Below are 103692 nucleotides of genomic sequence, written 5' to 3' on the forward strand. Positions count from 1 at the left end.
GCATTACTAATAGTAGTAGTAGCGGCATTACCAATAGTAGTAGTAGCAGCAGATATACCAATGGTAGTAGCAGCAGCAGATTTACCAATGGTAGTAGGAGCAGCATTACCAATAGTAGTAGTAGTAGTAGCAGCATTACTAATAGTAGTAGTAGCGGCATTACCAATAGTAGTAGTAGCAGCAGATTTACCAATGGTAATAGTAGCAGCAGATTTACCAATGGTAGTAGGAGCAGCATTACCAATAGTAGTAGTAGTTGTAGCAGCATTACCAATAGCAGTTGTAGCAGTAGCATTACAAATTGTAAAAGCAGCAGCAGTACCAATAGTAGCAGAAGCAACAGCAGCAGTGATTGTGCTAAGCCCAAATTGTAAATATGTCACTTAAACATTTATGTATTTAAAACATTGTGATTTGTATTGAGATGACTTACTCGCTGGGCTTTGCTTGGCAACTTCTAGAAGTGTAAACTGCGTACATATAATTCTAAATTAACTTTGTCAGTGATCTGAAGAGACCAACTGAGGCAAAAAAGAAGTGCTTTTGTGACTGTTGTAAGCGGGGGGGAACTAACAGCTCATAGTGCATTTGGCTTCCTGACAACAAACAATATGCTTTATACCACTTCGATCTCTGTTTAACCACTAAGCATTATGAAATGGGAAACAAATGCTATGATAGAATAAGCATTTAGAAATCCAACTGAAACTATTTCAATCCCAATACCACAGACGTAGGGAGTGTTACGGTTCTTTAACATCTTCATTTAAGTATTAAAAGGGGTTTACAGGATAAAAGCAACACAAAACAAAACACATGGACAGGTCCAGACACAGCACATACATGCGCGAGTCCATTGTTGATTGGCATGGAGCGTTCGTCACTTCTGCGTTGGCATCACAGAGTTCCGATGCGGTAGTTGGGGCCTCGTTGTAGCAGGCCACGTCTGGAGAGGGTGGATAAAAAGTCATCAGTAATGGCATCATACTGGAAACCATTGGTACGCACTCACATGTCGTTCGGCTCTTCATCCCAAGCAGAGTTGTTTTCTGTTCAGCTCTCCCCGAGCAGGGTCACACTCATCCAGTCCCCTCTCCCCCGACGGTAGTGGTATGGATGAGCACAGCCTGTGGCAACTGTCTTGAACAGTCTCTGAGAGCGCAGGTGCAGCTCATTAACCCCAATAGTCCTCAGGTGTGGGGGCAATGCTCAGGTCCCTAATTAACAGACTTGTTCCCTCACAACAAAACGAGCACTAGAAAGAAGTTAGCAATTCAAAGGAAAGGAAGTCACTCAGATAAGTCAATAAGAAGTAAACCACAACACAGCACACCAGAGGAATAAATCAATGTTAAAGCACTTTTAAGTAAATCAATTCAAAATAAAGCACACACAAGGGGAAAGGAAAAGGACTAAATAGAACCATAAGAACACAAGACAGACACACACACACACACACACACACACACACACACACACACACAATGGTGCTTGTATAAAGTGCTCTTTCAGCCAGTTTTTTAGCGGTCTTTCTGTCTGTAGTGTCTCTTTAGTGTTTCATCAACCATTTGAGCTAGTCATTAACACCATCACTAGCTTGAGAGAGAGGTGTGGAGACAAGTAACAGAGCTGGAGATAAATGACACTTAACCAACTGCTGCTGGAGCAGAATTAGTCATCAGCAACTTGATGTAGTGAGTGTTCTTTGTCTGATCATGATGATTTAATACCAGAGTCCATAACTAGGAGGCTGAGAAGGATAACACTTTGCCTGCGTCCCAAATGGCACCCTATTTCCCATAGGGATCTAGTCAAAAGTAGTACTCTATATAGGGAATAGGGTGAATCACATTGTATGTTAGTATAAGATTCACTATAGATTTTGTTTAGTATATAAGCTATAAGAAAGAGGTGAAGATGTTCCAGCCTATCAATATAAAGAAATTGAGTGGAATCTTGCTTTCCCCATTAGATGTTCAAGACTCCATTATTAAAATCAAATCAACTGACATGATTTGAAATGGGAAAAGGAGAAAGTCTGGGTTGACCTCACCCTTGTCCACCTTGGCAATCCCCTCATATATATGTAAATGGGAACATGACGTCTTGTTGTCACATCACCAGGTCATACAAATGTAGGATCTTCATTTCATCACCCTGTTGCAGGATACCTTTTTAAAAACATTTATCAGGTTTCAGGTAAGACCCAAGTGCAGACTGTGTTGAAGTAACAATGTTTATTACAGCAACAGGGGAAGGCCAACGACAGGCCAAGGCAGGCAGGGGTCGATAATCCAGAGTAGTGGGGCAAAGGTACAGGACTGCAGGCAGGCCCAGGGTCAGGTCAGGCAGAGGTTGGTAATCCAGAGTAGGGGCAAAGGCACCGGACGGCATGCATGCTCAGAGTCAGGACAGGCAAGGGTCTAAACTAGGAGGACGAGAAAAAGAGAGACTGAGGAAAAGCAAGCGCTGAGACAAATCGCTGGTTGACTTGAACAAACAAGACGAACTGGCACAGACAGATAAAAAACACAGGTATAAATACCCAGGGGATAAGTGGGGAAGATAGGTGACACCTGGAGGGTCGTGGACACAAGCACAAGGACAGGTGAAACAGATCAGGGCATGACATATTTCCATATGAAATTTCAGACTTGATTTTCCCTTAAGAAAACTGTATCAGCCCCTACAAAAATGTACATGAATTATAATCCACCTAATAATTCCCATTTCCCATTGCTGCAGGATTCTTTTCCTGCTGTAACAAACTGGCTGAAATGAAGATCCTACATCTATATTGATCTAATTTATTCATCATATAGGAAAAGCATTCACTAATCCTCCGCTGTAATCAAATGTTGTTGTTATGACAGCTTCCAATGATTTGACGGGTCAAAATGAATTTGAATTAGAATGTTATTAAGATACGACAATAACTTAATAATAGCTATAATTTAGTTTTTATTTATTAATGACATAAATAGCAAAGCAACTTTGTGGAAATAGGTCTGTGGAATATGAAACAGTTCAACAGTAAAGAAACATCAGTAGAACCCGGTACAGCCAGTATTGATGTGTGTGTTTGTATTGGGCAGGGCTCATTTGAAAAGGGGACTTGTTCTCAATATGACACCCTGTTAAAAAAGAGATTACTCAAATAATAAATAAAACATTAAGCTGGATTGCAAAGTGATCTGTAATTCCTATTGGATTCCAGCCATAGTAGGGATGTCCAACAATCAGAATGTTTATTTACCCAGGACCTGCAATCAGAATGTTTATTTACCCAGAACCTGCAATCAGAATGTTTATTTACCCAGAACCTGCAATCAGAATGACTGCCAGGGTTAGGAAGACTGAGATATGAAACGACCTAAACCATCTAAACTGGAGCAACCATTACAGTAACGGGTGCAATAAGTCTACGCAATGTGATTCGTTTAGAAAAATGTATGTTATTTAAATTTGTTTAGCATCAGATTCATTAATCAATCAATATACATGAAAAAACACAGCTATTGAACAAACAACTCTAAAAATCATACTGTGTAGAAACAGGATAAGCCAGTTCTCTACAATCCCCATCAATGGAGGCTGGTGGGGGGAGATATAGGAGGACGGGCTCATTGTAATGGCTGTATTGGAGTCAATGGAACGGAGTCAAACATGTGGTTTCTGTGTTTGATCTGTTTGATACCGTTCCATTGATTCCATTCCAGCCATTACAATGAGCCCATCCTCCTATAGCTCCTCCCACCAGCCTCCACGGATCCTTATGTACTCTTCATACTTGTATTGTTTTTCAGGATTTAAGCTGTGGACAGATGATCTCGAGTTATTGTATTGTTGTCCTATCATTTCTGTCCACTATCAGGAAGAAAGAAACAGGATTATTGTGTTGTTTCCTTTGCAGTTCATATTTATGACTGACTGGCTGACTAACTGACTGACTGACTGACTGACTGACTGGCTGGCTGACTGGCTGACTGGCTGACTCAGTTCACTTCTCTGAAGCTTCTCTAGTGTTGTTTGATTTAATCATAGAATGGAACGATTACAGTGTGGGCTTAAAGTCACTGTCTGTATCCCAGCTCATCTGATTTCTTAAAACCTCATCCAAAATACTCTTCTTCCTCCTGGCAAATGTCAAAGCAATATTGTACTGCCCACATCTAAATCAAATGGCAAAGCAATATTGTACTGCCCACATCTAAATCAAATGGCAAAGCACACATTCATTTTTTAAAGACCATTTTGTGGTTTTGGTATTGGTCACATCATACAGTACAATAGCTTTTTCTATCTTGGCTTAAACACACCACCTCATGGAGAGAACATGTAAATAATATTTTTCCTGTGTGTGTGTGTGTGTGTGTGTGTGTGCGTGCGCACGTCCTCGATATTTTGTCAATAACAAGGTATGTGCTCTTCCCTCACAGAAATTCGATCTTTTGACGAACAAGGCCAAAGCAGCAACAATGACCTCATAATGCTAGTCCATGAGTAGCAGCCTTGGATAGATACAACTATGCTGAGGTACACAGGCAATTACAGGCACTCCTCATGCCAAAAATGTCCACAGCACCTTCAGAAAGTATTCACACCCCTTGACTTTTTTCACATTTTGTTGTGTGACAGACTGAAATTAAAGTGGATTAAAGCTTGATTTTTTTTGTCACTTTCCTACACACAATACACCATGATGTCAAGGTGTAATTTTTATTTATTTAATGTTTATTACATAATATAAAATGAAAATCTGAAATGTATTGAGTCAAAAAGTAGTCAACCCCTTTGTTATGGCAAGCCTAAAGAAGTTCAAGAGTAAAAATGTGCTTAACAAGTCACATAATAAGTTGCATGATCTCTGTGTGCACAATAATAGTGATAAACATGATTTTTGAATGACTACTGTACCTCATCTCTGTAACCCACACAAACAATTATCTGTAAGGTCCCTCAGTCGAGCAGTGAATTTCAAACACAGATTTAACCACAAAAAACAGGGAGGTTTTCCAATGCCTCGCAAAGAAGGGAACCTATTGTTAGATGCGTAAAAATACAAATACAAAATAACACATGAATATCCCTTTGATCATGGGAAGGCGTTAATTACACTTTGGAGGGTGTATCAATACACCAAGTCACTACAAAGATAGGCGTCCTTCCTAACTCAGTTGCCGGAGAGGAAGGAAACTTCACCATCAAGGAGGGATTTCATCATCAAATCAAATGGTATTTGTCACATGGGCCGAATACAACAGGTGTAGACCTTAGAGTGAAATACTTACTTACAAGCCCTTAACCAACGATGCAGTTTTAAGAAACTTAAGAAAGTTTTTTAAAAAGTAAGAGATAAGAAAAACAAATCATTAAAGAGCAGCAGTAGATAACAATAGCGAGGCTACATACAGGGGGTACCGTTACAGAGTCAATGTGTCAATGTGCGGCGGCACCTGTGTCGAGGTAATTGAGATAATTATGTACATGCAGGTAGGGCTGTTAAAGTGGCTATGCATAGATAATAACAGAGAGTAGTAGCAGTGTGGGGGGGTGCAAATAGTCTGGGTAGCCATTTGATTAGCTGTTCGGGAGTCTAATTCCTTGGGGGTAGAAGCTGTTTAGAAGCCTCTTGGACCTGGACTTGGTACCGCTTGAGGTGCAGTAGAGAGAGCAGTCTATGACTACGGTGGCTGGAGTCTTTGACAATTTTTAGGGCCTTCCTCTGACACCGCCTGGTATAGAGGTCCTGGATGGCAGGAAGCTTGGCCCCGGTGATGTACTGGGCCGTACGCACTACTCTCTGTAATGCCTTGCGGTCGAAGGCCGAGCAGTTGCCATACCAGGCAGTGATGCAACCCGTATGGATGCTCTCGATGGTGCAACTGTAAATATCTTTTGAGGATCTGAGGACCTATACCAAATCTTCTCAGTGTCCTGAGGGGGAATAGGTTTTGTTGTGCCCTCTTCACGACTGTCTTGATGTGCTTGGTCCATGCTAGTTTGTTGTTGATGTGGAGCCAAGGAACGTGAAGCTCTCAACCTGCTCCACTGCAGCCCCATCGAAGAGAATGGGGGCGTACTCTGTCATGTTTTTCCTGTAGTCCACAATCAACTCCTTTGTCTTGATCACGTTGAGGGAGAGGTTGTTGACCTTGCACCACATGGTCAGGTCTCTGACCTCCTCCCTATAGGCTGTCTCAACGTTGTTGGTGATCAAGCCTACAACTGTTGTGTCATCAGCAAACGCAAATGCACCCCTGAGGGGCCCCCATGTTGAGCATCTGCGTGGAGGATGTGTTGTTACCTACCCTTACCACCTGGGGGCAGCCCGTCAGGAAGTCTAGGATCCAGTTGCAGAGGGAAGTGTTCAGTCCCAGGGTCCTTAGCTTAGTGATGAGTTTTGACAGGCACTATGGTGTTGAACGCAAAGCTGTAGTCAATGAATAGCATTCTCACATACGTGTTCCTTTCGTCCAGTTGGGAAAGGGCAGAGTAGAGTGCAATAGAGATGGCATCATCTGAGGATCTGTTGGTGCGGTATGCAAATTGGAGTGGGCCTAGGGTTTCCGGGATAATGGTGTTGATGTGAGCCATGACCAGCCTTTCAAAGCATTTCAAAGCATTTCATGGCTACAGACGTGAGTGCTACGGGTCGGTAGTCATTTAGGCAGGTTACCTTAGTGTTCTTGGGCACAGGGACTATGGTGGTCTGCTTGAAACATGTTGGTATTACAGACTCACAAAATAAGTAAAAAATAAGTCGCACACTCCATGTGTAATCTCCCAGCAATTTAATGGCAGCTCTACCCTCATTGCGAATGTTGCCTGTAATCCATGGCTTCTGGTTGGGGTATGTAAGTACAGTCACTGTAGGGACGACGTCCTCAATGCACTTATTGATGAAGCCAGTGACTGATGTGGTGTACTCCTCAATGCCATCGGTAGAATCCCAGAACATATTCCATTCTGTGCTAACAAAACAGCTTTACTTTTTGCTTGTAAGCAGGAATCAGGAGGATAGAGTTATGGTCAGATTTGCCAAATGGAGGGCGAGGGAGAGCTTTGTACGCTTCTCTGTGTGTGGAGTAGAGGTGATCTAGAATTATTTTACCTCTGGTTGCACATTTAACATGTTGACAGAAATTCGGTAAAACTGATTTAAGTTTCCCTGCATTAAAGTCGCCTGCCACTAGGAGTGCCACCTCTGGATGAGCGTTTTCCTGTTTGTTTATGGCAGAATACAGGTAATCTAGTGTGGTTTTAGTTCCAACCTCGCTCTGTGGTGGTATATAAGACAGCTACAGAAAAAACAGATTAAAATTCTCTTGGTAAATAGTGAGGTCTGCAGCTTATCATAACATGCTCCAAAACCTTGAGACATCCTTTGATATCGTGCACCAACTGTTGTTGACATAAATGCAAAGGCCCCGGCCCAGTGTCTTACCAGAGGCTGCTGTTCTGTCTTGCCGATAGATTGTATAACCCGCCAGCTATATGTTCTTAATTTCATTGTTCATCCATGACTCGGTGAAGCATAAAATATTACAGTTTTTAATGTCCCGTTGGTAGGATATACGTGCTTTCAGTTCGTACCATTTATTTTCTAGCGATTAAACGTTAGCTAGCAGAATGGAGGGCAAGGGCAGATTAGCCACTCGTCGCCTGGTCCTCACAAGGCACCCTGATCTTGATGACTTTAAAACAGTTCCACAGTTTAATGGCTGTGAAAGGAGAAAACTGAGGATGGATCAACAACATTGTAGTTACTCCGCAATACTAACCTAAATTACAAAATGAAAATAAAGAAGCCTGTATAGAATAAAAAAATACCAACACATGCATCCTGTTTGCAAAAAGGCACTAAAGTAATACTGAAACAAATGTGGTAAAGCAATTCACTTTTTGTCCTGAATACGAAGTGTTATGTTTGGGAAAAATCAAATACAACACGTTACTGAGTGCCACTCTCCTTATTTTCAAGCATTGTGGTGGCTGCATCATGTTATGGGTAGGCTTGTAATCGTTAAGGACTTTTTCAGGATAAAAAAAGAAATGGAATGGAGCTAAGCACAGGCAAAATCCTATAGAGGAAAACCTGGTTCAGTCTGCTTTCCACCGGACACTGGAAGATGAATTCAACTTTCAGCAGAACAATAACCTAAAGCACAAGGCCACATCTACACTAGAATTGCTTACCAAGAAGACTGTGAATGGTCCCGAGTGGCCGAGTTACAGTTTTGACATAAATCTACTTGAAAATCTATGGCAATACCGGGAAAATAGTTGTCTAGCTATGACCAACAACCAATTTGACGGAGCTTAAAGAATTTTTAAAGAATAATGGGCAAATGTTGCACAATCCAGGCGTGGAAAGCTCTTAGAGCAGGGGTATTCAGTGGGGTCACCAAAAGATACTTTAGATTTAAAGTACCGATGTAAAGTACAGATGTGGTATGGGACAATATACAAATATTTTTGAGAAAGATAATTTTGATAAAATGTATTTATTGGTTTCTTTTCATTTTGATAAGTGATGAAAATGTAATTAATTGAAGGTTATTTGTTGATGTAACAAAATATGTTATGATTTTAAGGTTGTGTTATTAGATTTTGGGTCGGGTGGGGTCACGAGAAGTTCTTACAAAAAAATGGGGTCCCAGAAATTCTTGAGAAAACAATGGGTTTGAATACCACTGTCTTAGAGAGTTGTCAGAAAGACTCAGTAATCAGTAAGCTGTAATCGCTGCCAAAGGTGATTCTAACATGTATTGACTCAGGAGTTTAATCAGTATAATCAGTATATTAGTGTTTTATTTTCCATGTATTTTTCACAAATGTTAGAATTTTTCTTCCACTTTGACAATACAGAGATTACAGACAAAAAAAGGACAATTATAACCATTTTAATCCCGGTTTGTAATGTGAAAAAAGTCAAGGGGTGTGAATACTTTCTGAAGGCACTGTTGGTGGCATTCAGAAGGAACCTAGAAGGAATTGAACATTGTGGGGTTCCTCTCCCATTATCCACTGGTGTATAAGGTTTGTTATCTAACACATAAAATAAAAAGAAGGTGAAGAATATTTTACAACAATCTGGACCAAGATACTGTATAATATAGCTTGAGCAAGCACATGTGTGTCATCACTTTAGAAACAGATGAAAATGAAAACCTTAAACAGTATGAGAATCTTCATGACTTACATGAAATATTTGAAACTCAATATTTTCATATGAGATAATGCCGCAAGTGACCTCTCACAGTACAGGCTTATTTATTTAACCAATATTTAACCTGGAAGTCCCATTGAAGTCAGAAGATGTCTTTCTCAAGGGAGACCTGGGTTTAGTCTCAAATGGCACAATATTCCACTTAAAATGAACTACTTTTTACTGGGGCCCATAGTGACCTGATCAAAGGTAGTGCACTATATAGGGACCAGGGTGACCTTTGGGATATAATGACTGACATATACAGTTGAAGTCGGAAGTTTACATACACTTAGGTTGGAGTCATTAAAACTTGTTTTTCAATCACTCCACACATTCCTTGTTAACAAACTATAGTTTTGCCAAGTCGGTTAGGACATCTACTTTGTAATTTCATTTATCCAACAATTGTTTACAGACATATTATTTCACTTATAATTCACTGTATCACAATTCCAGTGGGTTAGAAGTTTACAAACACTAAGTTGACTGTACCTTTAAAGGGCTTGGAAAAATCCAGAAAATTATGTCATGGCTTAATTAAGAAGCTTCTGATAGGATAATTGACATCATTTGAGTCAATTGGAGGTGTACCTGTGGATGTATTTCAAGGCCTACCTTCAAACTCAATGCCTCTTTGCTTGACATCATGGGAAAATCAAAAGAAATCAGCCAAGACCTCAGAAAGAAAATTGTAGACCTCCACAAGTCTGGTCCATCCTTGGGAGCAATTTCCAAATGCCTGAAGGTACCACGTTCATCTGTACAAACAATAGTACGCAAGTATAAACACCATGGGACCATGCAGCTGTCATACCCCTCAGGAAGGAGACATGTTCTGTCTCCTAGAGATGAAGGTACTTTAGTGCGAAAAGTGCAAATCAATCACAGAACAACAGCAAAGGACCTTGTGAAGATGCTGGAGGAAACAGGTACAAAAGTATCTATATCCACAGTAAAACAAGTCCTATATCGACATAACCTGAAAGGCCGCTCAGCAAGGAAGAAGCCACTACTCCAAAAACCGCCATAAAAAAGCCAGACTACGGTTTGCAACTGCACTTGGGGACAAAGATTGTACTTTTTGGAGAACTGTCCTCTGGTCTGATGAAGCAAAAATAGAACTGTCTGGCAGTAATGACCATCGTTATGTTTGGAGGAAAAAGGGGGAGGCTTGTAAGCCGAAGAATACTATCAAAACCGTGAAGCATGGGGGTGGCAGCATCATGTTGTGTGGGTGCTTTGCTGCAGAAGGGACTAGTGCACTTCAGAAAACTGATGGCATCATGACAAGGGGCAATTATGTGGATAAATTGCAGCAACATCTCAAGACATCAGTCAGGAAGTTAAAGCTTGGTTGCAAATGGGTCTTCCAAATGTACAATGATCCCAAGCATACTCCCAAAGTTGTGGCAAAATGGCTTAAGTACAATAAGGTCAAGGTATTGGAGTGGCCATCACAAAGCCCTGACCTCAATCCTATAGACAATTTGTGGGCAGAACTGAAAAGTGTGTGCGAGCAAGGAGGCCTACAAACCTGACTCGGTTACATCAGCTCTGCCAGGAGGATTGGGCCAAAATTCACCCAACTTATTGTGGGAAGCTTGTGGAAGGCTACCCGAAACGTTAGACCCAAGTTAAACAATTTAAAGTCAATGCAACCAAATACTAATTGAGTGTATGTAAACTTCTGACCCACTGGGAATGTGATGAAATAAATAAAAGCTGAAATAAATAATTATTTCTACTATTATTCTGACATTTAACATTCTTTTAAAAAAGTAGTGATCCTAACTGACCTAAAACAGGGAATATTCACTAGGATTAAATTTCAGGAAATGTGCAAAACTGAGTTTAAAAGTATTTGGCTAAGGTGTATGTAATCCTCCGACTTCAACTGTACCTGGCAGAATGTGTGTGGAATGGAAATCAGTTTACATAGTTCATAACCTTTAGGATACCAGACCACCACCATGTAATCCATCACAACTACATATCCAGAGATGCGACACACACAGAAACGCAGATATACACTCAGTGGCATCTAGTACCGGGTGGGACCCTCCTTTGCCTCTAGAACAGCCTGAATACTTCAGGGCATGGAAGCGTTACTTAATTGGTATCAAGGGATGATTCCCCACACCAGGCAGGATGGGGCCATGGACTCATGCTACTTACGCAAAATCTTGACTCTGCCATCAGCATGAAGCAATATGACCAGGCATTGTTTTTCCACCTCCTCAATTGTCCAGTGTTGGTGATCGTGTGCCCACTGGAGCCACTTCTTATTGTTTTTAGCTTGTAGGAGAGGAACCCATTGTGGTCATATTTTGCAATAGTTCATCTGTTACAAGGACCTTACGAGTTGTGCGTTCCGAGATGTCGTTCTGCACACCACTGTTGTACTGAGTCTTTATTTACCCGTATGTGGGCCCGCCTGTTAGCATGCACAATTCTTGACATTCTCCTTCAACCTCTCAGGAACGAGCTGTTATTGCCCACAGGACTGCCACTGACTGGAAGTTTTTTGATTGTTGACCTATTCTCAATAAACACTAGACTCTGTCATCCGTGAAAAGCTCAGGAGGGCGGACGTTTCTGAGATACTGGAACCGGCGCGCCTGGCACCGCCGATCATACCACGCTCAAAGTCACTTAGATCACTCGTTTTTCCCATTCCATCATTCAATCGAACAGTAACTGAATGCCTTGATGCCTGTCTGCCTGCTTTATGTAGCAAGCCACGGCCACGTGACTCTCTGTCTGTAGGACCGAACCGTTTTCGTGTACCTAATAAACTGTCCACTGAGTGCATTCACCACACACACACACACACACACACACACACACACACACACACACACACACACACACACACCAAATGCTCTCTCAATCTCTCTCTTTTACTCATGTACTCACAAACCTGAAGAAAACATTCAAAATGCATATTTTTCATTCGACCTGGCTGACTGCTAAAGCTATTGGGGGATGTATGGCAGTCACTGAGTCACAGTGACATCTGTATGTCTGGAATTATGATGATGAAAGTCACTGTAGGGAAATGGAGTGGACTGATGCATATAGTGATGCACCACAAACGTCAGGAGGATAAGGATTGCAGATGTTCGGATGATTGAAACTCAACGAATATTGAATATTGCAATTATGCTTGGCTCAAGTTCATGATTTCACAGCAGTGCTGCAGATTGGGGCCAGAAAGGGTCTGTGGTTAAAAGGAGAATGGAATGTTCATCCCATAACGTGATGATGAGGCATGAGTTTATACAAAAAAGAACGAGAATGGAGACTGAAAATGATGATTACATTCATGTACAGTACCAGTGAATATGGATGAGACCATCTGACAGTAAGCTTCAGAGTCAGAGCATCTGATTTGTGTGTGTGTGTTCATTCACTGGGGGTCTCTATATGCCTGCTGCCCCTGAAGGAGAGCATAGAGGGATTCTAGTCAGATCTTTATATTGACATATACAGTGCATTTGGAAAGTATTCAGGCCCCTTTGACTTTTTCCACATGTTGTTACTTTACAGCCTTATTCTAAAATCTACCCCAAAGCAAAAACAGGTTTTCAGAATGTTTTGCAAATGTAATAAAAAAACGGAAATATTACATTTACATTAGTATTCAGACCTTTACTGAGTACTTTGTTTAAGCACCTTTGGCAGTGATTACAGCCTTGAGTCTTCTTGGGTATGACGCTCCAAGTTTGGCACAGCTATAATTGGGGAGTTTCTCCCATTCTTCTCTGCAGAAGCTCTCAAACTATGTGTGATCGGGTTCAAGTCCAGACTCTGACTGGGCCACTCAAGGACATTCAGAGACGGGTCCCGAAGCCACTCCTGTGTTGTCTTGGCTGTGTTCTCATGGTCGTTGTCCTGTTGGAAGGTGAACCGTCGCCCCAGTCTGAGGTCCTGAGTGCCCTGCAGCAGGGCAAGGATCAAGGATCTCTCTGTACTTTTCTCCGTTCATCTTTCCCTCGATCCTGACCAGTCTCCAAGTCCCTGTTGCTGAAAAACATCCTCACAGAATGATGCTGCCACCACCATGCTTCATCGTAGGGATGGTGCAAGGTTTCCTCCAGACGTGACACTTGGCATTCAGACCAAAGAGTTCCATCAGATTGTGCACGACCACATGCTGACACAAGGGCAAGTGCGCACACACACATCAAACTCTTACAATATTATGCCGACACACACAGTCATAGCATGTACAGTACCCGTCAGAAGTTTGGACACAGCTACCCATTCAAGGGTTTTTCTTTATTTTTACTATTTTCTACATTGTAGAATAATATTGAAGACATCCAAACTATGACATAACACATATGCAATCATGTAGTAACCCAAAAAGAATCAAACAAATAAAAATATATTTGAGATTTGAGATTCTTCAAAGTAGCCACCCTTTGCCTTTGTACACTCCTGGCATTCTCTCAACCAGCTTCATCCCACCATACCTTCTACGCTGTGCAATCCGGTTTCCGAGCCGGTCACTGGTGCACCTCAGCCACGCTCAAGGTACTAAACGATATCATAACCGCCATCGATAAAAGACAGTACTAGTACTGTGCAGCCGTCCTCATCGACCTGGCCAAGGCTTTCGACTCTGTCAATCACCGTATTCTTATCGGTTTCTCTAATGACTGCCTCGCCTGGTTCACCAACTACTTTGCAGACAGAGTTCAGTGTGTCAAATCGGAGAGCCTGTTGTCCAGACCTCTGGCAGTCTCTATGGGGGTACCACAGGGTTCAATTCTCGGGGCCGACTCTTTTCTCTGTGTACATCAATGATGTCGCTCTTGCTGCGGGTGATTCCCTGATCCACCTCTACGCAGACGACACCATTCTGTATACTTCTGGCCCTTCCCTGGACACTGTGCTAACTAACCTCCAAACGAGATTCAATGCCATACAACACTCCTTCTGTGGCCTCCAACTGCTCTTAAACGCTAGTAAAAACCAAATGCATGCTTTTCAACCGTTCGCTGCCCGCATCCGCCCGCCCGACTAGCATCACCAGCCTGGACGGTTTTGACCTAGAATATGTGGACACTTATAAATACCTAGGTGTCTGGCTAGACTGTAAACTCTCCTTCCAGACTCATATTAAACATCTCCAATCCAAAATCAAATCTAGAATTGGCTTCCTATTTCGCAACAAAGCCGCCTTCACTCACGCCGCCAAACTTGCCCTAGTAAAACTGACTATCCTACCGATCCTCGAATTCTGCGATGTCATCTACAAAATATCTTCCAATACTCTACTCAGCAAACTGGATGCATTCTATCACAGTGCCATCCGTTTTGTTACCAAATCACCTTATACCACCCACCACTGCGACCTGTATGCTCTAGTTGGCTGGCCCTCGCCACATATTCATCGCCAGACCCACTGGCTCCAGGTCATCTATAAATCTTTGCTAGGTAAAGCTCTGCCTTATCTCAGTTCACTGGTCACTATAACAACACCCACCCGTAGCACACGTTCCAGCAGGTATATCTCACTGATCATCCCCAAAGCCAACACCTCATTTGACCGCATTTCCTTCCAGTTCTCTGCTGCCAGTGACTGGAACGAATTGCAAAAATTGCTGAAGCTGAAGACATATTTCCCTTACCAACTTTAAACATCAGCTATCTGAGCAGCTAACCGATCGCTACAGCTGTACATAACCCATCTGTAAATAGCCCACCCAATCTACCTACCCCATCCTGTTTTTATTTACTTTTCTGCTCTTTTGCACACCAGTATCTCTACTTGCACATCATCATCTGCTCATTTATCACTCCAGTGTTCATCTTCTAAATTTTAATTCTTCGCTACTATGGCCTATTTATTGCCTGTTGCACACACTGTATATACACTTTCTGTTTTTCTACTGTGTCATTGACTTGTTTATTGTGTTGTTGGCTTATTTATTGTTTATTCCATGTTATTCCATGTGTAACTCTGTTGTTGTCTGTGTCACGCTGCTTTGCTTTATCTTGGTCAGGTCGCAGTTGTAAATTAGAACTTGTTCTCAACTAGCCTACCTGGTTAAATAAAGGTGAAATAGAAAATAAATAAAAAATGAGGTAGTAACCTGACATTTTTTCAATTAACAGGTGAGCCTTGTTAAAAGTACATTTGTGGAATTTCTTTCCTTCTTAATGCGTTTGAGCCAATCAGTTGTGTTGTGACAAGGTACAGTAAAGGTGGTCTACAGAAGATAGTCCTATTTGGTAAAATACCAAGTCCATATTATGGCAAGAACAGCTCAAATAAGGGAAGAGAAATGACAGTCCATCATTACTTTAAGACATGAAGGTCAGTCAATGCGGAACATTTTAAGAACTTTCAGGTGCAGTTGCAAAAACCATCAAGCCTATGATGAAACTGGCTCTCATGAGGACCGCCATAGGAAAGGAAGAACCAAAGTTACCAGGACAATGACCCAACACACCTCCAGGGTGTGTGAGGGTTATTTGACCAAGAAGGAGAGTGATGGAGCGTTGCATTAGATAACCTGGCCTCCACAATCACCCGACCTAAACCCAATTGAGGGTTATACTGTATGGAAGCAATATACTGTATGGGAACTCCTTCAAGACTGTTGGAAAAGCATTCCAGATGAAGCTGGTTGAGAGAATGCCAAGAGTGTGCAAAGCTGTCATCAAGGCAAAGGGGGGCTACTTTGAAGAATCTAAAATCTGAAATATATTTTGATTTGATGAACACTTTTTTGGTTACCACATGATTCCATATGTGTTATTTCATAGTTTTGATGTCTTCACTATTATTATTCAATGTAGAAAATAGTAAAAATAAAGAAATACCCTTGAATGAGTAGGTGTGTCCAAACTTTTAACTGGTACTGTAGCTGAACAATTTCTTATCTGATGTTACATTCCTCCTCCATTTACATGCATTCCATGCCCCGTTGAACCAAACCAGCACACTGACAACACGACTGACTCACTCTCTGAACCAAACCAAACCAGCACACTGACAACACGACTGACTCACTCTCTGAACCAAACAAAACTAGCACACTGACAACACGACTGACTCACTCTCTGAACCAAACAAAACTAGCACACTGACAACACGACTGACTCACTCTCTGAACCAAACCAAACCAGCACACTGACAACACGACTGACTCACTCTCTGTCATTACCTAACTGCAGTCTTTCAGAAACCAATGAACAGCTAACTGAATAGCTGTCTACAGGTTATTAGAGAGGACATTAACTGAACCTTCTTTTAGCAGGTCATGGTACAGGGCAATACGCCTCTCAGTTGAAAGAATGGAATGTTAAGTAAAGTACTATATTTTCTACATGAATAGGTTATAATGACATATTTCATACAGAACATTGACTCATGAAAAGGATATTGGGCAGAATTTGAACAGTGGCCAGAGCATGGCCTGGTAATAAAAGGAGAATAACTCTTAGGACACAATAAGGTGAAATTAAGCCTTCATTATCCCTTGATAATATAATGCACTGTATGCCATTTAGCAGACGCTTTTATCCAAAGCAACTTAAAGTCATGCGTGCATACATTCTTGGGGGCAATCAAACCCACATTCCTGGAGTTACAAGGGTCATGCAACTGAACCATCCAATTGAGCTAAGGCCTAGAAGGCTATAAAGATGCTTCAGAAATTATTCAGAAGCAAATGTCATGCTATAAAGTGTGGCAGGGTGTTTTAACATTTCTGGCGAGTAAATTCGTAGCTCACCTGTTTCCAGGTTTGTCACCAATAGCGGAGAGGACCGTCACAGGCTGAAAAACAATCCTCCTAAGGCTCCTGGACTTGAATGAACCAGTCAAATGCGTTCATCAAAGGGGTGCATTTGGACCGGACCAACAGCCATCTATTGCTGCAGCGAGCGTGTGTGTGTGTGTGTGTCTTTGTTTAGGGTCTCTCTCCCATTGCACTCTCTGCACTTTCACTTTGGCAATCACTTTGTGAAGGTTTCTGGACTAGAAGTTACTGAATGCAGCAACCATGTCACTAACATACACAGTGATTGGGTGGGTGTCTCCCACATTTACTTGAACGGCGTGCTGGGAAATATGCAAATACAGCTTTACAACCAACAACAGCTTTACAACTAAAACAAAAAAAGTGTAACGGCATCAACTCTAAGAAAGTGTTCATTTAAGTCTGAATTTGCATCCATGGTGTTGCCGTGTAGTATCCAGATGTTCTGCAATAACTGTAGCATTTTAAAGGGTCACATTCAATCTGTCAAAGCCATACTGTGATCATAGGTACTGTTAGCTTATAATATATTTATGAACTTTGAAAGCTGGATAGATTGTTGTAAAAATGGTGTCACTGTCTCTGTCAATTATCACTATATAATGAATGCAATATACGGACCTGAAGTGGAATACGTCATAAAGATCTGCCAAGTATTGACAAATGTCACTTAACGCATGAAGACCTGCCTCAAGCCTAATCAGTGTGTGTGTGTGTCTCTGTCCCTCCCTCTCTCTCTCTCTCTTTCTCTCTCTCAACCACTCTTTCCCCCATCTCCCCCCTCTCTCTCTCGCTCTCTCTTATTCTTTCATCCACTCTCTCCTCCCCCCCTCTCTCTCTCTCTCTCTCTCTCCCTCTCCCCTCTCTTTCTCTCTCTAAACCACTCTCTCCCACCCATCTCTCCCCCCTCTCTCTCTGTCTCTCTCTCTCTTTCTCTCGCTCGCTCTCTTTCTCTCATCCCCCTCTCTCTCTCTCTCTCTTTCTCTCTCTCTCTTTCTTTCATCCACTCTCTCCTCCCCCTCTCCCCTCTCCCCTCTCTCTCTCTCTCTCTCTCTCTCGCTCTCTCGCTCTCTCTCTCTCTCTCTCTCTCTCTCTCTCTCTCTCTCTCTCTCTCTCTCTCTCTCACCCTCTCCCTCTTCCACCCATCTCTCTCCCCACTCTCTCTCCCCCTCTCTCATCCTCTCTCTTCTCACCCCGTTCTCTATCCTTCCCTCTCACTCCCTAACTCTCTCTCACCCCCTCTCTCTATCTCACCCATCTCTCTCTTCCCTCCTCACTCTCTCCCTATCTCTCTCCTCACCCTCTTTCTCTCTCCCACTTCTATCTCCTTCTCTCTCTCCTTCTCTCTCTCATCCTCTCTCTCCTCCCCCTCTCTCACTTTCTCCTCCTCTCTCTCTCTTTCTCTTCCCCCTCCTTCTCTACCTCTCTCTCTCCACCCCCACTTTCTCTCTCTCCCCCTGCCTCTCTCTCTTTCTCTCTCTTCTCCCCCTCCCTTTCTCCAGTCTGATGTCAGGGCTAGCAGCCCTAGATGCTAAGTGTTCCAGCAGACTGGGCCTTATCACCGTGTCTTACTACCTGTGGACCACCTTTGTAGCAGTGGTGGTGGGCATCATCATGGTGTCCGTCATCCACCCTGGAGGAGCAGCCCAGAAGGAGGACTCCGAGGATAGCGGCAAGGCCATCATGAGCTCTGCCGACGCCCTGCTTGACCTCATCCGGTAAGATGGCCTATCCGCTCACCACCCACACACCGACCCAAACACACACACACACACACCACCTACCCACCCATCTTCCCACTCACCACCCACCCACCCACCACCCACTCACAATACAATCACCCTCCACGCACCTGCCCACTCACCACCCACCCTTTAGCACTTACTCATTCACACATTTTACGTCTGTGTAGACCAATGCACTTCATTTGGATGTTCGCCTGAAGAAAACATGTAGAAAGTAAATAGAGTAATTTGTACTGTACTAGCGAGCAATCATGTGTGCTGGCCTGAGAATTTGAAATATTTCAAACAGTATTTTAACCCAGGTCTGCTGCTGAACATGCTCATACAGTACATGTACATACTATCACCAGTCAACCTTATTAACACTACGGATAAAGACGATGGGCCAGGACCCCACAAGATGGTGTTGATTCACTGTACTACATATTCTCACGTTCAGAACTGAACTTAGTGATTGAATCGCAGATGAGATTAATGATATATCTCAACAGCTAGGCTATCTCTGTCTGTGGAATATTAAAGACATGGCAGTATATTCCCTTAATAGTGCACTACTTTTGAACAGGGCCCATAGGGATGTAGTTAAAGGTTGTGCACTATATATAGGGTGCCATTTGGAGCTCAACCATGGTTCAGAGGCAACCACCTTGAGTATTACATTTTTATTTTGTTTTTCTGCTTCTTTCTCCTCTAAATGTGTGTGGCCTTGTTAGAGTCAGCCAGCCATACACTTGTATCTTGAAAGTACTTCAGTGAAAGGATAACAGTGATGAGTCCGAATGCTCATCTTCAGCTGGATAGATGGGTCTCTCTCAAAATAAATGTTTTGATGGGGCAGACTCCACAGCTTGTACATTGTGATATATTACAGTGCTCTTAGAGCATGTTGTGGTATTTGGTCATGGCCGTTTGCACTGTTCAAACCGAGAGAGAATTCATTTGAACTGCTCTCTGCTAAGGACAAATTGAAGTCACTAATGTCAATGCTGCACACTGAAGTAGCCTAGCCTGTACCCGTAACAGTCCACTCTCCACTGAAGACATACCTCTTTCTAGATACATCCCAGCAGTGTCATTGTATTTGCCCCAAATGGCACCCTATTCCCAAAATAGTGTCCTATGGGCCCTGGTGAAAAGTAGTGCACTATAAACAGAATAGGGTGCCGTTTGGGATGCAAACATTATGTCATGGTGTTAGAATAACAGCATGCACAGCACCAAGACAATTAGTGCTACACCCCCTATGTATTTATTTGGACAGTGAAGGTAAAACGTTTAATTTCGCTCTATACTGGCTCTATACTCCAGCATTTTGTATATGATATCAAACAAAACAGAATGTCACCTTTTATTTGAAGGTATTTTCATGCATATCTGTTTTACTGTTTAGAAATTAAAGAACTTTATGTATCTAGTCCCCCCATTTGAAGGCAGTGGTGTAAAGAACTTAAGTAAAAATACTTGAAAATACTACCTAAGTAGTTTTTGGGGGTATATGTCCTTTACAATTTATATTTTTGACAACTTTTACTTTTACTTCATTACATTCCTAAAGAACATTATGTACATTTTCCCTGACACCCAAAAGTACTCGTTACATTTTGAATGCTTAGCAGGACAGGAAAGGTGTCTAATTCACACACTTATCAAGATAACATACCTGATCATCCCTACTGTCTCTGATCTGGCGGACTCACTAAACACATGCTTCATTTGTAAATTATGTCTGAGTGTTGGAGCGTGCCCCTAGCTATCGGTAAATTTAAAAAACAAGAAAATGTTGCCGTCTGTTTAGCTTAATACAAGGAATTTGAAATGATTTATACTTTTACTTTTTGCAATAACATTTACTTTTGATACTTGAATATATTTAAAACCAAGTACTTTTAGACTTTTAATTAATCAAGCAGGATTTTACTGAGTGACTTTCACTTTTACATGAGTCATTTTCTATTAAGGTTTCTTTACTTTTACTCAAGTTTGACAATTGGGTACTTTTTCCACCACTATTTGAAGGTCTTAAATTAATTTATAGTGCATTGCCAATAACAGGGGAGGTTAGCATTTTGGGGGGGAGGGTATGATATTTATGCCTCTGTAACTTTCTCACTCAAAAAGGCAAGACAGATACGTATGAAAATACCCTCAAATAAAAGGAGACATTCTGTACTGTCTCTCATACAGTATAAAATATTTGATCTCAAATCCAAAATGCTGGAGTATTAAACGTTTTAGCTTCACTGCCCAAATAAATACGTATGGGAGTGTATATCTGAGAGACTAAGTGGCTTTTTGGGTGAACCTTGAGGGACCAACAAAGTAGATGACTAGCCTGATGGGTCATGGTTACAGTACATGGTGTCAGGGGGGGGCAGCTGAACAGCAGTTGGAGGTACACATTTAAGATAAGTGTTACAGTGGGGCAAAAAAGTATTTAGTCAGCCACCAATTGTGCAAGTTCTCCCACTTAAAAAGATGAGAGAGGCCTGTAATTTTCATCATAGGTACACTTCAACTATGATAGACAAAATGAGAAAAAAATCCAGAAAATCACATTGTAGGATTTTTTATGAATTTATTTGCAAATTATGGTGGAAAATAAGTATTTGGTCACCTACAAACAAGCAAGATTTCTGGCTCTCACAGACCTGTAACTTCTTCTTTAAGAGGCTCCACGCAAGATCTCACCCCGTGGGGTCAAATTGAACACAAGAACGGTGAGCAAAAATCCCAGAACCACACGGGGGGACCTAGTGAATGACCTGCAGAGAGCTGGGACCAAAGTAACAAAGCCTACCATCAGTAACACACTACGCCGCCAGGGACTCAAATCCTACAGTGCCAGACGCGTCCCCCTGCTTAAGCCAGTACATGTCCATGCCCGTCTGAAGTTTGCTAGAGAGCATTTGGATGATCCAGAAGAAGATTGGGAGAATGTCATATGGTCAGATGAAACCAAAATATAACTTTTTGGTAAAAACATTCTCGTCGTGTTTGGAGGACAAAGAATGCTGAGTTGCATCCAAAGAACACCATACCTACTGTGAAGCATGAGGGTAGAAACATCATGCTTTGGGGCTGTTTTTCTGCAAAGGGACCAGGATGACTGATCCGTGTAAAGGAAAGACTGAATGGGGCCATGTATCGTGAGATTTTGAGTGAAAACCTCCTTCCATCAGCAAGGGCATTGAAGATGAAACGTGGCTGGGTCTTTCAGCATGACAATGATCCCAAACACACCGCTAGGGCAACGAAGGAGTGGCTTCGTAAGAAGCATTTCAAGGTCCTGGAGTGGCCTAACCAGTCTCCAGATCTCAACCCCATAGAAAATCTTTGGAGGGAGTTGAAACTCCGTGTTGCCCAGCAACAGCCCCAAATCATCACTGCTCTAGAGGAGATCTGCATGGAGGAATGGGCCAAAATACCAGCAACAGTGTGTGAAAACCTTGTGAAGACTTATAGAAAACGTTTGACCTCTGTCATTGCCAACAAAGGGTATATAACAAAGTATTGATATAAACTTTTGTTATTGACCAAATACTTATTTTCCACCATAGTTTGCAAATAAATTCATAAAAAATCCTACAATTTTCTTCTAATTTTGTCTGTCATAGTTGAAGTATACCTATGATGAAAATTACAGGCCTCTCTCATCTTTTTAAGTGGGAGAACGTGGCTGACTAAATACTTTTTTGCCCCACTGTACTTGTAGCTAGAGGTAAAGTGACTGTGAATAAATAATAAACAGAGAGTAGCAGCAGTGTAAAAATGGGGATGGAGGAGTCAATGCAAAAATCCTGGGTAGTAATTTGATTAGCTGTCCAGGAGTCTTATGGCTTGGGGGTAGAAGCTGTTAAGAAGCCTTTTGGACCTAGACTTGGCGCTCCAGTAGAGGTCCTGGATGAAAGGAAGGTTGGCCCCAGTGATGTACTGGGCCGTACGCATTACCCTCTGTACTGCCTTGCTGTTGGAGGCCGAGCAGTTGTTATACCAGGCAGTGATGCAACCAGTCAGGAATCTCTCGATGGTGCAGCTGTAGAACTTTTTGAGGATCTGAGGACCCATGTCAAATCTTTTAAATCTCCTGAGGGGGAATAGGTTTTGTCGTGCCCTCTTCACGACTGTCTTGGTGTGCTTGGACCATGATAGTTTGTTGATGATATGGACACCAAGGTCCTTGAAGCTCTCAACCTCCTCCACTGCAGCCCCTCCAATGAGAATGGGGGTGTGCTCGGCCCTCCTTTTCCTGTAGTCCACAATCATCTCCTTTGTCTTGATCACTTTGAGGGAGAGGTTGTTATCCTGGCACCACACTGCTAGGTCTCTGACCTCTACGCTATCGTTGTCGGTGATCAGGCCTACAACTGTTGTGTCGTCAGCAAAATTAATGATGGTGTTGGAGTGGTGCTTGGCCATGCAGTCATGGGTGAACAGGGAGTACAGGAGGGGACTGAGCACGCACCCCTGAGGGGCCCTCGCATTGAGGATCAGTGTGGCAGATCTGTTGTTACCTACTCTTACCACCTGGTGGCGGCCTGTCAGGAAGTCCAGGATCCAGTTGCAGAGGGTGGTGTTTAATCCCAGGGTGCTTAGCTTTGGGATGAGCTTTGAAGGCACTATGGTGTTGAACGCTGAGCTGTAGTCAATGAACAGAATTCTCACATAGATGTTCCTTTTGTCAAGGTGGAAAAGGGCAGTGTGGAGTGCAATAGAGATTGCATCATCTGTGGATTTGTTGGGGCAGTATACAAATTGGAGTGGATCTAGGGTATCCGGGTTGATGGTGTTGATGTGACCTATGACCAGCCTTCAAAGCACTTCATGGCTACAGACGTGACTGCTATGGGTCGGTAGTCATTTAGGCAGGTTACCTTAGTGTTCTTGGGCACAGGTGATCTGCTTGAAACATGTTGGTATTACAGACTCGGTCAGGGATAGGTTGAAAATGTCAGTGAAGTCATTTGCCAGTTGGTCAGTGCATGCTCAGAGTACACATCCTGGTAATCCATCTGGCCCTGCGGCCTTGTGAATGTTGACCACTCTCCATCAGCTATGGAGAGCATGATCACACAGTCGTCCAGAACAGCTGGTGCTCTCATGCATGCTTCAGTGTTGCGTGCCTCGAAGTGAGCATAGAAGTAATTTAGCTCATCTGGTAGGCTCGTTTCCCTGGGCAGCTCGCAGCTGTGATTCCCTTTGTAGTCCGTAATAGTTTGCAAGCCCTGCCACATCCAATGAGCGTTGTAACCGGTGTAGTACGATTCGATCTTAGTCCTGTATTGATCCTTTACCTGTTTGATGATTCGTCGGAGGGCATAGCGGATTTCTCATAAGCGTCAGGGTTAGAGTCCCGCTCTTTGAAAGCAGCAGCTCTACTGTTTAGCTCAGTGCAGAAGTTTCCTATAATTCATGGCTTCTGGTTGGGGTATGTACGTATGGTCACTTTAGGGACGACGTCATCAATGCACTTATTGTTGAAGCCAGTGACTGATATGGTGTACTCCTCAAAGCAATCGAGAAGAATCCCGGAACATATTCCAGTCTGTGCTAGCAGAACAGTCCTGTAGCTTAGCATCTATGTCATCTGACCACTTCCGTATTGAGCGAGTCACTGGTACTTCCTGCTTTAGTGTTTGCTTGGAAACAGGAATCAGGAGGATAGAGTTATGGTCAGATTTGCCCATTTTTATTTTTTTATTTCACCTTTATTTAACCAGGTAGGCTGGTTGAGAACAAGTTCTCATATACAACTGCGACCTGGCCAAGATAAAGCAAAGCAGTGCGACACAAACAACAACACAGAGTTATACATGGAATAAACAAACATACAGTCAATAACACAATAGAAAAAGTCTATATACAGTGTATACAAATGAGGTGAGTTAAGGGAGTAAATAGGCCATAGTGGCGAAATAATTACAATTTAGCAACTAAACACTGTGGAGAAGATAGATGTGCAGAAGATGAATGTGCAAGTAGAGAAACTGGGGAGCAAAGGAGCAAAAAAAAAACAGTATGGGGATGAGGTAGTTGATTGGGCTGTTAACAGATGGGCTATGTACAGGTGCAGTGGTCTGTGAGCTGCTCTGACAGCTGGTGCTTAAAGTTAGTGAGGGAGATATGAGTCTCCAGCTTCAGTGATTTTTACAGTTCCTTCCAGTCAGTGGCAGCAGAGAACTGTAACGAAAGGTGACCAAAGGAGGAATTGGCATTGGGGGTGACCAGTGAAATATGCCTGCTGGAGCGCGTGCTACGGGTGGGTGCTGCAATGCTGACCAGTGAGCTGAGATAAGGTGGGGATTTACCTAGCAAAGACTTATAGTTGACCTGGAGCCAGTGGGTTTGGATACGAATATGAAGCAAGGGCCAGCCAACGAGAGCATACAGGTCACAGTCGTGGGTAGTATTATGGGGCTTTGGTAACTAAATGGATGGCACTGTGATAGACTGCATCCAATTTGCTGAGTAGCGTGTTGGAGGCTATTTTGGAAATGACATTGCCGAAGTCAAGGATCGTTAGGATGGTCAGATTTACAAGGCTTTGTTTGGCAGCATGAGTGAAGGATGTTTTTTTGCGAAATAGGAAGCCAATTCTATTTACTTTTGGATTGGAGATGCTTAATGTGGGTCTTGAAGGAGAGTTTACAGTCTAACCAGACACCTAGGTATTTGTAGATGTCCACATGTTCTAAGTCAGAACCGTTCAGAGTAGTGATGCTGGACGGGCAGGCAGGTGCTGGTAGCGAATGGTTGAAGAGCTTAACTTGCATTTAAGAGCGGTTGAAGGCCACGGAAGGAGTTGTATGGTATTGCAGCTCGTCTGGAGGTTAGTTAACACAGTGTCCAAAGAAGGACCAGAAGTATACAGAATGGTATCGTCTGCGTAGAGGTGGATCAGATAATCACCAGCAGCAAGAGCGACGTCATTGATGTATACTGAGAAAAGAGTCAGCCCGAGAATTCAACCCTGTTGCACCCCCATAGAGACTGCCAGAGGTCAGGACAACAGGCCCTCCGATTTGACACACTGAAAAGTCTGAGAAGTAGTAGGTAAACCAGGCGAGGCAGTCATTTGAGAAACCAAGGCTGTTGAGTCTGCCGATAAGAATGTGGTGATTGACAGAGTCGAAAGCCTTGACCAGGTCGATGAATACAGCTGCACAGAATTGTCTCTTATTGATGGAGGTTATGATATCGTTTAGAACCTTGAGCGCGGCTGAGCTGCACCCATGACCAGCTCGGAAACCAGATTGCATAGCGGAGAAGGTGTGGTGGGATTCGAAATGGTCGGTGATCTGATTGTTATCTCGGCTTTCGAATACCTTGGAATACCTTGGATGACCGCGGCAGTTTTCCAATGTTTGGGGATCTCAGACGATACGAAAAAGAGGTTGAACAGGCTAGGGTTGCAACAATGACGGCTGATAATTTTAGAAGAGATGGTCCAGATTGTCTAGCCCTGCTGATTTGTAGGGGTCCAGATTTTACACCTCTTTCAGAACATCAGCAATCTGGATTTGGGTGAAGGAGAAATGGGGAGGCTTGGGCAAGTTGCTGTGAGGGGTGCAGGGCTGTTGACTGGGGTAGAGGTTGCCAAGTGGAAAGCATGGCCAGCTGTAGAAAAATGCTTTTTGAAATTCTCAATTATCGTGGATTTAACGGTGGTGACAGTGTTTCCTAGCCTCAGTTCAGTGGGCAGCTGGGAGGAGGTGCTCTTATTCTCCATGGACTTTTTGGAGTTTGTGCTGCAGGATGCAAATTTCTGTTTGATAAAGCTAGCCTTTGCTTTCCAAACTGCCTGTGTATATTGGTTCATAACTTCCCTGAAAGTTGCATATCGCGGGGGCTATTCGATGCTAATGCGGTATGCCAAATCAAATCAAATCAAATCAAATTGTATTTGTCACATACACATGGTTAGCAGATGTTAATGCGAGTGTAGCGAAATGCTTGTGCTTCTAGTTCCGACAATGCAGTAATAACCAACAAGTAATCTAGCTAACAATTCCAAAACTACTACCTTATAGACATAAGTGTAAGGGGATAAAGAATATGTACATAAAGATATATGAATGATTGATGGTACAGAGCGGCATAGGCAAGATACAGTAGATGGTATTGAGTGCAGTATATACATATGAGATGAGTATGTAAACAAAGTGGCATAGTTAAAGTGGCTAGTGATACATGTATTACATAAAGATGCAGTAGATGATATAGAGTACAGTATATACGTATACATATGAGATGAATAATGTAGGGTATGTAAACATTATATTAGGTAGCATTGTTTAAAGTGGCTAGTGATATATTTTACATCATTTCCCATCAATTCCCATTATTAAAGTGGCTGGAGTTGAGTCAGTGTGTTGGCAGCAGCCACTCAATGTTAGTGGTGGCTGTTTAACAGTCTGATTGCCTTGAGATAGAAGCTGTTTTTCAGTCTCTCGGTCCCAGCTTTGATGCACCTGTACTGACCTCGCCTTCTGGATGATAGCGGGATGAACAGGCAGTGGCTCGGGTGGTTGTTGTCCTTGATGATCTTTATGGCCTTCCTGTGACATCGGGTGGTGTAGGTGTCCTGGAGGGCAGGTAGTTTGCCCTCGGTGATGCATTGTGCAGACCTCACTACCCTCTGGAGAGCCTTACGGTTGTGGGCGGAGCAGTTGCCGTACCAGGATGCTCTCGATTGTGCATCTGTAGAAGTTTGTGAGTGCTTTTGGTGACAAGCCGAATTTCTTCAGCCTCCTGAGGTTGAAGAGGCGCTGCTGCGCCTTCTTCACGATGCTGTCTGTGTGGGTGGACCAATTCAGTTTGTCTGTGATGTGTACGCCGAGGAACTTAAAACTTACTACCCTATCCACTACTGTTCCATCGATGTGGATAGGGGGGTGTTCCCTCTGCTGTTTCCTGAAGTCCACAATCATCTCCTTAGTTTTGTTGACGTTGAGTGTAAGGTTATTTTCCTGACACCACACTCCGAGGGCCCTCACCTCCTCCCTGCAGGCCGTCTCGTCGTTGTTGGTAATCAAGCCTACCACTGTTGTGTCGTCCGCAAACTTGATGATTGAGTTGGAGGCGTGCGTGGCCACGCAGTCGTGGGTGAACAGGGAGTACAGGAGAGGGCTCAGAACGCACCCTTGTGGGGCCCCAGTGTTAAGGATCAGCGGGGTGGAGATGTTGTTGCCTAACCTCACCACCTGGGGGCGGCCCGTCAGGAAGTCCAGTACCCAGTTGCACAGGGCGGGGTCGAGACCCAGGGTCTCGAGCTTGATGACGAGCTTGGAGGGCACTATGGTGTTAAATGCCGAGCTGTAGTCGATGAACAGCATTCTCACATAGGTATTCCTCTTGTCCAGATGGGTTAGGGCAGTGTGCAGTGTGGTCAAACGACCACACAGGATGTTTTTGTGCTGGTCAAGGGCAGTCAGGTCTGGAGTGGTCCTACATTTTTTGAATGGGGCATGCTTATTTAAGATTGTGAGGAAAGCACTTTTAAAGAATAACCAGGCATCTTCTACTGACGGAATGAGGTCAATATCCTTCCAGGATACCCGGGCCAGGTCAATTAGAATGGCCTGCTCACTGAAGTGTTTTAGGGAGCGTTTGACAGTGATGAGGTGTGGTCGTTTGACCGCAGACCCATTACGGACGCAAGCAATGAGGCAGTTATTGCTGAGATCCTGGATGAAGACAGCAGAGATGTATTTGGAGGGCAGGTTGGTTAGGATGATATCTATGAGGGTGCCTGTGTTTATGGATTTTTGGTTGTACCTGGTGGGTTCATTGATAATTTGTGTGAGATTGAGGGCATCAAGCTTAGATTGTAGGAGGGCCAGGGTGTTAAGCATGTCCCAGTTTAGGTCACCTAACAGCACGAGCTCTGTAGATAGATGGGGGCAATCAATTCACATATGGTGTCCAGGGCACAGCTGGGGGCAGAAAGTGGTCAATTGCAAGCGGCAACGGTGAGAGACTTGTTTCTGGAAAGGTGGATTTTTTAAAAGTAGAAGCTCAAATTGTTTGGGCACAGACCTGGATAGTAAGACAGATCTCTGCAGGCTATCTCTGTAGTAAATTGCAGCTCTGCACCCTTTGGCAGTTCTATCTAATGTTACAGTTAGGGATGGAAGTTTCAGGGTTTTTGGTGGCCTTCCTAAGCCAGGACTCAGACACGGCTAGAAGGGCGAGGGAGAGCTTTGTGGAGGGCGAGGGAGAGCTTTGTACCCATCTGTGTGGGTAACCTAGTGGTTAGAGCGTTGGACAAGTAATCGGAAGGTTGCAAGTTCAAACCCCCGAGCTGACAATGTACAAATCTGTCATTCTGCCCCTGAACAGGCTGTTCACTGTCATTGAAAATAAGAATTTGTTCTTAACTGACTTGTCTAGTAAAATGTAATATGCTGGTAGAAATGAGGCAAAACAGATTTAAGTTTCCCTGCATTAAAGCCGCTGGCCACTAGGAGCACCGACTCTGGATGAGCATAGTGTGGTCTACAGCTTATCACTCTACCTCAGGCAAGCAAAACCTTAATATTAGATTTTATGCACCAGCTGTTATTTACAAACACACAGCCACCCCATTGTCTTACTGAGGCAGCTGTTCTATCTTGCCGATGTATGGAAACCCAGCCAGCTGTATGTTATCCATGTCGTCGTTCAGCCACAACTCGGTAAAACATAAGAAATTACAGTTTTTAATGTCCCGTTGGTAGGATAGTCTCATCCAGTTTATTATCCAATGATTGCACGTTGGCTAATAGGACTGATGGTAGAGGCGGATTACCCACTCGCCGCCGGATCCTTACAAGGCACCCCGACCTACATCCCCAATATCTCAGTCTCTTCTTCATGCGAATGACGGGGATTTGTGCCTTGTCCAGTGTCTGAAGAAAATCCTTTGCGTCCGAAACATAAGACAGGGATGTTGTTGACCTGCAGATATAGGATCTTAAATTGAGCCATTTTTCTACAGCAGTAATGTAATCCTGAAGTAACAGGATATGTGAATTATTATGTCGATTATAATTTCATAAGAGAAAATCACATTTCAAAGTGGAATTGATAAACTTCAGAAGCCTTTTTAAACGTCAAATACACTACAAGTTTGAAATGTCCTGCAAATAGCTGCCTCAAGTATTTTTTTTGGGGGGTGGGGGTGCTGTTATTTATTTCTTCAAAGGGGGAATAGTATTTCCCTGCGCTGCAGACTGCTATATGGGTCCGCTAATACAATACTATTAAAGGCCCAGTGCACGCACACCTTTTGTGAAATTTTATATATATATATATATTGTAAATACATATTTATTTATTTTATTCCGATTTTTCAGGGGGTGCTGCAGCACTCTCAGCAAAGTTGTGTTGCAACAGGTGATAAAATGAAGATCCTACATCTGAAATGTTCACATATAGCGTCCACATAGTGTCCAGTACTGTCCACTTAATGTTTACCCCATAAGGTGTCTGTCCAACACTGAATAGAGCCATTACATGTCATGGTAAACATCTCTTTGAAGTATGGGAATGATTCACTTTCATAACATGTCCCTGTTAGTGGCACCTCACATTTGTCACTTTCAGAATCCTGGCGTGGAAGATGTAGACTTTTCAAATGGACCTCCTTTAGCCCCTGTGTTTACTATTGTTTGCCTTTGTATGTGTGCTTTATGTGAGCGCCATCATGTCTGAACATTCCATCTGACTGAATGGAAGCTGCAGAAAGAGTGTACACTTTGTGTTTTAGTGTTTGAGCTGAGAGGGCTAAGAGGTTCCAGATGCACTGCCTGCACTCACACACATACACACACACACACACACACACACACACACACACACACACACACACACACACACACACACACACACACACACACACACACACACATACACACACACACACACACACACACACACACACACACACTTCCGGCGCCGACTGAGATGGCCGCCTCGCTTCGCGTTCCTAGGAAACTATGCAGTTTTTTGTTTTTTTACGTGTTATTTCTTACATTAGTACCCCAGGTCATCTTAGGTTTCATTACATACAGTCGAGAAGAACTACTGAATATAAGATCAGCGCCAACTCACCATCAGTACGACCAAGAATATGTTTTCCGCGACGCGGATCCGGTGTTCTGCCTTACAAACAGGACAACGGAATGGATCGCATGCAGCGACCCAAGGAAACGACTCCGAAAAAGAGGGAAACGAGGCGGTGTTCTGGTCAGACTCCGAAAAAGGACACATCGCGCACCACTCCCCAGCATTCTTCTTGCCAATGTCCAGTCTCTTGACAACAAGGTTGACGAAATCCGAGCAAGAGTAGCATTCCAGAGGGACATCAGAGACTGCAACGTTCTCTGCTTCACAGAAACATGGCTTACTGGGAAGACGCTATCCGAGGCGGTGCAGCCAACGGGTTTCTCCACGCATCGCGCCGACAGAAACAAACATCTTTCTGGTAAGAAGAGTGGCGGGGGCGTATGCCTCATGACTAACGAGACATGGTGTGATGAAGGAAACATACAGGAACTCAAATCCTTCTGTTCACCTGATTTAGAATTCCTCACAATCAAATGTAGACCGCATTATCTTCCAAGAGAATTCTCCTCGATTATAATCACAGCCGTATATATCCCCCCCCAAGCAGACACATCGATGGCTCTGAACGAACTTTATTTAACTCTTTGCAAACTGGAAACCATTTATCCGGAGGCTGCATTCATTGTAGCTGGGGATTTTAACAAAGCTAATCTGACTCCCTAAATTTTACCAGCATATCGATTGCGCAACCAGGGGTGGTAAAACCTTGGATCATTGTTACTCTAACTTCCGCGACGCATATAAGGCCCTGCCCCGCCCCACTTTCGGAAAAGCTGACCACGACTCCATTTTGCTGATCCCTGCCTACAGGCAGAAACTAAAACAAGAGGCTCCCACGCTGAGGTCTGTCCAACGCTGGTCAGACCAAGCTGACTCCACACTCCAAGACTGCTTCCATCACGTGGACTGGGACATGTTTCGTATTGCGTCAGATGGAAATATTGACGAATACGCTGATTCGGTGTGCGAGTTCATTAGAACGTGCGTCGAAGATGTCGTTCCCATAGCAACGATAAAAACATTCCCAAACCAGAAACCGTGGATTGATGGCAGCATTCGCGTGAAACTGAAAGCGCGAACCACTGCTTTTAATCAGGGCAAGGTGTCTGGTAATATGTCCGAATATAAACAATGCAGCTATTCCCTCCGCAAGGCTATTAAACAAGCTAAGCGTCAGTACAGAGACAAAGTGGAATCTCAATTCAATGGCTCAGACACAAGAGGCATGTGGCAGGGTCTACAGTCAATCACGGACTACAAGAAGAAACCCAGCCCAGTCACGGACCAGGATGTCTTGCTCCCAGGCAGACTAAATCACTTTTTGCCCGCTTTGAGGACAATACAGTGCCACTGACACGGCCTGCAACGAAAACATGCGGTCTCTCCTTCACTGCAGCCGAGGTGAGTAAGACATTTAAACGTGTTAACCCTCGCAAGGCTGCAGGCCCAGACGGCATCCCCAGCCGCGCCCTCAGAGCATGCGCAGACCAGCTGGCCGGTGTGTTTACGGACATATTCAATCAATCCCTATACCAGTCTGCTGTTCCCACATGCTTCAAGAGGGCCACCATTGTTCCTGTTCCCAAGAAAGCTAAGGTAACTGAGCTAAACGACTACCGCCCGTAGCACTCACTTCCGTCATCATGAAGTGCTTTGAGAGACTAGTCAAGGACCATATCACCTCCACCCTACCTGACACCCTAGACCCACTCCAATTTGCTTACCGCCCAAATAGGTCCACAGACGATGCAATCTCAACCACACTGCACACTGCCCTAACCCACCTGGACAAGAGGAATACCTATGTGAGAATGCTGTTCATCGACTACAGCTCGGCATTCAATACCATAGTACCCTCCAAGCTCGTCATCAAGCTCGAGACCCTGGGTCTCGACCCCGCCCTGTGCAACTGGGTACTGGACTTCCTGACGGGCCGCCCACAGGTGGTGAGGGTAGGCAACAACATCTCCTCCCCGCTGATCCTCAACACGGGGCCCCACAAGGGTGCGTTCTGAGCCCTCTCCTGTACTCCCTGTTCACCCACGACTGCGTGGCCATGCACGCCTCCAACTCAATCATCAAGTTTGCGGACGACACAACAGTGGTAGGCTTGATTACCAACAACGACGAGACGGCCTACAGGGAGGAGGTGAGGGCCCTCGGAGTGTGGTGTCAGGAAAATAACCTCACACTCAACGTCAACAAAACTAAGGAGATGATTGTGGACTTCAGGAAACAGCAGAGGGAACACCCCTATCCACATCGATGGATCAGTAGTGGAGAGGGTAGCAAGTTTTAAGTTCCTCGGCATACACATCACAGACAAACTGAATTGGTCCACTCACACTGACAGCGTCGTGAAGAAGGCGCAGCAGCGCCTCTTCAACCTCAGGAGGCTGAAGAAATTTGGCTTGTCACCAAAAGCACTCACAAACTTCTACAGATGCACAATCGAGAGCATCCTGGCGGGCTGTATCACCGCCTGGTACGGCAACTGCTCCGCCCTCAACCGTAAGGCTCTCCAGAGGGTAGTGAGGTCTGCACAACGCATCACCGGGGGCAAACTACCTGCCCTCCAGGACACCTACACCACCCGATGTTACAGGAAGGCCATAAAGATCATCAAGGACATCAACCACCCGAACCACTGCCTGTTCACCCCGCTATCATCCAGAAGGCGAGGTCAGTACAGGTGCATCAAAGCTGGGACCGAGAGACTGAAAAACAGCTTCTATCTCAAGGCCATCAGACTGTTAAACAGCAATCACTAACATTGAGTGGCTGCTGCCAACACACTGTCATTGACACTGACCCAACTCCAGCCACTTTAATAATGGGAATTGATGGGAAATGATGTAAATATATCACTAGCCACTTTAAACAATGCTACCTTATATAATGTTACTTACCCTACACTATTCATCTCATATGCATATGTATATACTGTACTCTAGATCATCGACTGCATTCTTATGTCACTAGCCACTTTAACTATGCCACTTTGTTTACTTTGTCTACATACTCATCTCATATGTATATACTGTACTCGATACCATCTACTGTATGCTGCTCTGTACCATCACTCATTCATATATCCTTATGTACATATTCCTTATCCCCTTACACTGTGTATAAGACAGTAGTTTTGGAATTGTTAGTTAGATTACTTGTTGGTTATCACTGCATTGTCGGAACTAGAAGCACAAGCATTTCGCTACACTCGCATTAACATCTGCTAACCATGTGTATGTGACAAATAAAATTTGATTTGATGATTTGATTTGACACACACACACACACACACAACACACACACACACACAGAGAGAGACAGACATGCACGCACGCACACACACAGACATGCACGCACACTCTCTATCTCTCTCTCACACACACACACACACACACACACACACACACACACACACACACACACACACACACACACACACACACACACACACACACACACGTATGAGTGGAGCTGAAAGATACAATATGAATCATGGACATTCTATTCACACCAAAGCACCTGGAGCCTCTGTCCCATTTTTGTGTCCTTCTGGGCTTTTGACAGGAAAATGGACAAATATTTGAATGGTATTTCATTGTGATATGTGTATTCTCTCTCTGTCTCTGTTTGAGATGTTTTCAGAAAGTTGATCTGTTGCCCTGCTCAGTGAGAAGTTAGAATTACTTACACAACGGGAACAGACGTCATTTCAACGTCTAGTTTTAATTTACATTTGGTTGAGTTATCAACTAACATGAATTCAATATGAAATCAACAAAAAATGTCACCATGTCATTGAACTTAAAATACTAAATTCCCTTATGTTAATAATTTTTTGCAAATCCAATGAGTTTTCCACGTTGATTCAACATCATCGCATGTCATTTTTTTACTTGAAATTACGTGGATTTAACCAGGTTTTGGCCGGTGGGTAGTTTACAAAAAGTTAAGATAGTTTGTAGGTAAGATACTATTTTATGTCAACATAATCAAATAATGGTATGTTTTAATGTTATCAGTTCGACCACTTCAACTATTTCAATGAAAACGTCATTGTTAAGACAGTCACAACAACAAAAGCTGAGGAAAGCTAAATGTTCTTTACAATAGTTCAAAGGGTCAACCATTTTTAACTGAACATCCTGACTTTCAATGGGATAACAAAATATTATCTGAAAACCTTCTTAAGAGGTTACTTTCACAATGCAGTACATTGTATTTTGAAAGAAACATTTATATAACCACAAGGTTATACCGTAGGCTTTTTGTTCATCCAACACAACAGAGCAGGAGCTGTACAGAAGATGAAGGCCTATTTCTCCCACTCAGAAGAAACTACAGTACATGTGTTGCATGTTAACCCTTTCCCATTTGTTTTTTTAACTAATGCCTGTGCTGTAGATAATCACAAATAAAACAGTTCCTGAAGTTCATGTCATTTAATTGTATGACAATTCTTATGGCTGTTTTTCACACAGCAAATGCTGGCTTCTGTGAAAAGTGCATGAGGTTTTAATGTGCCGTGTCTTTCCTAACATTAAATTGAAGACATAGTTTTTATCAAAGATTCTCTGTAATTAGTATTACGCGATTAGACTGATTAATCATGTAACTGTAATTAACTAGGAAGTCTGGGCACCAAGGAAAATATTCAGATTACAAGGTTATCACTTTTCAGATATTTTATCTGATCAATTAGTCATCAAATTAATTAATTATTTACTTTACCTCACGTTAGTCTCATTCCAAACATCGTAAATTGTTGGTTATCTGCACTAACCCAGTCTTCACTATGAGTCATCCATACATCAATTGTCCTAAATAATTTATTTATTACTAACTAAGTAATTCACAGAAATGCATAAACAAACAATCAAACAGGGTAAATGTGGTTACAAGAAATGATAGGAGAATGTGCCCTAGTGGGCTAAACCGGCATGGCGGCTTGTTAGACAAAAGGGGAAGTGGGGGTTGACTGAGAAGTCACTACAGATTTGATAATTATAACAATTGAAATGCTAATCCTTTGCACATGAACGCTCACTCATTCGGGAACAATTGCAATAAATATATATATTTATGCTCAGTGTGTCGTCTTGATTGCTGGTGAAAAGTTTGTTTCTGTTGGAGAGTTTCATCCTCTCTCTCTCTCTCTCTCTCTCTCTCTCTCTCTCTCTCTGTCTTGGTTAGAGGGGATAGTTCAGAGTGACATTCATTCGTTTTGTTATAGAATCGGCGGTTGTCGTTCTTCACGTTCAATGATACCGAATTCCTAACTGCAGACTAGTAAATAATATCAAAGACTTGTTCTTATTCTGTCGGTATTGATAGTCTAAGAGTTTAAACACGTGGTATGGTTAAAAGATTCAGCAATGGTCTACAACCTTTGTCCCCTCCTAATGGAGAAAAACATGGTCTGATGATCATTTCTCAAAGTTGGGTTTTATTTGGAATTTCAGAAAAGGGCTGTCCCAGGACGCCTGACCCTAACTGGGCTCAGGGGCGGTCCTCTGATTTAGTTAACTCCAATTCCCTTTTTGAGTTTTCCTTCATTAAACAGTCCAAAATCACGTTGTAAAATTGTGTAAACAGTATCATACTCACTCATTCATCTTATACAACAATTAGATGTAAACCTCGTATCTGAGGCTATTATATAAACAGCGTTAAGGTAATGTGGCCACACCGTCTCCCATGAGCTTCCCCAAGTTGTAACAAACGGACCAGTTCGTAGCTGGATTCTTCACCGATCTTTTATACTTTCTCCGGAACATGAAATTTGTTCGTACCTCAAGTTCTGTGAGGTGGAAGGAATTCCTTTGTTCTCTATGAAAATGTACTCTCTCTATACTGTGTGTCCATGAGGAGATCCTCAGGAATTTACGACGTCTCTCTGGCCACAGCAGCCTAGTTGAAGGAGGAAAGGAGGCAACATCATGACACACCCAACGTCATGACACACCCAAAGAGGTAACGTCATGAAGAATCCAGTGAAGAATCCAGCTACGAACGGGTCCGTTTGTTACAACTTGGGGAAGCTTCTTCACACATGTATGGACTATATAAACCTTTACAAAAATAATTGTGCAATATCATGTAGTTTTACGATTGACATTGAACAGATAAAATAAAATGACTTAATAAGGTTTTTTGTATATTTTTATATGTATACAGTACCAGTCAAAAGTTTGGACACGCCTACTCATTCAAGGGTTTTTCTTTATTTTCACTATTTTCTACATTGTAGAATGATAATGAAGACATCAAAACTATGAAATAACACATATGGAATGATGTAGTAACCAAGAAAGTGTTAAACAAATGTAAATATATTTTATATTTGAGATTCTTCAAAGTAGCCACCCTTTGCCTTGATTGCAGCTTTGCACACTCTTGGCATTCTCTCAACCAGCTTCACGAGGTAGTCACCTGGAATGCATTTCAATTAACAGGTGTGCCTTGTTAAAAGTTCATTTGTGGGCTTTTCTGAGCCAACAATTTGTGTTGTGACAAGGTATGTGTGGTATACAGAAGATTGCCCTATTTGGTAAAATACCAAGTCCATATTATTGGAAGAACAGCTCAAATAAGCAAAGAGAAATTACATCATTACTTTAAGACATGAAGGTCAGTCAATGCGGAAAATTGTAAGAACTTTGACAGTTTCTTCAAGTGCAGTCGCAAAAACTATCAAGCACTATGATTAAACTGGCTCTCATGAGGACCGCCACAGGAAAGGAAGACCCAGAGGCAGAGGATAAGTTCATTAGAACTACCAGCCTCAGAAATTGCTGCCCAAATAAATGCTTCACAGAGTTCAAGTAACAGACACATCTCAACATCAACTGTTCAGAGGAGATTGTGTGAATCAGGCCTTCATGGTCAAATTGCTGCAAAACCTCCTAAAGGACACCAATAAGAAGAAGAGACTTGCTTGGGCCAAGACGCACGAGCAATGGACATTAGACCGGTGGAAATCTGTCCTTTGGTCTGATGAGTCCAAATTTTAGATTTTCAGTTCCAACAGCCGTGGATTTGTGAGACGCAGAGTAGGTGAACAGATGATCTTCGCATGTGTGGTTCCCATCGTGAAGCATGAAGGAGGAGGTGTGATGGTTTGGGGGGTGTTTTTCTGGTGACACTATCTGTGATTTATTTAGAATTCAGGAAACACTTAACCAGCATTGCTACAACAGCATTCTGAAGCAATACGCCATCCCATCCGGTTTGCGCTTAGTTGGACTGTCATTTGTTTTTCAACAGGACAATGACCCAAACACACCTTCAGCCTGTGAAAGGGTTATTTGATCAAGAATTAGAGTGATGGAGTGCTGCATCAGATGACCTGGCCTCCACAATCACCCGAACTCAACCCAATTGAGATGGTTTGGGATAACTTGGACCGCAGAACGAAGGAAAAACCACCAACAAGTGCTCAGCATATGTGGGAACTCCTTCAAGACTGTTGGAAAAGCATTCCAGGTGAAGCTGCTTGAGAGAATGCCAAGAGTGTGCAAATCTATTGTCAAGGCAAAGGGTGGCTGCTTTGAAGAATCTCAAATAAAAATACATTTTAATTTGTTTAACACTTTCTTGGTTATAAAATGATTCCATATGTGTTGTTTCATGGATTCAATAGATCCACAGACGGTGCAATCGTTATCATCCAGAAGGCGAGGTCAGTACAGGTGCATCGAAGATGAGAATGAAAAACAGCTTCTATATAAAGGCCATCAGACTGTTAAATTGCCATCACTAACCAGCTTCCACCCGGTTACGCAACCCTGCACCTTAGATGCTGCTGCCCTATGTACATAGACTTGGAATCACTAGCCACTTTAATAATGGAACACTAGTCACTTTAGTAATGTACAAATAATGTTTGCATACTGCTTCAATCATCACATGCAGTGCCAGAGCCAGAAATCTTGCTTGTTTGTAGGTGACCAAATACTTATTTTTAACCATAATTTGCTAATAAATTCATAAAAAAACCTACAATATGATTTTCTGGATTTTTTTTTTCTAATTTTGTCTGTCATAGTTGAAGTGTACCTATGATGAAACTTACAGGCCTCTCTCATATTTTTAAGTGGGAGAACTTGCACAATTGGTGGCTGACTAAATACTTTTTTGCCCCACTGTATATATTTATACTGTATTCTATTCTACTGTATTTTAGTCAAAGACACTATCTAATATTTATATATTTCCTCATTCCTTTCTTTTACTTTTAGATTTGTGTGTATTGTTGTGAATTGTTAGATACTACTGCACTGTTGGAGCTAGGAACACACGCATTTCGCTACACCCGCAATAACGTCTTCTAAATATGTGTATGTGACCAGTAACATTTGATTTCTCTAAATAGTCATATAAATAAAGAAAAACCCTTGAATGAGAAGGTGTGTCCAAACTTTTGACTGGTACTGTATATTTTTGTTCTCTTTCCCTTCCAGCAACATGTTTCCAGCTAACTTAGTTCAAGCCACATTTCAACAGGTGAGCCACTTTAAATCATACGCTTTCCTGTAGGACTTCATGCTCTGTGTGTCTCTATTGAGTTCAAGTTTCTTTCTCTGTCGTCTAATTAAGGAAGCAAACCAGGAATAATCTTTAATCGTCCCTGTTCTCTGCTCTACTTCATATGAACAGTACCGGACGAGAAGTGTTCCCATTATGAAAACGCCGAAGGCCACAGTGAGTCAGAGCCTATCAGAGTCCACCACAAGGCGAGCACTCATATACGGTATCCAGGACGACAACGGAACAGAGCTCCAGAACTTCTCCTTGGACCTGACTCCTCCCCCAGACGTATACTTCAAAACATTACCGGGAACCAGTGACGGAATGAACGTCCTTGGAATCGTCATCTTCTCAGCCACTATGGGTAATAAATAAACACACACATTATTTTACATTTCATTCATTTAGCAGACACTCTTATGCAGAGCAACTTAGGGAGTGCATAGATTTTCATGCTTTGTTCTTCATCCATACTGGGCCACCTTGGGAATCAAACCCACAACCCTGGCATTATAAGCGCCATGCTCCTACCAACTATTATTTGTGACATTTCCTGAAATCTTTTGCTTACATTACATTGTTGTTTTTGTATTTGACCAAGTTCAGATGTCAAGCAAGGCCTAAATCACTGTCGGCAGAAATGAGCACTTTTCTCAGTTGATGTCTAGTGATATGTACTATGTGAGCAGCGTCCTGTCCTGCATCACTGACATGCTGTTTATTTTGACAGGTATAATGCTGGGCAGGATGGGGCCTAACGGCAGCGCCTTGGTCAACTTCTGCCAGAGCCTGAACGAGGCTGTCCTGAAGATTGTTGCTATCGTCATCTGGTAAAGATTTGACTACACTATACAGCAACTAAGACATGGAGTTTTTCCAGACCGTATGAAGTGATCCTTATCAGGCAAAACTCCAAGTCCTAACCGTAACACATAAATGTGGAGACATCACAGACATTTCTACCTGCATTCATCACAGACAGCATCTGAAATGGCAACCTATTTCTCTACGTAGTGCGCTACTGTCAAAATGAGTGCAGTAAATATGGAATAGTGTCCACGGAATAGTGTCCAGGATCCTTGTTACAAATTCTGTATGGCTGGGTGTATGACCTCTGACCCTGCTCCTCCTTTCCTGACTAGGTACTTCCCATTCGGCATCGTGTTCCTGGTGGCCGGTAAGATCCTGGAGATGAGTGATCCGTCGGCCATGGGTAAGAAGCTGGGTTTCTACGCTGTCACGGTGGTCTTTGGTCTGATCCTCCATGGGCTCTTCATCCTCCCGGCCATGTACTTCTTCATCACCAAGAAGAGCCCCATCGTCTACATCAGGGGCATCCTGCAGGCCCTGCTCATCGCCCTGGCAACATCCTCTAGGTATAAACAACAACTCTGACCCGAACATTAACACTAGCCTTGACCCTTAACCCATCATGTGCATCAGTGGAATCCTGCAGGCCCTGCTCACCGCCCTGGAAACCTCATCCAGTTAAATAACAACAACTAACCTAACTCTGATCCTAGACCTAACCTTAGCCCTTACCCTAACCCTTGTCTACATCTGGGGAATCCTGCAGGCGCTTCTCATCGCCCTGGCAACATCCTCCAGGTAAGGCACATTGCTGGGGAAACCGCCTCCTCATGAACATGTAACAGATGGGCATCTATAACCTCACTCCTCAGCCTGAAATGTCTCCAGCTTTTTGGTGGTGGGACTGGCTAAGACTGTTTCAGGATGGTCATTGTGTGTGTTTGGGAGGCAGAGGTCCTGGGTTCTAGTCTTGGTGTGAGTAGGAGAAAGTGGTACTGCTAAGCAACACATTGACATCAGACTCAGGGCATGTGCGGTGTAAAAAAGCCAACTTAACTAATTGCTTAATCTGTGTTATTTTGTGAGTTGAGTGGACTTCAAAAATACAATAATTTTAGCTTAATATATGTTAGTTTGTTTACTCAACAAACTCTGCTCGAAGTGAGTTGAATTTGAAGAAGCATGTTAAGTAAAATGACAAATCCCCGTTTGCTCAAAACCACTGAAAACCATGGCCATCATTACCATATTTCCAGGCATGCTCTGTACCAGGTTGATTTTCAGAATGGTTTGTTTTAATACCTGTGTTTTTGCATGTACATTGATTGGTTGATTAATCTTACGCTACACAAACATAAATAATAAGCATTTTTCTAAATGAATACAAACTGTTAGTTATTGGACTTATTGCACCCATTACTGATATGACTGTTCCAGTTTATTTCATTTAGGTAGTCTCAATAAGTGATCTCCCCTACCCCGGCAATCATTCTCAATGCAGTTTGCGCGTGATTAAAAAGTTGGATATCCTCACTCAATAGGAATTACACATCACTTTGTGACTTGCAGGCTTGATGTGGCATGTAAACCAGGAACTTCAGCCCCCTTTGTTAGGGTGAACTGACCAGGTGAAAGCTATGATCCCTTATTGATGTCACTTGTTAAATCCACTTCAATCAGTGTAGAAGAAGGGGAGGACACAAGTTCAAGAAGGATTATTCAGCCTTGAGACAATTGAGACGTGGATTGTGTATGTATGCCATTTAGAGGGTGAATGGGCAAGATAAAAGATTTAAGTGCCTTTTTATGTTTTTATATAACTAGGTAAGTCAGTTAAGAACAAGTTCTTATTTACAATGACGGTCTACCCCTAGTCCCTATGGGACTCCCAATCACGGCTGGATGGGATAGAGCCTGGATTAGTGACGCCTCTTGCACTGAGATGCAGTACCTTAGACCGCTGCGCCACTCGGGAGCCCTCTTTGAACAGGGTATGGTAGTAGGTGTCAGGTGCACCGGTTTGTGTCGAGAACTGCAAAGCTGCTGGGGTTTTCACGCTCAATAGTTTCCCGTGTGTATCAAGAATGGTCCACCACCCAAAGGACATCCAACCAACTTGACACAACTGTGGGAAGCATTGGAGTCAACATGGGCAAAGCATCCCTGTGGAACGCTTTCGACACCTTGTAGAGTCCATGCCCCGACTAATTGAGGCTATTCTTAGGGCAAAAGAGGGGGGTGCAACTCAATATTAGGAAGGTGTCCTTAATGTTTTGTACACTCGGTGTATGTTCACTCAACCTAACATTCAACTTGAGAATGTATGTTTGTTCAGCTATATAGTCCCAAATGTTGAGCAAACTCACAATCCTATTCCAGCTGGTTGCCTTACAATTGTAAGTTGAATCACCCTTTTTTTCTCCCAGTGTATATACTAGAGCTTCCTTTTATGTCACAAAGGGGGTGGGTTCCTGTAGTGTGTTTGATGTAAGAAAGGCGCCAAACCAGAACAACAGTCAAGTACAGTACCCATTGCAGTGTTAACATTTCATAGGCACATTATGATAACTTAGCAACAGCCTTCAAATATGCCCTTCTTTAAAAATAAAGAGCCTGCTAATCAAAGCATGGTAAAACATGACAATGAAGTAAAACGCCTTGGAGCATTCATGAATAGGCTAGAGGCTATAATGTGTTTAACTCCAAGGTTAAGATCCTATTCATGTAATTAATTACACACATACCACACACACACACCATCCCAGATATTTCAGATGCCACACATTGTATGTCTCCAGAGTTAAAACACTTGTCAGACTGGGAGGGGGGAAGGAGAGAGCAGGGAGAAGATAGGAGGGAGGTGAGAGGAGGGAGGAGGGGGTGAGGAGGAAGATGAGGGAGGGGAGAGGAGGGAGGTGAAAGGAGGGATGAGAGGAGGGAGGAGAGAATATGGAGGAGGGAGGAGAGAAGAGGGAGGTGAAAGGAGGGATGAGAGGAGGGAGGAGAGAATATGGAGGAGGGAGGAGAGAAGAGGGAGGAGGGAGGAGAGAAGAGGGAAGTCGGAGGTGAGAGGAGGGAGGGAGAGAAGAGGGACGTGAGAGGAGGGAGGTGAGATGTGGGAAGGGGGGAGAGGGAGAGGGTGTGGGTGAGAGGAGGGGGAGGAGGGAGGAGAGAGGAGGGAGGTGAGATTTGAGAGAAGGGGAGGGGGAGGGGAGAGGGAGGTGAGAGAACGGAAGTGAGAGGAAGGGGGTGAGAGGATGGATGGAAGAGGAAGGAGGGGAGAAGAGGGGGGTGAAAGGAGGTATTTGGTATTTTATTAGGATGAAACATGAAACATGACATAATACAGAACATTAATAGACAAGAACAGCTCAAGGACATTTAAAAACAGCACACATAGCCTACATATCAATACATACACAAAAACTATCTAGGTCAAATAGGGGAGAGGTGTTGTGCCGTGAGGTGTTGCTTTATCTGCTTTTTGAAACCAGGTTTGCTGTTCATTTGAGCAATATGAGATGGAAGGGAGTTTCATGTAATAATGGCTCTATATAGTCCTGCATGCTTTCTTGAATTTGTTCTGGACCTGGGGACTGTGAAAAGACCCCATGGTGGCATGTCTGGTATGGTAGGTGTGTGTGTCAGATCTGTGTGTAAGTTGACTATGCAAACAATCTGGAATTTTCAACACATTAATGTTTATTATAAAAAGAAGAAGTTATGCAGTCACTAAACTAGAGCCAGCAGGACTTGCTTTTTGGAGTGTGGTGTCAAAAAAAAGAGTATCTCTTTATTAAGGAGAGGTAGAAGGGAGGTGAGAGGTGAGTGTTGGAGGAAACGGGAGCTGTGTGTGTGTGTGTGTGTTTAAATGTACTTGTGGGGACCAGAATTCCCCACAAGAATAGTAAACCAACAAAGACTTGACCAATTGGGGACATTTTGTTGGTCCACACAAGGTCAAATGCTATTTCTAGGGGGTTTAGGGATAGTGGGTTAGTTTTTTTACCTTTATTTTACTAGGCAAGTCAGTTAAGAACACATTCTTACTTTCAATGATGGCCTAAGAACAGTGGGTTAACTGCCTTGTTCAGGGGCAGAACAACAGATTTTTACCTTCTCAGCTCAGGGATTCAATTTTGCAACCGTTCGGGTTACTAGTCCAACACTCTAACCACTAGGCTACCTGCCGAGGGTTAAGGTTAGGGTTAGGTTTAAGAAGGTTTCTGTTTATGCTGGTATCAAACCATGGGTTGCACTGGCCTATTTCAACTTTCTGCCCTGTTTCTATATTGTACATCCGACCGGTCTGGAGAGGGTGAGAGAACATGAAAGGCAGAGAGCAAATAAATACATTATTTTTAATTGAACTTCCTCCTCGTGTCGGTGGCCCCTCTGGCTCTCTTAATTAGGCCCTCACTAACTCCCACAGTCAATGCTCTTTACCATTCATAACAAGTGGAGCCAAGGTCTTAAGTTTTGCTATCCAACTGGATACAGCTGCTCTTCTATGGCTTATGGTCCAGGAGGCTTTCATCTCCAGACTGGTGATGCGGAGGGAGGTTGTAGGGTGGTTTTGAAAGTGTTTTACCAGGTGTGTTTGTAATATGTTTGTTTTTTTCAATTGTGTAGAGGTGCTGTTTGAGGCATGTCAAGACTGTGTGACTGGTTATTTCTATATAAATCTTGTGGCATAATGTGCATGTTATGGCATGGACAATGTTAGTGCTCTGAATGGTCATGACTTGTGGGATAGGACTGGAGGTTTTTACATGTGGATTTTGAATGAGTGGGAGTTGTCTATAGTACTGTTGTTCAATAGGTAGTGTAGGACTGGGTTTATTGGAACATTTTGCATAGACTAAGAGATCCCTTAGGTTGGGTTTTCTGCAGAATGCTGATATTGGTCTGAATTCCTGGAGTGGTGGAAATGTATATTGTGTTTGGGTGAATGGGGCTTTAAGTCTGGAATGAAGGATTCTGTTAATGTCTGACAAGGTGCTGATGAGGGGTATAATCTGAGGTTCTGTATCTGTTGGAGGGATAGGAACAGAGGGTCTGGGAAAGGTATGAAGGTGGAGGGCAGGGATAGGATGGGGGGATAGGGATACGGACCCAGAATCATTTAAACTCAGTTTTTCACAATTCCTGACATTTAATCCCAGTACAAAATCCCTGTTTTAGGTCAGTTAGGATCACCACTTTATTTTAAGTACGTGAAATGTCAGAATAATAGTAGAGAGAAATATTCATTTGAGCTTTTATTTCATTCATCACATTCCCAGTGGGTCAGAAGTTAACATACACTCAAATAGTATTTGGTAGCATTGACTTTAAATTGTTTAACTTGGGTTAAACATTTCAGGTAGCCTTCCACAATCTTCCCACAATAAAATTGGGTGAATTTGGCCCATTCCTCCTGACAGAGCTGGTGTAACTGAGTCAGGTTTGTAGGCTTCCTTGCTCGCACACGCTTTTTCAGATCTGCGCACAAATTTTCTATAGCATTGAAGTCAGGGCTTTGTGATGGCCTCTCCAATACCTTGACTTTGTTGTCCTTGAGCCATTTTGTCACAACTTTGGAAGACCCATTTGGGACCAAGCTTTAAGTCTTGAGATGTTGCTTCAAAATATCCACATCATTTTCCCCCCTCATGATGCCATCTATTTTGTGAAGTGTACTAGTCCCTCCTGCAGCAAAGCACCCCCACAACTTAATGCTGTCACCCCTGTGCTTCACGGCTGGGATGGTGTTCTTCGGCTTGCAAGCATCCCCCTTTTCCTCCAAATATAACAATGGTCATTATGGCCAAACAGTTCTATTTTTGTTTCATCAGACCAGAGGACATTTCTCCAAAAAGTACGATCTTTGTCCCCATGTGCAGTTGCAAACCATAGTCTGGCTTTTTTTATGGCGGTTTTGGAGCAGTGGCTTCATCCTTGCTGAGCGGCCTTTCAGGTTTTGTCGATATTGGACTTGTTTTTATTGTGAATGTAGATACTTTTGTACCTGTTTCCTCTAGCATCTTCATCTTCAAGGTCCTTTGCTGTTGTTCTGGTATTATTGACTGTACATTTGTTTAACCCATGTGCAACTCTGTGTTGTTGTTTTTGTCGCACTGTTTTGCTTTATCTTGGCCAGGTCGCAGTTGTAAATGAGGTACCTAATTGATGTCAATTAGCCTATCAGAAGCTTCTAAAGCCATGACATAATTTTCTGGAATTTTCCAAGCTGTTTAAAGGCACAGTCAACTGAGAGTATGTAAACTTCTGACCCACTGGAATTGTGATACAGTGAATTATATAAGTGAAATTTAGTTTAGTTTGTTAACAAGAAATTTGGAGTGGTTGAAAAAATAGTTTTCATTACTCCAATCCAAGTGTATGTAAACGTCTGACTTCAACTGTAGGTGTGGGCTGTTCGCCAAGGTTAGGGTTATTTATTATTTAACTAGGCAAGTCAGTTAAGAACAAATTCTTATTTTCAATGACAGCCTAGGAACAGTGGGTTAACTGCCTGTTCAGGGGCAGAACAACAGATTTGTACCTTGTCAGCTTGTGGGTTTGAACTTGCAACCTTCTGGATACTAGTCCAACGCTCTAACCACTAGGCTACCCTGCCGCCCCAATTAAGGTTAGCTGCGGAAGACTGTGTGTGTGTGTGTGTGTGTGTGTGTGTGTGTGTGTGTGTGTGTGTGTGTGTGTGTGTGTGTGTGTGTGTGTGTGTGTGTGTGTGTGTGTGTGTGTGTGTGTGTGTGTGTGTGTGTGTGTGTGTGTGTGTGTGTGTGTGTGTGTGTGTGTGTGTGTTTTGTGAGTGCGTGTGTAACCTTCATGTGTGTCCACTGACAGGTTGAGCAGACAGACATCCAAAGAAGAAACAAACATTACATCTCAACTTGCTCTGAGACTGGACATTTATGGAGAAGTAATTCTGCATGTTTCCTAAGTTTCATAAGGGGGTTATTTTGGAGTTAATCATGAAACGTAACAGCTGCTGTAAATGCACCATCTGTTCTCCCCAAAGCAGAATAAAGGTTCATAGTAATTGTTTGCTCTTCTAAGCTCTTTTAACATAATGAAGTACACATCTCTTTATATATTGAAATAAAAAGAACTGGTGGTTATGTCGTATGGCAATAAAATGCACAAATAACCTGCCTTATGACTTAATTTCCTGTTTACCTTTGATGTGTCATCCTCCTCCAGCTCTCCACAGATCTGCCACACTTCCCTCATCTTTAGCTCTATGATGTCTTCCTATATCTCTCCACAGATCTGCCACACTGCCCTCATCTTTAGCTCTATGATGTCTTCCTATATCTCTCAACAGCTCTGCCACACTGCATTCATCTTTAGCTCTATGATGTCTTCCTATATCTCTCCACAGCTCTGCCACACTGCCCTCATCTTTAGCTCTATGATGTCTTCCTTTATCTCTCTACAGCTCTGCCACACTGCCCTCATCTTTAGCTCAATGATGTCTTCCTATATCTCTCCACAGCTCTGCCACACTGCCCTCATCTTTAGCTCTATGATGTCTTCCTATATCTCTCCACAGATCTGCCACACTGCCCTCATCTTTAGCTCTATGATGTCTTCCTATATCTCTCAACAGCTCTGCCACACTGCCTTCATCTTTAGCTCTATGATGTCTTCCTATATCTCTCCACAGCTCTGCCACACTGCCCTCATCTTTAGCTCTATGATGTCTTCCTTTATCTCTCTACAGCTCTGCCACACTGCCCTCATCTTTAGCTCAATGATGTCTTCCTATATCTCTCCACAGCTCTGCCACACTGCCCTCATCTTTAGCTCTATGATGTCTTCCTCTATCTCTCCACAGATCTGCCACACTGCCCTCATCTTTAGCTCTATGATGTCTTCCTTTATCTCTCCACAGCTCTGCCACACTGCCCTCATCTTTAGCTCTATGATGTCTTCCTATATCTCTCCACAGCTCTGCCACACTGCCCTCATCTTTAGCTCTATGATGTCTTCCTATATCTCTCTACAGCTCTGCCACACTGCCCTCATCTTTAGCTCTATGATGTCTTCCTATATCTCTCAACAGCTCTGCCACACTGCCCTCATCTTTAGCTCTATGATGTCTTCCTATATCTCTCCACAGCTCTGCCACACTGCCCTCATCTTTAGCTCTATGATGTCTTCCTATATCTCTCCACAGCTCTGCCACACTGCCCTCATCTTTAGCTTTATGATGTCTTCCTATATCTCTCCACAGATCTGCCACACTGCCCTCATCTTTAGCTCTATGATGTCTTCCTTTATCTCTCCACAGCTCTGCCACACTGCCCTCATCTTTAGCTCTATGATGTCTTCCTATATCTCTCCACAGCTCTGCCACACTGCCATCATCTTTAGCTCTATGATGTCTTCCTATATCTCTCCACAGCTCTGCCACTGCCCTCATCTTTAGCTCTATGATGTCTTCCTATATCTCTCCACAGCTCTGCCACTGCCCTCATCTTTAGCTCTATGATGTCTTCCTTTATCTCTCCACAGCTCTGCCACACTGCCATCATCTTTAGCTCTATGATGTCTTCCTATATCTCTCCACAGCTCTGCCACTGCCCTCATCTTTAGCTCTATGATGTCTTCCTATATCTCTCCACAGATCTGCCACACTGCCCTCATCTTTAGCTCTATGATGTCTTCCTATATCTCTCCACAGATCTGCCACACTGCCCTCATCTTTAGCTCTATGATGTCTTCCTTTATCTCTCTACAGCTCTGCCACACTGCCCTCATCTTTAGCTCTATGATGTCTTCCTATATCTCTCCACAGATCTGCCACACTGCCCTCATCTTTAGCTCTATGATGTCTTCCTATATCTCTCAACAGCTCTGCCACACTGCCCTCATCTTTAGCTCTATGATGTCTTCCTATATCTCTCCACAGCTCTGCCACACTGCCCTCATCTTTAGCTCTATGATGTCTTCCTATATCTCTCCACAGCTCTGCCACACTGCCCTCATCTTTAGCTTTATGATGTCTTCCTATATCTCTCCACAGATCTGCCACACTGCCCTCATCTTTAGCTCTATGATGTCTTCCTTTATCTCTCCACAGCTCTGCCACACTGCCCTCATCTTTAGCTCTATGATGTCTTCCTATATCTCTCCACAGCTCTGCCACACTGCCATCATCTTTAGCTCTATGATGTCTTCCTATATCTCTCCACAGCTCTGCCACTGCCCTCATCTTTAGCTCTATGATGTCTTCCTATATCTCTCCACAGCTCTGCCACTGCCCTCATCTTTAGCTCTATGATGTCTTCCTTTATCTCTCCACAGCTCTGCCACACTGCCATCATCTTTAGCTCTATGATGTCTTCCTATATCTCTCCACAGCTCTGCCACTGCCCTCATCTTTAGCTCTATGATGTCTTCCTATATCTCTCCACAGATCTGCCACACTGCCCTCATCTTTAGCTCTATGATGTCTTCCTATATCTCTCCACAGATCTGCCACACTGCCCTCATCTTTAGCTCTATGATGTCTTCCTTTATCTCTCTACAGCTCTGCCACACTGCCCTCATCTTTAGCTCTATGATGTCTTCCTATATCTCTCCACAGATCTGCCACACTGCCCTCATCTTTAGCTCTATGATGTCTTCCTATATCTCCACAGATCTGCCACACTGCCCTCATCTTTAGCTCTATGATGTCTTCCTATATCTCTCCACAGATATGCCACACTGCCCTCATCTTTAGCTCTATGATGTCTTCCTATATCTCTCCACAGATCTGCCACACTGCCCTCATCTTTAGCTCTATGATGTCTTCCTTTATCTCTCCACAGCTCTGCCACTGCCCTCATCTTTAGCTCTATGATGTCTTCCTATATCTCTCCACAGATCTGCCACACTGCCATCATCTTTAGCTCTATGATGTCTTCCTATATCTCTCCACAGATCTGCCACACTGCCCTCATCTTTAGCTCTATGATGTCTTCCTTTATCTCTCCACAGATCTGCCACACTGCCCTCATCTTTAGCTCTATGATGTCTTCCTATATCTCTCTACAGCTCTGCCACACTGCCCTCATCTTTAGCTCTATGATGTCTTCCTATATCTCTCCACAGATCTGCCACACTGCCCTCATCTTTAGCTCTATGATGTCTTCCTATATCTCTCCACAGATCTGCCACACTGCCCTCATCTTTAGCTCTATGATGTCTTCCTATATCTCTCCACAGATCTGCCACACTGCCCTCATCTTTAGCTCTATGATGTCTTCCTATATCTCTCCACAGATCTGCCACACTGCCCTCATCTTTAGCTCTATGATGTCTTCCTTTATCTCTCCACAGCTCTGCCACTGCCCTCATCTTTAGCTCTATGATGTCTTCCTATATCTCTCCACAGATCTGCCACACTGCCATCATCGTTAGCTCTATGATGTCTTCCTATATCTCTCCACAGATCTGCCACACTGCCCTCATCTTTAGCTCTATGATGTCTTCCTTTATCTCTCCACAGATCTGCCACACTGCCCTCATCTTTAGCTCTATGATGTCTTCCTTTATCTCTCCACAGCTCTGCCACTGCCCTCATCTTTAGCTCTATGATGTCTTCCTATATCTCTCCATAGATCTGCCACACTGCCATCATCTTTAGCTCTATGATGTCTTCCTATATCTCTCCACAGATCTGCCACACTGCCCTCATCTTTAGCTCTATGATGTCTTCCTTTATCTCTCCACAGATCTGCCACACTGCCCTCATCTTTAGCTCTATGATGTCTTCCTATATCTCTCCACAGATCTGCCACACTGCCCTCATCTTTAGCTCTATGATGTCTTCCTTTATCTCTCCACAGATCTGCCACACTGCCCTCATCTTTAGCTCTATGATGTCTTCCTTTATCTCTCTACAGCTCTGCCACACTGCCCTCATCTTTAGCTCTATGATGTCTTCCTATATCTCTCCACAGCTCTGACACACTGCCCTCATCTTTAGCTCTATGATGTCTTCCTATATCTCTCCACAGCTCTGACACACTGCCCTCATCTTTAGCTCAATGATGTCTTCCTATATCTCTCCACAGCTCTGACACACTGCCCTCATCTTTAGCTCTATGATGTCTTCCTATATCTCTCCACAGCTCTGCCACACTGCCCTCATCTTTAGCTCTATGATGTCTTCCTTTATCTCTCCACAGCTCTGCCACACTGCCCTCATCTTTAGCTCTATGATGTCTTCCTATATCTCTCCACAGCTCTGCCACACAGCCCTCATCTTTAGCTCTATGATGTCTTCCTTTATCTCTCCACAGCTCTGCCACACTGCCCTCATCTTTAGCTCTATGATGTCTTCCTTTATCTCTCTACAGCTCTGCCACACTGCCATCATCTTTAGCTCTATGATGTCTTCCTATATCTCTCTACAGCTCTGACACACTGCCCTCATCTTTAGCTCAATGATGTCTTCCTATATCTCTCCACAGCTCTGCCACACTGCCATCACCTTTAGCTCTATGATGTCTTCCTATATCTCTCCACAGCTCTGCCACACTGCCCTCATCTTTAGCTCTATGATGTCTTCCTATATCTCTCTATAGCTCTACCACCTTCAACTCAGTGTTGTCTTCCTCCATCTCTCCTTAGCTCTAATGTTGTCCTCCTCTGTCTCTCTATTTCTCCCCAGCTCTGCAACGCTGCCTATCACCTTCAAGTGCCTCCTGGAGAACAACCACATCGACCGACGCATTATCCGCTTCGTGCTCCCCGTGGGTGCCACCATCAACATGGACGGGACGGCGCTCTACGAGGCCGTGGCTGCCATCTTCATCGCCCAGGTCAATAACTACGAGCTGGACTTTGGACAGATCATTACCATCAGGTAACAGAGAGAAATGGACAGCTTTTATAGTATAGGCTATCTTTTACAGAACCCTTTTAGCCTTTCTAGGGCGACAACATTCAGCTGAAAAGGCAGTGCGCGAAATTCCAAAATATTTTTTAGAAACATGTAACTTTCACACATTAACAAGTCCAATACAGCAAATGAAAGATAAACATATTTTTAATCTACCCATCGTGTCCGATTTAAAAAATGCTTTACAGCTAAAGCACAACATATGATTATGTTAGGTCAGAGTCAAGTCACAAAAACACACAAGGCCATTTTCCAGCCAAAGATAGGAGTCACAAAAAGCAGAAATATAGATAAAATGAATCACTAACCTTTGATGATCAGCATCAGATGACACTCATAGGACATCATGTTACACAATACATGTAGGTTTTGTTCGATAATGTGCATATTTATATCCAAAAATCTCAGTTTACATTGGCGCGTTACGTGCAGTAATGTTTTGATTCCAAAACATCCGGTGATTTTGCAGAAATACTCACAATAAACATTGATAAAAGATGCAAGTGTTATTCACAGAATTAAAGATAGTCTTATCCTCTATTCAACCGCTGTGTCAGATTTTTTAAAAACGTTTTTAAAAAAGCATAATCTAAGAACGGTGCTGAGAACCCAAAACAGCCAGAGGAATATCCGCCATTTTGGCGTCAACAGAAGCTAGAAAAAACACTATAAATATTCACTTACCTTTGATGATCTTCATCAGAAGGCACTCCCAGGAATCCCAGTTTGACAATAAATTACTGATTTGTTCCATAAAGTTCCATAAAACCCATCATTTAGCCACTTGTTGTTAGCGTGATCAGCCCAGTAATCCATCTTCATGAGGAGCAAGCACTTCGTCCAGACAAAAACTCGAAAAGTTCCGTTACAGGTCGTAGAAACATTTCAAACGATGTATGGAATCAATCTTTAGGATGTTTTTAAAATAAATCATCAATAAGCTTCCAACCGGAGAGTTGCTATGTCTTTAGAAAAGCCATGGAACGAGAGCTAACTCAGTCGGGAGCGCGCGTCATGAGACCAAGGAACTCTGCCAGACCACTGACTCAAACAGCTCTCATGAGCCCCTCCTTTATAGAAGAATCCTCATTCAAGTTTCTAAAGACGGTTGACATCTAGTGGAAGCCGTAGGAAGTGCAACTGTATCCATATCCCACTGTGTATTTGGTAGGCTAAGCTTTGAAAAACTATAAACCTCAGATTTCCCACTTCCTGGTTGGATTTTTCTCAGGTTTTCGCCTGCCATATGAGTTCTGTTGTACTCACAGACGTGGCGTGATCATAACAAGATACAGGAACTCAAGTCCTTTTGTTCACCTAACTTAGAATTCCTCACAATCAAATGCCGACCGCATTATCTACCAAGAAAATTCTCTTCGATCATAATCACAGTCGTGTATATTCCCCCCCAAGCAGACACATTGACGGCCCTGAAAGAACTTCATTGGACTCCATGTAAACTGGAAACCACATATCCTGAGGCTGCATTTATTGAGCTGGGGATTTTAACAAGGCTAATTTGAAAACAAGGCTCCCTAAATTCTATCAGCATATCGATTGCGCAACCCGGGCTGGCAAAACCCTGGATCATTGTTATTCTAACTTCCGCAACGGATATAAGGCCCTCCCTGGCCCTCCTTTGGGAAAAGCTGACCACGACTCCATTTTGTTGCTCCCAGCCAATAGACAGAAACTAAAACAGGAAACACCCACGCTCAGGTCTGTTCAACTCTGGTCCGACCAATCGGATTCCACGCTCCAAGATTGCTTCGATCATGTGGGCAACAACATTGATGAATACGCTGATTCGGTGAGTGAGTTTATAAGCAAGTGCATCGGTGATGTACACACAGCATCTATTAAAACATTCCCCAACCAGAAACCGTGGATTGATGGCAGCATTCGCGCAAAACTGAAAGCTCGAACCACTGCTTTTAATCAGGGCAAGGTGACCGGAAACATGACCCGAATACAAACAGTGTAGCTGTTTCCTCCGCAAGGCAATCAAACAAGCTAAGCGTCAGTATAGAGACAAAGTAGAGTTGCAATTCAACGGCTCAGACACGAGAGGTATGTGGCAGGGTCTACAGTCAATCACGGACTACAAAAAAAAAACAGCACCATCGTGGACCACGATGTCTTTCTCCCAGACAGACTAAACAACTTCTTTGCTCGCTTTGAGGACAATACAGTGGCACTGACACGGCCCGCTACCAAAACCTGTGGGCTCTCCTTCACTGCAGCCAACGTGAGTAAAGCATTTAAACATGTTAACCCTCGCAAGGCTGCTGGCCCAGACAGCATCACTAGCCACGTCCTCAGAGCATGCGCAGCTGGCTGGCTGGTGTGTTTACGGACATATTCAATCAATCCTTATCCCAGTCTGCTGTTCCCACATGCTTCAAGAAGGCCACCATTGTTCCTATTCCCAAGAAAGCTAAGGTAACTGAGCTAAATGACTACCACCCCGCAACACTCACTTCCGTCATCATGAAGTGCTTTGAGAGACTAGTCAAGGACCATATCACCTCCACCCTACCTGACACCCTAGACCCACTCCAATTTGCACCCTAGACCCACTGCACACTGCTCTAACACCTCTGGACAAGAGTAATACCTATGTAAGGTATGTTCATCGACTACAGCTCAGCATTTGACACCATAGTACCCTCCAAACTCGTCATTAAGCTCGAGACCCTGGGTCTCGACCCAGCCCTGTGCAACTGGGTCCTGGGCTTCCTAACGGGTCGCCCCAAGTGGTGAGGGTAGGTAACAACATCTCCACCCCGCTGATCCTCAACACTGGGGCCCCACAAGGGTGTGTTCTCAGCCCTCTCCTGTACTCCCTGTTCACCCACGACTGCGTGGCCATGCACGCCTCCAACTCAATCATCAAGTTTGCAGACGACACTACAGTGGTAGGCTTGATTACCAACAACGACGAGATGGCCTACAGGGAGGAGGTGAGGGCCCTCAGAAGGCGAGGTCAGAACAGGTGCATCAAAGCGGGGACCGAGAGAATGAAAAACAGCTTCTATCTCAAGGCCATCAGACTGTTATACAGCCATCACTAACATTGAGTGGCTGCTGCCAACATACTGACTCAACTCTAGCCACTTAAATAATGGAAACATTGATGTAATAAATGTATCACTAGCTACTTTAAACAATGCCACTTTATATCATGTTTACATACCCTACATTACTCATCTCGTATGTATATACTGTACTCTATACCATCTACTGCATCTTTCCATCTTGATGTAATAAATGTATCACTAGCCACTTTAAACAATGCCACTTTATATAATGTTTACATACCCTACATTACTCATCTCATATGTATATACTGTACTCTATACCATCTACTAAATCTTGCCTATGCCTTTCAGCCATCACTCATTCATATATTTTTATGTACATATTCTTATTCATTATTTTACACTTGTGTATAAGGTAGTTGTTGTGAAATTGTTAGGTTGGATTACTTGTTAGATATTACTGCATTGTCGGAACTAGAAGCACAAGCATTTCACTACACTCGCATTAACATCTGCTAACCATGTGTATGTGACAAATACAATTTGAATTGAATGCATTTACAGTTTTTCTCAGTCGCTTTGGTGCATTTTTCACATCATCCGTAACATGTGCAAAATAATAAGTGCATTTCTCAGAACTATTTGTACAAACTGAAATATACAATATATATGTTTCTAAAGCTAGTCAGTCACTAAAAATCCATAGTACATCTCTCAAAAGTAAATATTCATGCCAATGATCATGTCAGTGTCATCAGAATGATAAGTCATTGAGTCATTGTTCACGAACAAGGTCGTCAAAATGTTTAGGCATGTTGTCAATGTAACTGTGTACTTTGACAGTATTACCTGATGTAAACTTAGGCTACAGTTTGGATGACAGTTACTGTATTGAAAATGCACAAGGCTGCACTTCTATGGCATATATCAATTTCAACAGTACTATTTACATATTACTGTATGTGGGTTATTGATTGAAAGAGACTGGACAACCCAAGGGGCACAAAGGGAAAAAAACTAAATTAGAAAGAAACACAGGAAACCACCCCTAACGCACAACTTTGCCCGCAGCACTGTTGTGCTGTCTCTACACATCCAGACGTTCCTGTCTGTCGGCCCACATATTCTCATCCACATCACACCGGATATTTTCCCTTCCAATGCAACGTGGAAAGAATCTTTTGGAATGCCTTATCCATCCTCTGCAGGCGTCTACTGTGATGTCCTCACATGCTGCATCCATTGCAGCCAGCAGGGTCATCTGTGTGTGTGGCTGAAGATCGTACACCTTCCACCTCCATGTTGAAAATAACTACTCAATTGGATTAAGGAGTGGTGAAGAAGGTGGGAGGAATTCTATGAGCATCCTCGGGTGGGTCACAAACCATTGCCTTATGATGTTTGATCGATGGAAACTCACATTATCACAAATGACCATATACTTTGGCAAATCCTCTCTAAGCAGACCCCTCTCATCATCAGGGATGAGAGCCCTGTAGAGAGTCTCGAAAAAGTTGAGTAGATTATGGGTGTTGTATGGCCCTATAAGGTGGATATGGGTTAGGACACCATGCTCCGAAATAGCAGCACACATGGTGATATTTCCTCCCCGTTGGCCTGGCAAATCCACAGTAGCTCTGTGACCGATGATATTCTGACCCCGCCTTCTGCATTTGGTCAGGTTGAAGCCAGCCTCATCCACGTATACAAAGTTGTGAGAGGGTTCACTTGATTCCAACTCCATTATACGCTATATCCCAGAACACACAGTTGAATTTGTTTTGGTAAGGAAGAGTGACATAAAATGTACATATATTGCATGTTCCTTCCACAGCAATGGAAATGTGTGCAGTTTATGCTTACTGTACTATGTATCACTATAAAATGTTGCTGTAAAGTAGTTACATAGATATATGTTTTAACTGTACATACTGGTACCGTAGCTCCTTAACTCTGTCCTCATTCCTTTGGAATGGTACACGGTACAGCTGTTTCATACTCATCTGGTTTCTATACAGCACCCTGTCGATGGTTGAGATGCTAACCGTATGGATGTTTTCAAAGACATCGTTGTCTTCTATAATGGTCCTTTGTATTTCCCTGAGTCTCATGGCATTGTTTACTCGGACCATGGTGCAAATAGCCTCCTCCTGTTGAGGTGTGAAAAGGCGTCCTCTGCCACCGGTTTGAGGTAATCTTGCAATCGCACACTTTCACATAGACAAAAACTATGCGAACACACATTTTACTGTAAAACATACAGGTGGGTGCATGTAAGGTGCAGTATGTATCTGTATAGAGTATATTTCTGTATGCTGTGAAATACAAGTGGACTACTGTAATATGAAGCATTGTAGGAAGTATACAGTATACTGCTTATATACAGTGCACTGTACATTGGTGGACATACCTGTTCTCTCTTCGAAACATTTGAACTATTGAGGACAGGGTTGATCTCCCAATATTCGGCTGCACCCTTCGACCCATCTCAGCCATTGTAAGGCCATGATTGACAACATAGTCTACAATAGTGGCCCTTATGTCATCAGATATGCGCCTATGTCCTCTTCTGCCTCTTCCTCTGTTTTGCCTTCCACCACGCATCCTTGCTCCTCTTCTTCCTCCTCTTGGCTGTTGACCCTGTTCGTTTCCTGGTCCATCCATTATTGGAAAATTGCAACTCTGTGTTGTGGTCTGTCTATATATGCTTGCCAATTGATTCTTCATGAGATGAAACTTTGAGCAATTTAGACAACTGGTTGATTGTTGGTTGAACTAACACTTTACATTCCTTCATGAGTGAGGGTCAATTTCACCGATTCATCAATTCACGTTTTTGTACAAAAGGTCCATTAGAAATGTGTAAAACTATGCTTGACAGTTTATGACAAATAGTTCAACAATTTTGCATGTAATGGCTTATGCAAGGAACTAATGCCTAGATGTTTTGAGGGGTAAGACTATTCAACAGAGAACCATCTACTATATTTTGATCAACATGACATGAGCAATTGATAATGTGGAAAAAAGCTGACACTTGTACATTATCAATTGCAATTTGTTGAAAAGGAATAAGAAATTGCTTTAATGATGTGCACAAGTGACTAGATGATTTGGAATTTGTACAAGTAGTATCAAGAATTGCACTTTTGATCTAAGAAATGCACCAAAGCGACTGAGAAAAACTGTAATGCAGGGGTCCTCTTTCTGTTTCCAGCCCAGCAACACACAATGAAACAAACAGGTGTCTGCGGTTAGCCCACATGGAGAGTATTTATCTGTTACGAGAAATATACAAATGTTAGTCACTGATTCCAGTCACCATCATAAATTAACTATATTTGGGATGGGCAACTCCAAGGGACCGGAGTTGGGGTGCCGGAGTTGTGTCACACTTTTCCCCCATCCCGAGCAAACACAGCTGATTAAACTAACTGCATTCTAAGCTGGCCTCCGAGGACTGGAGTTGCCCATCCTTGCCTATAGCATACTGGGTGTCTCCTACTAGCAGGGAGGTGATGGTGATATGCTACATTGATTTAAAGGGTGATCATCAGCTGAGTAGAATATACTTTTAGATGTTCTTCCAGGCAAAATACAGTGGCACACTGTACACGGTTCTCTAATGTATAATGGCATTAATATAAGCCACGTGTTTCAAAAATGTTTTGCTCGCAACGCGTTGGGGAGGGTGGGAGTTCAGATTTTTTGTGGCCCCCACCCCATCAAAGTTGCCCATTCCTGAATTAGATGAACAGATGGACTATGCATAAAGTACACTGGATGTGAAAGAGAGCATGGTAGGGGTAGAAAGAACGGGGGGGATAAGGGTGAGGAGCTACTGTTCCAAATACACTGAGGGCAGGGGGGTGAAAGACGGACAGAGAGAGAGAGTAAGAGAGAACGATGGACAGAAAGAGAGAGAGAGAGAGAGAGAGAGAGAGAGAGAGAGAGAGAGATGGAGAGAGAGAGAGAGAGAGGGAGAGGGAGATGGACAGAAAGAGAGAGAGAAAGAGAGAGAGAGAGAGAGAGAGATGGACAGAGAGATAGACAGAGAGAGATGGACAGAGAGAGAGAGAGAGAGAGAGAGAGATGGACAGAGAGATAGACAGAGAGAGATGGACAGAGAGATAGACAGAGAGAGATGGACAGAGAGAGAGACAGAGAGAGATGGACAGAGAGAGAGAGAGAGACAGAGAGAGATGGACAGAGAGAGAGAGAGAGAGAGAGAGAGAGAGAGAGAGAGAGAGAAATAGAGAGAGAGAAATAGAGAGAGAGAAATAGAGAGAGAGAAATAGAGAGAGAGGAAGAGGAAGAGGGAGATGGACAGAGAGAGTAAAGTGCTCAGTGATGGCAGAGGAAAGCAGGATAGTGCAAAGTAATTGGGGATCAAAATAGAATGTCCCTGTGTTTTTCAGCCCGGTCGTGTTTTGGCCTTGAATCCCCTCCCTGCCATAGGGACCCCAGCTTAATGCTATTATAGTGGATGGAATTGCGTCTCTATTTTCAACAAACAACAAACAAGGCTAAAAGCATGAAGGAACTAAACTCCATCTTCCTGTCTAAAGCTACAGTACATAACATGCACAACTCACACAGACTCCATTTTCAAAGCAGGATTGTCTTGGTTGTCTTTAAGTGTGTTTCATAATATCATTGTGAATCAGAGAATAGCGCTAATCCCTTTGAAATCGTAAAACTTTACTTCAACAGTACCACAGTACCAACCAGGAAAGCAGTTGATGATTCCCACTAATATTATGTCATACATAAAAACAACCTGCTTTCAAAATGGAGACTATGTGTCTCGTATGTTATGTAGCAGGTGCTTTTCCAATATCCAGGTGAGGATCCTGCTTAGAAGTACTGTATTGGGCATGCATTTATGGTGGTATGATAGTATACATAAAACTGGAGGAGCCATGGCTAAGTGGTGTTGTTAAGTATGGAGAAACTAGTAGTGAACTCTTTATGCTACATCAGTTATTGTATAGAGTATGGTATAATGGTGTTTACCCCACCTCCCTCTGTCTTCCAGCATCACTGCCACAGCAGCCAGCATCGGTGCTGCAGGAATTCCACAGGCTGGTCTGGTCACTATGGTGATCGTGCTAACGTCTGTTGGGTTGCCAACTGATGACATCACTCTCATCATTGCAGTGGATTGGGCATTGTGAGTACCATATGGGATCCACTTCCTCTACTGTCAGTCTTATAATTGTTTTCCCATTCCATGTTATGTGACATTTTGTGTGCGTGGGATGCATCAATGATTATTTCTGAAGTGGTGTGAGAGAGAGTTTGTTTGTGTAGCATTATTCAGATGCTACCTAATGTGGAAACATCTGACTGACTGGCTCGATTCGGTCTTATGTAGCAAATCTTGAGCTGTGTTTGAATACCCACACTAACCCATACTTAATGAGTATATACTATATACTTTTAGTTCCTTTTCAGTTGAGTGTACTAGCGTCTACTGAAAGTTGATGCTCTTGCTATGCAATTTCTTGCTAGCATAAGCTAGACATCTTACAACTTCATTAACAATGTCTATTAAGAACGCACAACGACTATACCACTTAGCAAATGACGTGAATAATCAAGGCAATAAACATCGGATAGCGTATAGTTAACATGGTGTAAAGTTGAATGTATTACTAGCCAACTAAGGTTAGGTAGCTTGCTAACATACCGCTGCATACAAGCAACTGCTGTCATTTTTATTTTACCTTTATTTATCTAGGCAAGTCGGTTAAGAATTTTAACAGTGGGTTAACTGCCTGTTCAGGGGCAGAATGACAGATTTGTACCTTGTCAGCTCAGGGATTTGAAATTGCAACCTTCCGGTTACTAGTCAAACGCTCTAACCGCTAGGCTACCCTGCCGCCCCAATGATTCGTAAGTTCGTAAGGCTCGTAAGGCTAACAAATTGTCAGCCAACATAACTTATTTGAAACTTATTTGTATTATTTTGCTCAACATTCTCTTAACATTTGTCATAATTAATTAAAGCAATCAATATTTACTTTTTGTACTTACATTTGTAACCGCTCTCATCGGACTTCAACTGCATATTTTCTGCCATTTTTTTCCCATTTGAAAATGTTGCGAAGCCACGTTAATTTTCTGAAGAATTACATTATGGGCTCTAAAAGCACGGAAATAGTGTCCACTGCTTGTATACTTCAAATTTTGGTGAATGTAGTACAACATCCGGGAACTTTTGGCATACTAACTATATCCATACTATGAACAATAAGCACACCACACACTCAATTTACATCACAAATAGTGCGGTTTGTATGAGTATTCGAACACATCTATGGTGTTTTTTACATTGGATAAAAGTAGAAAACCAGAGCTAGAAAATGGTATATCAGACACTACAGGTGAAGAACAATGGGAAAATAATTCTGCTTTGACACTTGATACACTTGTAACCCCACTTTTTGAGAAAATGGCCCTTGAATGTTTTGGTACACCTACTGGAGAGCTCTTCTTTGTCTACACACATTCAGCATTGCCCACACCCTCTTAAGTCTTAGCCCCACCCATTTCTTTAAGGATTCCCATTTGAGGCCATGTGCTAAACAGAGTGAGTACTAAACAACCAAAGATTTCAAGACTAACGGCTGGTTTATAATACATCTATCGACATGTCTGTAGACAGTTGTCTCAGTGACGTCCTAAACATTTTATTGTCGTCCGACATCAAACTTGTCGTTGTCATTATGAAAAAATATAAACACAAAAACGACAGACTGCATCAGCAGACTGGTGGATCAAAATAGCTTAATTAACTCATGTATTTTAACACCAATAGACCCATCCGTGTAAACACAAATTTTGTATATGTCAGTCTAGCAAACCAGGTAACTAAAAGCAACTTTCGAAACAATGTTTTGGTTAGTTTCTAGCTTGTTAGCTGGCTAGCTAATGTTAAGTTAGCTGGCTAGCCAGTTCAAATAATGACCATATCATAGCTGACAACATCTTAACTTTAGCTAATTTCTATGAATTATAATAAAATCACAAGAAGATCATTATTTACAAGTGAATGACAAGCTAATTACGGAAAATTGTTTACTGTTGTGACTGTGACTAAATAATAGCAAGTCATCCTACCAGAGAATTTTTTAACTTGGACACCTTATATTCTAATTTGACTTTAGTGCAAGTCATGTTGTTCTTCACATTACCATCTCTTGTAAACAAACGTTATTCCAAATCAAATAAAAGTTAATTTGTCACATGCACAGGATACAGAAGGTGTAAACTGTACAGTGAAATGGTTACATGCTTAGTGGAGTCTTGGTCCTCCAGAAAGTGCAGAGCATAAGCAACACTTTTGCAAGTTCTTCATTATATATATTTTTTTAAACAGTGAAACTATAAATGAGTAGATGTGTTCTTTACCCAAATACATTTCATTTCTGTATTGAATTGTGATAAAGTTCCCATCTTTGTTTGTGAACTTCTTCATATAAACTAACACAAACACACACACACAGTATTGTACAGCTTGCCTTGTGGGGACACACAATTCAGTCCCATTCAAAACCCTATTTTCCCTAACCCCTAATCCTAACCCTAACCCATACTCTTACCCTTACCCTAACCATAACCCTAACCCTAACCTTAACCCAAAAAACCTAACCTTAAACCTAACCCTAACTCCTAACCCTAAATCTATCCCTAGCTCCTAACCCTAACCCTTAACCTAATTCTAACCCTAAGACTAATTCTAAACTTAACCCTAAACCCCCTAGAAATAGCATTTGACTTCGTGGGGACTAACAAAATGTCCTCAGTTGGTCAACTTTTTGTTTGCTTAATATTCTTTTGGGGAATTCTGTTCACACACACACACACACACACACACATACACACACACACACACACACACACTCCTCTTATTCTAAACCTGTCTTTCCTGCTCCTCCCCTGCTTCCAGAGACAGATTCCGGACCATGGTGAATGTTATGGGGGATGCGTTGGCCACAGGTATCATGGCCCATATCTGCAGAAAAGACTTTATCAAGGAAGGAGATGGTGTGAGTATCTGCCTGTCTTATACCCTTTTCACACTAGTGTGCTGAGCCGTCCTGTGCTGAGCAGAGCCGTATTGTGCTGAGCCAAGCCGTCCTGTGCTGAGCAGAGCCGTATTGTGCTGAGCCAAGCCGTCCTGTGCTGAGCAGAGCCGTATTGTGCTGAGCCAAGCCGTCCTGTGCTGAGCAGAGCCGTATTGTGATGAACCAAGCCGTCCTGTGCTGAGCAGAGCCGTATTGTGCTGAGCAGAGCCGTATTGTGCTGAACCAAGCCATCCTGTGCTGAGCAGAGCCGTATTGTGCTGAGCCAAGCCGTCCTGTGCTGAGCAGAGCCGTATTGTGCTGAGCAGAGCCGTATTGTGCTGAGTAGAGCCGTATTGTGCTGAGCCAAGCCGTCCTGTGCTGAGCAGAGCCGTATTGTGCTGAGCAGAGCCGTCCTGTGCTGAGCAGAGCCGTATTGTGCTGAGCAGAGCCGTTCTGTGCTGAGCAGAGCCGTATTGTGCTGAGCAGAGCCGTATTGTGCTGAGCAGAGCCGTATTGTGCTGAGCAGAGCCGTATTGTGCTGAGCAGAGCCGTCCTGTGCTGAGCAGAGCCGTATTGTGCTGAACCAAGCCGTCCTGTGCTGAGCAGAGCCGTATTGTGCTGAGCAGAGCCGTCCTGTGCTGAGCAGAGCCGTATTGTGCTGAGCAGAGCCGTATTGTGCTGAGCAGAGCCGTCCTGTGCTGAGCAGAGCCGTATTGTGCTGAGCAGAGCCGTCCTGTGCTGAGCAGAGCCGTATTGTGCTGAACCAAGCCATCCTGTGCTGAGCAGAGCCGTATTGTGCTGAACCAAGCCATCCTGTGCTGAGCAGAGCCGTATTGTGCTGAACCAAGCCATCCTGTGCTGAGCAGAGCCGTATTGTGCAGAACCAAGCCATCCTGTGCTGAGCAGAGCCGTATTGTGCAGAACCAAGCCATCCTGTGCTGAGCAGAGCCGTATTGTGCTGAACCAAGCCATCCTGTGCTGAGCAGAGCCGTATTGTGCAGAACCAAGCCATCCTGTGCTGAGCAGAGCTGTATTGTGCTGAACCAAGCCATCCTGTGCTGAGCAGAGCGGTATTGTGCTGAGCCAAGCCGTCCTGTGCTGAGCAGAGCCGTATTGTACTGAACTGAGACCTACTGTGCTGAGGCTGTCGGCACTGTCATGCCGAGGCGTACTCTGCTTCAGATATTTTATTTTCCAGCATGGTTCCAGCAACAATAGCCAGCACAGTACGGCTCAGCTTGGCTTGGCTCATTAGTGTTACTATACCAGTTGCCATCATGGAACTTAGCTAGTTCCCCACAGAGTCCAACTCCTGTCAAATTCAGCTTCCCTAGGAAGAGAGCTGAGGGCAAGACACACTGAGTAACCTGGCTGCTATATCCAATTATCCCACTCTGTTGGATGTTAATGCTATGGCTCAGAGCTCAGAGCGACATGACTGTAGTCTGTCAACAACAATAGTGTGAATATCTGACTTTACTGCTTTAACAGGAATCATAATTTGTTATGTAAAAAAAAACAGTTAATTTTTTCATTTTGAATTCAGGGAGACATTTTGACAAGGCCAAGGTTCTTGTTTTCTAGTTGAAAACCTTGCAAACCTTTTTCCTTTACAAAAATAGACTGTGGTGGGCTTATCATGATGTACATTCTTTTTCAACACAAATTGATAAGCTAGAGACTCACTCACTATGTTTTGTATGAGGCATGTCTGGAAACATTTGACTGATAATGTCTATCTATATGCCTCTACATTTTTCCCCATCTGTACCTTAATCCATCTTCTTCTCACCCTTTCCCTTTCTCCCTCTCTCTCTCACTTTCTTTCAATCTCTCCCCATCCTACCTGTCTCTTGCTCTCTCTCTCTCTCTCTCTCTCTCTCTCTCTCTCTCTCTCTCTCTCCCACTCTTTCTCTCTCTCTCTCCCTCTATTTCCATTGCTCCTTCTTTCTCTCTCCTTCTCTCCCCCCTCTCTCCTAGGTGCCTCTGATCTGTGAGACCAAGCCCATGATAAACATCCAGCAGCACATGAACTGTGAGAACAACAACGGTAGCTACCAGCCACCTCCCCAGTGCTCAGGGGATAAACCAGACGCCTTCCCCCCCGACGTTGCCCGCCTCATGCAGTTGGAGGAAGGGGTGCGGCCCCCGCCCCCTCCGGAGAGGAAAAAGCCCCCTGTGCCTCCCAGGCAGCTGAAGAAGGATAAGGACCACTGTGCCATTGATATGAATGGCCTGGAAACCAACGTATAGGTCCCATACCTCACCTCACATCACCACCACTCATCCCAGCAGGACTGATGTGGAAAGCTCCACAGTCCATCACCAGTTGGAGGTGTTCTTTTTCAACTGAGTCTCGTGGTTCAGTATGTCGGAATGAAAGGCCAACGCCACTGGAACTTATAGAGGTGAAGATGAATGAATAGATGAACAGAGAGAGCAATGATGGATCCCATCTTATTTTTTATTGTTATTGTTGACTGATCGAGTCACTCATTTTCATTTTCTGTTTTGTTTGTGAGAAACGTGAGATTTGTGACAAGACTTTGTCCTGTGCTTTCATTGATGGTGGATATAGGTAGGGAGCACCAGGATGGGGGCAGTACAGGCTTCTCTGAAACCTGACTTTGATGTACTGGGAAATCATTATTTTCCAGGATTCCTTCAAAGACTCAACACTAGCTGGGATAACTGAAGCACCGTGACAGTGGATTTTTATGGCCAAAGGGAGGACGTTCTGTATATGCTGTTCACTTTCCATATCACCTATACACACGGTTCACTTTCCAGACTACCTGTACAGTACACACGGTTCACTTTCCAGACTACCTGTACAGTACACACGGTTCACTTTCCAGACTACCTGTACAGTACACACGGTTCACTTTCCAGACTACCTGTACAGTACACACGGTTCACTTTCCAGACTACCTGTACAGTACACACGGTTCACTCTCCAGACTACCTGTACAGTACACACGGTTCACTTTCCAGACTACCTGTACAGTACACACGGTTCACTTTCCAGACTACCTGTACAGTACACACGGTTCACTTTCCAGACTACCTGTACAGTACACACGGTTCACTTTCCAGACTACCTGTACAGTACACACGGTTCACTTTCCAGACTACCTGTACAGTACACACGGTTCACTTTCCAGACTACCTGTACAGTACACACGGTTCACTTTCCAGACTACCTGTACAGTACACACGGTTCACTTTCCAGACTACCTGTACAGTACACACGGTTCACTTTCCAGACTACCTGTACAGTACACACGGTTCACTTTCCAGACTACCTGTACAGTACACACGGTTCACTTTCCAGACTACCTGTACAGTACACACGGTTCACTTTCCAGACCATCTGTATACACATGTACATACCTGTACATCCCATAGCTGCATAGCAGGAAATGCTCAGTCTGTGTGCACTTACTGTATGTGTGTGGGCCTGTGAACACTCTGCAAGGTGGAAGAACTTTCTCCACTCTTAGAAATGTGTACATACTTGTAATACTATTTGCATTGCTTGAGGTACGTAGATATTGTCTTTGATATTTCAATTTTATAATGTTTATTTCTTGATCATTTTATTGTCATCCTGAGCAACATTTCTGCTGAAGAGCGCAAATGGGCCATATGAGTAAGTTTTGAGGCTTTCGCTACAGTCACTGTCTGCAACATAAAATAAGTGAATCAGACAGCTCTCTTTGTCATGAAACCGAGCAGAAAAGAGAGAGGATGACAAGATGTCAGAAGTCTAATTAGCCAGCAGCTCCGACCCTCTTGCTTACAGCTGCACTAGGGTCAGACAGCATTCCTGTGTACATTGACACCGTGGAGCTGGCGTAAGATATGGCTCGGAAAACGTACCTCAATCCAGGGATGAGAAATGCTTTGTACTCTGAATTGTCCCATTAAGATTGAACAACTGCTAAGTTTAAGCAGTCATTCAATCTTCTCAGCGTAACAGTTTGGATAATGGGACAATTTGGAGTATAATGCATTTCTCATCCCTGGATTGAGGTACGTTTTCCAAGCCATATGTCACGGCGGCTCCGAAGTGTCTTTTTTCACACAGCAATGCTGACCATCCCTGGTGCAGCTAGCTGTAAGCAAGTGGGTCGGATCTGCTGGCTAAAGTCTAATCTGAGAGACATTGATCTATCAAAAAATTGCCCTTCTTTCATTTTTCTTCTTTTATTTATTTTTATTTAGTATTTATTTTTTGCCTTAACGAAGCCGGTGGTGCTGAGTGGGGGAAAGAGGACTTTTCAAGGTTTAACCACCTTGCTACTGATCATGAAATACCATTGATGTTACCCTATAGATGAAAGCTTCTCAATCTTTTTGTACACTGATATACAAAGGTTACATTATTTTTAAAGCTTTGTCCATTTCACTTTTCTTCTTTTTTGGAAGTTATTACATTTAAATTACATGTGAATAGAGGTGATGCTTACACGAGACATTATTCATTAAAAGTGGTGTAAAGTACTGAAGTAAAAATACTTAAAGGTACTGCTTAAGTCGTTTTTTGGGGTATCTGTACTTTACTTTGCTATTTATATTTTGGACAACTTTAACTTCACTACATTCCTAAAGAAAATTATGTACTACTTAAGAATTTTTGGGGGTATCTGTACTTTACTTTGCTATTTATATTTTGGACAACTTTTACTTCACTACATTCCTAAAGAAAATGATGTACTTACTCCATACATTTTCCCTGACAGCCAAAAGTACTCATTACATTTTGAATGCATAGCAGGGCAATAAAATTGTCTAATTCACACACTTTTTAAAAGAACATCCCTGGTCATCCCTACAGCCTCTTATCTGGTGGACTCACTAAACACATGCTTTGTTTGTAAATGATGTCTGAGTGTTGGAGTGTGCCCATGGCTATCCGTAAATAAATAAAAAAACAAGAAAATTATGCCGACTGGTTTGCTTAATATAGTGTTTTATACTTTTACTTTTAATACTTAAGTATATTTGATCAATTACATTTACTTTTCACTTGAGTCATTTTCTATTGATGTATTTTTACTTTTACTCAAGTATGACAATTGGGTACTTTTTCCACCACTGTGAACTAGTTGGTTGGTTGGGTAACCTGTTGTTTCGTACTAAATGGTAGTCATCATGTTCTGTGCAAAGTGGCCATCAATTACAATTATGTCAATGCTGGCCTCTTATGTCACACACAACCACAGTAGATTATCATGTGTTTCTTTCCATTATATATATTTCCTAGAACTAACTCAGCCCTTCTATAATTAGCAGTCTTGAAAAAAACAAGCGCAACATCTGGGTTACATCTGGGTTACAGAAACTTCGTAGAGCATCCGTTGGCCTGTCATCACAGAGGATGTTGTTTGGAATATGGAACTGGAATATAGAACTGGAATATAGAACTGTGGAATCATAGGAACTATGGAACTAAGAGGCTGTGACATTCTAATGAGTGTGTCGTGCAGCATTGGGCTCAGGATTTTGCTCTGCTCGCATGTTTCTCATCACTCTAGGATTAGCACACCAATTGAGTAAGTCTCTGCTGTTCACGGTGTGTTGAGGGACGACGCCTTTATATTCCATCAGCCCAGTCCTGAACATACAGTATATCCACACTTCTTAGAGAGATCAATGATGGTGTAATTCAATAGAAAAGTATTACGTCTCTCCAAACTGCTTTGACAAGGAAGATCAAACTGGCCCAAGTGAATGAGCCAATTTTACCCACTGAGTAAAATATTGGATTTGTCTCGGGGAGAAGTAAATGTCAGGCATTTTTGGTGAAATGTATCTCCACCTCACTCACAGTGGTTTATCTATATTCTGTTTTATTACCCTGTTATGTTCTCAATGACTTTCCTGCCTCCCTACATCCCGGCTATTTCTTTTGCTCTCTTTTAGATTGAATGTAGTAGTAGAGTTGGATAAAGGGTAAATAGCAGGAGGATAGATTTCCCTGCTGGGCAGACAGGCAGACCGGAGGCAGACCTATGTTATTTGATTTACTGTTCTGCCATATAGTGCACCATTTTTGACCAGGGTCCCATAGGATACAGTTGAAGTCGGAAGTTTACATACACTTAGGTTGGAGTCATTAAAACTCTTTTTCAACCACTCCACAAATTTCTTGTTAACAAACTATAGTTTTGGCAAGTCGGTTAGGAAATCTACTTTGTGCATGACACACATTGTTAACAGACAGATTATTTCACTTATAATTCACTGTTTCACAATTCCAGTGGGTCAGTTTACATACACTAAATTGACTGTGCCTTTAAATAGCTTGGAAAATTCCAGAAAATGATGTCATGGATTTAGAAGCTTCTGATAGGCTAATTGACATCATTTGAGTCAATTGGAGGTGTAACTGTGGATGTATTTCAAGGCCTACCTTCAAACTCAGTGCCTCTTTGCTTGACATCATGATCAAAATCACCCAAGACCTCAGAAAATAAATTGTAGACCTCCACAAATCTGGTACATCCTTGGGAGCAATTTCCAAATGCCTGAAGGTACCACGTTAATCTGTACAAACAACAGTACGCAAGTATAAACACCATGGGACCACGCAGCCTTCACACCCTCAGGAAGGAGACGCGTTCTGTCTCCTAGAGATTAACGTACTTTGGTGCGAAAAATGCAAAACAATCCCAGAACAGCAGCAACGGACCTTGTGAAGATGCTGGAGGAAACAGGTACCAAAGTATCTATATCCACAGTAAAACGAGTCCTATATCGACATAACCTGAAAGGCCGCTCAGCAAGGAAGAAGCCACTGCTCCAAAACCGCCATAAGAAAGCCAAACTACGGTTTGCAACTGCACATGGGGGGGGGGGGGGCAAAGATTGTACTTTTGGGAGAAATGTCCTCTGGTCTGATGAAACAAAAATAAAACTGTTTGGCCATAATGACCATCATTATGTTAGGAGGAAAAAGGAGAGGCTTGCAAGCCGAAGAACACCATCACAACCGTGAAGCATAGGGGTGGCAGCATCATGTTGTGAGGGTGCTTTTCTGCAGGAGGGACTGGTGCACTTCACAAAATAGATGGCATCATGATGAGGGAAAATTATGTGGATATATTGAAGCAACATCTCAAGACATCAGTCAGGAAGTTAAAGCTTGGCGGCAATGGGGTCTTCCAAATGGACAATGACCCCAAGCACACTTCCAAAGTTGTGGCAAAATAGCTTAAGGACAACAAAGTCAAGGTATGGGAGTGGACATCACAAAGCCCTGACCTCAATCCCATAGAAAATTTGTGGGTAGAACTGAAAAAGAGTGTGCGAGCAGCAAGGAGGCCTACAAACCTGATTCAGTTACACCAGCTCTGTCAGGAGGAATGGGCCAAATTTCACACAACTTAGTGTGGAAAGCTTGTGGAAGGCTACCTGAAACGTTTGACCCAAGTTAAACAATTTAAAGTCAATGCTGCCAAATACTAATTGAGTGTATGTACTGACCTAAGACAGGGACTGACCTAAGACAGGGAATTTTTAAATGTCAAGAATTGTGAAAAACTGAGTTAAAATGTATTTGGCTAAGGTGTATGTAAACTTCAACTGTATGTAGAGTGCCATTTTGGAAGCAGACAAAATGAATAGTTGGATTACTTGAACGTGAAAATTATTGTGAAACTTTGTTTGAACGTTGTTCAAAACCAAAATCACAACATTTGTTCTGGATTGTCTCTGTTTCTATCTATATGAGGATTTAAATAAAATTACATTTTATATACAGTAGCAGTCAAAAGTTTGGACACATCTACTCATTCAAGGGTTTTATTTTCTTGTTACTATTTTCTACATTGTAGAATAATGTGAAGACATCAAAACTATGAAATATCACCCAACCTCAACCCAATTGAGATAGTTTGGGATGAGTTTGACCGCGGAGTGAAGGAAAAGCAGCCAACAAGGGCTCTGTTTGCTGAAATTCCACAAATGAACTCTTAACAAGGCACAACTGTTAATTGAAATGCATTCCAGGTGACTACCTCATGCAGCTGGTTGAGAGAATGCCAAGAGTGTTCAAAGCTGTCATCAAGGCAAAGGGTGGCTTAATTGAAGAATCTCAAATATAAAATATATTTTTATATGTTTAACACTTTTTGGGTTACAACATGATTCCATATGTGTTATTTCATAGTATTTCATAGTTTTGATGTCTTCACTATTATTCTACAAATAATATGTGTTATTTCATCGTTTTGATGTCTTCACTATTATTCTACAAATAATATGTGTTATTTCATCGTTTTGATGTCTTCACTATTATTCTACAAATAATTATTATTCTACAAATTAAGAAAAAACATTGAATGCGTAGGTGTGTCAAACTTTTGACTGGTACTGTACATTTCAGTCTTAATATTGGGTTGTGCTCAGAAAACTGTTCATGCAGGAAGTTTATTTACATTTTTCCATCGATGTAAAGGAAAATACTTCAAATATTTAATCATTTTTCAAATAATGAATTGCTGTGTGAAATTCCTACGCATAAATCCGAAGGTGCAATACATAGAAAAGCATTGGTTCATAGCAACAAGATTAATTTAATAGCATGAGTTTTTCAGAAACCATATACAAATATTTGCAATCGTTATCATTGTAAAACAAGACTGGATTAAAGCAAGGCATTAGATTAGCAGCATGGATCAAGCTCCTGGTAGGCTGAGCGAGGGAGGAGATTGTGACACAGTCACGGAACTTCTGTGGCATATTAACGATGATATAAGAATAACAGAATGACATAAAGCCAGACTGTCTTACCAGGCCATGACACACAATCACAGCCAGAGCCAGTATCCACAAAGCATCACAGAGTAGGAGTGCTGATATAGGATCAGTTTAGCCTTTTAGACCATAATGAATAAGAGCGGGGATCTGATCCAAGATCAGTACTCCTAGTCTTTACTGTACAGATGTAGGATCTTCATTTGAGCCAGTTTGCTACAGCAGGAAAATAATCCTGCAACAACAGGAAATGTGAATTATTATGTGGATTATAATTCATGAACATCTTTGTAGGAGTTGATATATTCTTTTGCAATGGAAAATCAAGTCTGAAATTTCAAAGTGAGAATTACAAACTCGAGAAACCTTACACTACGGTACACAATTTACATTTCCTTAAGATCCTACATCTGTATGAATACAGGCTCAGAACTGATGACAATAACTTCAAATCTTATTTGTATGGTGACACAGCTAGCATACAGTAAAGTTCAGAGATGGGACTCATACAGCATGATCAACATATGAGGTCTGACTGTCTCTTTCTTTCTGGTTACACTAACCTGGTGGTGAGACAAGCGGTGTCCCAATTGGCACACTATTCCCTATATAGTGCAGTACTTTTGACCAGAGCCCTATAGGCCCTAGTCAAATGTAGTGCAAACAATAGTGAATGGGGTGCAATTTGGGATGAACAAAAATCAACTGTATCTGTCGTTGCATAGACAAGCAAAGGCCAGAAAAATAAAAAATACAATAAACAAAAATACAATTTCATCTAGTATCCTGCACCAGAGATATGTGCATCTGCAATTCACGACTATATGCAATGGGACAAAATACCACGTTCCCCTTCCATTCATAGTTTAATTTACATTTTTGAATTGAGACTGATCTACTGCAAAAATAAATGTTTCTGTACGTTCAAAATAACAGGACTTTGGGATGGCATCTCAAATAACTGCACCATTTGGTTCCAATCATTCAAGCAGCTTGTGTCCATGGGCTAAACTTATTAAGCAAATCCCTCTCCCACTTCCTCTATCTCTATCTCTTCCTCCTCCTCTTCCTCTTGTCCGAAGGGGGGTCCGGGGGAGCCAGAGGGGTCGGAGTGACTCAAGTGGCCAATGTCTAGCACCCGCAGGTTGGTCAGGTGTTTGAAGGAGCTCTCCTTCACAGAGTGGGGTGACAGACGGTTGAACCTGAGAGGGGGACAGAGCAAAGGTCTGTGGGGGTCAGGGCCCGTATTCACAAACTGTCTCATAGTAGGAGGGCATATAGGATCCGTTTTGTCTTTTTGTCTTTTTTTTTTCATCATTAGATCATGAATAAGATTATATGGCCTGGAGGATCTGATCCTAGACTTGAATCCTATACAACTAGCAACTAATCATAACAAAAGGAATCAGGTGCTGAATTTCTCAATATTATGTGATGATGACTGAGCAGATGCTGGAGTTTGATGTGTAAACCAGCACAGCAGGAGCTGCTAACCGATAGGACGTTGTGTTTAGAATCTGAACGAGCATATTATGAGAACCAATCCAATATGGACATTGTCCATAAGGACCGGCACAACATGTGGTGTAAACAAATCAGGTGTTGAGATTCAGTAAGTAAATAAGCACAGTATGTGGTCTTAGCCAATCAGATTGTCTGTCTGCTGTTCTGTCTATGAGTCAACTCTGATACTCCCTGTACTGCGTCAAGGGTACATGACACCATGTTATCCCAATCAAGCCAATGTCTTGAGTGTCAGTGAAGTGGATCCATCTTAGTTTATAATACACTCATGATCTGTCCCAGACACTCACACCTTCTACACACACACGCGCACACACATATTTACAGTTGAAGTCGGAAGTTTGCATACACCTTAGCCAAAACTGTTTACATACAGTTTTTCACAATTCCTGACATTTAATCCAAGTAAAAATTCCCTGTCTTTAGGTCAGTAAGGATCCCCACTTTATTTTAAGTATGTGAAATGTCAGAATAATAGTAGAGGGAAATATTTATTTCTGCTTTTATTCCTTTCATCACATTCCCAGTGGGTCAGAAGTTTACATACACTCAATTAGTATTTGGTAGCATTGACTTTAAATTGTTTAACTTGGGTCAAACGTTTCGGGTAGCCTTCCACAAGCCTCCCACAATAAGTTGGGTGAATTTTGGCCCATTCCTCCTGACAGAGCTGGTGTAACTGAGTCAGGTTTGTAGGCCTCCTTGCTCGCACACGCTTTTTCAGTTCTACCCACACACTTTCTATGGGATTGAGGTCAGGGCTTTGTAATGGCCACTCCAATACCTTGACTTTGTTGTCCTTAAGCCATTTTGCCACAACTTTGGAAGTATGCTTGGGGTCATTGTCCATTTGGAAAACCCATTTGCGACCAAGCTTTAACTTCCTGACTGATGTCTTGAGATGTTGCTTCAATATATCCACATCATTTTCCCTCATCTTGATGCCATCTATTTTGTGAGGTGCACCAGTCCCTCCTGCAGCAAAGCACTCCCACAACATGATGCTGCCACTCCCGTGCTTCAAGGTTGGGATGGTGTTCTTCAGCTTGCAAGCCTCCCCCTTTTTCCTCCTAACATAATGATGGTCATTATGCCCAAACAGTTCTATTTTTGTTTCATCAGACCAGAGGACATTTCTCCAAAAAGTACAATCTTTGTCCCCATGTGCAGTTGCAAACCATAGTCTGGCTTTTCTATGGAAGTTTTGTAGCAGTGGCTTCTTCCTTCGCTAGCGGCCTTTCAGCTTATGTTGACATAGGACTCGTTTTACTGTGGCTATAGAGACTTTTGTACCTGTTTCCTCTAGCATCTTCACAAGGTCCTTTGCTGTTGTTCTGGGATTGATTTGCACTTTTCGCACCAAAGTACGATCATATCTAGGAGACAGAACGCGTCTCCTTCCTGAGCTGGATGACGGCTGCGTGGTCCCATGGTGTTCATACTTGCGTACTATTGTTTATACAGATGAACGTGGTACCTTCAGGCGTTTGGAAATTGCTCCCAAGGATTAATTTTTTGGCTAATTTCTTTCAATTTTTCCATGATGTCAAACAAAGAGGCACTGCGTTTGAAGGTAGGCCTTGAAATACATTCACAGTTACACCTCCAATTGACTAAAATGACTGTCAATTAGCCTATCAGAAGCTTCTAATGCCATGACATCATTATCTGGAATTTTCCAAGCTGTTTAAAGACACAGTCAACTTAGTGTATGTAAACTTCTGACCCACTGGAATTGTGATTCAATGAATTATAAATTAAATAATCTGTCTGTAAACAATTGCTGGAAAAAATTACTTGTGTCATGCTCAAAGTAGATGTCCTAACCGACTTGCCAAAACTATAGTTTTTTAACAAGACATTTGTGGAGTGATAAAAAAACGAGTTTTAATGACTCCAACCTAAGTGTATGTAAACTTCCGACTTCAACTGTATATCTACGCACACTCAATGTAAACAGATGCATGCATAAGCTACACACACACAAACAAGCACACAACCCCCTTCCTCCCTCACTGAACCCATGCAGCATTCCATCCGCTGTAAATTGGCTCAGGCCAGCAGCTCCCACAGCTGTGGAGGGATTTAGAGGAAAAACAAGCGTTTCTAACTGCTGTGATACTTCAGCAGCTGCTGAGGCTGACCCCACAGCATGAAGAGACCAACAGGCTGGAGGACAGAGTGGGCTGGATGAGGTCAGGGCCTGTAAAGTCCTTGAGCTGATAAAACAGCCTAGAGCAGTCAGTCAGAATCCTGCTGAAAAAAACAGCTGTCTCTAAACCAACCAGACAAACCCTCAGGCCAGTGTCCCACCAATCTTAGATGATTTACTTTCCAAACTGACCACTGGGCAAAATGTCCTGAAATGATTAGTGGTCTAAGAGGTAAAGTGATATGATGGAAACTGATACTAACCTGGCTAGCTACATACACCAGTATCTATTCAGACCAGTGGTAGCAAGCAGATGAGGAGACAAGGATGTTAATGGTTTAGACTTTTGGGACCCAACTCCGCCCACAGACAAGGAAGAAGTCCGAAGAGGACAGAAGGAAGGAAACTAAGAGAAAACTAGTTGGCAGGTCTGAGCTGTTTTAGTTGGAAATCCAATCATTTCACTTGATTTAATCAATAGTAAAAGCAGCAGAGCATCACAAGCCAAGAAACAGAACTAGACACAAAGGGCGTATCCCTAAATCTTTACCACCATCAGTTCTGTTCTGTCCTGCAAAAAACAGATATACAGGAATTTACACCCAAATGAAACAGTGACTTTTACTTGGTTATCAATGCTGAGTTTTAGAAAAGCACCTGATTAATTTACATAATATACATTTCATACCCCAACCACATAATTAGGAGAGTTTAGGAAAGTAGATAAATTACAAAACAACCATCTGATGGGTACTTTACATTGCGTATATATATGTAGGAGATTTTAATGAGTACAGTCAACACAGAGGTAAAGCAGAAGGACAACTTGTTCCGTCAGCAGCTCCCTCCTTCTCTGTGTCCGTTACATAAGTCTCCTCAGCACAGCGCAACATAGATCAGGTCCAAACAGAAAATAACCACACGGAAGGATGATGAGGGAACTATCAACCAAATATCCATCAGAGCCCTGGGACTGCGTCCCTAACTCCATATACAGTACACTACATTTGAGTAGGGCTCGTTTCAAAAGTAGTGCACTATATAGGGAATAGGGTGCCATTGGACGAAGCTTGGGACTCAATAGACTAGGGGCTATGTGGCTCTGTCTTACAGCTGGCATCAATCAACAGGACTTAGTCACACACTCCCAGTAGAGGATGAATGGTGATGATTTGAGCTGAGTAGAAGGCCAGAAATGTCTCATTCAGAAACAATGCAACAGAAACGGACGGAACAGTGGAGTGGAAAGGAGAACACTGGGCCTCAGAGTTAATGGAAGGGGTCAGGAGTATTATTAATTATTAATTATTGTTATCTAAAAAACATAGTAAAGTGAGTGTGTGTGTGTGTGTGTGTGTGTGTGTGTGTGTGTGTGTGTGTGTGTGTGTGTGTGTGTGTGTGTGTGTGTGTGTGTATATGGTGATTTGAGAGAGTTTGATTGACACTCGCATTTGATATTGGGACTTGAACTTACTGAACATGAGCTGTGGGTTTGAACTGAGAAATAGGTTCAGGTGCGAGTGTGTTTCTAGTTGTGTCGGTGTGTGTGTGCATGCATTAGTGTTTAGTCTCTCACCGTAGGAAGATGCCCTTGATGTTGGGGGTGCCCTCGAAGGCAGTGGCAGGGACAGTGCTGATACGATTGGACTGAAGGTACAGGTACTCCAGAGACTCAGGCAGGTCAGAGGGGACATGGGACAGCTGGTTACTGGACAGGTCCAACGTCTGGACGAACACATCAATCAAATCAATCACCTTGTATTTATTGGGCCCTTCTACACCATCAGAGTGCTAACCAACTACCAACAGTTCCAACAACTGAAGGTCAGAGCCAGCAGCCAGCTTTATCACACAGAAAACCTGTAGGTTCAGTAAACTGAGAGGAAAGAAGTGGTTGAGGGGATCAGACAGATTGTAATAGTGAGGTGTGTATTGGGGGGGTCAACATACATCCTCTCTCTTCCTCTCTACTTCTCCCCTCTCCCCTCCACCTCACACACCCCAATCACCCGGTCTCACCGTCAGAGCTCTGAGCTCCATCCAGGCTCCCTGGTAGATGGAGTTGAGTTTGAGCTGGTTGTGGTTGAGGTGGATCTCCCTGAGCTTGGACATGCCCTGCAGCGCCCCCTCTGGTATGGAGGTCAGCTGGTTGTCCTTCACCCGGAGGACCTGCAGGGAGCGGGGAAGCCCCAGGGGCAGGGAGTGGAGGGCATTCCCTGACAGGTCCAAGGTCTCCAGCAGACGCAGCTTCCTGAAAGCTGGACGATCAATGCGGTTTCATTAGAATATGTCACAATAGAGTTATTTAACCACTGCGGTTACAGTTGAAGTTGGAAGTTTACATACACTTAGGTTGGAGTCATTAAAACTTGTTTTTCAACCACTCAACAAATTTGTTGTTAACAAATTATAGTTTTGGCAAGTCGGTTAGGACATCTACTTTGTGCATGAAACAAGTAATTTTTCCAACAATTGTTTACAGACAGATTATTTCACTTATAATTAACTGTATCCACAATTACCACAATACCACAATTCCCGTGGGTCAGAAGTTTACATACACTAAGTTGACTGTGCCTTTAAATAGCTTGGAAAATTCCAGAAAATGATGTCATGGATTTAGAAGCTTCTGATAGGCTAATTGACATCATTTGAGTCAATTGGAGGTGTAACTGTTTTTCAAGGACTACCTTCAAACTCAGTGGCTCTTTGCTTGACATCATGGGCAAATCGAAAGAAATCAGACAAGACCTCAGAAAAAAATTGTAGACCTCCACAAGTCTGGTTCATCCTTGGGAGCAATTTCCAAACGCCTGAAGGTACCACGTTCATCTGTACAAACAATACTACGCAAGTATAAACACCATGGGACCACGCAGCCGTCATACTGCTCAGGAAGAAGACGCGTTCTGTCTCCTAGAGATGAACATACTTTGGTGCGAAAAGCGCGAATCAATCCCAGAACAACAGCAAAGGACCTTGTGAAGATGCTAGAGGAAACAGGTACAAAAGTATTTATATCCACAGTAAAACGAGTCCTATATCAACATAAACTGAAAGGCCGCTCAGCAAGAAAGAAGCCACTGCTCCAAAATCGCCATAAAAAAGCCATACTATGGTTTGCAACTGCACATGGGGACAAAGATTGTACTTTTTGGAGAAATGTCCTCTGGTCTGATTAAACAAAAATAAAACTGTTTGGCCATAATGACCATTGTTATGTTTGGAGGAAAAAGGGGGAGGCTTGCAAGCCGAAGAACACCATCCCAACCGTGATGCACGGGGGTGGCAGCATCATGTTGTGGAGGTGCTTTGCTGCAGAAGGGACTGGTGCACTTCACAAAATAGATGGCATCATGATGAGGGGAAATTATGAGGACATATTGAAGCAACATCTCAAGACATCAGTCAGGAAGTTAAAGCTTGGTCGCAAATGGGTTTTCCAAATGAACAATGATGCCATGCATACTTCCAAAGTTGTGGCAAATGGCTTGAGGACAACAAAGTCAAGGTATTGGAGTGGCCATCACAAAGCCCTGACCTCAATCCCATAGAAAATTTGTGGGTAGAACTGAAAAAGCGTGTGCGAGCAAGGAGGCCTATAAACCTGACTGAGTTACAACAGCTCTGTCAGGAGGAATGGGCCAAAATTCACTGAAGCTTGTGGAAGGCTACCCAAAATGTTTGACCCAAGTTAAACAATTTAAAGTCAATGCTACCAAATACTAATTGAGTGTATGTAAACTTCTGACCCACTGGAAATGTGATGAAAGAAATAAAAGCTGAAATAAATCATTCCCTCTACCATTATTCTGACATTTCAGTGGTGGTGATCCTAACTGACCTAAGACAGGACATTTGTACTAGGATTAAATGTCAGGAATTGTGCAAAACTGAGTTTAAAAGTATTTGGCTAAGGTGTATGTAAACTTCCGACTTCAACTGTTTATATCACCTGAGCTGAAATATCAGTTATGATGATGAAGACTTTATTTTAATCCATTTCTGTTTCATAATGCATTCCAGTATACATTCTGATATTCATGTAGACAGACATACAGAACATGACAAACATGACAAGAGTCATCTAACATTAGACATACAGTATTCACATAGACCATTTCTGTTTCATAATGCATTCCAGTATACATTCTGATATTCATGTAGACAGACATACAGAACATGACAAGAGTCATCTAACATTAGACATACAGTATTCACATAGACCATTTCTGTTTCATAATGCATTCCAGTATACATTCTGATATTCATGTAGACAGACATACAGAACATGACAAGAGTCATCTAACATTAGACATACAGTATTCACATAGACCATTTCTGTTTCATAATGCATTCCAGTATACATTCTGATATTCATGTAGACAGACATACAGTATTCACATAGACCATTTCTGTTTCATAATGCATTCCAGTATACATTCTGATATTCATGTAGACAGACATACAGTATTCACATAGACCATTTCTGTTTCATAATGCATTCCAGTATACATTCTGATATTCATGTAGACAGACATACAGAACATGACAAGAGTCATCTAACATTAGACATACAGTATTCACATAGACCATTTCTGTTTCATAATGCATTCCAGTATACATTCTGATATTCATGTAGACAGACATACAGAACATGACAAGAGTCATCTAACATTAGACATACAGTATTCACATAGACCATTTCTGTTTCATAATGCATTCCAGTATACATTCTGATATTCATGTAGACAGACATACAGTATTCACATAGACCATTTCTGTTTCATAATGCATTCCAGTATACATTCTGATATTCATGTAGACAGACATACAGTATTCACATAGACCATTTCTGTTTCATAATGCATTCCAGTATACATTCTGATATTCATGTAGACAGACATACAGAACATGACAAGAGTCATCTAACATTAGACATACAGTATTCACATAGACCATTTCTGTTTCATAATGCATTCCAGTATACATTCTGATATTCATGTAGACAGACATACAGAACATGACAAGAGTCATCTAACATTAGACATACAGTATTCACATAGACCATTTCTGTTTCATAATGCATTCCAGTATACATTCTGATATTCATGTAGACAGACATACAGAACATGACAAGAGTCATCTAACATTAGACATACAGTATTCACATAGACCATTTCTGTTTCATAATGCATTCCAGTATACATTCTGATATTCATGTAGACAGACATACAGTATTCACATAGACCATTTCTGTTTCATAATGCATTCCAGTATACATTCTGATATTCATGTAGACAGACATACAGAACATGACAAGAGTCATCTAACATTAGACATACAGTATTCACATAGACCATTTCTGTTTCATAATGCATTCCAGTATACATTCTGATATTCATGTAGACAGACATACAGAACATGACAAGAGTCATCTAACATTAGACATACAGTATTCACATAGACCATTTCTGTTTCATAATGCATTCCAGTATACATTCTGATATTCATGTAGACAGACATACAGAACATGACAAGAGTCATCTAACATTAGACATACAGTATTCACATAGACCATTTCTGTTTCATAATGCATTCCAGTATACATTCTGATATTCATGTAGACAGACATACAGAACATGACAAGAGTCATCTAACATTAGACATACAGTATTCACATAGACCATTTCTGTTTCATAATGCATTCCAGTATACATTCTGATATTCATGTAGACAGACATACAGTATTCACATAGACCATTTCTGTTTCATAATGCATTCCAGTATACATTCTGATATTCATGTAGACAGACATACAGTATTCACATAGACCATTTCTGTTTCATAATGCATTCCAGTATACATTCTGATATTCATGTAGACAGACATACAGAACATGACAAGAGTCATCTAACATTAGACATACAGTATTCACATAGACCATTTCTGTTTCATAATGCATTCCAGTATACATTCTGATATTCATGTAGACAGACATACAGAACATGACAAGAGTCATCTAACATTAGACATACAGTATTCACATAGACCATTTCTGTTTCATAATGCATTCCAGTATACATTCTGATATTCATGTAGACAGACATACAGAACATGACAAGAGTCATCTAACATTAGACATACAGTATTCACATAGACCATTTCTGTTTCATAATGCATTCCAGTATACATTCTGATATTCATGTAGACAGACATACAGTATTCACATAGACCATTTCTGTTTCATAATGCATTCCAGTATACATTCTGATATTCATGTAGACAGACATACAGAACATGACAAGAGTCATCTAACATTAGACATACAGTATTCACATAGACCATTTCTGTTTCATAATGCATTCCAGTATACATTCTGATATTCATGTAGACAGACATACAGAACATGACAAGAGTCATCTAACATTAGACATACAGTATTCACATAGACCATTTCTGTTTCATAATGCATTCCAGTATACATTCTGATATTCATGTAGACAGACATACAGAACATGACAAGAGTCATCTAACATTAGACATACAGTATTCACATAGACCATTTCTGTTTCATAATGCATTCCAGTATACATTCTGATATTCATGTAGACAGACATACAGAACATGACAAGAGTCATCTAACATTAGACATACAGTATTCACATAGACCATTTCTGTTTCATAATGCATTCCAGTATACATTCTGATATTCATGTAGACAGACATACAGAACATGACAAGAGTCATCTAACATTAGACATACAGTATTCACATAGACCATTTCTGTTTCATAATGCATTCCAGTATACATTCTGATATTCATGTAGACAGACATACAGAACATGACAAGAGTCATCTAACATTAGACATACAGTATTCACATAGACCATTTCTGTTTCATAATGCATTCCAGTATACATTCTGATATTCATGTAGACAGACATACAGTATTCACATAGACCATTTCTGTTTCATAATGCATTCCAGTATACATTCTGATATTCATGTAGACAGACATACAGTATTCACATAGACCATTTCTGTTTCATAATGCATTCCAGTATACATTCTGATATTCATGTAGACAGACATACAGAACATGACAAGAGTCATCTAACATTAGACATACAGTATTCACATAGACCATTTCTGTTTCATAATGCATTCCAGTATACATTCTGATATTCATGTAGACAGACATACAGAACATGACAAGAGTCATCTAACATTAGACATACAGTATTCACATAGACCATTTCTGTTTCATAATGCATTCCAGTATACATTCTGATATTCATGTAGACAGACATACAGAACATGACAAGAGTCATCTAACATTAGACATACAGTATTCACATAGACCATTTCTGTTTCATAATGCATTCCAGTATACATTCTGATATTCATGTAGACAGACATACAGAACATGACAAGAGTCATCTAACATTAGACATACAGTATTCACATAGACCATTTCTGTTTCATAATGCATTCCAGTATACATTCTGATATTCATGTAGACAGACATACAGAACATGACAAGAGTCATCTAACATTAGACATACAGTATTCACATAGACCATTTCTGTTTCATAATGCATTCCAGTATACATTCTGATATTCATGTAGACAGACATACAGAACATGACAAGAGTCATCTAACATTAGACATACAGTATTCACATAGACCATTTCTGTACAGCATATTACAAAACACAAAAAAATATACATATACAGTTCATTCGGAAAGTATTCAGACCCCTTGACATTTTCCACATTTTGTTACGTTACAGCCTTATTGAATAATAGTTTCATCAATCTACACACAATACCCCATAATGACAAAGTAAAAACAGTTTTGTAGACATTTTAGCAAATGTATTACAAATAAAAAACTGAAATTCCTTTTTACGTAAGTATTCAGATCCTTTGCTATGAGACTTGAAATTGAGCTCAGGTGCATCCTGTTTCCATATATCAACCTTTAGATGTTTCTACAACTTGGAGTCCACCTGTGGTAAATTCAATTGATTGGATATGATTTGGAAAGGCACACACCTGTCTATATAAGGCCCCACAGTTGACAGTGCATGTCAGAGAAAAAAACAAAAAAGCAAGCCATGAGGTCAAAAAATTGTCTGTAGAGCTCCGAGATAGGATTGTGTCGAGGCACAGATCTGGGAAGGGTACCAAAACATGTCTGCAGCACGGAAGGTTCCCAAGAACACAGTGGTCTCCATCATTCTTAAATGGAAGAAGTTTGCAACCACCAAGACTCTTCCTAGAGCTGGCCGCCCGGCCTTGGTCATCGAGGTGTTCAAGAACCCGATAGTCACTCTGACAGAGCTCCAGAGTTCCTCTGTGGAGATGGGAGAACCTTCCAGGAGGACAACCATCTCTGCAGCACTCCACCAATCAGGCCTTGATGGTACAGTGGCCAGGTGGAAGCCACTCCTCAGTAAAAGGCACATGACAGCACACTTGGAGTTTGCCAAAAGGCACACTAAAGGCCTCAGACCATGAGAAACAAGATTCTCTGGTCTGATGAAACCAAGATTGAACTCTTTAGCCTGAATGCCAAGCGTCACATCTGGAGGAAACCACACATGGTGGTGGCAGTATCATGCTGTGGGGATGTTTTTCAGCGGCAGGGACTGGGGGACTAGTCTGGATCAAACGGAGCAAAGTACAGAGAGATCCTTGATGAAAACCTGCTTCAGACCTCAGACTAGGGCAAAGGTTTACCATCCAACAGGACAACGACCCTACACCCAAAGTTAAGTCAACACAATCTCTGAATGTCCTTGAGTGGCCCTGCCCTGCCGGACTTGAACCCGATCAAACAACTCTGGAGAGACCTGAAAATAATCAAGGGTTCTGAATACTTTCCGAATGCACTGTATATAGGTGAAAGCCTTATGTTCCACGTAGGATTAACAGGTGTACCTTCTCGGTGCAGCTTGGGGCTAATGAGGCGGTTGTAGCTGAGGTTAAGCTCGGTCAGGGTATAAAGCATCACCAGGTCATTGCGTCCAATCTCGTTGATGCCGTTGTGAAGCAGCATAAGGGTCTTGGCTCGGCGGGGTAGACCCCTGGGGACACGCTCCAGCTGGTTGTTGTACATGTGGAGGGTGTGTAGCTTCTTCAGGCCCTGGGGAGAAGAGAAAACTATTTTTGTGAACAATTTAACGTTATTGTAAGCGCATATCATTGCACATTTCACATTTCTCATAAATCATTTAACATATACACAAATGATGATAATCATAACATCACAACAATTGTGCCCGACACTCTGTGGTGGTTCAACCTGACCAAACTAACCATCAGATCAAGCTATATAGCCATCTATCATATTTTTCATGGTCCTTTGAGCTATCTATCCACAGTATTAGATTTAATCAGTTGAATAAAAAAGGCAACATTTAGATTTCCGTCTAAATAGACATACCCAAACATAATTATTTTTCATGAGATGGCCATTAACAATAAATGGTCATGTTGCATAGTTTTAGAAAGGTCTGCTACTCACCTTTCTTTGTACAAATAGTTGTACTCACTTATGAAGACACAAGCTCAAATACATAGTAGAAATATATATATATTTTTCTATTCAACAAAAGTGGGGCAATAGGGCCATATGGGGGACTTAAGTAACCCAAGTATTCAGCAATGCTGTAGGCATACATGGAATGCAGCTTGGTGTATGGAGCGGGAGCGTAGCTGATTGTTGTGCAGCAGTAGGTACTCCAGGTTACGGCAGGCTATGAGGGCATCGCCAGGGATACTGCGGATGTTGTTCTTCTCTAGGTGTAGCAGTATCAGACCTCGAGGCAGACCCTGAGGAACCACACTCAGGTTGTTGTTGGACAGGTCCAGATACTCCAGCTTGGTCAACTGGCTGAGAGGGGAGAAGAGAGTGTGATGTTATCTTTGATAGAGAAGAGGTTAGGTTCACTTTATCTTTAAAGCTCATCTTTCCATGAATAGACGAATCTCACTTTTCTCTCCCATTTTGATATTTTCTCAGAATGTACCAGCTCAACCTAATATCTCACCATTGGCCTCTCTCTCTCCCCCATCTCTCTCTCTCCCCATCTCTCTCTCTCTCTCCCCCCATCTCTCTCTCTCCCCATCTCTCTCTCTCTCTCCCCCATCTCTCTCTCTCTCCATCTCTCTCTCTCCCCATCTCTCTCTCTCTCCCCATCTATCTCTCACTCTCTCCCCATCTCTCTCTCTCTCCCCATCTCTCTATCTCCCCATCTCTCTCTCTCCCCATCTATCTCTCACTCTCTCCCCATCTCTCTCTCTCTCCCCATCTCTCTCTCTCCCCATCTCTCTCTCTCTCCCCATCTATCTCTCACTCTCTCCCCATCTATCTCTCACTCTCTCCCCATCTCTCTCTCTCTCCCCATCTCTCTCTCTCCCCATCTCTCTCTCTCTCCCCATCTCTCTCTCTCTCCCCATCTCTCTCTCTCTCTCTCTCTCTCTCTCAATTCAATTCAATTCAAGGGCTTTATTGACATGTGTTAACATTGCCAAAGCAAGTGAGGTAGATAATATATAAAGTGAATATATAAAGTGAAATAAACAATAAAAAATTAACAGTAAACATTACACATACAGAAGTTTCAAAACAATAAAGACATTACAAATGTCATATTATATATATACAGTGTTTTAACAATGTACAAATGGTTAAAGGACACAAGATAAAAATAAATAACCATAAATATGGGTTGTATTTACAATGGTGTTTGTTCTTCACTTGTTGCCCTTTTCTCGTGGCAAGAGGTCACAAATCTTGCTGCTGTGATGGCACACTGTGGAATTTCACCCAGTAGATATGGGAGTTTATCAAAATTGGATTTGTTTTCGAATTCTTTGTGGATCTGTGTAATCTGAGGGAAATATGTCTCTCTAATATGGTCATACATTGGGCAGGAGGTTAGGAAGTGCAGCTCAGTTTCCACCTCATTTTGTGGGCAGTGAGCACGTGGGCTGTCTTCTCTTGAGAGCCATGTCTGCCTACGGTGGCCTTTCTCAAAAGCAAGGCTATGCTCACTGCCCATGTTCACTGTCTGTACATAGTCAAAGCTGTCCTTAATTTTGGGTCAGTCACAGTGGTCAGGTATTCTGCCGCGGTGTACTCTCTGTGTAGGGCCAAATAGCATTCTAGTTTGCTCTGTTTTTTTGTTAATTCTTTCCAATGTGTCAAGTAATTATCTTTTTGTTTTCTCATGATTTGGTTGGGTCTAATTGTGCTGCTGTCCTGGGACTCTGTATGGTGTGTTTGTGTTTGTGAACAGAGCCCCAGGACCCGCTTGCTTAGGGGACTCTTCTCCAGGTTCATGTCTCTGTAGGTGATGGCTTTATTATGGAAGGTTTGGGAATCGCTTCCTTTTAGGTGGTTATAGAATTTAACGGCTCTTTTCTGGATTTTGATAATTAGTGGGTATCGGCCTAATTCTGCTTTGCATGCATTATTTGGTGTTCTACGTTGTACACGGAGGATATTTTTTCTGCAGAATCTCAATTTGGTGTTTGTCCCATTTTGTGAAGTTTTGGTTGGTGAGCGGACCCCAGACCTCACAACCATAAAGGGCAATGGGCTCTATGACTGATTCAAGTCTTTTTAGCCAAATCCTAATTGGTATGTTGAAATTTATGTTATTTTTGATGGCATAGAATGCCCTTCTTGCCTTGTGTCTCAGATCGTTCACAGCTTTGTGGAAGTTGATGGCGCTGTGGCGCTGATGTTTAGGCCAAGGTATGTATAGTTTTTTGTGTGCTCTAGGGCAACAGTGTCTAGATGGAATTTGTATTTGTGGTCCTGGTGACTGGACCTTTTTTGGAACACCATTATTTTGGTCTTACTGAGATTTACTGTCAGGGCCCAAGTCTGACATAATCTGTGCATAAGATCTAGGTGCTGCTGTAGGCCCTCCTTGGTTGGTGACAGAAGCACCAGATCATCAGCGAACAGCAGACATTTCACTTCGGATTCCAGCAGGGTGAGGCCGGGTGCAGCAGACTTTTCTAGTGCCCGCGCCAATTCGTTGATATATAGAGTGCCTTGCAAAAGTATTCGGCCCCCTTGAACTTTGCGACCTTTTGCCACATTTCAGGCTTCAAACATAAAGATATAAAACTATTATTTTGTATTTTTTTGTGAAGAATCAACAACAAGTGGGACACAATCATGAAGTGGAACGACATTTATTGGATATTTAAAACTTTTTTAACAAATCAAAAACTGAAAAATTGGGCGTGCAAAATTATTCAGCCCCTTTACTTTCAGTGCAGCAAACTCTCTCCAGAAGTTCATTGAGGATCTCTGAATGATCCAATGTTGACCTAAATGACTAATGATGATAAATACAATCCACCTGTGTGTAATCAAGTCTCCGTATAAATGCACCTGCACTGTGATAGTCTCAGAGGTCCGTTAAAAGCGCAGAGAGCATCATGAAGAACAAGGAACACACCAGGCTGGTCCGAGATACTGTTGTGAAGAAGTTTAAAGCCGGATTTGGATACAACAAGATTTCCCAAGCTTTAAACATCCCAAGGAGCACTGTGCAAGCGATAATATTGAAATGGAAGGAGTATCAGACCACTGCAAATCTACCAAGACCTGGCCGTCCCTCTAAACTTTCAGCTCATACAAGGAGAAGACTGATCAGAGATGCAGCCAAGAGGCCCATGATCACTCTGGATGAACTGCAGAGATCTACAGCTGAGGTGGGAGACTCTGTCCATAGGACAACAATCAGTCGTATATTGCACAAATCTGGCCTTTATGGAAGAGTGGCAAGAAGAAAGCCATTTCTTAAAGATATCCATAAAAAGTGTTGTTTAAAGTTTGCCACAAGCCACCTGGGAGACACACCAAAAATGTGGAAGAAGGTGCTCTGGTCAGATGAAACCAAAATTGAACTTTTTGGCAACAATGCAAAACGTTATGTTTGGCGTAAAAGCATCACCCTGAACACACCATCCCCACTGTCAAACATGGTGGTGGCAGCATCATGGTTTGGGCCTGCTTTTCTTCAGCAGGGACAGGGAAGATGGTTCAAATTGATGGGAAGATGGATGGAGCCAAATACAGGACCATTCTGGAAGAAAACCTGATGGAGTCTGCAAAAGACCTGAGACTGGGACGGAGATTTGTCTTCCAACAAGACAATGATCCAAAACATAAAGCAAAATCTACAATGGAATGGTTCAAAAATAAACATATCCAGGTGTTAGAATGGCCAAGTCAAAGTCCAGACCTGAATCCAATCGAGAATCTGTGGAAAGAACTGAAAACTGCTGTTCACAAATGCTCTCCATCCAACCTCACTGAGCTCGAGCTGTTTTGCAAGGAGGAATGGGAAAAAATTTCAGTCTCTCGATGTGCAAAACTGATAGAGACATACCCGAAGTGACTTACAGCTGTAATCGCAGCAAAAGGTGGCGCTACAAAGTATTAACTTAAGGGGGCTGAATAATTTTGCACGCCCAATTTTTCAGTTTTTGATTTGTTAAAAAAGTTTGAAATATCCAATAAATGTCGTTCCACTTCATGATTGTGTCCCACTTGTTGTTGATACTTCACAAAAAAATACAGTTTTATATCTTTATGTTTGAAGCCTGAAATGTGGCAAAAGGTCGCAAAGTTCAAGGGGGCCGAATACTTTCGCAAGGCACTGTATGTTGAAGAGGGTGGGGCTTAAGCTGCATCCCTGTCTCACCCCACGACCCTGTGTGAAGAAATGTGTGTGTTTTTTGCCAATTTTAACCGCACACTTGTTGTTTGTGTACATGGATTTTATAATGTCGTATGTTTTACCCACAACACCACTTTCCATCAGTTTGTATAGCAGACCCTCATGCCAAATTGAGTCGAAGGCTTTTTTGAAATCAACAAAGCATGAGAAGACTTTGCCTTTGTTTTGGTTTGTTTGGTTGTCAATTAGGGTATGCAGGGTGAATACATGGTCTGTTGTACGGTAATTTGGTAAAAAGCCAATTTGACATTTGCTCAGTACATTGTTTTCATTGAGGAAATGTACGAGTCTGCTGTTAATGATAATGCAGAGGATTTTCCCAAGGTTACTGTTGACGCATATTCCACGGTAGTTATTGGGGTCAAATTTGTCTCCACTTTTGTGGATTGGGGTGATCAGTCCTTGGTTCCAAATATTGGGGAGGATGCCAGAGCTAAGGATGATGTTAAAGAGTTCTAGTATAGCCAATTGGAATTTGTTGTCTGTATATTTGATCATTTCATTGAGGATACCATCAACACCACAGGCCTTTTTGGGTTGGAGGGTTCTTATTTTGTCCTGTTACTCATTCAATGTAATTGGAGAATCCAGTGGGTTCTGGTAGTCTTTACTAGTTGATTCTAAGATCTGTATTTGATCATGTATATGTTTTTGCTCTTTATTCTTTGTTATAGAGCCAAAAAGATTGGAGAAGTGGTTTACCAATACATCTCCATTTTGGATAGATAATTCTTCGTGTTGTTGTTTGTTTAGTGTTTTCCAATTTTCCCAGAAGTGGTTAGAGTCTATGGATTCTAAGGATTCTAAGTCTAGGGAGCTGATTTCCTTTTTCCGTAGTGTATTTCTGTATTGTTTTAGTGATTCTCTCTCTCTCTCTCTCTCTCTCTCCATCTCTCTCTCCCAATCTCTCTCTCTCTCTCTCTCTCTACAGTATCATTGTCCCTCCCTGTTTCATTACATAATCATTGTCCCTGCCTGTTTCGTTACATAATCATTGTCCCTCCCTGTTTCATTACAATATCATTGTCCCTCCCTGTTTCATTACAGTATCATTGTCCCTACCTGTTTCATTACATAATCATTGTCCCTGCCTGTTTCATTACATAATCATTGTCCCTCCCTGTTTCATTACAGTATCATTGTCCCTCTCTGTTTCATTACAGTATCATTGTCCCTCCCTGTTTCATTACAGTATCATTGTCCCTGCCTGTTTCATTACATAATCATTGTCCCTCCCTGTTTCATTACAGTATCATTGTCCCTCCCTGTTTCATTACAGTATCATTGTCCCTGCCTGTTTCATTACAGTATCATTGTCCCTCCCTGTTTCATTACAGTATCATTGTCCCTCCCTGTTTCATTACAGTATCATTGTCCCTCTCTGTTTCATTACAGTATCATTGTCCCTCCCTGTTTCATTACAGTATCATTGTCCCTGCCTGTTTCATTACAGTATCATTGTCCCTCCCTGTTTCATTACATAATCATTGTCCCTCCCTGTTTCATTACAGTATCATTGTCCCTCCCTGTTTCATTACAGTATCATTGTCCCTGCCTGTTTCATTACAGTATCATTGTCCCTCCCTGTTTCATTACAGTATCATTGTCCCTGCCTGTTTCATTACAGTATCATTGTCCCTGCCTGTTTCATTACATAATTATTGTCCCTCCCTGTTTCATTACAGTATCATTGTCCCTCCCTGTTTCATTACAGTATGATTCCCCTGCCTGTTTCATTACAGTATGATTCCCCTGCCTGTTTCATTACAGTATCAATGTCCCTCCCTGTTTCATTACAGTATCATTGTCCCTCCCTGTTTCATTACAGTATCATTGTCCCTCCCTGTTTCATTACAGTATCATTGTCCCTGTCTGTTTCATTACAGTATCATTGTCCCTCCCTGTTTCATTACAGTATCATTGTCCCTCCCTGTTTCATTACAGTATCATTGTCCCTCCCTGTTTCATTACAGTATCATTGTCCCTGCCTGTTTCATTACAGTATCATTGTCCCTGTCTGTTTCATTACAGTATCATTGTCCCTGTCTGTTTCATTACAGTGTCATTGTCCCTCCCTGTTTCATTACAGTATCATTGTCCCTCCCTGTTTCATTACATAATCATTGTCCCTGTCTGTTTCATTACAGTATCATTGTCCCTGTCTGTTTCATTACATAATCATTGTCCCCCCCTGTTTCATTACAGTATCATTGTCCCTGTCTGTTTCATTACAGTATCATTGTCCCTGTCTGTTTCATTACATAATCATTGTCCCTCCCTGTTTCATTACAGTATCATTGTCCCTCCCTGTTTCATTACAGTATCATTGTCCCTCCCTGTTTCATTACAGTATCATTGTCCCTCCCTGTTTCATTACAGTATCATTGTCCCTCCCTGTTTCATTACAGTATCATTGTCCCTCCCTGTTTCATTACAGTATCATTGTCCCTCTCTGTTTCATTACAGTATCATTGTCCCTCCCTGTTTCATTACAGTATCATTGTCCCTCTCTGTTTCATTACAGTATCATTGTCCCTCCCTGTTTCATTACAGTATCATTGTCCCTGCCTGTTTCATTACAGTATCATTGTCCCTCCCTGTTTCATTACATAATCATTGTCCCTCCCTGTTTCATTACAGTATCATTGTCCCTCCCTGTTTCATTACAGTATCATTGTCCCTGCCTGTTTCATTACAGTATCATTGTCCCTCCCTGTTTCATTACAGTATCATTGTCCCTCCCTGTTTCATTACAGTGTCATTGTCCCTCCCTGTTTCATTACAGTATCATTGTCCCTCCCTGTTTCATTACAGTATCATTGTCCCTCTCTGTTTCATTACAGTATCATTGTCCCTCCCTGTTTCATTACAGTATCATTGTCCTTGCCTGTTTCATTACATAATCATTGTCCCTCCCTGTTTCATTACATAATCATTGTCCCTCCCTGTTTCATTACAGTATCATTGTCCCTCTCTGTTTCATTACAGTATCATTGTCCCTCCCTGTTTCATTACATAATCATTGTCCCTCCCTGTTTCATTACAGTATCATTGTCCCTCTCTGTTTCATTACAGTATCATTGTCCCTCCCTGTTTCATTACAGTATCATTGTCCCTGCCTGTTTCATTACAGTATCATTGTCCCTCCCTGTTTCATTACATAATCATTGTCCCTCCCTGTTTCATTACAGTATCATTGTCCCTCCCTGTTTCATTACAGTATCATTGTCCCTGCCTGTTTCATTACATAATCATTGTCCCTCCCTGTTTCATTACATAATCATTGTCCCTCCCTGTTTCATTACAGTATCATTGTCCCTCTCTGTTTCATTACAGTATCATTGTCCCTCCCTGTTTCATTACATAATCATTGTCCCTCCCTGTTTCATTACAGTATCATTGTCCCTCCCTGTTTCATTACAGTATCATTGTCCCTCCCTGTTTCATTACAGTATCATTGTCCCTCCCTGTTTCATTACAGTATCATTGTCCCTGTCTGTTTCATTACATAATCATTGTCCCTCCCTGTTTCATTACAGTATGATTCCCCTGCCTGTTTCATTACAGTATCATTGTCCCTGCCTGTTTCATTACAGTATCATTGTCCCTCCCTGTTTCATTACAGTATCATTGTCCCTCCCTGTTTCATTACAGTATCATTGTCCCTCCCTGTTTCATTACAGTATCATTGTCCCTCCCTGTTTCATTACAGTATCATTGTCCCTGTCTGTTTCATTACATAATCATTGTCCCTCCCTGTTTCATTACAGTATGATTCCCCTGCCTGTTTCATTACAGTATCATTGTCCCTGCCTGTTTCATTACAGTATCATTGTCCCTGCCTGTTTCCTTACAGTATGATTCCCCTGCCTGTTTCATTTTGCAGTGTCATTGTCCCTCCCTGTTTCATTACAGTATCATTGTCCCTGTCTGTTTCATTACATAATCATTGTCCCTGTCTGTTTCATTACATAATCATTGTCCCTCCCTGTTTCATTACAGTATGATTCCCCTGCCTGTTTCATTACAGTATCATTGTCCCTCCCTGTTTCATTACAGTATGATTCCCCTGCCTGTTTCATTTTGCAGTGTCATTGTCCCTCCCTGTTTCATTACAGTATCATTGTCCCTGTCTGTTTCATTACAGTATCATTGTCCCTGCCGGTTTCATTACATAATCATTGTCCCTCCCTGTTTCATTACAGTATCATTGTCCCTGCCGGTTTCATTACAGTATGATTCCCCTGCCTGTTTCCTTTTGCAGTGTCATTGTCCCTCCCTGTTTCATTACAATATCATTGTCCCTGTCTGTTTCATTACAGTATCATTGTCCCTCCCTGTTTCATTACAGTATCATTGTCCCTGTCTGTTTCATTACATAATCATTGTCCCTCCCTGTTTCATTACATAATCATTGTCCCTGTCTGTTTCATTACAGTATGATTCACCTGCCTGTTTCATTACAGTATCATTGTCCCTCCCTGTTTCATTACAGTATGATTCCCCTGCCTGTTTCATTTTGCAGTGTCATTGTCCCTCCCTGTTTCATTACAGTATCATTGTCCCTGTCTGTTTCATTACAGTATCATTGTCCCTGCCAGTTTCATTACATAATCATTGTCCCTCCCTGTTTCATTACAGTATCATTGTCCCTGCCGGTTTCATTACAGTATGATTCCCCTGCCTGTTTCCTTTTGCAGTGTCATTGTCCCTCCCTGTTTCATTACAGTGTCATTGTCCCTGTCTGTTTCATTACAGTATCATTGTCCCTCCCTGTTTCATTACAGTATCATTGTCCCTCCCTGTGTCATTACAGTATCATTGTCCCTGTCTGTTTCATTACATAATCATTGTCCCTCCCTGTTTCATTACAGTATCATTGTCCCTCCCTGTTTCATTACAGTATCATTGTCCCTCCCTGTTTCATTACAGTATCATTGTCCCTCCCTGTTTCATTACAGTATCATTGTCCCTGCCGGTTTCATTACAGTATGATTCCCCTGCCTGTTTCATTTTGCAGTATCATTGTCCCTCCCTGTTTCATTACAGTATCATTGTCCCTCCCTGTTTCATTACAGTATCATTGTCCCTGCCGGTTTCATTACAGTATGATTCCCCTGCCTGTTTCATTTTGCAGTGTCATTGTCCCAGCTTTACATTGGCGTGTGTTGTAAAGTCTATAGGTCTTTGCTTTTCATCAATACCCTCAGTAATAATGTAATAGGTGACCTCGAATATATTGAATCGTAGAAGAAGACTTTGCTCAGGTGGACTTAATGGCTCTCTGTTGTGTTTTTGTGTTTGTCTGTAAGTCTGAGTATCATACACATTGACAGTAAATGGTACTACAGTACCTGAAGGTCTCGTTGTCCATGCCTTCGTTGCTAAGCAGGTTGTTCTGTAGGTAGAGCTCTCTGAGCTGGGTCAGGCTATCAAACGCCCCTGAAGGGATCTTCTCCAGCATGTTGTTCTGTTATACCAAGAAGACACACACAATCATCAACACTTATGATTATCACAGACACTTGTCAATATTTTTGTTTCCTCTTCTCCTTTAATCCCCCTCCTCAATTCCCACTAACATGGAAGGTGTGGAGAAGACAGGAGGAGAGAACATGAGTAATCGAGGAAATTGAGAAAGAGCCTCAAATGCTTAGCTGTATGTATGTGGAGTGTGCTGTTCTGACGAGTCTTAATTGTTTAAGGTCAGGTACTCTGTACATACAATACCTTTAGATGTAGGCGGTAGAGAGCAGAGGGCAGGTTCCTAGGGACGTAGCGGAGGAAGTTACTGGACATGATGAGAACCTCTAGGCTGTCAGAACCGTTAAACATGTTCTCTGGTAGCCCTGCATCTGTCAGTTTGTTGTTATGGAGATACACTGACCTGGGGTGGAGATAGGACACAGGGGAGAAAGCATGTTATTAGTGGTTCAATTTGTTGTGCTATGAAAGAAGCAAGGTAATTAAAGGCAATATAACAATATAACACCTATAGCAACATCAAATCAAATTGTATTTGTCACATGCGCCGAATACAACAGGTGTAGGCCGTATAGTTAAATGCTTACTTACAATCCCTTGACCAACAATGCAGTTTTAAGAAAAATATGTTAAAAATAAGAAATAAAGTAACAAATAATGGGGAGCAGTAAAATAACAATAGCGAGGCTATATACATTGGGTACCGGTACAGAGTCAATGTGCGGGGGCACCGGTTAGTCGAGGTAATTGAGGTAATATATACATGTGGGCAGAGTTATTAAAGTGACTTCTGCATAGATAATAACTGAGAGTAGCAGCAACATAAAAGGGGGTGGGGACAATGCAAGTAGTCTGGGTAGCCATTTGTTTAGATGTTCAGTAGTCTTATGGCTTGGGGGTAGAAGCTGTTAAGAAGCCTCTTGGACCTAGACTTGACGCTTCCGTACCGCTTGTCATGCAGTAGCAGAGAGAACAGTCTATGACTAGGGTGGCTGGAGTCTTTGACAACCAGTGGTTGCATCACTGCCTGGTATGACAACTGCTCGGCGTCCATCCTCAAGGCACTACAGAGAGTAGTGCGTACAGCCCAGTACATCAAGCTTCCTGCCATCCGGGACCTCTATCCCAGACGGTGTCAGAGGAACACATTAAAAATTGTCCCAAAAAAATGTGTCAATGCAACCAGGATGCTCTCGGTGGTGCAGCTGTAGAACCTTTTGAGGATCTGAGGACCATTGCCAAATCTTTTTAGTCTCCTGAGGGGGAATAGGTTTTGTCGTGCTCTATTCACGACTGTCTTGGTGTGCTTGGACAATGTTAGTTTGTTGGTGATGTGGACACCAAGGAACTTGAAGCTCTCAACCTGCTCCACTACAGCTCCGTCGATGAGAATGGTGGCATGCTCGGTCCTCCTTTTGCTGTAGTCCACAATCATGTCTCGTCGTTGTTGATGATCAGGCCTACCACTGTTGTGTCATCAGCAAACTTAATAATGGTGTTGGAGTCATGCCTGGCCGTGCAGTCATGAATGAACAAGGAGTACAGGAGGGGACTGAGCACGCACCCCTGAGGGATCCCTGTGTTAAGGATGCGCGTGTCGGATGTGTTGTTACATACCCTTACCATCTGGGGGCGGCACGTCAGGAATTCCAGGATCCAGTTGCAGAGGGAGGTGTTTAGTCCCCGGGTCCTTAGCTTAGTGATGAGCTTTGAGGGCACTATGGTGTTGAATGCTAAGCTATGGCAATGAATAGCATTCTCACATAGGTGTTCCTTTTGTCCAGGTGTGAAAGGGCAGTGTGGAGTGCAATAGAGATTGCATCATCTGTGGATCTGTTGGGGCGATATGCAAATTGGAGTGGGATACTGGTGATGATGTGACCCATGACCAGCCTTTTAAAGCACTTCATGGCTACAGACGTGAGTGCTACGGGTCGGTAGTCATTTAGGCAGGTTACCTTAGTGTTCTTGGGCACAGGGACTATGGTGGTCTGCTTGAAACATGTTGGTATTACAGACTCAGACAGGGAGAGGTTGAAAATGTCAGTGAATACACTTGCCAGTTGGTCAGCGCATGCTCGGAGTACACGTCCTGGTAATCCGTCTGGCCCTGCGGCCTTGTGAATGTTGACCTGTTTAAAGGTCTTACTCACAACGGCTGCGGAGAGCGTGATCACACAGTCGTCCGGAACAGCTGGTGCTCTCATGCATGTTTCAGTGTTACTTGCCTCGAAGCGAGCATAGAAGTAATTTAGCTCATCTGGTAGGATCGTGTCACTGGGCAGCTCTTGGCTGTGCTTCCCTTTGTAGTCTGTAATAGTTGAATAAGACCTTTCTACTGTGAGAATGTAATGTAATCTACTGTGAGAATGTAATCCTCCTACACAAAACCTCCCACCAACCTACACACACACACACACAGACAGACAGACAGACAGACAGACAGACAGACAGACACACACACTTACTTCAGTCCTGGCTTCTGGCCAAATGTGTACGGGTAGATCTTTGTGAGTGAATTTGCGGCAAAATCAGCACTGACCAGTGAGGGAGGCAGGTGTCTGGGTGCTGTGGTGAGCTGGGAGGGAAAAAGACAGGAAGAGAGAGAGAGAGAGAGAGAGATACTCTCTTAATTTCTTTTCTACTGTTGTACTGACCAATGGCAGTAAGGGTTCATTTACATTCCTTCAGAAAGTATTCACACCACTTTACTTTTTCCTCCTTTTGCTGTGCACCAGCCTGAATTTAAAATGGATTAAATTGAGATTGTTTTTCACTGGCCGACACACAATACCACATAATGTCAAAGTGAAATAGTGTTTTTTGACATTTTTACAAATTCATTAATAATGTAAAGCTGGACAGTATTCAACCCCTTTGTTATGGCAAGCCTAAATATGTTCAGAAGTAAGAATGCGCTGAACAAGTCACATAATAAGTTCCATGGACTCACTCTGTGTGCAATACCAGTGTTTAGCATGATTTTTAAATGACTACCTCATCTAGGTACACCACACATACAATTTTGTGTAAGGTCCCTCAGTCGAGCATTGACTTTCAAACACAGATTCAACCACAAAGACCAGGTTTTCCAACGCACCTATTGGTAGATGGATTTTTTTAAAGCAAACATTGAATATCCCTTTGATCATGATGAAGTTATTAGTTACACTTTAGATTGTGTATCAATAGACCCAGTCACCACAAAGATACAGGCGTCCTTCCTAACTCAGTTGCCGGAGAAGAAGGAAACCGCTCAGGGATTTCACCATGAGGCCAGTGGTGACTTTAAAACAGTTAGAGTTTAATGGCTGAGATAGGAGAACATTGAGGACGGATCAACAACATTGCAATTGCTCCACAATAATAACCTAATTGACAGAGTGAAAAGAAGGAAGCCTGTACAGAATAAAAATTATTCCAAAACATGCATTCTGTTTGCAACAAGCCACTACTGAAATACTGCAAAAAAATGTGGTAAAGCAATTCACTTTTTGTCCTGAATACAAAGTGTTATATTTGGGGCAAATCCTGTCATGTATTGTCATGTTATGTCTTGTTCCTGTTCTTTCTCTTCACTTCGTTTCCCCCTGCTGGTCGTATTAGGTTACCTTCTCTTCCTTTCCTTCCCCCAGCTGTTCCTCATCTCCTTTAACTACCTCGTTTACCCTCTCCCACCTGTTCCCTTTTTCCCTCTGATTAGGTCTCTATTTCTCTCTCTGTTTCTGCTTCTGTCTTTGTCAGATTCTCGTTTGCTTCACCCTTGTCCCGTCTTGTCGTAATCTGCCTCTTCATCAGATGCTACGTGTGATCAGGTACCTCTGTCCTCTACAACCCGCGCCTACCCGGAGAGACCAGCAGTCTGTTGCCGCTAACCCTGCTATTCTCCTCTGCTGCTAGAAGGGGACTCTCCTGTAAAGATCAGAGGACTTTATGATTTATTTGTCGCCCTCTCTGCGGGTTGTCTATTTTGTCAATCGATACATCTGAAGAGGATCTATGTCTTCCCTGTGTTTTGACATTAAAAGACTCTGTTTCTGTTAAACCGCTTTTGGGTCCTCACTCACCTGCATAACAGAAGAATCTTACCAAGAATGGACCCAGCGACTTCGGATCCTCTCCACTCAGCCGTCGAGATCCAGGGAGCGATGCTAGGCAGACACGAGCAGGAATTGTCTGCTGCTCGACATGCCGTTGAGACCCTGGCCGCCCAAGTCTCCGACCTCTCGAAACAGATTCACCATCTCCGCCTCGATCCACCGGCCACTTCCAGGGCTTCCGAATCTCCGGAGCCCAGAATTAATAACCCGCCGTGTTACTCTGGGGAGCCCACTGAATGCCGCTCGTTCCTCACCCAGTGTGATATTGTGTTTTCTCTCCAGCCCAACACTTACTCCAGGGGCACAGCTCGTATCGCCTACGTCATATCTCTCCTTACTGGACGGGCTCGTGAGTGGGGCACGGCAATCTGGGAGGCGAGGGCTGAGTGTACTAACCAGTATCAGGACTTTAAGGAGGAGATGATACAGGTTTTTGATCATTCTGTTTTTGGGGAGGAAGCTTCCAGGGTCCTGTATTCCCTATGTCAAGGTAATCGATCCATAACAGATTACTCTATAGAGTTTCGCACTCTTGCTGCCTCCAGTGACTGGAACGAGCCGGCTTTACTCGCTCGTTTTCTGGAGGGTCTCCGCGCGGAGGTAAAGGATGAGATTCTCTCCCGGGAGGTTCCTTCCAGCGTGGATTCCTTGATTGAACTCGCTATTCGCATAGAACGACGGGTGGATCTTCGTCACCGAGCTCGTGGAAGGGAGCTTGCGTTATCCGTTACCCCCCTCTCCGCATCACTACCATCTTCCTCCACTGGCTCGGGTGCTGAGCCTATGCAGCTGGGGGGTATTCGCATCTCGACTAAGGAGAGGGAACGGAGAATCACCAACCGCCTCTGTCTCTATTGCGGTTCCGCTGGTCATTTTGTCACTTCATGTCCAGTAAAAGCCAGAGCACATCAGTAAGCGGAGGGCTACTGGTGAGCGCTACTACTCAGGTCTCTCCTTCAAGATCCTGTACTACCTTGTCGGTCCATCTACGCTGGACCGGTTCGGCAGCTTCCTGCAGTGCCTTGATAGACTCTGGGGCGGAGGGCTGTTTTATGGACGAAGCCTGGGCTCGGGAACATGACATTCCTCTCAGACGGTTAGGGGAGCCCACGGCCTTGTTCGCTTTGGATGGTAGTCCTCTCCCCAGGATTCAGCGTGAAACGCTACCTTTAACCCTCACTGTCTCTGGTAATCATAGCGAAACCATTTCTTTTTTAATTTTTTGTTCACCTTTTACACCTGTTGTTTTGGGCCATCCCTGGCTAGTGTGTCATAATCCTTCTATTATTTGGTCTAGTAATTCTATCCTCTCCTGGAACGTCTCTTGTCATGTGAAGTGTTTAATGTCTGCTATCCCTCCTGTTTCCTCTGTCTCTTCTTCACAGGAGGAGCCTGGTGATTTGACGGGGGTGCCGGAGGAATATCACGATCTGCGCACGGTGTTCAGTCGGTCCAGGGCCACCTCTCTTCCTCCGCACCGGTCGTATGATTGTAGTATTGATCTCCTTCCGGGAACCACCCCCCGGGGTAGACTATACTCTCTGTCGGCTCCCGAACGTAAGGCTCTCGAGGATTATTTGTCTGTAGCTCTCGACGCCGGTACCATAGTTCCCTCCTCCTCTCCCGCCGGAGCGGGTTTTTTTTTTGTTAAGAAGAAGGACGGGTCCCTGCGCCCCTGCGTGGATTATCGAGGGCTGAATGACATAACGGTTAAGAATCGTTATCCGCTTCCCCTTATGTCTTCAGCCTTCGAGATCCTGCAGGGAGCCAGGTTTTTCACTAAGTTGGACCTTCGTAACGCTTACCATCTCGTGCGCATCAGGGAGGGGGACGAGTGGAAAACGGCGTTTAACACTCCGTTAGGGCACTTTGAATACCGGGTTCTGCCGTTCGGCCTCGCTAACGCTCCAGCTGTCTTTCAGGCATTAGTGAATGATGTCCTGAGAGACATGCTGAATATCTTTGTTTTCGTTTACCTTGACGATATCCTGATTTTTTCACTGTCACTCCAGATTCATGTTCAGCACGTTCGACGTGTCCTCCAGCGCCTTTTAGAGAATTGTCTTTATGTGAAGGCTGAGAAGTGCTCTTTTCATGCCTCCTCCGTCACATTTCTCGGTTCTGTTATTTCCGCTGAAGGCATTAAGATGGATCCCGCTAAGGTCCAAGCTGTCATCGATTGGCCCGTCCCTAAGTCACGCGTCGAGCTGCAGCGCTTTCTCGGCTTTGCGAATTTCTATCGTCGTTTCATCCGTAATTTCGGTCAGGTGGCAGCTCCTCTCACAGCCCTTACTTCTGTCAAGACGTGCTTTAAGTGGTCCGTTTCTGCCCAGGGAGCTTTTGATCTCCTCAAGAAGCGTTTTACATCCGCACCTATCCTTGTTACACCTGACGTCTCTAGACAGTTCATTGTCGAGGTTGACGCGTCAGAGGTGGGTGTGGGAGCCATTCTTTCCCAGCGCTCCCATTCTGACGACAAGGTCCACCCTTGCGCGTATTTTTCTCATCGCCTGTCGCCGTCGGAACGTAACTATGATGTGGGAAACCGCGAACTGCTCGCCATCCGCTTAGCCCTAGGCGAATGGCGACAGTGGTTGGAGGGGCGACCGTTCCTTTTGTCGTTTGGACTGACCATAGGAACCTTGAGTACATCCGTTCTGCCAAACGACTTAATGCGCGTCAGGCTCGTTGGGCGCTGTTTTCGCTCGTTTCGAGTTCGTAATTTCTTATCGTCCGGGCTCTAAGAACACCAAGCCTGATGCTTTATCCCGTCTCTTCAGTTCTTCAGTAGCCTCCACCGACCCCGAGGGGATTCTCCCTGAGGGCGTGTTGTCGGGTTGACTGTCTGGGGAATTGAGAGGCAGGTAAAGCAAGCACTCACTCACACTCCGTCGCCGCGCTTGTCCTAGGAACCTTCTTTTCGTTCCCGTTCCTACTCGTCTGGCCGTTCTTCAGTGGGCTCACTCTGCCAAGTTAGCCGGCCACCTCGGCGTTCGGGGTACGCTTGCTTCTATTCGCCAGCGTTTTTGGTGGCCCACTCAGGAGCGTGACACGCGTCGTTTCGTGGCTGCTTGTTCGGACTACGCGCAGACTAAGTCCGGTAACTCCCCTCCTGCCGGCCGTCTCAGACCGCTTTCCATTCCCTCTCGACCGTGGTCTCACATCGCCTTAGACTTTATTACCGGACTGCCTTCGTCAGCGGGGAAGACTGTTATTCTAACGGTTGTCGATAGGTTCTCTAAGGCGGCTCATTTTATTCCCCTCGCTAAGCTTCATTCTGCTAAAGAGACGGCACAAATCATCATTGAGAATGTTTTCAGAATTCATGGCCTTCCGTCAGACGTCGTTTCGGACAGGGGTCCGCAATTCACGTCTCAATTTTGGAGGGAGTTTTGCCGTTTGATTGGGGCTTCCGTCAGTCTCTCTTCCGGCTTTCACCCCCAGTCTAACGGTCAAGCAGAACGGGCCAATCAGACTATTGGTCGCATCTTACGCAGTCTTTCTTTTCGTAACCCTGCGTCTTGGGCAGAACAGCTCCCCTGGGCAGAATATGCTCACAACTCGCTTCCTTCGTCTGCGACCGGGCTATCTCCTTTTCAGAGTAGCCTCGGGTACTAGCCTCCTCTGTTCTCGTCTCAGCTTGCCGAGTCCAGCGTCCCCTCCGCTCAGGCTTTTGTCCAACGTTGTGAGCGCACCTGGAAGAGGGTCAGGTCTGCACTTTGCCGTTATAGGGCGCAGACTGTGAGAGCCGCTAATAAGCGTAGGACTAAGAGTCCTAGATATTGTCGCGGTCAGAGAGTATGGCTCTCCACTCAAAACCTTCCCCTTAAGACAGCTTCTCGCAAGTTAACCCCGCGGTTCATTGGCCCGTTCCGTATTTCTCAGGTCATTAATCCTGTCGCAGTGCGACTTCTTCTTCCGCGACATCTTCGTCGCGTCCACCCGGTCTTCCATGTCTCCTGTGTTAAGCCCTTTCTTCGCGCCCCCGTTCGTCTTCCCCCCCCCATCCTTGTCGAGGGCGCACCTATCTACAGGGTCCGTAAGATTTTGGACATGCGTCCTCGGGGCCGTGGTCATCAGTACCTAGTGGATTGGGAGGGTACGGTCCTGAGGAAAGGAGTTGGGTTCCATCTCGGGACGTGCTGGACCGTTCGCTGATCGATGATTTCCTCCGTTGCCGCCAGGTTTCCTCCTCGAGTGCGCCAGGAGGCGCTCGGTGAGTGGGGGGGTACTGTCATGTATTGTCATGTTATGTCTTGTTCCTGTTCTTTCTCTTCACTTCGTTTCCCCCTGCTGGTCGTATTAGGTTACCTTCTCTTCCTTTCCTTCCCCCAGCTGTTCCTCATCTCCTTTAACTACCTCGTTTACCCTCTCCCACCTGTTCCCTTTTTCCCTCTGATTAGGTCTCTATTTCTCTCTCTGTTTCTGCTTCTGTCTTTGTCAGATTCTCGTTTGCTTCACCCTTGTCCCGTCCTGTCGTAATCTGCCTCTTCATCAGATGCTACGTGTGATCAGGTACCTCTGTCCTCTACAACCCGCGCCTACCCGGAGAGACCAGCAGTCTGTTGCCGCTAACCCTGCTATTCTCCTCTGCTGCTAGAAGGGGACTCTCCTGTAAAGATCAGAGGACTTTATGATTTATTTGTCGCCCTCTCTGCGGGTTGTCTATTTTGTCAATCGATACAT

The 103692-nt window shown here is 42.9% G+C and overlaps 2 protein-coding genes across 2 annotated transcripts; one reads left to right on the top strand and one right to left on the bottom strand.

Moving 5' to 3' along the window:
• Positions 1 to 18471: 18471 nt before the first annotated feature.
• LOC115122341 (excitatory amino acid transporter 5-like) lies at positions 18472 to 68150 on the top strand (the record flags this gene model as incomplete). Its single annotated transcript, XM_065015342.1, has 9 exons — positions 18472 to 18710; positions 39314 to 39356; positions 39510 to 39744; positions 40111 to 40210; positions 40523 to 40756; positions 51862 to 52056; positions 60172 to 60306; positions 63088 to 63187; positions 65186 to 68150. Coding segments are annotated over 9 exons (1554 nt in total), but the record flags the coding sequence as incomplete, so codon positions are not given.
• A 3617-nt stretch (positions 68151 to 71767) lies between these two features.
• On the bottom strand, positions 71768 to 97455 carry LOC115122340 (podocan-like). Its single transcript, XM_065015341.1, has 8 exons — positions 97375 to 97455; positions 95153 to 95309; positions 94777 to 94892; positions 85335 to 85548; positions 84594 to 84798; positions 77664 to 77902; positions 77221 to 77369; positions 71768 to 73170 (listed from the first exon to the last, which is right to left on the bottom strand). Exons 2-8 carry the CDS (start codon positions 95255 to 95257, stop codon positions 72984 to 72986), a joined length of 1215 nt encoding a protein of 404 aa, XP_064871413.1. The 5' UTR covers positions 95258 to 95309; positions 97375 to 97455; the 3' UTR covers positions 71768 to 72983.
• Between the last annotated feature and the right edge of the window lie 6237 nt (positions 97456 to 103692).

The sequence above is a fragment of the Oncorhynchus nerka genome, unplaced genomic scaffold (genome assembly GCF_034236695.1).
Source record: "Oncorhynchus nerka isolate Pitt River unplaced genomic scaffold, Oner_Uvic_2.0 unplaced_scaffold_1499, whole genome shotgun sequence".
Lineage (NCBI taxonomy): Eukaryota > Metazoa > Chordata > Actinopteri > Salmoniformes > Salmonidae > Oncorhynchus > Oncorhynchus nerka.

Excerpts from the sequence above, each read along its gene's own strand:
- LOC115122340 (XM_065015341.1), bottom strand. The coding sequence starts at position 95,257 with ATGTTTAACGGTTCTGACAGCCTAGAGGTTCTCATCATGTCCAGTAAC. Across the intron at positions 94,893-95,152 it reads TCTACCGCCTACATCTAAAG|AACAACATGCTGGAGAAGAT; the intron begins GTATTGTATGTA and ends TTGGTATAACAG. Across the intron at positions 77,370-77,663 it reads TGGAGCTCAGAGCTCTGACG|ACGTTGGACCTGTCCAGTAA; the intron begins GTGAGACCGGGT and ends GTGTTCGTCCAG.